Source organism: Tachypleus tridentatus, chromosome 10 (assembly GCF_004210375.1).
Source record: "Tachypleus tridentatus isolate NWPU-2018 chromosome 10, ASM421037v1, whole genome shotgun sequence".
NCBI lineage: Eukaryota > Metazoa > Arthropoda > Merostomata > Xiphosura > Limulidae > Tachypleus > Tachypleus tridentatus.
The window spans coordinates 38,046,304-38,190,482 of record NC_134834.1 but is presented as its reverse complement, the minus strand read 5'-3'; the positions used below and the strand labels follow the sequence as shown (position 1 = coordinate 38,190,482).

Below are 144,179 nucleotides of genomic sequence, written 5' to 3'. Positions count from 1 at the left end.
CTCTAGGAAATCGTTCTTTGTGGCTGCCATCATGGATATCGCTAGACAGATTATATTGTTGCCCGGGTATCATGGTTGGTTCGCAAAGGTTGTCATAAAACTGATTTTCAGGTAATACTGAGGCATTGAGGATAGAATTATCAATCAAGTCATTTCTTGTAGTTGGACTCGCGTGGTCTTGTAATGAAAAGGTTTTCCAACTGAATTTTGGTGGCTTCATAGCTGGTACGTTTTCTAGACTACATGACCTATTTTCAATCGTAATGCAACTGGAATGAACTCCACTGGGAGAGTCACTATCTGTTTTATCCGAAGTGGAGGATTCACTGATGGATCCAGTCAGATTATCTTGGAAATCACCTTCGTCTCCCTGACTTTTAGTGATTCCTGAATCAGTGCTAAGGGTGCTGCGTGGAGTAAAGTCACCTGGTGTAGCTTGGAAGCCATTGTGAACAACAACAGGAGTTAAGATCCTGTTAGAAATTCGACGGTTGTCAAAAAGCAAACTGTAGTCTCCTTCGTCCAACAGAGGGCGGGCACTTACATTGTACTGGTTCGTGAAACGGAGAAGAGGACAACTCTGTAACTAGAAGTTGTTGTTTTTTCAATTTTCATGAAGTGCAAAAACCCAAGACTGACTGTTACTTAGTAAACGAAACTACTTGTATTACAATTCATTATTATGAATACTAAAATCTGCTAGTTTCTAACACATTTCTATTCAATTACCCACAAGATAGGCCTTATTTAATGAAAAAATAGTGAAAACTGAAAAAGAGAATTCGAAATGTACATAAAATAACATTTCATAGTTGTAACTATTAATAAATTTCTTCTTGTTCTATGAAAAAGTATCAATACTTCTGTACATATTCGCAAGTAAAAATAAATGAAAGTTACTAGTATACAGCTATACAGCTTAAAATGAGTTATTATATTGGACTCAAATGTTCATACCATATACTTCTTACAACGTATTTACTATTCTGCTCAAGAACTTAAAATGTACCTTATTCTTCTTACCTTTAGTGCTGGTATTTGAGATCCATCGTCTCTATCACTGACTGCTTCTTGCAGTGTTGTATAATTTCCGCTATACGAATTTATAACAAAATCAGTTTCAAACTTAACATGTGGTTTTCTGGTTTTTCCGAAACTATTTGATGATTTACTGTTAAAGAATCCCATTCGTTTAACAGGAGCTTCGACAAGCCTATCTTCAAATATTATTTTCTGCTGTTTGGAAAAAGACGATTTTTGTTGTACGTTGCACTTTGACTTTTTAACACATCGTACTGGTCTATCTACACACTTTGAAAAAGAAAAATTGGATTTCAACCAATAGATGTCTTCATAATCGTTTAGTGATGATTTGTGCATCATGCATGTCTGAACTATATCTATGATGGCATCTTTTGGTCTTTTTTCTGTTATGTGGTAAGTCTGACCATTTTCAATAACCAGTAGTGGTAGCTCCATTTTATCATTCAACAGCTCTAGTTCCGAACCATTAAATGTTTTTGATTTACCACAGTCAAAGGGGTAAATGACGTCTTTGAAACTTTTGAATCTCCAAGACTGTTTGACAGTGAGTCCTAACCATAGTAACACCCAAAGTAAAAGATGCATTACGGTACTAATTACCGCAGATAATACGGCTCCATCCAAACTACCACAATAAACTAATGTAAAATCGTACATTAAAGGTGCGGAGATCGAGATCACCAGGAGAAGTGTTAAGAGGGCACTCAAGTGGGGAATGTAACCCCAAAGACGTCGAGATTCTTCTGTCCAGGTGATATGACGTTTCTGGACTTGCTGTTCTTCAAATTCACGGAACTTTTGAAGTCCATATATGTAGAGAATGCTGGAGGACATTAGTAAAACAAAATTATAAGCCAAAAACAGCAATAAACTTAACGAAATATTCAGAAGTAGCGGACTGAACCTCAAAAGGACCTGTGAAGGTCCATATATGTGAACTTTGTAGAGAACCGTGAACCCAGTAAAAGCAAGAAGTTGTTGCACGGCAGTGAGAACAGTCTCAATCGAAAAGATGAAGGAAAACCCCTTGTTGACTCGCCAGAAGACAGAAGGATAGCGCACTGCATACACAAATAAGGCCAATCCAAAATTGAGAAACTCTGATGAGACAGGAGCCATGTCTTCTAGTTGTTTTTCAGTTACTGTTTTTGGTCTTTCTTGTACACCTGCTACTTCCTTTTGCGAAATATAAGTTTCATTTATTGTCGAAAGAAACTTAAGCGCCACCAAGCGATCTCTGTGCGTAATCATAAAATCCAGATCCGTATTCCAGATATTAGCTGTAAAAAGGGCAAAACATTTGAATACTTTTTATTATTTTTAGTACTTGCAACTTTGCTTAGAAACTAAATGTAGAAAACGTACTCTTATTTATTACACCAATAGTTTGTTTATGAAAAAATATATATATACTTATACAATTATACAATCTTTCGCTAAATTTTGAAACAATTGTGATTAAGAATTATTGCATTTTACAAAACAAAGAGAAATGCTCAACTTAAAATGTAACCTGGAAACGTAAGAACGATATTTTTGCACATTCTTTGCTGTATAAAAAACACCCATGATAAAGTGTGCCTGACATAAGAGGTTATTTTAATAGGCAGGAATGTTTTATCTGCGATAAACGACCAGGAAAAAAAAAAGAAAAGAGAGAGACTAAAATATGTGACTCTCCAAAATTGGTATAAGAAAGAAAGCTCAACTTCATGTTGGTTAAAAAAATATCATGTGGACGTAGAACGTCAGTAGACAGTCCTGTAAAACTAGAGGATAAAAACACTGCTGTTAGTTCCAAAAATAACTGCAAAGCTTTAACAGATCGGTATGTTACAGTTTATTTTTATTTATGTTTTAGAAGGTAGTGAAGCAATCGAGCCATGTGAAATCAGAATGAAGTCAACCTTGTTTCTGTGTTTTCACCGACCAGTCCCTATCAATTCAACGTGATACATATGTAATAAACTCATTATGACTGGGCAATATTCTTGATTACAAACTAATGGCAACATTTTATATCCATATTAGTATCTGTTCAAAAAATAATCACTTAAATATATTTTGGAAGCGTCTACAACTTGAACTAATGTTATATGATGTTCAAAATTTAGTTCACTATTTTATACAATTCACTCTCTTTCTCGCTCCTAAGCCTGGCATGGCCAGATGGTTTAGGCACTCGACTCGTAATCCGAGGGTCGCGGGTTCGAATCCCCGTCTCAAACATGCTCGCACTTTCAGCTGTGGGGGCGTTATAATGTGACGGCCAATCTCACTATTCGTTGGTAAAAGAGTAGCCCAAGAGTTGGCGGACGGTGGTGGTGACTAGCTGCCTTCCCTCTAGTCTTACATTGCAAAATTATGGACGACTAGCGCAGATAACCCTCGTGTAGCTTTGCGAGAAACTCAAAACAAACCAAATCAATCTTTCTCGCTCTGACAGTCTTGAAACACGATCAGCTAAGAGTGAGAGATAAATAATTTTTTTAGACTGACAGTATACTAGTAGGTCCAAGTGTTACATGAAAACATTTTCAGGACATCACAGTCAGGCAATTATAATTGTTAGACGTGTAATGTACAGTAACATAGCTCAATAAGCTAACGCTGGACTGTACTGATATCTTCATGATGTTTTTCTTCCAATACGATTAATATCATTTGCTGCAATTAGTTTCAACACAACCTACTAAGCAATAGTTTAATCAGAAGGACAATTTATCCGTAATCAAGGTGGTGTAATGTGAAATACTCTGAAAATGTAATGTTCCTTCCAGTCAACCATAATTTTACCGTACTGCACTGTGTAATACGAAGACAAACAATGACATTCTTAAGCTGTTCTTTGGGTAACGTAGAACTTCATATGAAAGACTTGGAATTACACAATACGTGATGAACTGTTTACTACTAGTGATTAGGATGATATCAAAGAGCTACCTGAAACTGAAAGGTCCTTTGGGAATGTCTGAATTGATTGTGTTAAAGTTCTGTAACACATGCTATTTTTATACACACGTGCTCATGTAACACAGCTGACAACGCTAGCTCTTTAGATCAGTTAACGTTAAGTTGACTGTTTTTTTTTTTAATTTTCGAGAAAAGCTGCACGAGGGTTATCTGTCCCTGATTTAGCTGTGTAAAACTAGAGGGAACGCAGCTAGTCATAAACTCTTGAGCTACTCTTTCACCAACGAACAGTAGGACTGACCATCACTTTATAATGCCTCCACGGAGGAAAGGCTGGGTATGTTTGGTGTGACTGGGGTTTGAAATCGCGACCCTCAGATTACGAACGAACGCCTTAACAACCTGGCCATGCCAGGCGCATTTTCTTTACATTAAGAGCAAGCATATAAGATATAGCGATCATTAACGAGATGGGACAGCAATTAACAGACATTCTTTTGGTGTGAAATACCATTTTCAAAAATTAAAGAAGGTAAATTGAAATACTTACATTGCAAGACTGAGAGTCATGCGTTTTATGAGTAATAATTTACGAAGTACAGTCAACAAATCGATATACGCAAGTCCGAATTCTTAGTATTTTAGTATTAAATCTGAAAAGGTTTGACGATCTTATAACAAACGTTATATTGGGAAGATTGATTTAATAAGATTTAGGTTTATGTATTAGCAGAGTGCATAAACAAAAGACGGATTCAATTCATAATCTTCTAAACGTTACAGCGCCAAAAAACTGCTATTAAATAATGTCAATCATTCTTCTCAGGTGATTTTTTATTAAAACGAAATATTTAATGACCGGTATGACCTTAAATACATTAAGTCAACCCCCTAAATTAACCTTAGATGGAGGCGGTGTTAAACCTCCATAGTTATTGACATTTCATTTCAACATGAAATATGGTCACTACAAACAGCAAGGGGTAACCTGACACTATATTTGAAATCAGAGAAATGATAAGGTCCCGAGGAGTACTAGATCGCTATTGTGAAAGAGTTACTTACAGAACAGTTTTAGTGTTTAGAGTTACTTGATGAATAAGACATATTCCAAGAGCATCCTCTTCATGCTTAGTGGCACTGGAGTCTCTATACGTGCAGGTTACTAGTAATCTGATTCTTATTCAAGGAAAGTGTCGACCAATTTAGCATGATATAAAATTTAACATCCAAAAGGCTTATTCAAGAGCCAAATACACTATCATACAACAGGATAAAGGGTCGTAGGAAGTGACCTTTATAAAGTACAGTATTAAAGGTATTATTGTGTAGGAAATAGAGATCAGTACGTTCACTAATGCGTATACCTACCTACATTATAGCTCTACCATAACATACAAATTACGTGTTTGTATGAATATGAGGTTGCATTTGGTTTGAAGTTATTTCTAAATAAGTATATACCTATTATATAGCATCTCGTATAAAAATAATATTCATATGTCTTGATGTGTTCTTATTAAACCATTGCAAATGAGACGTTTTGTTTCTTACAATGAATGAAATATTAAACAGAGTGTCCTTCCGAAATGTGTTCCTAACGTCCGAACATTGACAAGGCATATATTTGTGGCTGCACACATCTGTTTCAGTCTTGAAACACTTGTTTCAAGTCTGTTTTGAAACAGATACCTTTAACACGATGAACCATTATTAAAAGATAGTGACCATCTTTCTTGAATCGTGAATGATTGTCTACATTGTCCAAGCTTTCAAACAACTATATCATTGCTTTGGAAATGGCTCCACTTCCTGCTAAGACACTGATACTTTTGTAGCCAATATTGATTGAGCACCTTTCATTAATTCGATGATTTTCAAAATATATATATATATATATTTAGGTTTAATAATAGTTATTTAACAATCTGAAGCTCTTTAAACTGTGCTACGAACTTCCAACTAATAACTAACACAAGATTATGCGAGATCTCAATATATGCATAATTTAAGCTAAACGACCCCACCATTTGCACGTCAGATAACTCGATTGCACATAAGATTGTTTATTTATATAAATAAGAACCGAGCAGGATAAATGATATTAGTTCATGACAATGTTTTTGTTTTGTTGTTGCTAAAACATAATAACTAATTATTCTTTAGCTGCTTAGTGGTGTGTGCAGGGTCTGGAGCAACGAACAAACACAATCGTTAACAAAGTAAACAAATATTTTTACATGAAAGTTAATATATATATATATATGAAACTTACCTTTACTAAGAAATCCATGCTGAATCAAACGGGCCTGGATTAATAACCTTGGCATTAACAAACAGAACGCTACACACACGTGTAGGAAAGGTGCTGTTGGTCCGCCGTGTTTCCATAATATCTTAAACCATCTTATGAGCTTATTACCATGCAAATTTTCATATGTAGTTTTATCGATGTTGTCATTCTTACCCCACTTTCCTCCATCGTTAGCGAAGTTTCCTACTTTAACAACACAAGAGGCGACATAAAATGGTAATAGGATCAGTGCTGCCACAATAAGAGTAACATAAACATTCAGTTCCACAAACGGCTGGTCATCCATTGGCCATGGCAGAGCTAAGTATTTGATAAACTTCTGAATACTGTTGAAAACAATGTAAATTTGAAAAGCGAATGTTATGATGGAGTACCATATGGAAAATAAACTGTTGAAGCGAGGCCTATGGCATGTCAAAGAAAACGCTTCCTGGTGTCTTCTATTATTATTGCTGATGTAATGCATTATAATAGCTATAAAATTAGCCAACTAGAATATCTTAACCGTTTCTTCCAGTTCGATCAGACTAAATCATTGTTCAATATTTAATTGTAAACCACCATATTCTAAATGATGAGTTAGTTGTACGTTTTGCTGCTTGGTTACCCTCAACACAATGTAACTTCACGATGTTGTCAAGAAATTCTCTTACGTCGTCAGCATGTAGCCTTGTCAGTTAAGACTAGGAAGAACTTTCATTTAGACCTGAATATAAAAGAAAATTTAATATTTATATATTGCATATCAAAAAATATACATTATGTTTTCCTTTTTGTCGTTTCTCGTGTTTACCTATTTATTTCATAACATTCTCTATACCTATCTCTATAGTAATACGTGTTGCAACGTTAAAAATTAGTCGTAAAAAATACATTTTAACAATACTGCGAGCTATCTGTGCTCTACCCACCACGGGTATCGAATCCCGGTTCCTAGCGCAGTAACTCCGAAGACGTATATACCATTGTGCTACTAGGGGGCATTTATGCATGTAAAAAAAAAGCGAGTCAACAAGTTCCCCTCTGTCATTAAAAAGGGGCTTACGTCATTTCCAGTAATTTTTGGTAGTGGAGTATACGTAAAAATTCATTACTTACGAGTTTTAATGGTTTGAGTTTTGTATTTTTCTGTCCAGATGTTGAATGTTAACATTACTTCCACTGTTAAAACAAATATTTAGCCATACTGTTTATATACATGTATATGTTCATAAAGTACAATTTCGTCGAGTTTGTTTTTGGGTTTTCAATTAGCAGCAGCACAGCTGTCAACACTTGGTCTTCTTTCACTGGGGTCTATTGCATTTCACATATGTACAAATAATGATAAAAATAAAAAATCTTAGGCAAATGTCTTATGCAGAGCCTCAATGTGAACATCGAAACCTCGAGCACGTGTTGTTCATTAACAGAACTAACCAAACGTGTTGAGTTAGAACGACTGGATCAGATAATAATTGATTAATGTACGCTAATATACTGCAAACTAACAACGAAATACACATGCATAAATTGTACTAACTATAGTATGCCTAGCCGTTTTTGCTGTAGGGTTAAGTTACTCGAATGTCTTCGAAAAGAAACTTGGCCAGTAGCGGTGAAAAAAAGTTGATAAAATATCTCTTTTCTTTCAAGAATCAAAGCAAAAGTATTCCTATTACCTGTGCAGTTTTTTTTGTTTTGGTTTTTGTAGGTTTACTCAAGTTTGAATCAAATATTCATAGCTCTTTTTCTGTAGGGTTGTAAAACAAGAATAATACGAATAATAATAACAACAAATGGATGAATTTTGGATTTTGTCCAACAACCAGAAAAATCAACGTTTTTCCTATTATCATTTATTTTAGCAGCCTTAATCATTGGGATAGGAGGTCTTGAGTGTTATTTCAAAAATAAGACTGATTTTTAAGATGGTTTTGGCTCTTATGTTCTATTAGAATTCTTTTGAAATTCTTGGGCGAATCCCATTATAAACCATTATCGTCGTTCATGATAAAAACGAAACATAAACGCTGTTAATTGAAAGAAATTTAAAATGCTGCTTTATTTCAATTAATTCATTTCATTATAAAAGTTACTGTATTTTCTGGCGTCTAAGACGCCATTTTTCGCCCAGAATAAGTTTCAAAAATTTATCCTACGTCTTCCAGGCCGAAGGTTACGTTGCTCATAGGCCTAAACCTAAGCCTAAAGGAAGCGTTTTGATTCTAGATAGCAAGGTTGCCGAATCTGGTAATTTTTTTTATACCAAATTTGGTTAAACTTTCATGAAATTTGGCAAATTTTGCTAATTTACCTGTTGCATGGCCAATAAAAGGTTTTCAAATTTATTACCTCTTACGTGAAATTTGACCTTGTAATAATGAGTTACAAGTGCAAGTTTTATGTCTAAATGTTTGAATACGATTTATAAGGGCTCATTACGCAGGCACAAGATAATTTCAGACAATAAAGATCCACCGGTGGCTTTTTTAGTCTTGTTTTCATACACTAACTATTGTTATGATTTCGTGAGTTGTGACTCATTAAGTGTCAGTATTTATTTACAGTGTAATGCATTGTTTAATTTTAAATTTGTGTTTTGCTTAATTTTTATAATTTTATTCAATTTACATTTAACCTAACCCACAGGTCATAATGGCTGAGAAAAGGAGTGATAAGGATAGTGATTTAGTAGAAAGTCTATGCAAAAAAATAAGCCTGCATAAGACTAATTACGAACAGAAACGTCAATTGCCACAAAAATGGCCTAATGATACTAGGTTTAGTTGTTTTAGTCAAGTTCGAAAAACTTAAGTCATTTTGTAAAATATGCAGTTGTGATTTATCTGAGAGTGTTACCATACTTGAGAAACATCTTGACAGTGAAAAACATTTAAAAATACTAAAGCAAGTGCCCAGACTTCTAAATTAACTGATTTCTTACGGCCTTCTACTTCTTCATATAGTATGTCTCAAGTGGATTTCATTGAACTGAAAATGTTTACGTTTATGATAGAGGCCTGGCATGGCCAAGCGCGTAAGGCGTACGACTCGTAATCCGAGGGTCGCGGGTTCGCGCCCGCGTCGCGCTAAACATACTCGCCCTCCCAGCCGTGGGGGTGTATAATGTGACGGTCAATCCCACTACTCGTTGGTAAAAGAGTAGCCCAAGAGTTGGCGGTGGGTGGTGATGACAAGCTGCCTTCCTTCTAGTCTTACACTGCTAAATTATGGACGGCTAGCATAGATAGCCCTCGAGTAGCTTTGTGCGAAATTCCAAAACAAACGTTTATGGTAGAACACAATATCCCCATTTAAATCAATAGAAGATCATCTTCCAGGCTTTCGATCTAATGCAAGCCCCGATTCTAAAATTGCTAAGGGAATTAAATGTGCAAGAACAAAAGAAACAGCTATTTTTCGTAATGTCATTGGTGAGGAATACTTTGAAATTTTTACAGCAAATTAAAGAATATTAAATTTTCATTAATTATTGATGAAAGTACAGATGTATTTACAAAAAAGCAACGTGTTCTAATAGCTAGATTTTATAATAGCCATGGTCAAAACGCAGTTGACAAGTTTTGAACTCTTTTGAAAATCAATTGCTGTACTTCACAAGGCATCTACAATTCTATAGTAAATTTTTCGAGAAACATGGAATCCAATTTAAAAATTTGATAGGCTATACAAGTGATAATGCAAATGTAATGATGGGGTCAAAGAGTGGTGTTCAAAGTCTTCTAAAGCAGAAAGTGCCATATCTCTTTGTACAAGGTTGCATATGCCATTCAATGCATTTATGTGCATCCTATGTATGTTCTGAACTTCCAACTTCCTCAGGAAAGCTAACTAGAAATATTTATTCATATTTGTTAAACAGCCCAAAGAGATTATTTGAATATGCAGAATTTCAGGAATTTACCCAGATTGATCCTTAAAAGATTTTACGTCGTAGCTGTACTCGATGATTATCACTTCAGCAAGTGGTAGAAAGACTACTGAATTAACGGTCAGCACTTGTCTTAATTTGTACTTCAGCGGCATTAGAATATGGGATGAGTTTACCCTCTACAATACTAAAAGGATAACAGAATCCAATTGTAAAAACGTACTTTGCATTTTTAACTCTTATTCTGCCATATGTAAATAAAATAAATTTAGAGTTTTAAGCTGAGAGCTTCAGAATTCATAGGCTACGTGCCTTCATCAACAGTAGTATGAAAGGTATCCTTGGTAATTTTATTAAAAGAGAAGTACTAAAAGATGCAGATATATCGAAAGTTAACATCAATGATCCTTCAGTTACCTTCCCTTAAGTGAAATATATCGTGAAGCAAGAACTGAAAGCATCTTTCTAGAATATTCTTCCAAAATCCAAACCAAAGAACTCGAAGAATTTCAGCTTAAGACATTGAATTTTTATGTCAAACTAAGCAAGGAAATGTACAAATGGTTTGTATCATCTAGTATATTCACGTATTTACAGCTACTTGAAGCTTCAAATCCAAAAAATGTTTCTCAAGGACAGTCACATTCAATTATTCCATTGGCCACGAGATTTCCTAATATTATTGAGGAAATAAAAGAGTATGAAGATATCAATAGAAAATGACGAAAGTTAACTTTACAAGAGAATGAAATTTCAGAACCAGAGAAACACTGGTATTATATTTATCAAGAAAAATGTGGAGATAAATTTCGTTTCACAATTATCTCCAAATTAATGATAAACTTACTATCATTGCCTCATTCTTCAGCTGCAGCAGAAAGGCTGTTCTCTTTGCTAAGTACGGAAACATTAAATGCCTTATTATGTGGCAAAAATATTTCAGAAAACACATGTAAAGAATGGCAACCGTCTGAAAAATTGTGCAAAAAAGTGAAGGAAATTAAATTGTTTAGCAATAAAGAAGAAAAAATATCAAGTTCTTAATAAAATAAGGTTAGTTACGTGTTTTTTATTTAACTTGGTAAAAATCCAAGAAAATCATCTGCAACTCTGCTGGACAGTAATCCAAGCTCCTCTATACGACCCAGAATGAAATAAGTTACTTAGTATGAAGTAACAAATAAACAAACAAGAACAGGTCACCGTACATATGGTATTGTAATATCAGCACTCTTTTTAACTACTCACACTTAAAGTAACTTTATTACTGATAATAATATAACTATTTTAATAGTAATATAAGTTACACACCTTCAAAAGTAGATATGATAATCATATACACAAAAGCTCACAAAACAGGAGAAGTGGGAAAGAGGATTTATGTACGGTAAGTCACTAAACAATCCATGAAACATCTTGGTAAGATTGGAAGTACTGCCACCTTATTCTTGTGTTGTTGTTTTTTTTTCAAAATTTAACTAATCAAAATGGGCCGGGAAATACGGTATATTAAAAAAAAAGAAATCTTTTCATCACTCTTCAATCTGTGATCAAAAGAACGACAAATCCAGTACTCTATATTTGCAACATTGGCCAATTTATAACCAAAGTTCTAATCAAACGATACGAACTTCATAAATTTTTGAACCATAGCTTTTGTTAACACATCTTAGATAACATAAATATTGCTTATTCTAGATGTCAAAAACATGAAAGTTCAAAGAACCTTTAAATATCGATTTAGGAAAATGAAATATTATTTGAACTGTTTTACATTATTAACATGAAGGCCTAGTCTACTATATTATATAATACACATGAAACATTCCGTAACAATACATAAAGTACAAGTGAATGAATGAAATAACAGTTTGTATGTGTAAGTAATAAAGAACGGAACGCAATCTCAGAAAGTCTCGCATTCTCGAAGCAAGAGAATAACATCTTTTCACAGCAAGAAAATAACTTTTCGTTATTAGAATAATTTTCTAAGTCGTTTGCAAGTCGTCAGTAGATCGTAGTGTGGTAGATCGTAAACTTGCAATAATTCTTCATTTAAGAAAGACATACATAACACAATGACCACTTTGTAACTACTATTCGTTGATGACTGTTTTTGTATCACAGCTCACTTGGGATACATATTGTACTCAAGATGAGTGATGGTACAGAGATGCGAGTTAGCATTAGCTAGAAACTGACTTTTCTTGAATGTATAATAGGAACGACTGTTTACGTAGGTAACCCAGAAGTGTGGAATATAGCACTAGGAGTTTTCGTTCGAACTTAAAAGTTCAATACAACAGGTTTCTTTTCCACTCTTCGTCTAGTAAAATTTGTTAAAACTTAAGTAACAAACTTAAACCTGGAAAATAACGACATCCCAGAACATCATATATTTAGGTTTTATATTTTTATATATTTCACTCTTTGCTCTTCTTGTTCGATTACTTATTCATTTGATATATTTTGAATATGTTGCTTACCAAATATTATTTATAACATTGTCGAGAATCAGTGTACTTAAACAAGCATCAAAGTCATATATATTTCTTTAATATGTGATTTTCTCCTATTAGCTGCAAGGGTATTATTTTCTAATCACTTCATTTTAATGGAGAAAATATTTTTTGCCAATTGCTTGGTTATTTTGCTCATTCATGAAAAATATTCGGTACATCAAAATACCAGTTTCAACTTTAAAATAATATACCTATGTATGTGTTGACAAAACAAATAATTAATTGAACATATGTATGTTCATACGCGGTCTTTTAAATAGTTAAATGTTAAGAATGGAACTGAAAAGGCTGAAGTAATCCACATTGTTTAGAAGGCCTATAGAACGTATGCATATTTTTATAAGTATTTGTTGAGAAGTAGTATTTAGGTCTCCTCATCAGTCTTCTTCCATAACAGCAAATGTTGTTCTTCAAGGTCAACAATACTAAGTTTACATATCGTAGTCAGTGAAAAATATTACCATTTTTTTTTTTTCGTAGTTATGTACGGGAAAACATCCGGATAACTCGCTGCATCCATGACAACATTTTAATAACACAATTTCCTGTTTCATAGTACGTTTGACAATCAGATGTTTATGGTGAGGAACTTTTTTTTTGGGGGGGGGAGTTATGAGGTTTATAGCCTGAATTAGCATAATAAGTAAAATCAAAGTATCCTTTCTTGTATGGTGCCTCTATTCTAAGTGCTCCCCAATGGCACAGCAACATGTCTGCAAACTTATACTGCTAGACTCTGGGTTTCGATACCAATGATGGACAGAACATAGATAGCCCTTTATGTAGTTTTATGCTTAATAACAAATAATAACTGGTTATTCAATGAACTTTAACTACTCACTGTTATATGATTTTTTATTTCTTACTTGCTGCATCCAACATTTGTAACTCCATAAAATTATTACTTTCCACCAGAGGACCCTTAACAAAAAACCAAGAAACCTACTACAAGATTATAAAAAACTCTCATAGAAGGCAAGATTTTTAGTAGCTTTAACATGCTCGTCGCCCGACGTCTCACTCAATCATGTGAGGTACCTCTATGGCAAAGAAAAAAAAAGACGGTGTAATACATTGATGTCTATATATAAATGATTTTTGATTGAAGTTTCAAGTTTAATAATGATGTTTGTGTGTTTAAAACAAGGCCTACCCTAAAGCGAAACAAATAAAACATTTCCTTCCCAGTTCTTGCAATAAAAAAAATGTAATTACATTTTGTATATTCCCACTATGTTACAAAAAATGAAAAACTAATAAAAAGGAACCGGTTTCGTACTCAAAGAACTGGCTATCAGACTGTATAACAACTTCTTCGAAGCTCCTTTAACAATATTGCCTTGAAAACATTCATATGAGTAGAATTTGCATCGACATCTTGAAGCAAATATGAAATTCTGAGCTTTACACTAATAATACGTATAGAAAATTGTTGATATGATGAGTGACGTAACTACTAAAGATGTTCCCCTCCGCATTAAAAGTAATTGAGCCCGAAACATTTATTACCCTTGATGATAATCCTTACTTTTGGCAGGGTGTTTCCCCTGTAATTGTAGTGGCATATATAAGCCACTGGAGATAATGCCACTGCATGTAAACAAGTCAACTGTTTGCTGAGACAGAATATACCAACTGAAGCCACATCACTTACAGGTTATTTATTAAGAGGTAAAAGCTCAAACAATTAGAAATCAGTAAATGGGTTAAATATGTAGTAAACGATAATGGAACTTCACCACAACCCATATTCTTTCCGACGATTGTACATCTTGGAAAAAGCACTGCAAGGTAGTATCTATTGAAAAAGTATCCGTCGTAAGACTGGCATATCCAAAGCACGCCAGTCCTTCCTGCTTGCTTTCCATAATCTACCAGTTATCGAGGATGACCGTTTCCCAATGCCCATTTCCTCAATCCAGATGCACAGAAAATCATAAGTGCTGCATACAGCATTTGACTAGTAAGTCTTCGTACATGTTTCATTCTTCAGCTACTTCTGGTATGCCACAGTTGAGTGTTTTTACATCTTCAACGCCTTTCAGCAACGATTAAAATGCCTCAATCTAAAGCAACATTGGACACCAGGAAGCCTCACATTCACGATTTACGCCAAAACTATCAAATTCATTGTAAATTTAAAAACTATGATGACGAATGTCATAAATGTGCAGTCTCTTGGCGTTTTTATCACAAATATTAGCTCAGTTATTTATCGGTAATATATAATAATTATTATTTATACGTACTCTCTGATATCACCATAATCCACGGATCATCTTATATGTTAATTAAATAGGTAAAGTAATACTTTGATTTTTTTTATACGCCTGGTAACTATACAAGATAGGAAATTTAGTTGGATTTTAAATTAAACATTGCAATTTACAGATTTTTTTTATTATTTAACATGATATTACTGTTTTGTTTTGTCGGTACTAGTAATTACAAGCACCACCTGTTAGTTATTCTGTAGCAGAGAGAAGAAAAAAAAACGTTCTTCACAAATTTGATGCATAGACTCTGCCACTTTTAGTACATTATAGTAATAAAATATTTTAGGAGTTAAAGAAAAATAAGTAAACATGATTCTTGGAACATTCCCACTGACCAACAAGTAAATTAATTATCAATTGTTATTAGTTCACATACACATTTAACTGCACACTTTACGTCTTACATCACTTACGTCAGTGATTGAACCTAGCGTTAATTTGTTTATTACTCCTAGCTTTACATTAACGGATACTGTAAATTAATGTTAATTAGTTTAATAATTTCTCTGATCATGTCGCCCAGTCTCGTCCTAGAAAACAGTTGAAACGTATGCAGTAAATAAATCGCGCAACAAACACTTATTTAAACCAATACTTGTGCTGACGCAGACGGAAGCAGATATATGAAAGTAGTAATTAAACAAAAGTTGTAATTATAAATCATGTTTAACCAAAAACCTGGGAAAGGATAACATTTAAACCCCGTGAAATATCTGAGAAACATTAATAGAATCTGAACATAAAAGAGTTCTCTTGCATTTAAATTGTGTTCGATCAAAATGTGTAACATCAACAAGACATTATAAACAATAATTACTATGCAAATTTTAATACTCAAGCTATGTAACTTGAAACATGTCCAAACGCAGAAACAAACATTTTGAAGAGAAGCTCATTCTTAGAATCTTCTACTGTATCTGATGAAAACCAAATGTAATTCGCAGTTAAAGTTATCCGACATTTTGAGATATGCCCAGTGAAAGTGGATGATATACAGTATCTATGTAATATCTATCACGTATTACACATTGACTACAGGATATTAATAAAACTAAAGATCGTTAAAAAAAAAAAAAGCAAGAATAATTACCTTGTTTTTACATTCTACGAACACTTTTCTATTGTTTTCCCTATCAGTCAGTAAAATAAATTATGTATATCATTTATAAATTTCTCACCGTTAATATTCACGAGATTTCACACTGAATATGAGATACGTTCGAATACTTCACTCCGTTGCACATGGTATATGCGAATGCTCGTAAGATTACTCCTACAGCCTCAACATACAGTTATATAGGCTGGTCACACGGAATTCTTCTCAATACGCTGGGTAGCGTACATTTACTGGAAAAGGTAGGGAAACACGAAAGTAAAAGAGCACAGAGAAAGAACGAAAAAGTTTCAGCGTATAACATTCTGGTACATCATTCCGATGCTTCAGGAGGAAGAATGACTTAAAGCAACAAAATCGGGATTCAGTACTTCGTTAACCATAACAAAGACAGCCTACTGCTTATATTTCTGCTTGAATTCAAACAACTTAAAGCTTTAGATTGATTTTTTACAGAGTCATATAAAATTGAATATATGAAAAGATTTGTTTTGAATTTCGCGCAAAGCTATGCGAGGGCTATTTGTGCTAGTCGCCCCTAATTTAGCCGTATAAGATTAGGAGGAAGGCAGCTAGTCCACCACTTACTGCTAATTCAGGAAATACTGTTTTATCAAGGGATAGGAGAATTTAGTGTCACATATTATAACGCCCTACGGCTGAAAGAGCGAGCATGTTTGTTGTGACGATTCGAACCCATGACACTCAGATGAGCACATAACAACCTGGCTATGACAGACCCATAAACTGACATATTCATGTTTAACAGATATGTGGATCGTTAGAACCAAAATTGCATATGTATTTAAGCAAGTCGCTGTAACTAATGAATATCTAGTGCCAACATAGCATGCAGTCTATACTGATACTACCAATATGTTCTAACAATCAAAACTAGCTAAATTATAACCTAAATTTTGGAGCACTCAACTTATTAAATTACAGTTATTTGTTGAACAAAAACATGGATAGATATAAATTATTTAGCAAGAAATTATATGTTAGTGAATCATTCAAACGGTGATAATGACAGTGTTTGTGTAGACCACATCTATAGCGTAAATATCTTTGTAGACTGCACGCTATAGCAGCACCAAACACTCATCTTTATACATTTCCGAACCTACCAAATTAAGATTAATAATTTATTCATTTTAGGTTGGTTGTGTGGCGTTTATTGGCGCAAAGCAGCTGATAAAAAACCGTAAAGTTAAAATTGTTATAAAATGCACAAATAAATCGAGTTAAAAAACTAAGCGATGTCAAACATTCAGAAAATCAAGTTGGATAGTGTCACCATCTCCAATTACACCATCTAATGTCAGGCCTAAGACCGTAGAAAACACATTCTAAAATGGTGTCGTCGCACAGAGTCGTAACGACGACACGACTGTAAAATGTAGGCTATTCTCACTTGAGTATCATACAGGCTTCCTGCTAGTACAGTGGTATGTCTACAGATTTACAACGCTAAAATCAGGGGTTCGATTTCACTCGGTGGACTCAGCAGATAGCCCGATGTGGCTTTGCTATAAGAAAACACATATAAACACATGAGTGTCATACAGACCACATATCAGTGGATTAGTCCCAGATAAAAGAAATCGATGAGTTAAAAACTGTGACTAATGTGTAGACTAGTCAAGACGGCTAAAGAATAACGGAAGGTTCAGTCTGGAAAAGCTTGTTGTTGCGTTGTTCACTCCAAGTCAATTGCCAACTGGTGTGAGGTCGAGCCTTTAAGAAAAGACCGTAGTCCATATATGGAACACGTATGATAGTAACGGTACCAGAGCAGATGGACTCAACTGCGGTGTCAGCGAGCTCTTTCTCGCGAATACCAACGTGGTGAAGTATGTAGAAAAAATTTATACCAATGAAAGATAGAGAAAAACTGGGGCAATCTTTGTTAAATATCGACGACGAGAAGAAGGTGAATATAAACGTGAAGCAATTTTTTCAGAATCAGTAGAGACTTAAGAGAGTCAGTATAAGTAGTACAAGTTGTATACTGCACATCTTCTACATGATTAAGGGCAAGAGAAATGGCACACAACTCGGCAGCCAACGCAGAAACTAGAGGGAAATCCTGCGAGTAACCACCAAGCCGCAACAAACTATGGCAGAGCCAACAGAGTCACTTGATTTTGTTTGTTTGAATTTTGCGCAAAGATACACGAAGGCTATCTATGTTAGCCGTTTCTAATTCAGCAATGTAAGACTAGAGGAAAAGCAGCTAGTAATCATCACCCACTGCCAATTCTTGGGATACTCTTTTACCAAAAAGTATGGGATTTACCACAACATTATAATGCCCCTACAGCTGAAAGAGCGAGCATGTTTGGTGTGATTGGGATTCGAACCCGCTACCATCACATTACGAGTCGAACGCCCTAGCCATCCGGCCATGCTGGGCTCCCCTGATTTTCAACAATCTGTGTAAACAGGAGTAGAATGATGGTTCAAAAATGTTCAATAAAAAGATGATACTTCCAATCGAGAGTATTCATTTTCTTTATATGACTCAAGGACGGTAATAAGCCATGGTGGAATGAGCTGATCTTTGAGGACAGCTATGACATCCAATGCCAGAATCATTTCATCTAGTTGACCCTGGATACAAAAGCTAAAAGAAGGCTTGCAGACTGTAAAGAGCATGGCGCACTGAGAAGGAAAAGCACAACCCCAAGTATAATGTTGTGATAAAGATCTAAGTTTGGTAGCACACTATAGAGTAAGTTGTAAATGGCAAAAAAGAAGGTTCATGGGATTTTTTGTACAAACACTGGACTGGAGAAGTGCAGAAAGCTCCTGTGCAGAGCTGAAGCTTCAGATAGTGAATAGTGTCCAGCATCTTTAAGACCAAAGTTCTGGCAAAATCAAAGACCAGAGATCCACAATCCAGTTTGGATTGGATGAAGAATGATAAATCCTGAGCATATAACACTGAACTGCTTCCCGAGAGGTGGAAGAAAAGACACAAATAATATTCAGTGTACTGATACACTTGACACATAGCTGATTTATGTGAGGAATAAAAGCAAGCTTATAGTTTTGTCTCTTGGACCACCAAAAGAACAATAACTCTGTTGGTGGCAAAAATGCATGGAATCAGTTTTGAAAAAAAGATAAGGCAAAACCGTGTGTTGTAATCCACTTAAATAAGTAATTGAGAGCAGTCTGAAGTTGCCACTAAACAAACCTCATGTTCAATGACTGACACGATATGTTGAAGTGACTGACATAGAGCCCATTTACATCAGTAGGAATAAGTTGAGTTTTGATAGCATTAATCTTGATAAGGAAAAGTGTGAAATTCAAGACACTGCCCCGAGGAACTGCAAGTTCTTGTGTAAAAGAACGGGAATCGACTCTCCAGTAAAACGTTCTGAATAAAAATGGATAAATGGCTATGTAACCCATATGAGTGGAGGTAGTTTTGTTAGCCTTCTCAAGTTCAAAGAACACAGAAACAATATATTATCTCTTGAGTAAGGCTTCCCTGATCAAAGTTCAAATCAATCAGTTGGTTTATGGTGGAACACTAAACAGAACCAGTACTGGGTGGGTGATAGGTGGTTGTTGAATTCGAGGAACCAAACAGCATGACCTTTAATCATCCTTTCTAAGACCTTATAAAGACAGCTAGTTAAAACAACTGGATGATAATTAGAAGAAATCTTGGGATTCTTCCAAGGCTCAAAGAAAGGAGAACAGAAGTCTAGTGCCAAGCGTCAGGTAAAATGTTATCTTGTCAGATCCATTTAAAGACAACCACAAGAATAACAAGAGAGGCATGAAAGAGATGACACAACATTTCAAAGTGAACATCATCAGGCCCGACCAATGTAATGCCAGACAAATGAAGAGCAAGCTTGAGTTCCACAAGTGTAAAGGGTGATTATAGACGCATAGACGATTGGCTGAAAATGAAAGAGGCAATTGTACTGCCAAAGACTTGATTACCAAGAAAGCGGGAGAAGAGATGTAAAAGTTGGAAAAACTAGTAAAAGTCTCCCTGAGAGTACTGTAAATGCTCTGTATATTAGAAAATTATTGGCCAATGAATAACAAGATTGAAATAGTATGGGAAGAATACCTCCCACAGACCTAAATCGTGTCCCACAGAATCTTGCAACTGGTGGTAGAAGAAATTATAGTTGTGAATTTAAACCAATATTCCTTTTGGCACTGACATCTGACCTGCTTAGCATGTGCATGAAACCATTGGAAAGTAATGTGGTTCAAAAGAGTGGAACACTTGCCAAAGGTATTCCAGGCTCATTTCTTGGGACCACCATGGTTGAGGATACTATAGGAAACGTCTCGAGGTTTTAGGCGTAGAATGAACAGCTGCTTGAATAATGCAATCAGTTACTGCTTCCAAACACTCATTAATAGATGGTAGTCTAGTGACAGCAGAATCAATTTCCGAGAGAAGTGAAAGAGAGCCAGTCACTCTGATCTAAATTCCACAATGGTACTCGGGTCAGATGGCATCAGCCGTGGCCAATTTCCCTCAAAACTATAAGAAAATGATCACTGTTCCACTTGTGAACCATCCAAGGAAAACAAATGAAAACTGAAAGATAACAGATAGATAAATCAATAAAAGTAAAAACTGACTAGGTGGATGAAAAATAACAAGTACTAAAAAGAGAAATGTTGTGATATGAGAGTATATGCTCTATGGAATGACCTCTCCCATCAATATCAGCACCACTCCAGAGGGAATTGTGTCTATTAAAGTATCCTAGAATTAAAAAGGGAATGAAACTGTTCAATGAGAACATCAAGGTCTGATTGATCATAAGTCTCTTTAGAAGATAGGTAGAGAGAACACACAGTGATGGCACTACCAAAGTAAGCATAGATGGGTATGGCTCCAAATGGTGTATTGAGTAGCACAGACAAGTTGGATATATACTGGTCAATTAACAGTACCACCTCTTCATGCATTTGCCCAAGTACAACTTGTCACTCAGGTATGTAGAAAACTACTGAAAGATTAATATAAGGAAAGACACATAAAATGATAGGAAACAATCAAAGCCTTAATGTCATCCATATTATAATGGAAATCTCGACAGTTTCATTGTATCAAAGTGGCCATTTTTACCTAGGTGAAGGAGAACTGGATGGAAAACGTTTGTTTACGATCACGCATTTTTTCTTTATTACAACCTCGACGGATCTTGCATTCAGTCGAGACACATGTCCCAATGGCGTAGGGAACGAATAATTGTTCCGCATCTCGAGGCTGAAGAAGATAGACCTGAGCAGACACCATAAGTTGAGGCCAAAGGAGGTGGACCCAGGTAGTCACTGCAAAGAATGGTGGGACATGAGTAGATGTTTACTTGTCAACTCGATTATTCATTTAGGTAAAAATTTCACATGATGTGAAAAGGTCTCTGATGGAGTTACAGAGAGCATTGTCTGCAAACCCACTGTCGTAGTTTAGTGTAGTGCAGCAGTGCATGCCCATGACAGAGTGGGGAGCAACAACTTTCGAGCCTCCAGATAAGTAATGTTGTTGACCATTTTTAATTGTTGTACTTCTTTTTTCCTCCACTCTATTACAGTAAGATCGATAATAAGAAGGAATTGGAACCACTACAATTAACACAGTGAGGGTCTAGTTCACACTCGTAAGCGTCGAGGTCTTTGCCACCACAACGAACACACATCACAGAACCATGACAAGATGTCTTCGAATGACTGAGCTGCTGACAATGGAAAAACCTAAGAGAGTTGGGAATATGTGGTCATGCCTTATGGCTCAAATAACTTGCCTTGACAGCAGTAAGTATACATAGTGATATATATGCTAAAAAAAAAGAACATTGGTAAGCATCATAATTTTTTCTTTATGAGTGGAGATGCGTCGCACTGCAAAAACTTCTTGGTTGGATAAACCAGCGAGGACCTCCATCTCAAAGATGTTCCTCAAATCTCTCTCAATAATAACTACTGGTGATGAATTCAAAGTAGCATGGGGAGTAACCTCAGTGGCCAATATCCCCAATGGCCTTCGAATTCAGGAGGAGTTTATTGTGTTTTGTGGTAGATGTTTCCATAAAGATATCCACGGAAAGCTTTTTGTCTGTCTTTGTAAAGCCAGCAATCCCCCTTATGAATAAGAGGAAGACATTTATTTTAAAAATTGCCTGACAAAGAATGCAGAACGAGAAAATTAGGTAAAAGTGCAGAACGAAATGGAGACTGCTCTTCAGTTTTCAAGATGTAGTTGTTTATCAATTCGTTTTTTTTTTACGATTTTATGTTTTGGTGGATTTGGGGGATCCATAATGAAAGAGAAAATATTCCTACCTATCATAGAGCTCTATGAGTGAATACACTACAATGCGAAACAAGGACACTGCAGCATTGTCAGGGCTTCGTGAACACTATATCCAAACACCAGCATCAAGCACAAAGTCCACAACACCCGTTGAGAATGTCCAACACTGGTACTCAGTTGACTCTAGCACAACAAGACCAGTCAACTGACCTTGGGGGCCATCCCAAGGTTACCGATCTACAGAAATTCATGCTAAAGTGGTGTGTTTGGGTTGGACCCCTCAACCATTAGGATTCTTTCCTCCCCTTCACGGGTCGACACACATGACAAACAGTGGCGAGTTTTAAAGTGTTATAATCATAGATAATATTGTAATAAACAAATTAGAGAATAATAATGTGTCTTGTCAGTTGCGTTCTAAAATAATTGAACTAGCCTGTGTGAACTTTTGACGTGAAATAGAATTATTTAAAACGAATGATATTATACATATTTGGTAACGTAATAAACTTATCACCGATTCTGTTGTGATAAACTGAAGTGATTATCGTGCTTACAGAATTAAAAAAAAACTCAAATAAAAAACAGCTTAAATGGATATGCATGTACTACATTATCCAATCTACATTTAACCCAGTGCCTTATTTTATATCCAGTGCTTGCATCACCAGGCAAACATTCACCCAGCAATGTAAAATGCATTCTAGAGCATAGCATGCTTCTTTTCAGATAGCTAAAAAATGAGTTAATAGAAATAGCAAAGAAAAAGGCACTTCTGTCAAGAAGAATACAGTAAAATCATCAAGTAATATTCTCAGAAGGTGAGTAGATTCAAATCTGCATACTTAAGTATTTAATAAACTAAAAAGCCAATATAAATTATGAAGTAGAAGGCAAATGTTTTAAAACGAGTAAATATATTTACATTTTTCTCCTTTATTATCTCACACTTGTATGTGAAAATGCTAGCTTAAAACTCGTTAAATTTACCCCTAAACAGTGTTTGTTTATTTTTTGAATTTCGCACAAAGCTACTCGAGCGCTATCTGTGCTAGCCGTCCCTAATTTAGCAGTGTAAGACTAGAGGGAAGACAGCTAGTCATCACCACCCATCGTCAACTCTTGGCAAATAGTGGGATTGACCGTCAAAATATAACGCCCCCACGGCTGAAAGGGCGAGCATGTTTAGCGCGACGGGGATGTGAACCCGCGACCCTCAGATTACGAGTCGCACGCCTTAACACGCTTGGACATGGCAGGCCGACCTAAAAAGTGAAAAAACCAATATTTCGGTGCGATAAATTAAAGGGTTGCCTCCAGTAGCACAACGGTATATGTGTCGATATTCGTGGTGGTAGAATACAGACAGCCTTTCGTGTAGTTTTGTGCTTAATAACAAACAACAACTAAAGGGATTTACATATGATGTGTCAAGACTTGCCATGCTGTTTTGTTATTTATCTATTTGGCCAGGTGGTTAGGGCGTTCGACTCGTAATCTGAGGCTCGCGGGTTCGAATCCTCGTGACATTAACCATGCTCGCCATTTCAACCTGTCAATCCCACTATTCCTTGGTGAAAGAGTAATCCAAGAGTTGGCGGTGGGTGGCGATGACTAGCTGCCTTCCCTCTAGTCTTACACTGCTAAATTGGGAACGATGTGAAATTCAAAACAACAAATAAAACAAGCCATTTATCTATGACTAATAAAGACGAAGAGGTGCAACTAAACCTGACCCTACCTGGACTACAAGATCAAAATCCTTACGATGAGGAGATTGTTTGTTTATTTGGTTTGAATTTCGCGCAAAGCTACACGAGGGTTAACCTGTGTTAGCCATCCCTAATTTAGCAGTGTAAGATAAGAGGGAAGACAGCTAGTCATCACCACCCACCGCCAACTCTTGGATTACTCTTTTTACCAACGAATAGTGAGATTGACCGTGACTTTATAAAGCTCCCGCGGCTGAAAGGGTGAGCATGTTTGGTGTGAGGAGGACGCGAACGATGAGAAGAATAATAATTTATATATTTATCCCCCACACACACTCTTAACATTTCACAAATCGCACCCTGCCAGGGTCTAATGAACTGACTTGAACTTATCATAAATATTTAAAAATAGTTATGTATCCATACATTGCGAATGATATATAAAAGATAATTCAATATTTATGTTAACATAAAGAAAATCCACTGCAAACGAAATACACATTGTTGAAACGGTAGTTTGCTAGATTCCAAGTCTGTAGATTGTAAAGCGAAGACTCACTCCAAAGAGACAAATAATGCTGTACACTACGCCATGCTAGTATACTAATTAGGTAATCTTGTCTCACATTTTGGCCCAAATCAAAATTAAAAATAAAGTAGAACGTTAATCTTGGCTAATATTATTCCACTTTATGTCATTTCCTTCCTCATCACACCATCGATAGTATTATTGATATTTATATTTTTGTCATAAATAAAAGTACTGTAATAGTTAGAAGAATAAGATTAATTCAAACTGACATAAACAAACAGCGATAAGAAAAAGTTTTCAAGTTTAAATAAAAAAAGAAACAACAACCCCACAGCGAACTCACATATGTTGGTTTTAAAGTTGTGCTTTTTACCTAAGAAAAAAGTGTTTTACACTTACACGTTACCTGTTAAAACAAGCAGCAACCGATAATTATCGTTTGCCAAGACAACCAGTTTGTTGACCAGCACGTAAACCACGTCCTAGCAGTAGCACCAACATTGCTAGCCGAAGAGAACCTGCTCTATTGGCACGTACGTTTCTAACCTTCTATTCCCTTAAAAGATGTTGAGAACTAAGGGACCACTCCATGTGTGTCAATAAGCATCGCATAACTTTATACGTATTAAAATTATCCACACCTAGAGGCACAGCGGCATGTCTCTTTGAATACCGGGTTTTGATAATTGTGACGGGCAGAGCACATATAGCCCATTGTGTAGCATTATGCTTAATTACAAACAAAGTTATCCTTCAGTTTAAACAATTGTGTAAAACATCATAGAAAAAAATGGGTTTCAAAGATATAACAGAGGAGTTATTATTTTGATGTTCTTTTAAGACGCGTATGATTATTTTTTTGCTCAAGCGGATTCTTATGTTGGTTTCACTGCTTATGTGGAAAGGTGTTGGTGTGTGTAATCAGAACAACCAATATGATTACTGTTTTTTGTGTTACAAATACTTGAGTGAACTTGAGAATAATAAGAAATGTTTAATGAAAAGAAACGTATGCCAAAGGTTATTTTAAACAAAAAATCATTTGAATTTTCCATCATATTAAATAACAAAAAAGAAAGAGCTATCGCCTATCTACTTACTAGGACAAGTTTCGAATGTTTAGTGAAATAACATTTGTTGCATATTGATATCTTCTGTTATTATAATGTGATTAATTTAAATGAAAACATACGTAGTTACCATTCATGTTAATAACTGACATGCATGTAATGATGTTGAAGATAAAAGTTCTCGTATATTCAAATAGCATATGTCTCAATTATTTCAACATTATCAATAATATACAATCTTCAATCTTTTTTATTTGTACCATAATTAACTTTTTCGGCAATTTTCTCACTAGATAACGACAGGTTCGCTGTAATATTGTAATATAATTGTGAGTGATTTTCTAAGAGTATCATATAAATGTTTTGTGTAATTTAGGAAGAGAGTTTCGTTCTATTCAATTTTGTAAAATTTTAATATGCAATTTATGTAAGATTATTACTTTATAGATATAGTGTAGAACATTTTATTTGATTTTTAACGATAATATTACAAGATTTTGTAAAGTATTATATATACATACATATATTTATATTTAAGGCCCTGCATGGTCAGGTGATTAAGGCACTTGACTCATAATCTGAGGGTCGCAGCTTCGAATCCTCGTCACACCAAACATACTCGCCCTTTTAGCTGTAAGGGTGTTAAATGTGACGGTCAGTCCCACTATTCGTTAATAATAGAGTAGCCCAAGAGTTGGCGATGAGTGATGATGACTAGCTGCTTTTCCTCTAATCCTACTGCTAAATTAGGGAAGGCTAGCGCAGATAGCCCTCATGTAGCTATGCTTGAAATTCTATTATATTTAACGTTTAAGTTAAAGTAAAAACGGAAACAAAAGTTAAAATGTGCATGCCCAAACAATGCATACAATTATTATACTTGATGTTCTTTTCTGATGCCAGTTTTATATCTTATTATAAAGTTATACGATGCAACGTATTAGCAATAGTGAAGAAATGAGTTGCAAAGTAGGGGTGCTAGGCTAGATGTGCAGATTTTACAATGAGGAATTGAAAGTATAAGGAGCTACTTAAAGCAGCTTAACCTGGAGAAATCTGGGGGTATGCACTCCATAAAATTAATATAACAATATAATTTACAGTTGCTATATAAGTGTTACAACACCTCCAATTCTGAGCTTCTGGTTAGCGTAGCTATTTTTAACTGCTGCTCAAATAATAATGTGTTCTAAAACAGTACTGACCAAACGTGAATGAATTAATATGGTCCCTTAAAACCTGACAAGAAAACATCTGCTCTTTGACTATCACGTGACACAGCAGCTGGTTAGCAAAGGCTAGAAACGCGCTTTTCTGTTTATGAGCCAAGGTTATATGAACTATCCTACGGCCATAAGACAGCTCGTGGAACAAATTTTATTTAGGTATGTTCTCTTTTTCTTTTTTACCAGGGTAATGGTTTTAAAATATCATTTAATTATTTATAATTATTAAAAGCTATGCACATTTTGTATGTATGAGGCAAATATATTTCGACAGTGTGGTATGTGAATTTAAGAAATTATATATACGTTAATTTAGCAAATTGCATCTCTATTTCCTACAAATAACAAAACATTTACTTCAAAATTTCGTAAAACTGAGTTTAAAGAAAAGCTTTTGTTTGTTGAATTTCATGCAAAACAACGCTAGGGATACCTACGCTGCCCCCCAGTGACTCAGCAGTATGTCTGTGGACTTACAACGTTAAAAACCGGGTTTCGACACCCGTGGTGGGCAGAGCACAGATAGCCCATTGAGTAGTTTTGTGCTTAATTCAAAACAACGCTAGGGATACCTGCGCTAGCGTCCCCAATTTTGAAGTTAGACTCAAAAAACGGCAGCCAGCCAACACTATCCATCGTCAGCTCTCGAGCTGCTCCTTTATCAACGAATGAATGGATTTGACCGTTACGTTATAACGCGACCACAGCAGAAAGAGCGAGTATGTTTAATAACGGGAATTGAACTTACGACGTGCAGATTGCGAGTCGAATGCTTTAACCACCAGGCCTCTTTTAGAAAATAGTTTCTAACATTTTTAAATATATATGGCTTAAAAAATAAATTTATATAAATATATAATGAAATCTATGTCCAGGAACTTCAAGAACTTTACGAAATGTCATATGTATTAAGGAACTGTAGGAGTAAATTAAATCAATATTGTATATGATATTAAAAGTAAAAAATGAGGGAACGATATTTCTGGTCAACAGGAAACTTCTTAATCATTATAGAGTGAATAGAATAAATATTAGGAAAAATGTAGTGGTACTATTTTAAGCTTTGTTTGTTTTGTTTGTTTTTTTGGAATTTCGCACAAAGCAACTCGATGGCTATCTGTGCTAGCCATCCCTAATTTAGCAGTGTAAGACTAGAGGGAAGGCAGCTAGTCATCACCATCCACCGCCGACTCTTGGGCTACTCTTTTACCAACGAATAGTGGGATTGACCGTCACATTATAACGCCCCCACGGCTGGGAGGGCGAGCATGTTTTGGCGCGACTCGGGCGCGAACCCGCGACCCTCAGATTACAAAGCGCACGCCTTAACGCGCTAGGCCATGCCAGGCCCACTATTTTAAGCAAGTCGTAGTTTTAGTAGTTTGTTAAATATTTGCTCAAGAATACACAGACAGTTTACACATAGATGTCTTTAATTTTGCAGTGGACTAGAGGGAAGGCAGCTAGCTAATCAAGAGATCCAACCCTAACTCTAGGCTATCCTAATCTAACCGCATAATGGGATGGGACTACTTGTCTCTTGTACAGACACGTCAACTCACTGATTTATGTTATGGTACTTAACGGTAAGGAATTTTATAATTCTGCTACTTTTAAATTCATATGTTATATAGTTGAATGACTAAACTGGCATATCTTTATGCTCCTGTAAAAATTAATTTCTTGCATTCCATTTTTGGAAATGTTTCAGGGGAGTTATGCCCAAATAAAAGGGTCATACCGTAAAGAGACCCGTTATTCTGCCTATAAAAACGCTTATTTAAAATCGAAGAGCGAAGGGCATCTCTCCTACTTTTGGAGCCTTGTGGGGTCAGACTGGGGTATGACCATTCATTCTCACCAGTTTTAAAAAGATTATCTCGTTGAATTTAAAACTTATAAAGTTGGTGGCTCTTTTCATAGACCCAAGTGAGGCAACGGGACTTAAACTATTAGATCCTTGGATTCACTCTCTAGCCATGCTCGCCAAACAAATCTAGGTAGAGTAAGCAGTCGGAAGTAGAAATAGCTACACTTTGAGAGTCTGTATAGTTAAACAAAACGTGCTATGCAATTTTATTGTTTGTTTTTGTAGTTTTTGGATGAACATCGCTTCTAAAAAGAATCTTAACATCTGATGTAAACTTTCTTATTTTAATTGTTTTTTTACATATTTTTGCAAAACCAAAACAAAAGACTGTAAGAGTCAAACCGAATAACTACTAAAGAATTGTCTGATAAGATGTTGTAAGAGTTCAGCAAATATTAAGTAAAAAAAAAAACAACCTCCAGCAACTGCTAAAAGCGAGTAATCCAAACGTTTCACTGCAGAGAAGGAGTTATCGTGCCATAGTCGTTACTTACATGGATATTTACTAAGGCGGATTTGTTTGTTTGTTTGTTTGTTTTGGAATTTCGCACAAAGCTACTCGAGGGCTATCTGTGCTAGCCGTCCCTAATTTAGCAGTGTAAGACCAGAGGGAAGGCAGCTAGTCATCACCACCCACCGCCAACTCTTGAGCTACTCTTTTACCAACGAATAGTGGGATTGACCGTCACATTATACACCCCCACGGCTGGGAGGGCGAGCATGTTTAGCACGACGGACTAAGGCGGATAAGACCTATATAATATAGCTTATTATGTAAGTGTTCTAGCAAAAAAGACGTTGCATACATATATACTTGTATAACTGAGGGTAAGATGGAAGCCTCCGACAACGTTTACCAAATGAGAGAAAGAGAAAACAGTAAAATTTTAATTTTTAAATTATAATAATACACTTGACTTTAAAATATAAAATATATGTAAATTTAATGTATCCTTCACACGGAGATAATATACTAATTTTTTCACATTTAAAGATTAAAAAGTAAAATATTGTCGACGTATATGGATAAATAATAATATATATCAATCATGTTTATTCAATGAACTCTCATCCTAGCGTCTTTACATTTTATCACTTAATGATTTAAGTTCTTCCTGGGTAAAGTTATGTTATGAAATCATTGTGCTTCGTAGTCTTTCTTTATAAGACTGAATAAAATGCGGTGGAAATTGTACTTTTTTCTCTTAGAAATTAATGAGGAACGTGTGTTACCTGTTGTTTTATGTTCTGCTTTAAGATGTTTATCCACAGAAATGGTTAATTGATTGAACAGGATGTGGTTGTACCTTTTTCAATGTACCATCATAAGATTAATAAAAGGTTAATTTCATGTTGTAACTGTTTTTATCCCAAGGACCTGACACACGTTCCACAAACAATGGTTAATTCAAAATTCTATTCCTGATATGAGTGAAGTTCCTAAGCTACAGTTTCTGTTATGTTCAGCATATGCTTCAGGCCTTTCATGATATAGTCTGTCATAGTCATGATTAATCTGTTCCTATTTTCACTCTACCAGAGGACCAAGCATATTGCTAATAACTGTCTTAAGTGATGCTACAACATAATACTGCTGTAATTTCCTCGAGGTTGGTCGCAAGTTTTAATCCTGTTACCGAACATGTTGCCCTTTCAGACATGGGTGCATTATAATGTGTTGGGCAATCCCACTTGTCTTTGGTAAAAGAGTAGTCAAAGGGTTGATGATGGGTGGTGTTAACTAGTTGTCTTCCCTTTATTCCATTGCTTCTAAAATTAAAGACAACTAGCACAGACACTCCTTGACTAGCTTTTCCCAAAATTTATAGCCCAGTTAACATGTTTTACACCAATTTACTATATATCTCCAAAACCCAACTTAATAGATGCATATTCCTACTTCCTCCAGTGTCTTCTTAACATCTAAGTGTCCAACTGCTGGAAGACTGTGAAGATGACAAAGTGCTTCAGAATGTAGAGATGAAGGAAGTACCAACTGCAGTCGTTGCTTCTGTCCACTAATATCTTTTTTAGTTGTGATATAATAAACCCATGTGTAAACATAATTAAGCAAGTTATGTCCAATACACCTTCGTCTTTGTGGTATGTGGGGTGAGTGTTTGTATCTTTTGCCTGAGTAGCTTCCAATTAAGTGTTGGGCCATGTCACTTCTTCTTTATCATCACTTATGGATACCAAATCTTGAATTATAACCTATTTTACTTTAGGTTTATCATCTTACTATACTGTGATTCCTTCTCTTCGTAGCATTTACACTCTTCATAAACACGTGGTTTTAAATAAGGCAACAGAATTTTTATAGTTCTGTCTAAGGTGATGCACAATGTTAAAGTTAAACTTCTGATGTTTCTGGAACAATCTTGCTATTTGGTCTTCTGAATTATGAAAATCAATCAAACACCTGAATCATGAATGAACTGTCTGGAGAAAACTGTTTATCTCTATAGATAATGATGGGAATGACTTAGTGCTTGAACAACACTTAGTACTTCTTTCCGAATAATGCACCTCCTTTCTGCAGCATTCTTAGCTTACTATAGTAGGCAATCACGTATTTAATCTACATTGTGCTTGTGACAAACTGTTTCCACTGCAAAGTTTCCACTGCCATCTGTATCAAGATTAGGAGATCTTTCAGAGTTAGGTATACTATTAAAGGATTAATGATCAATTCCTTCTTCAGTTTGTGAAATGCTTGTTCACAATCACCAGTCCATCAAATCTTATTTGGCTTTTTAAGTATATTGTGTAAATGATTAATTACGTCAGAAAAAAGATTTTATAAAACTATGATAGTAAAAGTAGTAAAAAATAACCTTATCTTGTATGTTATTTGGTGTTAACCAATTACAGACATCGTTAGTCTTTGATGGATGTGAAGATACTCCTTTTCTACTGACTAGATGTCATAGGAAACTTACATTGGTACAGAACAATGCAATTTCTTGGGATTCAGCTTAAGGTTACCTCTTTTCATCTCATCCAGAACTTTCCTTAGTCTATCGTTTGCATTATCAAAGGTCTTCTCACAAATGGATGAGTATGACTTTCCAGGGTATCTCAAACAGAACACACTCCATTAGTAATTGAGCTTTAGCAAAAACGTTGCATAATCTAAATGGTAACATGACAAATTTCCACAGTCCATTTCCTGCAGTAAAGGTTGTCTTCTCTCAACTTGCTTTGTTGACTTGTCTATTCTTAAGACCCAACGTTGAAAATCATTTTCATCGAGACAGAGCATCCAAAGCAGCGTCATATCTTAAAAGTGGATAATCATCCTTCTTTGAGACTTCATTCTCCTTCCAGTAGTCCACAGAGAATATTATGGGTACATCCTTCTTTTTCAGAAGTAAACTGGGTGATGTTTCAGACTAATTTCTAACACTTCTCGTATTTTCATGACTTCTATCTCTTTAAAAGCATCAATTTGTTTTAAGGGTGGAAGTCATCGAGCTAATTGATTTCCAGATATTGCCTTATAAAATATTTCATCTGTTCTGCCAAAGTCATGAGGTCCAATATAAAAAAAATCTTGATACTTTATGAACAAGTTATTTAACCTATTTCATTGATCAGCTCTAAGGTCTCCACAGCTAAATTTTTTTTTATCTGAAAGTATTACCTTCACAGCTTTACATCTTGCAGTGTTTCATCCAGATTTTAATTGAATTTTATGGATCGTTGTATTCATGGCTACAGCGGTGGTATCTTTATCCCACAGATCAACTACAGTTTTATCAACCATTAATCCATCACAAAATGCTGGAATGTTTGGTTCTACCATGGCCAAGTTATGAGGTGTAAATACGACCAAAATAGTTGGCAAATAAACAATGTAGTATTTTATCAAGACTGTTCAAGGACCTCAAAATCAAGGAGTGAAACAATTTTACAAGTTATTTTTACTGTTATAATTCTATTGTAATTTGTATGCACTATATTGTTGCGATTACCTGTCTTAGTTACGCTCTAGTTGACGACTGTACGTCTTGACAATATTCCTTCATTATAGAGGCCCCACCATAAGGTTGTCATGTCCAAAGCTTAGTTCTCCTTCCCACAGGCTTTTATAAAACATCTTTCGCACGAGAACAAGAGTTTCTCAAAAGACCTATATGTCTTCGTAATGAAAAGCGTGAATACCCATTTCAGTCTCCAGTTTTTTAAGGTATGAGATGATTGAATGTTATATACAATTAAAAGCCTTATTTTGATGAACCCCTACCTAGATGGATTTGTTTTTCAGACAAAATGTTTCTTGATTAATTTGCATACCATTGTCTGGGATACAAAACTTTCTGGATGATAGTGATACCCCAAATTAATCCATATTCCCTTGTTTTCCAATGCCATTAATTATAAGGAATATATTTGATTTTGAAAGTTTAAATTATGAAATGATCTCATATTTATGGTCTGAGTGTATGAATAAATAATAATGTGCTGTTACAAACATTTCCAGAAAAGAATCAATTTTCACCTCTGTGATGATTATGCGGATAATCGAATCTGATTCGAATTCTTATAGAAATTCATTTTAAAATCATAAAACGTGTAACAATTTCTATTTAGAAATAGAAAAAAAATAATTTTGTTTGATTTGTTTTTAGAGCAAAATCATATTGGACTATCTGATGTGTCCATCTCGGGAAATAAATCTCCTGATTTTAGTTTTATTGATCACATCAGGGGATCAGTTTTGTTTGAAAACACACAAAAATGTTTAATTGATAATATACTAAATTACATTGAGTAATTACAGTAGTTCTTATCTACTACATTACTTATGACAGGTGTGAGTTGTACACGCTCAATTGTTATTTTAACACTTATTAACATACTACAACATACATTGGTTCTAGAAATCAAGAACAAATCCATGTAGACATATCGCTTCCAGAAAAGGGTACAATATATTCACTAGATTGTCCTTACTTTCTTAGTTTCGACAATTTCTGTAAACCCGTTATGTTTTCTGATGTTGGACTCAAACTGATCAAAGATTATATAATTCGATTCAATTTTATGAAAACTACTCACAAATTTCAAAATTGTAGCAGTCACAATTTTCAGTAGCATCACACTACCTATAAATGCCAAATAAGACCATGATGTATCTCTAATAAATTGGTTTGTTTTCATTTTTTTTAATTTCTCGCAAAGCTACACAAGGGCTATCTGCGCTAGCCGTCTCTAAATTAGCAGTGTAAGACTAGAGGGAAGGCAGCTAGTCATCACCACCCACCGCATGTTTGATTAGACGGAAATTCGAATCTGCAACCTTCGGATTATGAGTTGAGTGCCTTATCCAACTCGCCATGCCGGGCCTGTTTGTTTTGAATTTCGCACAAAGCTACATGATGGCTATCTGCACTAGCCATCCCTAATTTAGCTATGACAGACTAGAAGGAAAACAGCTAATCAACTTTATCCACGGTCAACTTTTAGGCTACTCTTTTACCAACGAATAGTATGATTAACTGTCATGTTATATCATGTTTACGACTTAAAGAATACACATGTTTGATGCCGGGGATTCAAACTCATGACATTCAGGCTGCGAGTCGAATGTCCAAACCATCAGGCCATGCAAGGTCGTTCTGGTAAATGCTATTCTATCATGGTTTTATATGGCTGTGATTTTTTCTTTTACGTGACTTGTTGATTTGCCTATTTTAAATGTTTTAATACAACGTACCCAACCATCTACATTCAGACCTTACAGAAAATCATGATTACAAGAACGCATATTTTCCTAAGTATTTCTCTAATTTCTGCATATTATTACCCAGTACCCTACATTTCATTGAAATATGTCTTTAATTTCATTGATTATAAATGCACCACGAGCACACTTTCTATTGTCTTCAAACACTACCGCAAACAACCAAAAATGATATCGAACTCATAGCATTATCTGACTCTTGTGGCATACCGGTGTGAAAATAAAAACGCCTGATCATAACCTATCAAATATTCAAAGTAATAGTAAATAACTTGCGGTTTTGAAAAGTCTAAAGGTACGATATAAATCGCTTCGAATACTAATATTATAGACCAATATCTTCAATACATTGTCGTAATTTTTTTAACTTTTTATATTTGATAAATCGTTTTAGATTATTTAATGAATATAATACGAAGCCTAGTCAACGTAACGATGATAAATTAGTTATTTATTTATTACGTCTTGCTACAAGCTACTATCAGTATCTCTTGCACCCCTAATACTTACTATACCCCTGCACTTATTAATGGTACTAGTACTTTGAATAACGTACAAATAGTGGTTTTCTCTTCCAAAAGTCATTGGCTGTCTTGTTGCTGTCACATTTCTTCCAAAGTAGATGGTCAAGTGAATCCAGTGGCGGATCTGTCCTTGTTGATCATCTGCAAGTAGTTTCTATAGGAGCTTTGGGCTCCTTACAAGTTTGAGCTTTTACTGACATATTCTTTCTGGGAATTATCTATTTGGATTTGTTTCTCACCAATGTACTTTCAAAGACGATCACAGTGAATGACCTATAGCTTGAATTGTCTATCCTTCTGGATTCTATAAGCCAAATCATTGATTCTTTTCAATACCGTGTATTGTTATTCTCAACAACTGCTTCATTTAACACTATAACAGCCTTTCATTATATCATTATGTGAATTAAGTTCTTCGATATAATGATATACGATATCGATGGTATTCCTTAACCTCTATACATATTTTGTATGAAATTTCTGAGTTATCTCCCAAGCGTCAGTGATGATGGTATGTAGGCTATAGCTTCGTGTACTATTGTTTGATAATTTACAAGTAGTACTGTAAGATCTTGATCCTATGTTTTCTTATACTCATTTACATGAATTCTAATTTGTTTGACAATGTGTGATTGTATTTCTCTACATTTCGTTGCAATGATTTGACATATTTTGCCAAACAACTCTGATTCAAAGTTTCGTCTCTGATCTGAGTGAAGTTCTATAGGTATACCAAATCTTGAGACACATTTATTGACGAGGGTTTTTAGCAAGAGTCTCTATTTCCTGGTTAGAAAAGCATATTTTTCTGTTCATTTCATAATATAGTCCATCGCAATAATAGTGTATTTATTCTCATTGCTACTTTGTGTCAGGAGACCAAGCATATCAACAGTAAATCTCTCAAGTGATGCTTCAACACAATAATTGTTTCTTCCGTGGATCATTTCGCTTCTAGCATAGTTCATATGGTTTACGTAAATCCTTTACAAATTTCTGCTGTCCTACTTGCCTCAACGTTTTCTTACTCCGAAAATTCCGGCCACTGGAATGTTGTGGTGATAACCAAGAGTTTCACTGTGTCGAGTCACAGTTTCTACATAAAACATATTTGGTATTCTTGGCATCAAATATTTAAAATATTTATGAATATCAACAAAAATTATCTAGCAATGTCTGAAGCTCATAATAAAAATACCACCGATAATAAAGTTGTTTAGACCTGACTATTTTCAAAGCGGCAATTTTAATTTTTACATGTTATTTACGTAGAAACAAGTGCATATTAGTTAGAAAGTAACGAATTAAATTTTGATCAGTCATTATTTCTAAGCTTATATTCATATTTTTTACATTATTCTTTTTAATTGATTTGATTCATTGCACAAAGTACAAATATTATTTATAAAAGTAAGCAACAATAGGAAGCTTGAAAGTACTGTTATAACATGAGAGAGGGCGCTTACAAGTTTTATTTAAGTACAAAGTATCATGTGATTTATGTCTGCACAATATATTTGAATTAAATAGAATGTTACGTTAATGTAAAAGTATCTTCTATCATGTTCTGGTTATATGGTAAGAAAATATGAAATCTATGCTTGTACAAAAGTATGGATTTAGATACTTGCTTATAAAAGATGCGGTTGGTATGAATGTAATACTTAACACAATGAATTAGAATTAACAATAACAGACTGGCTCAAGATAAATTCCTGTGTTATTTGATGATACTATTGCTTCATATGTGTTAAACACGTAAATGCTTTAAATGAACTGTGAAGAAAGTTATTAATGATTTAATTTAATTTACTCAATATCCTAATTATTGTAGATAAAAGTACTGAGCTGATTTGTGTGAGACTGAAGTAAAAGGGACTATAAGTAACTAGCACAGTGTAAGAGTAACGGTAAAAAATCTTGTGTGGGTTTACTATTATTACTCTATAGTGTCAAATATTTTTTATAGATGTGATTATTAGTATTCATTGTTTATTAGTAAAGTAAAACCTGTTAAGTCAATGTTACTGACTACCACATTACTAAGCTAGTAAAGTCTAGTTCAAGTAAGTTGTATTAAATGGTAACCATAATATTTTTACAGAAGTTTTGCATACAAGAAGTTGAAAATTATATATCTTACATTTTATAAACAAAAACATCAGGATGTTTGCTTTATATGAAATTAATCATGAAGGTCAGTTTAGTTCTGTATCAAAAATCTGGATTTTCCCTGGTCATCTTGTTTGTAGAACACCTGACAATGCATATTTATTGTTTTTTATGATCTCACAGTGGAAAGTTGTCAAAAGAACGTTTGAACTTTTCATACCTTCAGAAGAAAAGGCTTACGTATTTTTCTGTAATAGTAAACCACCAACCGTCATTGTGATTTTGCAAAGTGGGAGAATTCATGTTTTAACTTATCTAAATAGTACTCTTGAATGGCAACAGACTTGTATTGGGTATCTTATTAAACCACAACAGCATGTGAAAGATGATTCTGTACATTCTTCTGTAAAATATGAAGAAGTTAATATTGAATGTGCATGGTTATGTCAAACTCGAAATGAGTTATTGTGGTGTGAAAGCAAACAAACAAAGAGAGGACATGTCATTTTTTCCTTATGCAAACAAAGTTTAACCACTATTATCAGAAATGACCTTAATGTAGACTTGTCAAAATACACACAAGTTCTCATGAAATCACCAGGTATGTTTGAAATCCATGAATCATTAGACACTTTGTTTATTTTTCTGTGCAGCCCAGTGCCTTCTGGTTGTTTTTTTGTGATGAACTCTTATTCCAAACTGCAGTTATTGAATGTTTATGGAGAAAACCTTTGGAGTAGCAACTACATATGTGTCCTGGATATAACAGATTTTTTTAAAAGTAATTTGAACATTATAACAAGAATTAACACCTCAGTTGTACGTGTGACAAGTGATAAAATAAATGATAGGATATGTTTGCTAACATCAAAAAATGAACTTATTTTGTTGAATTCCTCTGGGGACAACTGTGGAAAAGTGAACATTTATTTAAAGAATCAAGTTCTTTTGGAAGACATAAAGGACTGCTTTAGTTTATGTGGGTGGTTATTTTGTATAGTACAGTCATCAGTACTATCTGTTTTTGACATGGATTCTGGTGAGTTTTTACATGAATTAGATTTAAGTGGAGATGTCCCTATAGGATTTTGTTATTATGATAATAAATATAAAATCTGGGGTTATTATAGTACAAAAAAAATATGTGTCTTGAAGTTGAACACTCCAAATCAGTTATTAATTTCCAAATGTCCTCGGTACCAGAAACTCCTTTTCATGGTGCATCAACATGAAATTCAGTTGCTGACATTTATTCAATATGTTATCAGTGGCAAATTGTGTGCTTCTGAACTACCTAGACAGTTACCTGCATCAAAATTTCTTCAAAGCAAAGCAGTATTATTAGCATTGTTGCAGTACAACAGAGAGTGGAATTCAAACACTTGCACCTCAACAGAAAAAGCTCTAATGGAAATGGTGAATGAATCTTGGCCAGAAATTAAGACTAGACTGAGCATAGCCTTGAAACCACTAGTAGAATGTTATTTGCAAGTTGAAGAAGGGAGAAAAAGACTATTTGTCTAAATATGTAACATAAATAACTATGTACAATATTAATAGAGCTAGCTATTTAAAAGATATTCGATAACGTGTAGTTAGTAACAAAGTTTGAATAATATTTAAAAATATGTCTTGTATAAATAGATATATTTTAATATTTTAAAAATATTACTTATAAATTACATTTAAAGAAAATAGAAATGTCAGGGTATAAAAGAAAACGAGCAAGTAATCATATTTATTAAAGGCTCAAAATTCTGGTCAGTTTAAGAACATCTGTAAAAAGCTACTTTTGAGTTATTATTTTTGAAGTTAGTTCTATGTAGCAAATATTGTACTAATTTTTTTAGATTTTGGAACCTCTTGTGACTAGTTTTAAACTGACCATTGCTCAGCATACAAGTACAAACTAAAATTATTTGCACTGTTAAACTTATGTAGTAATATTTTGATTGATAATATACAGATGCTGGTGCTGATTTGAGCCATGTTACTTTGAATCAAAAAAGTATCTTAAGTATCTTGCTCAGTGTAACAATAGTAACATGGTATAGAATTTCTATTACAGTGTCAAATATTTTTGATATTATTATTCAATGTTAATATCTTGTTATATTAACAAATGTAAAATATCATGTTATTCAGTACAAAGAAAACATGTCTGTTAATGTCTGAAGCACTTAAGAAATATAGTGTTAACTGATACAGTTGTTTACACCTGCTTATTTCTAGAGTGACAATTTTTATCTGGGAACTTGTATATTAAAGAAAAGAAATCCAATGTCATATAAAAGTATAGATTTAGATATTTGCGTAGTGAAGGATAAAGTTGGTAACAAATGTTAAGATTAAAGTGGAATTAACATGTTGATTATCAATAAATTTTTGTTATTTCAATAACAGTACTATTGCTGAATTAATGCTTCTTTTCATTATGAAATTAGTGTAACTATGTATCAGAAAAACTTAATCTTATAAAAACACCTTATTACTAATGAAAACAAACTAAGTGTAACTTTAGATGAAAGCAGCATCTTGAACTATTAATATTTGTGCTAAAATCATTTGGTTTGGAAGCTCATTGGGTTCATGGAGTGTTGCATACAAATATTCAATTTTGCATTTTTATTACTACTTTGCCCTCTGTTAATGGATCTTCACCAAATTTGGCACAAACGTTTGATGGATCCGTGCATACTTGCAGTTTTACATTTTGTATTTTGCATTTCCTACAATTACATGTAAAGGAAGCAACTTTCATGCCCAAAGATAACCTATTATTAATCATGAATTTACATAATTTCTATTCAGGGGACTGGTACTCCAGCCAGTCTGTAAAAATATAATAGTACAATCTGTTATGTGCTCATGTAACTATTTTACAAGATGTGGATGAATCTTTACCAAAATTGGTATGGTGGTTCATTGAGGCCCTTGCAAAGATACATAAAAATTTTCAAATTTGCAATTTTTATGGGCATTTCTCACAACTACTTTGCCTCCTGTATGTGGGTTGCCACCACATTTCCTATGAAACTTCAAAGTTTCAGCTTTTCAATTTGCATTTATGGGGTTTTCAAGTGTTTTTTTTTTTACCATTACTTTGCCTGTTGTTAATAAATCTTCACAACATTGACATAAAAGTTTATTGGGTCCATGAAAGAGGGTCTTGAAACCTTATAAGTGTAGTGAGTGTTTGAATAAATGTGGGGGCCTGGCATAGCCAGGTGGTTAGGATGCTCAACTCCTAATGTAATAGTTGCTAGTTTGAATCCCTGTCACACCAAACATGCTTGTCCCTTCAGCCATGGGGATGTTATAGTGTGGCAGACAACTTTCTGATTGTTGGTAAAAGAGTAGCCCAAAAGTTGGCTGTGGGTGGTGATGACTAGCTGCATTCCTCCCAGTTTTACACTGCTAAATTAGGAACAGCTAGTGCAAATAGCTCTCGTGTAGCTTGTTCAAAATTAAAAATAATCAACAAATATTAACATGAGATTACTTAACTTAGATCTAAGGGCATAGAATTTAATATGAAAGTAAAAATATTGATTCAACTTTAAATTGCTTCTGAATCAAGCTGTTTTTTGTTATGCTACCGACATTTTTAGTTGGAAATAAACCACTTTAATCAATGGAAATTAAGAAATTAACAAATATTTTACACTTTTGTTTATACATTTCATTTACTTACAATGGATAAATAAAGAATATTAGGTTACACTTTTGTTGCTAAACAGCATAACATAAAAGCCAATGTTGGAATGCATTGTTACCAAAATTTTCTGGATTTTTTATGTATGAAAACTTGTTAATCAAACTGGTTTTTATTAATAATTAGTTTACGGATACGCCACAAATTCGTTTCATAAACGATATTAATTTTGATTGTCTCGCAAAGAAAGTTAAAGATGTTTAACTGGCTCAATGGAACTTTTCTGTCTATTTGTTTTTCAACCTTGATTTCTCAAAATGTAGCTATTTCAGTTAGCTACGGAATGTGACATTAGAGTTTAATATGGGATAGGAGTGGTAGCACTTGCCCTGCCATTTTTGATTGGCTAAGCTAATACAAAATAATTTATGCTCCATATATAATAAACGTTTGTGAAAGTAATATAAATTTTACATTATTTATCCTTTTTGGCTATGGACAATCAATTTTTGATGTATAAAAGCATGGAAATTTAAAATAATGATTTCTTAGTTTTATTTATTTGCCAATATAAAAAGGTTAAACAGTAACAGGTTCTACTATTATAAATTTATTTTAATACCTACAAGATCTGAATTAGAGAAAATTTGTTATAAAATAAAGTTCAAACCTTAATTAAATTTATATTTATCAGTTGCAACAAGATTTGATCATGTGTAATTATCAAGGTTTGTTTGAATTGCCCTTTGTTGAACAACTAGAAAAATATAACAAAAATGAATTGCTCAGAGTATTAGAATAAGAGGTTAAAGTTGGATGGGTAAGAGCCATTGCAATTGATGCAATGAGGGTCCATTTCACACTCGTAGGCTCCATGGTCCTTGCCACTGCAACAAGCACACGTTAAGGAACCATGGCATGATGTCTTCGAGTGACCGAACCACTGACACTGGAAACAGAGAGAGGGTTGGGAATGTATGACCGTACCCTACAATTAAGATAACCTGCCTTGATAATGGCAGGTAGCCGTGGTGATGTAAACGTCAGAATGAGGGCATTGATCAGCATCGTAATTCCATCTTTGCTAGTGGAGATACGCCTCTGCAGAAACTCCTTGAGTGGAAAAACCAGCGAGAATATCTGACTCGGGGATGTTGTTCAAATTCCTCTCAACAATAACTCCTCATGATGAATTCAAGGTAGCATGTGGTGTAACCTGTATAGGTATATCCCCAATTGCCTTTGAAAGCAAGAGGAGTTCACTATGCTGAGATGTGGATGTTTCCACTGATATATCACCAGATCGAAGCTTCTTTACTGACTTTGGAGAGCCAGCAAGTCCCTCTAGTCCCTTCTTATTGAAAACGAGAGACATTTGCCCTAAAGGTTTGTCTGAGAGAGAATGTAGGATATGAAAATGAGGTACAACAGGTGTTACAGATGTTGAAGTTTGCTGCTCAGAATCTAGATATGGTCGTTTACCTATGGAGTTTTTTAAAAATATTTTGTTTAAATTTTTATTTGGAGGATTCATAATAAAAAAAGGAATATTTTGGTGCCCACTAACCCCACCCACCATGAAGCCCTACGAGGAGATGCACTACAATGCTAAACAAGGACACTGCAGCAGTGCCAGGGTTTCGTGAACACCATACCCAAACACCAACATCAAATACAATGTTCACAACACCTGTTGAGAACATCCAACACTTTTTACTTGGTTGATCCTAGCCCAAGTGGACCCGCTGATTGACCCAAGGGGCCACCCCAAGGCTGCCTATCTACAGGAATTCAAGGCCAAATTGGTGTCTTAGAGTTGGACCTCTCAACCACCAGGATCCTCTCCTCCCCTTCACGGGTCACTACTCACGGCAAACACGTGGGTGCATGTTTAGATCCCAGAGGAGGTAAACTGAATGAACAGAACCTTCCCTGGGAGGTTCCCTCATCACGTACAGGAATCTACACCGAGGGGCAACAAGAAGATTCATTACAGCCCTGAAGAATAGTAAGAATAAAACAAACTTCAATTATGGCTCCAAGAAGAGTTTCGAAAAGACTACCCAAACAAGACTGAAGATCATTGGAAATTAATGAAAAATGTCATCATATCAACTTGCACCCAAACAATCAGCTACCTCTCTCCAAGAAGCATCAGGACTAGTTTGATGAAAATGATGAGGAGCTTCAACAACTCAATGACGAATAGAACCAAGCCTTCAGAACTCTACAAGCTGATCCCAACCTCAACAGATAAGTGTGCAAGGCACCAGAAATGCAGGGCTCTACTACAAAAAGACAACCCGAAAGTTGAAAGACCAATGGTGGAGATACAAAGCCCGAAATATCCAGCAACTCGCAGATACCAGCAACATCAGGGGTTTCTTTGCTGCCACCAAATTTATCTATGGAACAACAACTAATAATAGAGTTCCACTGTAGTCGAGATGGGGCCATTCTCCTTTAGACTGATGATGAGATTAACCGACGATGGAGGGAGCATTTCAAAGAGATCCTCAATCGCCACTCAAATGTCGACAAAGATGCTGTACTTCAGAAAATCCTACACCAGCCTGTTGAAGACACCCTCAGTGAAATTTCGACTATAGAAATGAAAAGTGCAATTATGAAGATGAATAACAGCAAAGCTGTAGGAATTGACAACATTCCAGCTGAAACCTTCGAGGAAAGGAGACCTCTGATCCAACAACAGCTCCACCAACTGATCACCAAGATCTGGTAAACGAAGACCATTCATTCAGACCTGAGATATGCTCTGATTATCTCCATCTACAAGAAGAAGGGGGACAGATCAGCCTGTGGAAACTACAGAGACATCTCACTTTTATCCATTGCTGGTAAAATATTGGCAAAGATTCTCAATGATCGACTGAAGCCACTGGCTGAGAAGATCATGCCAAAAACCCAGAGTGGTTTCCGACCATCAAGAGAGACAACAGATATGATTTTCGTTGCCCGTCAACTCTAGGAGAAATGCCGAGAACACCAGAAGCCCCTCTATATGGCTTTCATCGATCTCCATGAAGCCTTTGACAGTGTCACATAGATTATTGTGAAAGATTCTTGCTGCCAGTAGATGTTCTGCAAAATTCGTCACCAACCTGCACCTTCTCCATGATGGAATGATGGCAATGGTTCAAATTGATGGAAACCTAATAGAATATTTTCCTCTCAACTCTGGAGTGAAGTTTTGTCATTACACAAAACCTCTTCACCATTTTCATATCTACCATTATGTATCACATAGAGCTAAGATTACTATCAGGCATCGAGATGAAATACTGGACAGACGGAAAGCTCTTTAGGCCTAGCCACCTCAAGGCCAAGAACTGACCATCAATGACATCTGTGGTCGACCTGTAGCATGCTGACGACAATCAGGTGTCATCTCTCAGCGAATATGGACTTCAGGACATCCTTAATGCTTTGACTTTGCCAACCAAAAAAGGAAACTCTCTATCAGTTTGAGCAAGACCGAGATTCTCAATCAACAAGCACCTGCAATGGTCAACCCTGTATTGCCTGCTCTCCAGCTACAAGACCAGCTCCTAAAAAACGTCAGCATTTTTAACTATCGGGGAAGCCATCTCTCATCCTCTACAGACATCAAATGTGAAATCCAGTATCGTCTGAAATGTACAGGAGCTACCTTTGGATGTTTCCGAACACAAGTTTTCCAGGATTGAGACATTAGGACAGTCACCAAGATGTTCATATACAAGGCAGTTATCTCCACCATCCTGTACGGATCTGAAGCATTGGTCACATATCATCAACACCTGAACCAGCTGGAACACTTCCAACAGAGGTGCCTCCAGAGTATCTTGAAGATCAAATGGGAGAAATACAGACCCAACCTCGGCATCCTCAAAGAAGCAAAGATCAGCAGAATTAAAGCCACCATCATCAAAAACCGATTCAGATGGACAAACCACATGCTCCAAATGGATGATACCCAACTCCTGAATAGTCAACTGAAAAATTAGGAATGAATGATAGGACAGAAGGAGCAGTTCAAGGATGACCCGAAGACAACACTCAAGAGCTGCAACATTGATGTTAACATTGGATAACTCTCACTCATGACCAAACCTCATGGAGATCCCTTGTCCATCAGGGAGGAATTTTTTTAAGTCATCAAGATAACATTTTAAAAAGAAGTGACAGAAGTAGAAACAATGCAGATAGATCTCTCTGTGCCTCCAGAAGAATCATTCTCAAAACAAATGAAAAGTCTTTTGACCTTCATACATTCCAGCAAATCCCAAGATCCACTTTCTTTGGTTCTGGGTACAGGCATTTCCTCGGATACTTCTTTTCCCACCCCAAGATGCAAAACGATCATTCCTTCACGTCCTCATTCACTGGAATTCTCTTCCAACAATAAAGACCTGCCCCATCGAACCAGGGCAAGATCCATGGAGTTCAATAGACCTCCCTCGAATAAAGAAGTAAAGAAAAAAGACGTGGTTGTAAACAGAATGGTTCTACACCCAATTCGCCTACACATAAATAAAAATGGTTATCTTTTTTCTATTAACAATATAATTCCAACCTAAGTTTATCATGCATTAGTGATAATGTTTTGAAAGTTAAAAAGTTACACTTATTCGTAGAATGTGTCAGCAAGTAAACTGGTAAACTACATTCAGTGGTTTCAAAGAAGTCACGATCTTTATGGAACTGTCGAGGTTTACATTCTAATATGGATGGCACCAAAACACTGATTGCTTCCTACCAACCCCTATGTCTTTCCTTGCAGGAAACATTTCTGAAAGCTACTGGTACACTCACCTTTCGGCAGTTTTCTTTGTACAGAAATGACAGGCTGTGTGATAAACGAGTGCATGGAGGGTTGGCATTGTTGGCTGATCAGCATGTGCCCACCCTGTCTTTGCCACTCGACACACGCTAGGAGGCTGTAGCCATCTGTGTTTCGTTTGGTCGTGCCATCACTGTTCCCTCTACCTGTCGCTTGGAGAGACATATGATCAATCAGACCTTGATGCTCTCATTAAACACTTGCTGTCTCCCTTTTTAATCCTGGGGGACTTTAATGGACATTATCTTCTCTGGGAAAGTGCTGTTATTGATAGGAGGGGTTGCTCTGTAGAGTGTATGCTTTCTGATCACAACCTTTCTCTTTTCAGTACTGGTTTTTCTACCTATTTTCATGCACCTAGTTAGTTCTTTACTGCTATTGATCACTCAGTTTGCTCCCCTTCACTATTCTCCCATTTTTCGTGGAGGGTTGGCAATAATCCATGAGGCAGTGATAATTTTCCTACAGTTTTGAAAGAGACTGGCCGCGGTCGATGCCACCTGACTTGCATGCCCCGGTGGAAGCTGGATCAAGCAAACTAGCTCTCTTTCACTGCTCTTGCAGAACTTGATCTTGCTATTGTCTGTCAGCCATCTATAGACTACTGTGTGGCAGCAGTAACTGACTGTATTATACAAACAGTTGCTCAATGTATTCCTAAAACCTTGACACGTTTTCCACGATATCATCGTCTGTGGTGGAATCCTGCGTGTCACATGGCAGGGAAGGCTCAAAAACGGGCCTGGAATACTCTGCCATGGTTTGTTGTGGTTCGGTGGTTGTGCTCAGAATTCCCTCTACAGCTTCTGTGTTCACTGCTGAACTGTACTCCATTTTTCTTGCCCTGGATCACATAGAAGCTAAGCAGTACTTAAACTACACTATTTATACTGACTCGCTGAGTACTTTACTGGGCCTGGAATCACTTCACGTTAGTTCACACCCTGTTCTCGCCGATATTCAAAACCGACTGGCCCATTTTTCTTTAACATCTACTTCTATTCAGTTTTTCTGGATATCGGGCCACGTTGGTATTCACGGGAACGAGCTCGCTGACACTGCAGCTAAATCTATCTGTTCTGGCACTCTCACCATTGTGCCTGTTCCGTACAGGACTATGGTTCTATATTCAATGCTCGGCTCCATACCAGCTGGCAGTCGACTTGGAGTGAGCAGCGCGAAAACAAGCTTTTCCAAACAAAACCCTATATTTGAATTTGGCTATCTTTCTTCCGTAAGGATCGGAAAGAGGAAGTTGTTGTAACTAGACTACGCATTGGTCACAGTTTTGTAACTCATTGTTTTCCTTTGTATGGAACTGATGCACCAGTGTGTTGTCTGTGTAACACTCAGGTCACAATAAGCCACAAATTACTTTCTTACCGTCATTACGACTCTCAACAACACCTTTTTGAACATGTTCTCTCCCAAGGGGCCCAGCATGGCCAGGTGGGTTCGACTCGTAATCTGAGGTTCTGGGTTCGAATCCCAGTCGCACTAAACATGCTTACCCTTTCAGCCGTGGGGGCGTTATAATGTGACGGTCATTTCCAGTATTCGTTGGTAAAAGAATAGCCTAAGAGTTGGCGGTGGGTGGTGATGACTAGCTGCCTTCCCTCTAGTCTTACACTGCTAAATTAGGGACGGCTAGCACAGATAGCCCTCGAGTAGCTTTGTGCGAAATTCCAAAACAAACAAACAAACCAAGAAACAAATAAACTGTCCCAAGGATTGTCCATAACGTTAGACAGTGTTATTGGTGATGGTGACCCTGTCCACCTTACAAATGTTTTTTTTAGTTTTTTAAAGGCCATTAAACTTTTTAATGCCATTTATGTTTTTAATTTATACATTAGACATTTTTAATGTGATTCCATTTAAGAAGCACAGTCCATCTAGTTCGATTTGAAATTAGAAAATGGCCGAAACGTTAAATAACTCGAAACCAGGACTGAAAAGGCCAACTTCAGGTGACTAATACTGCTGTTTGAACTACCCGCTAGACTTCCTGGCGATTTATTATTGACATTTTGCTACAAGTCTTTTAAAACTTCTATTACTTTACTTTCTGACAGTGGCCACAACGTCAAATAACTCGGAACCAGGACTGGAAAGGCCAACTTCGGGTGACTGACGGTGGTTTTTGAACTTACCTGTTAGTCTTCCTGGCAGGTTGTGATAATTACCATAATGCTACAGAAAGTCTTTTACGTCTTCTCTTACTGTAGTTTTTCTTTTAACATTGTAGACTAGGTATAAACATTGGTTTTATGCTCTTTATGTTTTTTAACTTTGTTTTGTTTTACCTTAATTTCCTTTTATGAATTTTACTAAACTTACTTTAATTTTAACTTTTTACCAGATGTTTGGTGCAGATAGCTTAGCTGCTTTGTGCCATAAAACACCAAATCAACCAACCAACCTACCAGAGTAGTTTGCTTATGCTTTTCTAAGCTGCTTTTGTTCTTGTCCGACAACTATTTATCTTTCTCTGAAATCAAAATGAAGGAGACGCCTAGATTTTCATTACACACAGCGAATATGAAACTGAATATCTGTAATGTCTATAACTAGATCTATGTGTTTGGTAATAAGTTTTTGTTGTAAAGATCATATCATCTGACATTTGGAATTTTCCTAGTAACATAGTGTATAAGACACTACTAACCCCTCAATGAATAGTACCATGATAATTTTTACATTAAATAATGGGACATTGATAATTATTATGTGTGTTTGTAAAGCACTTTTTTGTGTGGATACAATGTAGAGTGTGACAGGGCAGTCTGCAAGAAAATATCTCCCACCCCATTTCTCTTCATCTGACTCTTAAATTTACAATGATTCTGAACACAACCAAGACATAGTTGCTATACCAAAATTAGCACAACAAAATGTATGCAATTTTCACATACAAATTTGTTCTATCATGTTATAAAAGCAATGTTCTTTAAAGCCTTCTTTTGTATAATGGTATCACAAAAGATTTGTTGACGTAGTGAAACCTACTCAACCTACTTTGGTTTGAGTGGCAACAAGGTATACAATCACACTGCCAGTGCATGTTAGGCACGAACCACTGAAGAGTTTTCTCACAACTACTTCAAGAAAAATGGACGTCACATTAAAAATCTTTGCATTAAACCTAACATGCATAGCTGTCGAGGGACTAAATTTACAGTAAACACATTATTTATGTCAATAGTCTAACGTTTAGACCAATATTGTCAGGTAATGGAATAATGACCAAAATGACATCCGCTTTAAGAAACAAACTCGGAGAGCAACAGAAACCCAGAAGTTTTACATTTAAAACAATTATTACTAAATTTAACCTTATTTGTTTTTTGTACACTTGAAAACTTTAAGTTATATCGAGTTTAAAAGATTTTCCTTTTTATTAGAAAATGATACTCAATGCTGCATTCTCGGTTTCACGATTTTTTTACAGTCACAACCACTCAAATGCATGTATTGTAAAGAAAGCTGGTAAATCCCCACGTGATATCTTTGAACTTAGTGCCATCTTTTCCGTACATAATTTTACGTCAATAAGGAGGGTGAAAGGGGGTTTCTGAAAACATGGAGCTCCCTTCACAAATTCGTAACTGGTGTAGTGCATTCCAGTGAGAAAGAAAACTATAAATATTATCATTTTTCTGAAAGGCTGCAAAGCATTGTCTACATAGCAGATACGGATTACAGGAGAGTTCAGTGAAAGAGTAAATGTTATTTCTTTTAAATTCTGACTGAATTAATTACTAAAACAGGTGAAACCGAATTTTCCATGTTTATACTACTGATATGGTCATAATAAATATTCTGAAATATTAATTTATCAGTGAAACAGAAAAATGAAGCAAACTCTTTGATGAGAATGTGTAGCATCTGGATTGGGATATTTTAGTTTTGTGACGAAAGATTCGAAATTTTCAATCAAAGAAGTTTTAGTGTTACAAGGAGCAAACATATCCAACATCGATCTTTGAGGATGGAAAGCCAGTTCTACAATTAATGAGTGAGTTTGGCCTATTTTGAGTGTGTACTGCAATAGAGTAATAACAGCAAGATCTTTTACTCATGGTGAACATACATTTATTTGAAAATACAATGTACCTGTGTAGTTCATTAATGCTGAGTGAATGGCTTGATTTCGACATTAAACAGATAGAATAGAAATTAGTGGCAGTTCCACCTGAGATTTTTGAGTTCATAGTTTACATTGGTAGTCCTAACACAGAGTTACTTGGTGTTTCTCCTGAGCATATAATCAGATTTTAACTTCATTGATGTAAAATATGCACGAGTAAGTGAAGTTGTCAGTATTAAATGATATTTATAAACAATGCCTTAAATATCGCACACAATATAAATGCGTGTAGTATATCCGAAGTTTTATCTGGTTGAGGTAGGAATATTTTCGTTCATACATGCTGAAATATATTTAATAAGTAAAAAGTTTAACTGAATGCTATTCAAATAAGGAACAACCTTTTCTTTAATATCCAATTCAGTTCTCTCACATAATAAGACAATCGAAAAGTATAATATGCAGTAGGCTCACATAAACCGTAGAATATATATATATATAGATTAGTGATATTAAATAATTATATTTAAAGAAGTTAAATAAGTAAACAAAATCATGAGAAAGGACTGCGCTAATAAGAGCAGATCCCAACCAATTATCTTATAAACTTTTATACCAAAACAAAACACATTAAAATTAAACAAAATACGCTGCATTTTTTAAAGAAATGGCACTACCTTATTTTCCTTATTCTTTATTTTTTCCATCTTTATATGTTTATCCTATTCTGTTTTTTTTGTTTGTTTTTGAATTTCGCACAAAGCTACTCGAGGGCTATCTGTGCTAGCCGTCCCTAATTTAGCAGTGTAAGACTAGAAGGAAGGCAGCTAGTCATCACCACCCACCGCCAACTCTTGGGCTACTCTTTTACCAACGAATAGTGGGATTGACCGTCACATTATACGCCCCCACGGCTGGGAGGGCGAGCATGTTTAGCGCGACGCGGGCGCGAACCCGCGACCCTCGGATTACGAGTCGCACGCCTTACGCGCTTGGCCATGCCAGGCCTTATCCTATTCTTATTTTAACTTGGGAGATCAGCCACCTTCCTACGGCTATCTGCAGGCAGTGGAGGGTGATATAGTTGTGAGCTTAAGCACCCACATCTCGCTCTCCTAATCTTCTCATGTAAGACTAGTGAATTGAAGGGACACACTGAAAGACTGTCACCACCGCAATGTGGGCCCTATTTCCGCAGTTATCCCCAAAACCTAGGATACGTTTTATAATCCCACGTTATAGCTTGTACCCCAGAATCCTTTTTAAAAACATGCAGCGTATTTTATTTAATATTAATGTATTTTGTTTTGGCTTAAACATTTATGGTTATATCGTGTTATACATATCGTTATATATGTATATATAATATGTGTGTGTGTGTGTGTGTGTGTATTTGGATCACCCTCATAGCGACCATAAAAAAACAAGAAGAGGGAAATAGATATAAATTGCTTTTTATTTTTATTATAATTACTAAAATTATAACATGAAACCAACGTTTAGTTCAAATAACTTAAATCTAAACATTTTACATACAGTGATAGTCCTAACACAGAGTTACTTTGTGTTTGTCCTGAGCATATTACTTTCATTTTATTGACCTGTAAGTTGTGTCTATCAGGAATTGAATGACGCTGCGCACTTGCATTCATGTTACCACATCTATCAAAACATAAACTTAGTTTTTACAAAGTGGCTTGTATTGGTTATATTCTACTAGACCAGTATTTTGTAAAATACGGTCACATTTCAGTTATAATACATTATATGCGTATTTACGGTGTTACTATTTAGAAATAAATTCAAAATGTCAGAAAATTGCTAAAGTATTCAGACATAGCTATCTGCCTGGTAGGAGAAAGGTCATTAAAAATTATGTCTTATTATTTCACCTTTGTCAAGTCGATAAATTTGATCAGAAGTTGCCAAATGGATTTATGCAAATCACTAAACTCATGGAATATGTTGAAATAATGACAGACATCATGGGACCTTATCTATCAAGGTTCTATATGGTAAAAAAAAAAGTTATAATAAAACAGTGAAGCAGCAAAAGCTTGACCATGCAGCCTGGGTTTGGTTCTGGTACATACCTCCTGCATGGAAGTAACTCGGATCTGTCTGAACTGGTCTTTACCTTTATCTCGGCCAATTTAACCTATCAAACTAGTTGTAGTGGTTGCCGAAAACTGTTTATTGGAAAAAAAATCGCTTGAGAATATACATTTGAATAGAAGCACGAATTTAATTAGCTTTTATACAAAACCATAAACTTGTATACGAAGAAAACCCACCTAGAACTTCTAAATGTAGAGGGAAGGGATTGTTCTCTTGAACAATATAGGACATAACTTAGGTTTCAATTCCAAGAATTCACAAATTAAAGTCACGAAAACATGTTACATCACCCACAAATCTGTTGTGCCAACAAGGTTTTTCATTCAATACTAGGTCTTATAAGACCGATACTAGAGAAATCGTGGTGATCTAGGCACTATGTATCAACAATTTTCATAAACAACTGTTAGAACGTGAAACAGATCACGCAAGTGAACTGTTATTATCAATTTTAAGTCATCTGAAGGTCAGGTCTTGGAGAAAATAATACATTATTTTTCACTATTTATTTTATTATCGTGTTCTCACTTAACAGTTACATGAACTAGTAAGGTAATATTCTTTCTTCTTGCTTTCGAAAGTGGTCATACGACTGCAATTTCAACAGTAGAAAACTACATCGGTAATTCTAAGTTTATAAGTGAAAGCAAAGGAAAACACATTATATTGATCACACCAGATCTACTACAACCAGTACCGAAAAGGCCTCTCACCCCATACCAAAGGATCTTCACGCTGGCTGCTATAAAACATTGCAACAGTTTTGGCGATATATATCATTAGTTTTAAGCAATTTATAAATCACAATTTTATGTAAGAAATAACAATACAGTGATGTTTATTTTGTATAAGTCATAGTAGAAAGCTCCATCTTTCACTTGTATTTTCTTCTGTGATGCCAGTTGTGTCGGTCACCAAAGAGGATGGTGTAACGCTGTTACAGTTTTATAGTTAAGTGTATTGTTAGTAGCAGTGTAGTACAGTAAATCCGTTTCACTTTTGATAATTGTGCTTGAGCCTTCCTCAGTGTGAGTACAGATTGGTGTATGCTTTGACAGACAACATGAATAGTGATCTATGTACGGTGAATTCTAGTTGAAAAAGTCTGAATTTGAATGAATCTCGCCTGCGATTTTATATGTAATATTGAAGTTAAAATGATACGTTCATACATTTTGAGATGGTAGCATGGCTTTTGAGGCATAAAAAGTGATTACTGTCTTAGACTATCATACACAGACAATCCGTATATCAATAACTAGTTAGACATTAATGATCATATATGTTACTAACCACGAAATGCATCATTGATAGCAGAGCATCCACTTTAGCTCCAGCACTTTCTTCACTAAAGCATCACTGGAGTTGTAGACAGTGGCTCTAACTTCAATGTCAGCCCACAAAACCTTCCAACGACAATCTCCATGAAACATCTTTGTGAGTTGCAGATTGCCAAATGTCTGGGCCGTGTATCAGTGAAAATATCAGGAGTTAGGGAGAGCAAAAATGTGCAGTTCAGTACCACGCATAACTCACTGCGGTTAAATTGGACTTTATATATGTGAATTCTACTAATAATAATAAAACCCACGGCTACCTTAGAGAGCTTCCCCTAACAAATCCAGAAGCAACAAGTTGTGGGTGCGTTTCAAACAGTCATACGAATTTAATTTACTGTAAAACTACAGAAATGTTAAAATACAGGTTTTAAGTACAAAGTTTTATGCACGATTTGCTTTAATATTTATTGTGAAAATTAATTTTATATATATATATTTATATACTTAGAGGGTTCAAAACGGTTTAATCATAAAAACTTTTCCACTTCAATTTTACATATATTTTATGTACATACACTCACAGCGTTAATGTACCATGATTCAGGTTTAAATTTATACAAATCTTTGTTAAAAGGCTTGTTTCTTATGTATTTTTGTATTAATTTTATTTATTTATATGTTTTATGTTGTTGTTCTGTTATGTATTAGCTGTAAAAAAATGATTTTTTTTAAATCTATATTGAAGTTCTAAAGGTTTGAGGATATTGTTTATCTGTCAATCTTGTCTACATTTTTCTGACGAATCATACTTGCCTGGTGCATAGATAAAATACCATACCTAGTTTGCATTCTAATTATTACAGTGAATTTAACTTTGAAGTTGGAGATAGCCTAAGCGTAAAAAGAAGAAACGTGGCATGTCACAAATACTGGTTCTTTTCTCGTTTAATGAACTAAAAAAACAAACAAACAAAAAAAAAACAATTCCTTCTTAACTAAAATATTCGATAGTTACGTCTGTCGAAACACACATTAATGTATAATAGGCAAGTAACAAACACTGTACTGTGACACCTTGTTTTTGGGCTTGTCATACATTGCTAAGGGTCATTCTAAATAAACACTAGGTGTTACTTTCTCTTGCAGAATTAATTAATGTCAAGCTGCTCTACAGCTGTCACATCAGCCAGAAATGGTTCCAACTACTTGCGATTCAATTTTCTGAATGGTCAGTTACAAAAAGAATGTGAAATATGAGGGATTTGGTATTTTCAGCCAGATTTGTTTTTTGGCTTGAGAGGATTCAGTTGCTAGTTGAGTCATATGTTTCTTTTACATACCTTTTGGTCACATGGTTTCACAGTTTGCACAATAAAATAAAAGATTTACCAGTTACTGTTAAACATACCAGTTATATATTACTTCTATTTAAATAATCTTATTCATATACTCTCACTATCCAACTAGATGAATAGCCACATTTCTTTATCCTTCTGAAATAGATCTACAAATATCTTGTTCTTGCATACATCAGGTAAATGCGAGATTGATTTTACCTCAGAATAGTTCTTGCACAGTATCTCATTTCTCAATCTGATGTGAATTAAGGATTTAAAATCTTTTATATTGTTCATGAAACAGACAATAAAGAAGACATCTAAATATTTCACTCATCTGGAAAGCTAGTGCATAAATGGAAGTCACTACATTTCATTGAACTGATTAAGCACATTCAAATATGTTTGCAGAATCACATCTAAACCAATGATACATTTGTTCCCCCAAGAGGATGCAAGAGAATAATTTACAACACATGCAAACAATATACAACTACCAATCCAATCTTGACTCGTTGCAATCACAGAGGATTTTTTCTCACAATGAATCAAATGCTTGGTCTGTGGTTGGACACAGTCTCAGTGTAAAAGTTATTAAGAATAAACTCACAACCCTGTCCTATATTCCAGGTACTGCTCGTAAAATATAACACCTGTCTGCAGCAGTGCTGAGAGTGCATACAATGCACTAGTGAGTTCACCAAGGTATGAATTATGAGTGTTTTTACTAATGAGTTATTTCACTCTGAAATAGTAACACATTTATACTCATTATGTGAAACCTGAAACCAGTTCTAAACATATTTTCTAACAGGAAGATAACACATTGAAAATGCTACGACAAAAGAAATAGCATTATTTAGTATGCTGATCAGTACATCTTTCAGAATGGTACACTCCAGGGACCATATCCTACAACCTTTAGTGGTACCATATACTGGTGTAATAGGCCCTAGAGAATGAAAAGTTTGCCTCCACCACACTGAACTGGTTGACATAGTCCTTGAAGAAAGAACTTACCTAATGGAATGGCATGCATCTCAAAGAACTTCACTCTCATAGACATGCATGGTATGTTGCCATTGGAAAATATGTAATGCCTCTTCAAGTGACCAAACATTAAAGTTGTCCTAGAAGAAATTCTTTCAGGTGAATAATCAAGAATTTCTCAAAACTTACTAACACACTGATTTTAAGCACTCATTATTAATGCCAACTTGTCCTTGTAGTTACAAGTTACATGAACTGTACAGTCATAACTGTTTGCTTACAAGCATAAACTGAAGAGTCAATCACTTGAGTTTCAGCCTTTCTGGGAACAGACTAAACACCAGATGCCTAATTTGTATAAACTTAGGAGAGTAGGAGTAATGATTAACATTATTCTAAACCAGTAGTTGTGCCTTACAAAAACTAAAATACTGCAAATTGCAACACCTTTTGCATTACACTGCATATATTAACTTTCAAGAAGTTACATTACAGCATTCAGAAATATCAGTGCTTAAAGATACAGATCCTTCTGCACTTTTGCAAACTTTGTGAATTACATAAGTCAGTATAACTGGATATCTGTACGACACTGTACTATATGTAGGTCAAAATAAGCCATCATTCTTAGGCTCGTGATAACACAAGCTTAATTTAGGAAAAAACTGCAGAACAGGATAATTTTCCTAAATACAAAATAATATTAAGTTTTCTATCTGCTATTTATAAAATTTTGCTACTTTTAAATACAAACAATCAATGAGCAGATATTATAAATAAAAATATTAGAAAAATTTGATATAAAAAGTGAAATTATAACATTAAACACATACTTTACTGAAAAAAATCAGACAATAATATTATCAACTTATTGATAACTGACAAGAAGTAAAATATATGATGGTGAAATTAATAAGTGATCAATAAAATGTTTGAAACTGAGAGTACAGTTGTAGTCTAGTAGTAAAAGAAAACATCCAATCAGCATCAGAGTATAGAGACAGCTAATATAGAGAATTTTTATTTAATTTCTATAGTATAAGAAATATAAGTGAGAAATAAATTTATTTTATCCTTTTAAAACTTTCCCACAACCAAAACTTTAAGTATTATTAGCACAATAAGGCTATAAATTACAAATTGTGTAAGAAATGAAAATCCTGTAAAGCTGCATTTAAATCAGTGCTTCCTAAATTTGTTTCTTTTATGACCCTATTGTGAGGCATAGAAATTTATGCAATCCTGAACTGTGCCCAAAACAATTATGTAGCTAGACAATTTTCAAACTTTATCTTCCACAGAAATGTAAACCCACCTGTAATAGTCTTCAAGCAACAGTTTGGTAACCCTCTGATTTAAGGCCATTCCTTCTCCCTATAAAGTTTTCCTCACTGCTTTGTTTATCCTCTTTGTCAGAAAAGTAATATACTACGGCATTTTTTTATTTATCATCCAAAAGTGGTGAAGGATAGTGACAAACTTATCAAACATGGTTACCATTCTTAATTTTTTGCTTGAGAGTACACAGTTTCTTAAAAAGATTAGAAACATTCAGCAAGGGAGAGCCAGAAGGATGTTTGAACATAGTGGCTAAAATACACGGATACTTAATTTGAATACTGTATTTGGTTATTTGTACAGAAGTTGAAGGAAATTAGATTAATATAGTTTTACCTCCAATACCATTTATTTTAAAATGAGTTTATCAGGATGTATTTTTCTACGGAGTGCCAAGAATTGCTTCTTGTAGATCATCTGACATAAATAATGGATGGAGCCTTTAAAGTTTAGTGAGTGCTGATGGGATGAAGTAATATGTATTTCAAAATGCTTGCTGGCACTTACTAAAAAAGAAAAGAAACGGGGGAAACAGTTTTCTTGCCCTCACAAAGTTATGGTGAAAACATTTTCATATTTTCTATGTCACCTATGAACAGTTGCAGGTATAGGTTTACACCTATGACACTAATGATATAGATAATTGGTTCACCAACATTTCCCATGTATCTTTCATATACTTACTTCAGATTATGATATTACAGAGAAAAGTCTTCAAACAAGGACACTACAACTCGATAGTAGACAGTAAAATATTGCATTTTTATTCCTAAAACAATATTTGATGTAATGTAGCATCAAATATAGTAAATTAGATAATTATTAGCAGGTTAAACAGTACAGACCAACTGATCAATATCATGTAACACTGGCCAAGAACTTGCATCCTTATGCAGGTTTTGAAATGAAAATAGCTAGAAAGCTCACAATTTTCCCAGATTTTTAAAGGCCACTCTGTAACACATGTTGGTATCATATAACGATGATATCTAATTTAGTCAACATGACAAAATTAGCTAGATAGGCTAAGGTATGTTGATTAAAATGACATAACCCAGTATAATGATTACTTCTAACAAATGCTCATGTTATCACATAAATTCAGTTAAAAATCTTTCACGGAATTCATACAAATATTTGACGAAATCTCGCTGGACAGTAATGAGATGTCAATTAACCAATCAAATGACAATACATGATCAGTCTGCCAACATTACTTTAAATATACAAGTAATTCAGTCACATCCCTCTGTACAAAACATTTTCCTAATATATTAGGCAAAAGAAAGAAAAAAAAAATTCATCCAGTTTTTGCAATTTTACAATTAGTTCTTCTAATACTTTTCCACCAAGAATATTTTCTATTATTTCAACAAACAAGAGGCAAAACACCACCACCACCACCACAAAGTACTAAACAGTTAAAATACAATACTATTCATTATTAAGAATTGCACATCACCCTTTTATTTACATGATAAACTACCTTGCATACATACCATTCTAAATGAGCTATTTGGTTATTTACCAATGTCCAAATGCATAGTAAGTATGTCTGATCTGATTATACTGTCAATAAATTTTTAAATTTTGAGGAATGTGGTTCAGTGTTTTCTGTACGTTGTGACAGATGATAATGCTCTTTAAAGTTATGAGAAAACATTAAAATGTATGATTAATTTTAAGGTTTAAACAAAACATTTAAATTTGAAAAAAAACATTAGTTAGCTCACATAATTGATGTTAATATTTTATTCCTTTTAGAGCAATTTTGATTGTTGAACGTCAACTTGCCCATTTTGTTGAGTTAAAGTAGCTTATGCAGAATTATTTGAAATAGTATTTGCAGTAGTTGTTCTTTTATATACAGCAAAACCTCTTCATGTAAGAATGTCAACCCTTAAAAAGTAGATTCTCGTGGTAAGCAATGGTGTGGTAATTCCATTTCTGCATCTCCCACATGCACGACTGAACCCGAGACCTCTTTCACACCATTAGCTATTAAGATACAGTTTTACAGCTGAAACTAAAACAACAGATAATTTATACTGCTTAAGACTTCCAGGTGAAATTGCCATACTCTTTTTTTTTTTTTTTTTTTTACATTTACCAATCCATAATTAATAGTAATGAAAATTCAAAGATCTGTGTTTACAATATATACATGTAAGCCCATATGACCATTTTACAGACTTCTTTTGTGTTTATTAATGGCAGTATATTCTCACCTAGAATTGGAACATTGTGCAAAGCTTTTGTTATTAACCTACTAATATCCCAGATGCAACACAGAATCTAAGTGTAGCAATAAGAATACAAGACAAATATTTATTTTAATTTCTTCACACACACACACACGTTTTATGATCTATTTTACAAGTACACATCTATACATTTCATATTGTGCTTAGTTATGTAATTCCTAAGAAAACATAAGCACAGAGAAATCACAACTTTGAAAAAATTCTATGAAAAACACAAGGATATATGAAGACATATACCACCAATATTTTGTCAACATGGCTTTATAATCCATTGTAAATTTGTGATGCAAATATGCAAGTTGGAATGCAGATATTCTTTTATCATTTCAAAACTGAAAGAACAAGAAAATAAATGAAGCCACAAACTAATGAACTAGACACTTTTGCATACAGAATGTAGTTAGAGGATCATATCATAAAACACAACTTTAATACTATTTTCATTTGTATATTTCATTGTGTTAATACTTAGATTTTAGTACATTTCAATAACACTTTCCTATGTTATTTCTCAATATTATAATATACATAAAGAAATTTATCTGCACTGCAACAATATTTTCCCACTTACATGTTAACACTGTGCTTTAATATTTTTTGTTCTCCATACACTTTAAAAATATATGACAAATCTTACTTGAAGACACTAACTAAAAGAGTTTCAACCAATTTCAATCAAAATTTGTCAACTTTTCGAATAGTATTTTGAGACAAGTGAAAGTAATTAGTTCACTAACTGGTTTATGACCAATTTGTAAGATAGGTGAACACTGAGTTTTTAGTACTTTTCTTTATGTAAAATCACACCACTGGCAAATATTAAATCATTAAAAATTTTGCTAGTAAAGATTAGAGCATAAAGTACCATTTTTAAAGCACTTCAAAATTACAACTGTAGAATACAGAGGTTTCATTAATAATACAATTTACTATATTTCAAACTGTGACATTTAAAAATGTTCTATAATTATTGTTTTAATACACAAAAAATGGATGATGTTAGTAAAAAAAAGTATTCAACAATTTTTATATGCCCACAGATACAGTATGATGAAAAACTAAAAAGTCTTTTTCCATCTAATTAACTATATTCCTACAAGTCAGTGGTTAAATACAACATTATGATGGAATTTATATTCACACCAGTTTAAGTAGTAAATCTTATGCATTACTAATGGTGATTTAAAGTCATACTTTAAAAACCTGAAGACATGTAATCATTAAGAATTCTCAGAAATGTTTATAATAGCAGTAAAGTTTATTATTTTGAATAATGTTTTCTTACCCATTCATAAAGTTATATCATGAATTATACCAAAAACAATTGGAAATGTTTAGGTTTGGAAGATGTTTTCCTAAATACACCATTATAAGTTTAGACAAAATCAAATCACTTTCTCTTAAGTTTCCAATAATGATCTTTCGAGATTCAAGTTGATGGTGGCTCTTTCTAATTTCTTCACAACCATGGAAACAATAGAGTCCATAAAGATGCAAATTCTCAAACTCATGAATGTCTAGATATTTTCACAGATTATCAGTTATTAATTGTCAATAAAAATGTCACAATATAATCTGAGATTTTACTCAAAATGAGTATTCTGAAGTCTAGCCATTTAAATAAGCACTGATCACTGAGTTAGACTTTCATGTAAACTATCTGTAAAATGATTGTTTAACTTGAGAGCTTTCAGTCACACAACATGAACCATTAAGGTGAAAAATTATTACAGAAATCTAAAACCACTGTTAAGCAAAGTAAATTAAATTTCCTATTTGCTAGTAAAACTTTATATTGGATCTATTGTCTAGCAAAGTTTTTTAATGCTGTAGAATAACAAATAAGATAGATTTATCACAAATACATCTAAATTTAAAAGTACTAAAATTAAATGGCAAGATTTAAAACATACATGCAAAATATTTGACCTCAACACATTTATTTCTACCAAAGTGACCAATTACAAGTGTTGCATGATTAAAGTTTGATTCATAAAAGCTACACTTACCAGATCTAGAAATGTGAAAAATGCATATTTCTATTTTAGGCACAAAATGTATTTACTTACAGCAATAAATGTCTTATTTCCAACAAATTACTGTCCTTTATTTAAAAAAACCTATGATAGCTTAAGGAAACTATGAAGAATCCTTTTCATTCTAAGCTATCACATACTTTTTTTTCAATACTTTAATTCAAAACATTAGGTTTAAACATAATATACTATTCTTAAAGTGAATTTTCTTTGAGAACATTTAATTTTTATTTTACCTTCCTTTCATGTCAGTTCAGAATCCTTGCATTTTAAATATGTACATGAAAAATAAGGTAGTAAATTAAACACACACATACGTATATTCTTTTATGACAGTCAGAATTAGCCTATAACAATTTATAAAATTCTTAAGAGGAGATACAAAGTATCTTGAAACAACCAATTCTTAGTGTGTTAACAGAAAACCAAAGTCAAATAATTATGTGAATGTTGTTAGTCCAAGTAAGCCTAACCAATGAACGAAGTGACATTAAAAAAAAATCAAAAACCAAAGTTCTTCAGAAGGTGAACTTCAGTTTCAAAAACAATTTATATCTCATTTTTTAAGATTATTATCACAGTGATCTAGGTTAATGTTGTTAATCATACACTTTACTGAGAATATTAGTTGTAACATACAAAGAAGTGGTACATCACAATTTTTGAAAATATTTTTATAAATAAGTTAAACAGTGTTAACATAATTGAGTACTTAACATAAAACCTGAAAGAAATGTTTCAATAGTTATTATAATATTTTCTTCTCTTCTTATTCACTTTCATCTACAGATACTCAACCACATTACTAAATGACTTTACTAAAATTTCAAAAACAAGATTTATGTTACTGATTAATCTTGCAGCTTATGATATAACAGGATGTAAATGTGTTATATGGATAGCTCAACAGACATTCATCACCACTAACGAGTTATATTAAATAGATGATCTTTTCTACAATATCACTTAAGCTACTACAAAGCAGGAATAGATAAAAACTTTTAACCATGTGATAGGTTGTATAAAGTGCTGCACAATGTCAAAAGTTTTTAATATAACAATAACAAAATACTTTATCTTCAACAGAACATTTAACTGGAAAACATTAAATTTGCTGTCATCTATATGAATATATGTGGTTTTAAAAAAAAAACACTTGTGCCATTTTTCCATTAGTAAAGCAAGATACAATCTGTGTCATAACCCAGGTGGATAAAGCAGGATAATGACAATTCAGGAACAGGAAACCACTATTGAGTTCATGCACGACTGATAGCTGTGTTTATACAACAAGAAATTTTATTATTCTAAAATTTGCAGTTTATGTGTTCATCAAATAAATTTTTTGCACTTCAACTATTTTAGAACTTCACTGTATGCACACAATTATTTATAATTTTCTATCCATCCACAACAACAGTTTGTTTGTACTAGATTTTTCTGCTATCATCAGATTCATATTTTTATAGCTATACTTACACTGTAGAAAAGTTTTATACCATTAAATATTCTGGTGCTATAAATCTTTTTTTTTATTAACTTATAAATACAAAGAAACCTCAGAAGTGTTTGAGGAAAAATTATTCAAAAATAAATTCTATGGGAATTCTTATAAGCTTTCAAGAAAGCCCATTTGTCTTATGTGATTTACACAAAATGTCACTAAGAATTTTTAAACACATACTGCTATAACATTTTGGTTTGATGCACTTCTACACTTATTAACTAGTATCTTCATTACAAAAATCATCTATCTTTTTATCTTTTGTAATTCAGAACTCAGCCACATAATCCAGAGAGGAGGACACTGAAATTAGAAAGTGAAACTATTTTGACAGTTTACATTTAGTCTGTACAAGTACAATAATATTTAACAACAAAAGAAAAAGAAAAAAAAAGTTTTCAAGTACTCATAACTTTCTCACTGACAAACAACAATGTTCTTAGTTTAAGTTCAGCCAATGGTATGACTGATATCTGAGTGTTTATATATAATTAATGTACAAGGTATGACTGATATCTGAGTGTTTATATATAATTTTTAAGATCTGCATTCAGCATTTGGGTAAATACACTGAGCCATGAATTCATACTCACTAATTAGCCAGTAATATTTTATTAAATATGTTGCTGGCCTGTCTCCTACTTTATACATTACTAATATTTTCAAGATGCCATTTCACCGATGATGCAGGAAATATTGAATAAATTGATATCCTAACACCTCCTGATGATTGGTGATGATGTCGATGAGCCAGACAACTAAACAAAATGCACACTATGCACACAAAAACAAATGGAATCAAGTTGTTTGAGATAGTTTTACTGTTAGGCCATCAGTTTGAAACATACGTATAGGTGCGACATGGTGACTTCAGCGAAGGGGTTTCTGGTGGTTTAGCATTTAAAAAGTCCCAAATAAGAATTGTGTCATCATGAGAACTACTCACAATTTGAAACTCGTCAAACTGAAGTCTGAAGACACGACCAGAATGCTCCTTGAAATAAAGAGAATACAAGTAAATATACACTAAAATAAGACCAATCAATAATAATAAATAAACATATTAATCCATTTCTACAGAATGTCATTAACAGTTTTCATAAAACATGCATTTCACCAAAAGAACCACATTATAGCTGCTTTTTAACAATAAACCTACAGCAATGCTTCAATGAGATCAAGCTTCATCAAAATGCAATCTTACTGTAGTGAGATTAAGAACCTTGTCAAATTTAAATCTTTGGTCTTGACTGATTTTAAGTCCTTTTGTTATAAGTTCTACTTATCAAGAGAACAATGATTATTTCTGTTGTTCTTTCTTAAGTCTAAATTATTTAACAACCTTGCTGTACAAATGTTTCCTTTCAAAAAGAGAAGTAAAAAATCTCCTCTACTAACCAAACAATATTTGGAGGCATACTACAAGCCTGGTTTGTGCAGTTTCTTTTCTGTGTGAAATGATGCCTTATAATTATTATTATCTGACTATCATTCTAAATCCCCCATAATTTTCAGGGTAAAGTTAGCTGATCTACATGCATTTACATAACCTGTAAATGACACTCTATAACTATTACAATGCTGAAATTCTTTTACTCTTCTTAAAAAGGAAGTATCAAGAGTGCAATATAGAGCATGAAAATTCAAATGTAATTATTTAATATCTCATTTGAAATTAATTCTTTTTTTCATTTTATCTAATTCATTTTGTTAAAGGGGTTCTTTAAAAGCAAATTTAATACTTTAAAGCAGTCATATTTAATTTCCTCAGTGACAACTACTTTCACAAAAACAATGAATCTAACTTTTTATAAAACCTTTATAAGCACTATCTACAAACATTTCTCAAAGCTTTGCTTTAAACTCAGATAAATTTTTAGATACTTATGTAAAAAATATTTTAAAGTAAGAATTAGAATACATAATTTATCTTTTAAAGATCTGAGTTTCTTGCACCACCTAAATCCTTCTCCAAGATATTTCAGAGAGTAATTCGTTCAGCAAAATACTGTTCAGAAAGAGCACTGATCTGAAACTCATAAGAGAATACCTAACATAAAAAAATATTTTCCAATATGACACTCATACATTCAAAGAATAAAGAAGAAAAGAAATTTACCATAAGTGTTTTTGTATGCTGAAAAATGTTACTCTTAAAAGATGAATAAAAAAAAAATATTCACCACTAATGTTCTAAGGCAGAGAGTTCCTGCTGGTGACCTTGGATCTAGGGCTGCTGCTAAGTCCCACACTTTGATCTTTCTGAATTTATACATATACATAAAAACAATTGTCAAATTACTCAACACATTATACAGTTTATGTACAGTAAATAAAATGCTTTGTGTACTTAATATTGTTAGCTTTTTGTGTTTGTGTTTGTTAACTTATATATATATTAGGTTTAAATTACATACAGAAAGTTAACAATTTCCTAAATTGAAAATGTATTTCCAATAACACTTACCTCTTCTGACACTTAAAAGATTTCACTAGACTGCCATGGTTTCTTTTTTACCCATCTATGCATGAGCTTGACCTTTTATTGCATACTTTTGTCTTTCATAACCTACTCAAATTGCCCTTGGCAATATTTGGCTTATGATTCTCTTCACCTATGTCAAAGCACCCTCTGTTATATATATATAAGCACCTCATTCAGATAATTTTATCACTTTTTTGAGACTGATACAATCCCACTCTCTAACACCCAGTCTTAATGGGAAGGAACACTGAGAGACTAGCATTGGAGGTAAATGTTATTGGAAATACATTATCAATTTAGACAAATGTTAACTTCCAAAACATACTCACTTCCACTGCCATTGAATAGATGGAATTCCACATTAAGAAGGTGGAAGGCATTATCCATATGTAAAGCATCTGTATAAATCATGGATATATCAAAATAAAAATAGTACCCAAATAAGGAATGGCATTACATCCAGAACCCTTAACCTGAATGTAGTGGAACTGTACATGAGTAATCATCACTATATGCCAGTCCCAACCAGATAGTAAAGGTTATGCTGCTTGGAGCCAAAATTAAGGAGTTTTGGTTCCTATATCCCACCTTGGTGGCAAGGGAAACTGGACTGCAATGTTATATATATTGGGTTGAGGAATAATTCGTGAGCGTCTTTTCAAGTTAACAAAATATATTCATAAATGAAACGCTTTTGCAAAATATTTCATGTCATTTGGTAGATAATTTTTTGCTCTAATAGATGGTGTGTTTGATTTTCATATGTCTTTAATTTTTGCTTTCATTTTCAGCTCATTAAATGGAATGTCAAGTGGACAAAATCGAGCATTTTCGACACCATCTGCTTTTTGCATTTAATTTCTTGCAATTTCGTTTAAAACAATGCATACTATATACCTAGGTATTACATGAAATAAAGTATCATAATAAATGTTTTGGGTGTAATGTGTTCATGCATTGAAGTATTGTATAGTCTTGCATGTAATGCTTGAATGAAATTATTTAAAAATGCTCACAAATTATTCCTCAACCTAATAGATATACTTTCAATTGGACCCCAATCTGAAGCCATAGATTGATGCATTCCAAACCACCAGAATCATGATGAAAGGTAAGCAACTTAGCAGGCAAACAATCTCCTCAACTTCAGAAAGCCCAAAAGGCAATACCACAGGCTTGGAATGATGGGAGTGTGCATGCTTTATTAAGTCAAAGAAACAGAACTCATTCAACATGGAATGATGAACATTCATTCTCACTCACAAACTGAATGAGTAAGTAGCCTTCCTCTTTCCCTCAGAATTATGGAGAAGACATAGAACAATTGTGCTCATCAAAGTACTAAAGATGAGAACACTCCATGTTCAGAATTACAAGGAAATAGTGGACCTCCTTCCATGATAAATATATTGATCTGATATTGATTAAAAAGAAAGACTATGCTCACTCCAACTAGATAGTTGAGCATCAAATCTAAATCACTATTACATGTAGGCTCCCTTGTACACTGGTACCATTCCTACCAACATTTGGGAAAAACATTCAAGGATTCTGGGAGAAGGGCCTTCAACTTTACCCTTTTCTCCAAAAGTGAAGGAATTCACTCTAACACTCTGGAGAAAAAGCTTTTGTCCACCACCCCAGCACTTAAGAATATCTCCATTAGTAGAATCTGGGGGAGGGGAGGGGGAAGAGAGAGAGAGAAAAATGTGTAGGTGAGCCTGATCATGACTCCCTCCACAGAGACAGCCTAAAAAGAAGTGGAATCGTTGGATGCACCAGAAAAGACTGCAGAAGCAGAAATCTGGGTGTCATCTCCAACTTGGTGCGATAAACAGGATCCGACAATGGTTTGGATCAACCCATATTTCATACACTGGGTAGCATACGAAAAGGAGAGAGGATTGAAAGTGAGAGTGGTAATCCTATTCTGTCCAGATGGAATGCAACTATTGCCAAGGCCCAAAGATGAAGTAATGGAGGACTAAACTGCCAGTAGTTGGTGATCCAGTAAGTACCCAACTTGTCACTAAGAGTTTCAAAATAATAGGCAATACAACTGAACCTTGTTATGCAAAATCTATTCTGTCATGAGACAGTGAACTTGCTAGCACAAGCATCACCCATAGAACACAGCAAACTAGAAGGGTGGTAAGGCTAGTCTCATGCAAGGACATCCAAAATTTGAAAATAAGGGACTTTAGACCACACCCTCCATGATGGGAAACAAAGATGCCACGATGGAATAGTTGAATGAAACCCAATGATTCACCCCTTAAAAGTCTAGACCACTCTTAATACAATCAGTAATAAAATATTTTCAAAAAATTTGCATGAATAAAAAAACTAATATAAACACTTCAGAAGTATTGAAAAATACTTTTGTTTTACTTTGTTTTTTACCAAGAGACTCAATTATTACGAGACTTATGGAATTCTTCTACCTATTTTCAGTACAATCACAACCTACTGTTAGTTTGCAAGTTCTCACTCATGTTCATAAACCAAATCTTTTAATTTATATTCTGAAATGTTTGTTGTATTATTTCTTCATTAATAGTAAAATTACTAAGTAATGAATTCACATTTTGTTAGTTAATGTTGTATGACAAGAAATCATAATTTTACATCACTGTTCTTTCTTTTAAGCTCTACACCAGGCTATTTACTATTCTAAAAAATCATTGTTTTAAATACAACAAAACTGGAAAATGCATAGATATGTTAGTACTTACCCATCATAAGCACCACTAACAATTCTTCTATTATCAAATCGAATGCATCGAACTAATTCTTCATGGCCTTCTAAAATTCTCAAACAAGCTCCACACTCTATGTCCCAAAGTCTGCCACAGATAAATAAAAAAAGTCAAATTAACTTAATCTTTACAGCAAACTATTTAAAACACAAACAATTCTAAAACTGTCGACTCTCTACCCCAAAGAAGATTTATTCAGGCCTTTTTCTTGTGATATTAAACTTACTAAAATTTTCAAGTTTCCACAGTACTTTTGTACGATAATAAATGAAAACAAAGATCCATTTAATTCCTTTCAATTGGTGGCAAACAAATTAAATTATTATCCCAATCTTAAATGATTTAAATGTACAGTTAATGTTATAAATTTACTTAAACAATATAGAAGTAACAATGCTAAAGCACAAGAAAACTGTATGCATATGGATGGGTCAAACTACACGTATAATGTTTTTAGTTACAATCAAAACTTAATCATACAACTTTATTATTAATGCATATCAAGACAGTTTAATTCAAGTTTTAATTTCTTGATTCAAAACTACATATTAAAAATGTTCAATAATCACTCTTGTCTGTGACTCTATATAACGGTGCTGTGAAATGTTAACTCAAGATTTTATTACTTCTACAATGCTTATCCAATTAAAGACACAAAATGCACATACAGGCAAGCTATGATATGAAATCAGAGCCTCCAATTTTCTTGATTTCCTGAAATAAAAAACAAATTTAGCAAGCCCACCAAAGAAGACCTTCCCATCACTTCATGTTTTTGAAGACACTTAATTACTCACTCCTTCTTCTCTTAAGTGTATGTTTAGAATTAAGAAAGAACTGATTCCAAGCCATAAACACTTGATGACTATCTGCTTAATTTTGGTAATCAAAGCCATTAGTTCCCAAGAGTAGTTAGATGGGTGTTGACCTAAGCTGATCTTCTAAGCAATTACAGTACTTTTGTAAGCCATTTATAGCTTAATTAAAAAGTCAGATAAATTATTGTCCTTTTAGGGGAGACTTTTCAAGTTGTTAATATACTTTATTTTTCTAAAATGCATATTTGAAAGCTAAATGAACTATGTTTTAGACAACCAACACGGTGATTATAAAGTTGGGCTAGTGTTCCATGTCGTGATCAAAAGGCCCATGTCCAGATGCAGTTTCCTGTATTTCATGTATATTTTTTCATTTATTTTTTATATACATTTTTAACAAAAATAACAAAATATAAAACAAAATCCAAAGTTAAATAATGAAACTTAAATAAAAAAAAAAGAATAATAAATTTCTCAGGAGCTGGTACTCAGTGTTTGTAACCTAACTGTTTACATTAAGCTGTCCTGCTGTGATGTATTGGTTTTTCACTTACTATGAGAGGGTCTAAAAAGTACACTGTAAAGCAACAAAGCTAAAAGGAGGCAGATGTGAAAAGCTTAGAAGCTGAGGCTCTTAGGATGAATCATCATAATTGTTTTTACAATCTTTAGTCACTCTGGAGAAAAAAGTATTTCTGGCTTTACTTCACACTTGTGACCTTTTCATTTCACTGATGATTCTGCAACAGTTAACGTTAGAGTAGGCAACATAAAAGATAAAATATAAAATTTTATTGAAACAAAAAATTTACTATTTATTTGGAATGTTCTATAGGTTACTTAAATGAAGTATGAAAACTAAGATGAAACAAAGCAGTGACATGAAAATCACCTTTTACACAAAGTAACTCAACAAAAGCTAAGGAAATTCACAAACAATTAGTAGAAGGAACATTATTAGAAAAATCTGTTTTTTTCTGTACAATAGACTTATAATTTTCACTAAAAGATTACCAAATTTCATGAACATACACTAATTATATTCAGAGCTCTAGTATGTAGATCACATTTATTTAACCATTATATTTATGGTTAGAGTAAGCCATTTCTTTAATTTAGGCAAAACAAAACAATAGATTATCTACAGACTGTACACCATGAGAAACTGAATGCCACATTTTCCTTTTGTAAGTATACAAGCTTACTGTTGATCAACTGGGGGTCTAAATACATTGAAAACAACTGTCATGCAATCGATGGTGAACAAGGTAGTTTAAAACTGTGAATAAACAGCAATACCATTACAAAAACGAAATATACCCCAGATATTTTAACACATTTCATTATACTAAAAATTTTTTTCTTCAAATATTCAAATGAAAGTTTTTCATTTAATAATCATTTGAAGCTACAGGTCCAAGACATAAGATGAGTTTATAACTTATTTATTTACATATATGTACAAAATGTTTTACCTAATGGTGTTATCTGAACTGCCACTGACAACTAAACGATCCCTGTATTGGAGACAAGCAATGCCACGTTTGTGACCATTCAAAGTTCGAACAAATTCACATGAAGATGTGTTCCAAACTTTAATTGTACGGTCTCCAGAGGCAGAAACAATGTATTTTTCATCAAAATCTACAACATTTACTGCTGCTCTATGACCCACTAAGACCCTCCTTAGATTGATTTCTGTTGGAGAGACCATATCCCAAACAGCAATGGAACGATCCTGGAAGAAAAGGTTTAATAGTGAATAAATAAATTATCTTGTTTTCTCCTGTTAATACAATGGAACACAGCCCAGGATTATAATAATATTCAAAGACTGCTATAATTAGTTTAGTGAATTTGCAAAGACATACAAAATGTAACACATCCACAAAACAAAGTTTTTCTTCTGGTAAAATTTATTTAAGTATAATAAATTTTCCAAGTCTTTTCACACTTTATAAAGTGTCTAACAAATTGATTCTTTTAATGTGCAAACACTAGATTTATACGTATAATTATATATGATGAAACAAAATAAAGATTATTTAACATCAATCAATTAGTATCTCTTCAAGTATTCAGCTAAAAAAAAATTCAACTTTAACTAACAACTACTAGAGTGCACAAATAACCCTTTCAGGATTAGAGGTCTGTCATCAATGTACAAATATTTTCCTTTCTCACAGCTTTAACACCAAACCTATTTCTACAAAATATACTACAAATTTAGTACTATCCAGCACTGAGTTAAAAAAAAATCACAATTTTATTTAGTTTCTCTACTATTTTTTGATTAGTCAACATTTTTTGAAAAACATTAAAAATTGTACCTTTCTTCTTGGAAATAATTTTATTACTCATCTCAGTAAAGTCCATTTTATAAATCTAGTTAGTTTAAGCTTGACTGAATACATTAATAGTTATTTTGATTCTTAATTCTGAATTATAGCAGTCACCGTTTTTGGTTACAAATACAAAACATGGTGAAAAACTAACAAACTTTAATTGCTGACCTAAGGCCTCATCCTTCAAAATAATGCCAATTACCTTGTTACGTATTAGGTAATGTATAATGGCTTTGTCCAAAAATATTATTGGTCAAGATGAATTCCCATTTAACATAGTTTTCAGCAAATAAGTTGTTTGTGTATGTTTTTTTAATATAATAAACTTAACAAATATAAATTAAAAATTATTTCTGTTATCTCAATAGTTTACTGTTGCTAACCACACTCACTATACCCAGCCAAACTTACTACCTGTCTTGTCACACAACAATATTCCTGCAGCTTTCAAACAAATCAAGACACACAACTGTGTGATGTGTGGCCAAAACAACCAGCTATGGGACACACTATGTGTTAATAACAGGTGTTATAGTTTAGCTATTTTATATCTTGTGTACTTTGGATTGTGGTAATCCGAGCTATCACATTTTTGTGTGGATGAGCTCTACTGGATGTTTACTTCACTTACCAAATTTCAAAGCAAGCCATTAGGAAATACCTAAGATATAACACTTCCAATTTTGATTTTCTTCCTTTTTATTTGCTTCACATCTAAAGTACAGAAACTTTATTTAATAGAAAAACAAATTTAACTTCCGTGTATTTTTTTCAAATTTAGTACAATGACAGATCTTTTCAACCCACAATCAAGAGTCTCATTTGGTGTAAATATAGGCTTTATGTGCAAAGTTATTCAACAAACACCACTCACATCTGAAGAAAATTTTTGTGCACATCTATGCAAAAAACTCATGTGAGCAATCAGTAACATTTTTACTACAGATTCACCTAAGAGTAAAGGTGGAGCAGTTTTAGTTTTTGTATTTGGATAAAACACAGCTGATTTAGAATATCAAAACTACATGATGAAATCGCATGCAGATACATAAGTATTGGTTACATCAAACCAGATCAGTAGTTTGTAGCTGAAATTTTCAAAAGAACAATGTGGGTAAATGGCTATTATTCATTGTTAACTTTTATGCACATATTTGCTGAATCTTATGGAATTCTCCTGAATAGAGAGCATTATATTATATTAGCTTAAGGAATTAGCATAAATAATCATACTTGATACAGCTATACTGAGTGCATGTGGGTGATAACAAGAAACTGTAAGCCTAGATTCCCATGGCAATACTATAAAGGAAGTTATTAACATTGTTTTACAGAGGAAAAACCAGCACCATAAATCTTAAAGAATCTGGTTGATTCTGTAAAGTAAAGGACTATTGCTATTCTAAAGCTAATGTAGTTACTACTGAGTGTCACTTTCTTATTTGTTGTGGTCTGTTGGTTATATTAACAACAAGACATGATATATGATCAAAAACACCTTGAGTGTGAAGAAAAAGGTGTGGCTACAAAAAGATTGAGTGTAAGACTTAAAGAAATGAAATTAAGAGTGTTGGATAAACAAGTAGCTACACTTATAGTACTGATAATAATTTTACAGTAAATACTCATTTATTAGCTAACTAGGTCATGTATTTCATTTTACTCATCATTACGTCACAAACTGGACAAAAAACATGGCATGGCTAACTAATTAATGAATGTTTACTGTAGAATTCTTATTAAAATTATAAGTTTAGCCACCAATTTTGATTTCATTCCTTCAAGTTGCATTTTCAATCCTTTTCAGCTGCATTTTTTTTCACATCTAAAGTGTTTTTGATTACGTACAAGTTAATGCAAAAACAATCAGAAATGAAACAATGAACACCAAAAGAAATTATAACCCAACTCATAGATCTATGGTTTATTCCCAAGTGTTGGAAACTGTAATAGTATATTCTGTTCACAACCCAAAAGAGATCATGGTATATATCATTAAACCTCAAGTTACTGAAACAAGATTTTACCTACTCTGTAATGAAATAGACATAGCAGAATCTCAACCTCTTTTATCAAATTATGTTTAGTAGCTCTACAGACCAAATGATATGATATGACAAAAGTGATAACAACAAAAAGTTGAAGTAATAAAACAACTTACAGTTGTGCACTCGACATACCAGTCACAGTGTGGTTAAATATGTGATGGATCAAAAATGTAAAGTTGAAGTCAATTTTCACATGAATAGTTACAGGTTATTTTTGAACATAGTTTAATTTTAAAGCAACCACTAACCTTAGAACACGTCACCATCATACCATTATTAAACCTTAAGTGTAGAACAGCTTCACAATGGTGAATTAATGTATTCACCATTTCCACAGTATTCACATCCCACACCCTAAAAAAAAAAACATTTTTAATAATAATTACCAGCAATAAATACTCTTGATAAAGAATTTCAAAAATATTTAATGTTTGCTTTTGTATATAGATAACAATTGGTGTGTGTGTGTGTGTGAATTTTACTTAATCCTGTAACTATACCAAGAAGTAATAAATATTTTGTAAATGTAAAATAATGAAGAAATGGTAGTGCCAAAAAGAATGAAAACAAGAATACAGGAACAATACAATATACACAGATCATCTCTACATGGATTTCAATATTAAAATTTAATGTTATACTATAAAATGCAAAATGGTTATGAGGTCCATCAATTAGACTGTCCTCATAGTGAGTCTGTAATAATCAACAAACAAATGTTTCAATTCAACTTTGTTTTCCTTGTATGCAAGTTGTAGGTTTTTAGTTACATCATACTGAAGCTTACCCTGACAGGACCGTGATAAGCGATAATCAAACTTCAAATATACAACTTCCAACTACAGTAAGGACTTATTTTAAATTGTACCATTAAATTTTAACATATGACACATAAATCATTTTACATTTACAAAATGGTTTTGTTATGCTTTTTCACCTTACTAAAGTTAGTGTATTCTATAAATGTGTGTGTAATAATACTTAACATTATGTGTATTAATTTGTTTGTTTTTTTTACTAATACAGAGGTTGACTCCCTAAAGACACCAAATGTATAAAACACTGGGTACTCTACATTTTCCAATTACCTCCTGTTAATTTATTATTGGCTGGTAATTCCTGTTTCACTCTGCACTTAAGCCTTTTAACAATATAGCTCCTGCACCATTTTTAGATTCCTTTCTGCATGTCATACTGTGTTACATTCAAACTTTAATTAAGCCACTTTGCTATCAATAAATGTTAATGAAATTAACATTATATTGTAGTTTTCATTTTAATTTCTATATTATCTATGTTATAATTCTTTTGTTTCAAAAGAAACTTAAAAAGCTTCAACTGCAGAGTTTGTGTCATATGATTCTCATGCTCTGATAAATCTCGAATTTAGCAGTGGTTCATTCTTAGCCACATGAGACACTGATGTATAGGCGTGTCTAGACACTAATGTACATATGCTTCAACTATTGTTATGTGAATCTCAAAGCCCTACAGACATATTCACTAGGAAAGATAAATCAATTTTACAACCCTTGACAGTTTCCACATCCATCTTCTACACTACTATAACTTGAGATATACGTATGTAGTTAGCTGATACAAGTGTATATAGCAGCTAAAAAGAATTCAGTTTACACTGTACTCCACCTATGGTTAATTTGAAATTGGAATATAGTTTTCCCCTTGATCAACTGCTGTTAGTATTGTCTGTTTGATCAACTATAGCACTTACAGTGGTTTCTTACCTAAATATGCTATAGTTAGAAAGACAGTTAAATTTATTTAAATATTACTTTTACATCTTGGTTAATTATGTATTATTTGTGTTTTAAAAATCATATTTGAAAAGTTTAATGATTTCTTAAAAGTTTAACTAGTTGTTGCCTAGATTGTGCAAATGAAAGTAAATGTATGAATAAGATGGTCTAATTCACATGTGCAAAGAGTTAGTGAAACAAGTCTCTGCATGGGGATCACAGTAAAATAAAGACCCACAGACATCAGTTGACATATCAGCATAAATAATAAAAGACAAAGAACTGAAAAAAAATACTACAATAAACTATAAACAAAAAAATAAAGAGGTGAAATTAAATATACTAAAAAAATCAAGTTTCAAGAGATTTCTATGAAAGCTAAAAGGAACGTACATATTTCCATTTCTTACATTTAATTATTTCATTGCAGTGTGTGTTGATGATAATAGGTACAGTAGAGAACACAAAAAATAAGATATAAACACTTACTTCAAAAACTTTTGATATTCATTTATGAGATTCTACAGATTATGCAAATAAAATGTGAACATACAAAATAGTATTTTTATACTTCCCACAAAAATCATCTTGTAGGTGAATTATTCAGTGCCAAAGTGCCAAAATCTACATTGAATAACAATTATCTAAATTATGCATTTTATTCTTTGAAACTGCATGCTTTTAGGAAAACTCTTCCCAAATTTCATCCATAAGTTTTGTTTTTTTTGGAATGAGATATAACAATAGCAATATTGTGTTTTTAGAATTTAGAGACACTGTAGCAAAACACATGATTGAACACCACATTTTGGGAAGAAAACTAACTTCAAGGGAAAATGTTAACATTTCTTACATAAGAATTAGGATTTTCTGTTTTACTTAATTGCTACTAATTATAACAACGAACTGATGATATCATACACTGTCCAAAAACATGTAAGAGTGGATTTAAGTTTAAATTAACATTAGTGATAAAGTAGTTCTAGATTTATTTCAACTGAAACAAGAAAAATAAGTAATTTGGTGGATTGTATTTTAAAGATGACTGGTATGGGTATTAAAACTTTAAAATAAAGTACAGAATAATGTTTCGAGTTAATTAGGTCATTTTCAGAGTAACATGATGAACTCGTCATAATGAATTTGATGGATTGGTCACTTTCTGGTTTGGTATAATAGTGATGGTTTCTTGTCTTGTTTTTGGACTTGTTGGGTAGAGAAACAAAAGTGAGTGGCATACATTTTCTACAGTAAAACTTTCTGTCAGTGTTGATTTTTTATCATACATATTTGTATTATGCCTATTCAGTACTTAAGGTATATTTGCATACAAACTCTAATGAGTCTATGATACATCTATATTTCACTTTTTATCCTTATGCCATCTTTTTTATTGCAATTTATAAAAGTAACACAAGTCTAAAACAACAACTAAATTAGTCACACTGACTGAATCAATACAGATTAATTTACTGATGTATAAAAATAAGCTGGTTACAAGTATAGAAATGTACAATTGATTTATTGATTTAGTGTTTTATGGCACAAAGCAGCTAGGCGAAATGCGCCAAACGTCCAGTAAAAAGGTAAAAAAAATCATTGAAAAACGGAAAAATCATAAAACCAATGTTGACACCTAGTCAACAATGTTAAGAGAGAGAGCAAAGTAAAAGAACTTGTAAAGGACTTTTTCTAGCAAAATGGTAATGATCATAACCCACCAGGAAGACTAACAGGTAAGTTCAAGAACCACCGTCAGTCACCTGAAGTTGGCCTTTCCAGTCCTGGTTCTGGGTTATGTGTCATAGTAGCCATTATCAAAATGTAAAATAATAGAAGTTTTAAAAGACATATAGCAAAATTGTAATAATGAGTAGCCAAATGTCCAGTAAGAAGGTAAAAGTAAAGTAAATGGAGTAAAATTCGTAAAAGGAAACAAAGGTATAATCAAAACAGCAATTAAAAACAGATATTTGCAAAAAACCAATGTTGACATCCAGTCTACAAAGTTGTAAAGGATTTTCTGCAGCACAATGGTAATGATCATAACCCGCCAGGAAGACTAGCAGGTAAGTATAAGAACCACCGTCAGTCACCTGAAGTTGGTCTTTCCAGTCCTGGTTCCGGGTTATGTGTCATTATGGCCAGTACTGAAAGGTAAAGTAATAAACGTGTTAAATGACATGCAGCAAAAGTGTAATAACAACTCGCCAGGACGACTAACGGATAGTTCAAACAGCAGCGTTAGTCACCTGAAGTTGTCCTTTCCAGTCCTGGTGTCGAGTTATATAATGTTCTGGCCATTTTACAATGTCAAATGGAACTAGAGAGAATGAAACTGTAAAAAGGTAACTACAATTAAAAAGGTGAAATAAATAAATATTCAACACTTAAATGAGATTAAAAAGATTAATGGCCATTAAAAAACTAAAACCTTTATCAAGGTGAACAGTGTCACCATCACCAATAACACTGTCCAATGTTACAGATAAACCCTGGGAAAAAACATGTTTAAAATATTGCCGTCGTTGAGAATCGTAATGATGGCAAGAAAGTAAAATGTGGCTAACAGTGATTTGAGTGTTACAAAAACTACACATTGGTGCATCAGTTCCAGATAAAAAAAACGATGAGTTAAAAAACTGTGACCAATGCGTAGTGTAGTTAGAACAACTTCCTCCTTCTGAACTTTACAGAAGCTAGATGGCCAAAGCCCAATATAGGGTTTTATTTGAAAAAGTTTGTTGTCACGTTGCTTACTCCAAGTGGATTGCCAGCTGGCACAGAGCCGAGCCTTGAAGACAACACCATAGTCCATGTACGGAATAGGCACAGTGGTGATAATGCCGGGAGCAGATAGATTTAGCTGCCGTGTCTGCAAGCTCGTTCCTGCAAATACCAACATGGCCTGGTATCCAGAAAAACTGGATAGAAGTAGCAGTTAATGAGAAATGGGCCAGTCGGTTTTGAATATCAGCGAGAACAGGGTGTGAACCAACGTGTAGCGATTCCAAGGCCAGTATAGAACTAAACGAGTCAGTATAAATAGTGCAGTTGGAGTACTGCTCAGCTGCAATATGATACAGGGCAAGAGATATGGCATACAGTTCAGCAGTGAACACAGAAGCTGTAGAGGGGATTCTGTGCGCAACCACCGAACTGCAACAAACTATGGCAGAGCCCACAGAATTACCTGATTTGGAACCATCTGAATAAATTGGAATGGAATGATTGTTTGAAAGATGTTCAGTAAATAAAAGATGGTACTTCCAGTTAGGTGTATCTGCCTTTTTCAGATGACTTAAAGAAAGGTCACATTTGGGGGCTGTAATAAGCCATGGGAGGGATAGGCTGACCAGTGGATTCTGCAATGTTATCCACAGACAGACCCAATTCATCCAATTGTGCCTGGATGCAAAGGCCAAAAAAAGCAATGGCAGATTGTCTGTTCTGAAAAAGTAAGGACCACTGAGGAAGGAAAACACATCCCCAGGTGGGATGCTTTGGTAAGGAACGAAGTTTCGAAGAATATAGTAAAGATAGTTACAAATGGCAAAGGTGCAGAGAAGGTTATTGAGATTCTACGTATAAGCTGTGAACTGGGGAGGTGCAGAAAGCCCCAGTGCAGAGTCAATGTCCTTGGTGATGAATGGGATCCAGCATCTTTAAGGCCGAGGGTCTGGCAGATCCATAGACCATTGATCCATAGTCAAGTTTTGAACGAATAAGAGCACAATATATCTTTAACATAGAACATCGATTCACTTCCCGACTTGTGGTAGAGGGGACACGGAGGATGTTCAGTGCTCTTGTGCATTTGACTCGTAGCTGCTTTAAGTGTGGTAAAGGTCAGCTTATGGTCAAAGATAAGCCCCAAGAACTTGGTCTCAGGGATCACTGGCAGCGAAACTTCACCGATATGGAGTTCAGAATCAAGGTGAATACCCCGTTGGTGGCAAAAGTGCATGCAAACAGTTTTAGAGAGAGAAAACTTAAATCCATTCACCGTAATCCACTTCAGTACACAATTGAGGGCAGTTTGTAATTGCTGGTAAATATATCTCATGTTCGACGACTGACACGAGATGTGAAAGTCGTTGACATAGAGCCCGTTCGCAACAGTGAGAGGGAGTTGTTCAGTGACAGCATTTACCTTTACACTGTAATGTGTGACACTCAAAACACAGCCCTGATGAACCCCAAGTTCCTGTACAAAAGAACGGGAAAGTGTCGAACCCACACAAACTTGAAATCTCCTGTCCATTAAAAATATTTTAATAAACATGGGTAAATGGCCATGTAACCCATATATATCGAGATCTCACAAAACGCCATACCTCCATGTTGTGTCATAAGCCTTCTCAATGTTAAAGAATATTGATACAAGATGTTGGCATTTGAGAAAGGCTTCTCTGATTGATGTTTCAAAACAAATTAGGTGGTCCATGGTGGAGTGCTGTCGTTGGAACCCACACTGGGTGGGCGAGAGGAGGTTGTTTGATTCGAGGAACCAAACAAGACGAGCATTAACTATCCTTTCTAAGGTCTTACAGAGACAGCTCGTCAAAGCAATTGGACGGTAGTTTGAAGGAATCTTGGGATCTTTCCCTGGCCTAGAGAAAGGTAAAATAATAGCCTGGTGCCAGGCATCAGGAAAAACATTCTCCTACCAGATCTGGTTAAAGATGATCAAAAGGACATCAAGAGAAGCAGGAGATAGATGGTGCAGCATGTCATAATGAACATCATCAGGTCCAACAGATGTACTGGCAGACCGATGAAGGGCCATTTTCAGTTCCACCAGTGTAAAGGGACAATTATAGTAAAAGAAACAGTCAGTTCGAAAGGAAAGAGGTGAACACTCTGCCTGAGTCTTGATGGCCAAGAAGGTGGAGGAACAAGCAGAAGTGCTATATACCCAGCAAAAGCTTTCACCTAAAGTATCAGCGATGCTCCAGACATCAGCCACCTCCTGACCATAAGAGAGTAAGATCGAGAGGGGGACAGAATTGTAGTGCCCATTAACCTATCGAATCCTGTCCCATATGACCTTGGAAGTGGTGGTAGAAGATATGCTAGTTGTGAACTTAATCCAAGATTCCTTCTGGCTTTGACGTCTTACCCACCTTGCATGTGCACGGGCCCATTGGGAAGCGACGTGGTTTGAAAGTGTGGGATATCTACGAAAAGTATCCCAGGCCCATTTTTGAGCCTTCCGTGCTAAGTAGCAAGCAGGATTCCACCACGAACGAGGATAGCGTGGAAAACGTGTCAAGGTTTTAGAAATACACTGAGCAGCTGCTTGTATAATACAGCCAGTTACTGCTGCCACACAGTCGTCTGTTGATGGCTGATTTACGATGGCAGGATCAAGTTCTGCGAGAGCAGTGAAAGTGGACCAGTCTGCCTGATCCAGCTTCCACCGGGGCATGCGGGTAGGGTGGCATCGACCATGGCCAGTCTCTCTGAAAAGGATAGGAAAATGATCACTGCCGAGTGGATTACTGTCAACCCTCCATGAAAAATGGGAGAATAATAAAGTGGAGCAAACCGAGAGATCAATAGCGGTAAAGGACTGACTAGATGCATGAAAATAAGTGGAAGAACCTGTATTGAAAAGAGAAAGATTGTGATCAGAGAGCATACACTCTACAGAGTGACCCCTCCCATCAATAACAGAGGGGATGATGTCCATTAAAGTCCCCCAGGATTAGAAATGGAGACGGCAACTGTTCAACGAGAGCATCAAGGTCTGATTGATCATATGTCACTCCAGCAAACACGTAGAGAGAACAAACAGTGAAGGTATGACCCAAGGAAACACGGATGGCTACGGGCCTCCTAGGGTGTGTTGAGTGACAAAGACAGGGTGGGCACATGCTGATCAACCAATAGTGCCACCCCTCCATGTACTCGTCCATCACACAGCCTGTCATTTCTGTACAGAAAAAATTGCCAAATGGTGACTGTATCACCAGGTTTGAGAAATGTTTCTTGTAAGGAAAGACAAACAGGATGGTAGGAAGCAATCAGTGTTTTGATATCATCCAGATTAGAATGTAAACCTTGAAAGTTCCATTGTATCAAGGTGGCCATTTTTAATGACGGGTAGGCAAAGTGGCTGGAGAACCCTTCTGTTTACGACCACATCTTTTTTCCTTACTGTCCTTAGTCGGAAGTCTATCAACCTCCATGGATCCTGCCCTGGGTCGAGTGGGCAGGTCTTTGTTATTGGAAGGGGATTCCAGTGATTGAGGATGCAAACAAATGATTGTTTTGCCTCTTGGGGTGGGAGAAAAAGATGTATCAGAAGAAATGCCTGTATTTGAAACTGAAGAATGTGGATCTTGAGGTTTGTTGGAATGTATGGAAGGGACAGAGATAGGTGTGGAAATCGATTCATCAACCTTTTTAACCATGGAGGTCAAAAAGATTTTCATTTGTTTTAAAAAGGATTCTCTTGGTGGCACAGAGAGATCTGTCTGCACTCCCACTGTAGTTGTGGAATGAAATGCAGCAGCATATGTCCGAGATGGAGTGGTGGGTAGCAATTTCCGAGCCTCAGGATAACTAATGTTATGTATCGTTTTCAAACACTGCCTCTTTTTTCCTCCAACCATTTTGGGCAAGAACGAAAGTAGGAATGGTGGGAACCATTGCAGTTGACGCAATGTGGGTCCATGTCACATTCATAGGCATCGTGGTCCTTGCCTCCACAACAAGCATATGTCAGGGAACCAAGACATGATTTCTTTGAGTGGCCAAATCTCTGACATTGGAAACATCGGAGAGGGTTTGGAATGTATGGTCGTACCCTGCAAATGAGATAACCTGCCTTGATGGTGGCAGGTGCAAGTAATGAAGTAAATGTCAAAACGAGGGTATTTGTTGGCAGTGTAACTCCATCTTTGCGAGTGGAGATGCGCCTCAATGCAGAAACTCCTTGAGTGGAGAGACCAGCGAGAATCTTTGACTCGGGGACGTTCTTCAAATCCCTCTCAACAATAACTCCTCGTGATGAATTCAAAGTAGCATGAGGTGTAACCTCAATAGGTATATCCCCAATTGCCTTTGAATTCAAGAGGAGTTCACTGTGTTGGGATGTGAATGTTTCAACCAATATGTCTCCAGATCAAAGTTTCTTTACTGACTTTGGAGAGCCAGCAAGTCCCTCTAGTCCCTTCTGAATAAAAAAGGGGGACAATTGACCTAAAGTTTTTTCCGAAAGAGAATATAATATAAGAAAATGAGGTAAGTGTGTTACAGATGTTGAAGATTGCTGTTCAGAGTTTTCAAGATGTGGTCACTTACCCATTGATAGTTTTTTCACTACTTTATTTAAATTTTTTGAAGGAGGATCCATAGGAAAAAAGGAAAATTTCGGTACCCACTGACCCCACCCACCATGGAGCCCTACGAGGGGATGCACTACAAAGTCATGCAAGGACAATGCAGCAACGCCAGGGTTTCGTGAGCACTATACCCAAACACCAGCATCAGGCACAATGTCCACAACACCCATTGAGAACTTCCAACACTGGTATGTGGTTGACTCTAGCCCAAGTGGACTAGCTGATTGACCCAAGGGGGGCCACCCAAAGGCTGCCCATCTACAGGAATTCAAGGCCAAAGAAGTGTGTTAGGGTTGGACCCCTCAACCACTAAGATCCTCTCTTACCCTTCATGGGTCGCCAAGCACGGCAAACACGTGGGTGGATGTTTAGACAAAACAGAACCTTCCCTGGGAGGTCCCCTCACCACGTACAGGAATCCACACCGAGGGGTTAGAAATGTACAAATAATGATATACTCAACTGTTTATTTCTTTATGTGTATGACAGTGTATATACACTAAGGTAAAAACAGGTTAATGTCATACAAGAGTAAGAATGAAAGAAATGTAATGCTTCTGGAGAAAAATATAATTTATGCAATCATATTGAAAGTTTTAAATTATCACCTTCCAAGAAAAGCATGAATACAGTGTAGTCAGTATTTGGTTAGTTAAAAAGATAATACAGAAAAATACTTGCCTAACTGTGGCATCACTGGACCCACTAATAATAACCTTGTCATCATACTGAAGACAGAGAACAGATCCTGTATGTCCTGTCAGAACCTACAACGATACAGCAACTATCATTCCATGCAAATATTTTACAGAATAAAAACAATCCTTTTATTCAGTTTCTCCAACTTGAAAATTGTTGAAAACTAATAGAATAAAATCCCAGAAAGGTTATGTTTTTCAAACAAAAGTAACTTTTGTTTATACTTCAAATATTCCCTTCAACAGTTTACATTTTAAATAGTTTTTAAAATAGTAAACAATAAAATTAAAAATTAAACACTCACTTTCAGACAATGAAGGGAAGTACGATCCCATATCTTTATTGTGTTATCTCTTAGTCCACTAACAATTTTTTCATCGTCATACTGTAAGCAATATACCCCTTTGCTGTTTTCGCTACGGCAGTTAATCCTTTGTAGATTATGTCGACCACACCGCCAATTGTTTTCGATACTCTGTGAAAGTAAACACTTTACTCATTAAATCACACTAAATGCCATATCTAAGTAACTTTTAAGATAAAAGAATATCTACTATATACAAGTTATAGATATAAGAAAATTTTATCAGTTTTAAATTTCTAGTCACCTGCATTTCACAGAGATGACTAATTATATAATACTTAAAACACTTTTGTAAGAAAACAGAATATACAAGTAAAATATATTTCATATTAATAGGACCTTAATAGATTATAGTTGATTTATTAATGAAATTTCATTTCAGGCTTTATACAAAAAAACACTATAAATACATAAAAACAATTACTTAAGGGAAGAGAAAACAAAAATAAATGGTACTTCCCATAATACTTCAGTTATTTTTACCCCAAATATGAAACGTATTGCAGCAATTCCATATTTTGTACAATTATATATATATATGTTCTTGTGCTCCAGTTTTATTAATGTACAACTAATACATTATTTCTTATCACACTGAAAGTATGAGTCAGTGTTCACCATTATGCATATCCAACTTTAAATCAGGTGAAAAACATACAAACAAGAAAAAAGGTACATATATTGAATCCAACGAAATAAATGACCATTATGTAAAATGAATACTATACATATATGCTCACATATCTGAAAATATTCATAGCCAAAGATATTTGTACAATTACTTTATTTTGTGTTCTGATTTTAAGTAAACAATTTTATTTACACTCATCAAGTGTCTTGGTAACTATGCAATACTTGTTTGACAATGTAAGGTGACTTCGTAGGTAATGTCATTTTAATAACTTGGTACATTGGCTGATTGTTTCATTGAGCTAGGTGAATTTGTCAGTCAGGGTGTTCTTGACAGTTTATGTGGTTGTTTTTGCAACTTACAATGATAAAACTAATAAGCAATCATTGGAGAAGATCACAACCACAAATAAATAAGTGGTATAAGGATGTGTAACTCACAGAAAATTATTCTATAAAGACAAATGATAAATCACAGCCTGTTTCTGAGTCCATGGAGCATTTGAAAAATGTAGCTATTACAAAGTCCATATCAGTTTCTTATTATGATAATAATGTCATTTCTGTAAATTCATTTAGTAAACACAGTAAGCCTGAGAAGCTGCTGTCTACCTGGTGTTACATTAAAATGACAAAGTCAAAATGATCATGCTACTTATGCTAAATGGTTGGTTAGTTGGTTTGATGTTTCACAGCACACAACAGCTAGGCTATCTGCCCCAAACATCTGATAAAAAGTTAAAATTAAAGTAAGTTTAGTAAAATTCATAAAAGGAAATTAAGGTAAAACAAAACAAAGTTAAAAAACATATATTGCATTAAAACAAATGTTTACATCAAGACTACAGTGATAAGGGAAAAACTACAGTAATGCTAGTTGTAAAAGACTTTCTGTAGCATAAATGTAATTATCATTAACTAGCCAGGTAGACTAACAGGTAAGTTCAAAAACCACCGTCAGTCACCCAAAGTTGGCCGTTCCAGTCCTGGTTTCAAGTTATTTGACGTTATGGCCATTTTCAAAAATAAAGTAATAAAAGTTTTAAAAGACTTGTAGCAAAATTTTAATAACTCGCCAGGATGACTAACAGGTAATTCACACAGCAGCGTTAGTCACCTGAAGTTGGCCTTTCCAGTCCTGGTTTCGAGTTATTTGATGTTATGACCATTTTCTAATTTCAGATCAAACTAGATGAACTGTGATTCTTCAAGAGAATCACTTTAAAAAATGTCTAATGTATAAATTAAAAAACGTAAATAACATTAAAAAGATTAATGGCCTTTAAAAAAACTAAAAACATTTCCAAGGTGGACAGTTCCACCATCACCAATAACACTAACATTATGGACAAACCTTGGAACAGAACATGTTTAAAATGGTGCCGTCGTTGAAAGTCATAACAGCAGCAAGAAAGTAATATGTGGCTTATAGTTAACTGAGTGTTACACAGACTAAACATTGGTGTATCAGTTCCAGATAAAAGAAAATAATGAGTTAAAAAATTGTGACCAATGCATAGTCTAGATAGATCAAATTCCTCTTTCTGATCCTTATGAAAACAAGATGGCCAAAGTCCAATATAGGGTTTTATTTGGAAAAGCTTGTTTTCACGTTGCTTACTTCAAGTCAACTGCTACCTTGCATGGAGCCGCCAAACCTTGAGTACAGGACCATAGTCCATGTATGGAGCAGGTACAGTGGTGATAGTGCCAGTGCAGACAGATTTAGCTGTTGTGTTGGCGAGCTCGTTCCTGTGAATATCAATGTGGCCTGGTGTCCAGAAAAACTGGATAGAAGTAGTAGTTAAAGAGAAATGGGCCAGTCAGTTTTGAATTTCGGTATGAATAGGGTGTGTATTAATGTGAAGCAATTCCAGGGCCAGTGGAGAAATAACTGAGTCAGTATAAATAGTGCAGTTTGAGTGCTACTTAGCTTCTATGTGTTCCACAGCAAAAGAAATGGTATAGAGTTCAGCAGTAAACACAGAAGCTGTAGAGAGGACTCTGCACACAACCACCAAACCACAACAAACCATGGCAGAGCCCACACAGTCACCTGATTTCGAACCATGTGTATAAATAGGAATGGAAGGATGAATCGAAAAATGTTCAGCAAATAACAGACAGTATTTCCAATTGGGTGTGTCTGCTTTTCTGAAATGACTTAAAGATAGGTCACATTTGTGGACTGTAAAAATTCATGGTGGGATGGACTGACCAGTAGATACAGCAATATTATCCAAGAACAGATCCAATTTATCCAACTGCACCTGGATATGAAGGCCAAAAAGAGCAATGGCAGATCATCTGTTCTGAAAAAATATGGCCCACTGAGAAAGGAAAACACAACTCCAGGTGGGATGCTTTGGTAAGGAACAAAGTTTCAAAGCATATAGTAAAAGACAGTTGCAAATGGCAGAGGTGCAAAGAAGGTTCATGAGACTATGTATGAGCTCTGAAATGGGGAAGTGTGGAAAGCCCCAGTGCAAAACCAAAGTCCTTGATGATGAATGAGATCCAGCATCTTAAAGACCGAGGTCCTGGCAGAGCCATAGACCAGAGATCCATAGTAGAGTTTTGATCAAATAAGAGCACAATATATCTTTAGCATAGAACATCAATCTGCTACCCATGTGGTGGAAGAGAGGGCATGGAAGATGTTCAGAGCTCTTGTACATTTCACCCGTAGCTGCTTGATGTTTGGTATAAATGTCAGCTTACAGTCATAAATAAGCCCCAAGAACATTGTCTTAGGGACCACAAGCAGCACAACTTCACTGATATAGAGTTCAGGATCAGGGTAAATACCCTGTTGGTGGCAGAAGTGCATGCAAATGGTTTTAGAGAGAGAGAAGTTAAAGCCGCTTGCTGTGGTCCACTTCAGTAAACAACTGAGGGCAGCCTGCAGCTGCCTCTCAATATACCTCATGTTCGATGAGGGAGGTCTATTGAACTCCATGGATCCTGCCCTGGGTCGATGGGGCAGATCTTTACTGTTGGAAGAGAATTCCAGTGAATGAGGATGTGAAGGAATGATCATTTTGTATCTTGGGGTGGGAGAAGTTGTACCCAAAGAAATGCCTGTACCCAAAATCAAAGGAAGTGGATCTTGGGATTTGCTGGAATATATGTTAGGGACAGAGATGGGTACTGAAGTTGTTTCAACTTTTTTTACTGTGGAGGTCAAAGGAGTTTTCATTTGGAGGTACAGAGATATTCTTCTGCACTCTCACTGTAGTAGTGGAATGAAGTGCAGCAGCATACGTGTGATATGAAGTGGTGAACAGCAACTTTCGAGTCTCAGGGTAAGTAATGTTTTGAACAGTTTTTAAACACTGCACCTCTTTTTCTTCCAACCATTTTAGGGCAAGAATGAAAGTAGGACGAGCAAGAGCCATTGCAACTGATGCAATGAGAGTCCATTTCACACTCACAGACCTCGTGGTCCTAGCCACCACAATGAGCACAAATCAAGGAACCATGACATGATGTCTTTGAGTGACCAAACCGTTGACACTGGAAACATCCGAGAGGGTTTGGAAAGTATGGCCGTACCTGCAACCAAGATAACTTGCCGTGATGGTGGCAGGTGGACATGGTGATGTAAATGCCATAATGAGGATATTGGTTGGCATAGGAATTCCATCTTTGCGAGTGGAGATGTGCCTCATTGCAGAAACTCCTTGTGTGGAGAAACCAGTGAGAATCTCTGACTCAGGGATGTTTTCAAATCCCTCTCAACAATAACTCCTCATGATGAATTCAAAGTAGCATAAAATGTAACCTCAATAGGTATACCCCCAATTGCCTTTGAATGCAAGAGGAGTTCTCTGTGTTGAGATGTGGATGTTTCCACCAATATGTCACCAGATTGAAGCTTCTTCACTGACTTTGGAGAGCCAGCAAGTCCTCCCTCTAGTCCCTTCTTATTGAAAAAGAGAGACATTTGCCCTAAAGGTTTGTCTGAAAGAGAATGTAGGATATGAAAATGAGGTACAACAGGTGTTACAGATGTTGAAGATTGCTGCTCAGAATTTAGACATGGTCGTTTCAAGGTGGTGTGTAGATTGTCATTATGAAAAAAGAAACAAGGTATACAATTATTTATATTTGCAATATTTACTAACCTTAAGTCAACAGCTGATATAAATAGCTTAATTAATTGACTGATTAGTTGGATATTACTGGTCAATTAATTCTGAATTTTTCCTACTATAATCCAATTATTTATTGAGGGTTTTTGATACTTCTTACAGTGCAGGCAGACACAGAACATCCCACTCACATTTGATTCTTAACTTTCCACATAACTCTGGGCCTAACAGATTATAAAGTTGACATGAAGTACCAGGGTGCAAAATCCAACTCTCAACACATAGTTGAAGAGAAATAAATTGCTACAGACCCAGACAAATCTTTGAACATAAAAGTTCTACAACTGGACTTGTCACCCCCTTTTTGAAATACAGTGTGTGGAATAAATTACTGCAAATTACTATGATGATGAGATCCAAAACTGCAGCATACCACAATCTAAATACCACACAATATAATATAATAATCTTAGGTAGAATTTATTATTAATTTTTCTCTTACTGTGCATGAATAAAAGTTTATAACTAATACCATTCTACTGGCCAAGTACATTGTTCAGATATTAATGTCTTATGCCCAAACATAAAGCAGACCATAGCAATATTAAATTTTGTCAAGCTGTTGATTCTTTTAAGAAAAAATTGAAAATAATAATGAAGACCAATAATTAATGTAAAAATATCTATATATCAATTTATGTTCATGTATTTGATACATGTTGTTGGCAAAAATTAAGTTTTATTTACAATATACAACAGTTTCATATATCACTTCTAAATATGTAGATTGCATAACTACAACACAAAAATACCGGTCAATCATTTCCAGTACTCAAAAAAGACAAGAGTTTAAAAACTTAAAATTTATCTATTGTTGAATATAAACACACATGCACGCACACACACTATAATATCTAGTCACATATTTTCCAGAAAAAACTGTTTGATGCATTATCCTCTATGCCGATGTAATTTGTTGGAAAATTTAAAAACAAGAGTACTTTTATATGAAATGGAATACTAATTAGTCACAGTGAGCAGTTAACTCAATTACTTAGATTAGTGTCACATAAAATTAATTAACCCGAATCAGCATTTATTGTTTTAAATATTCCAACTATCAGTAATTAAAATAACATGATTATTTTTTATTAATTTAACTTCATCAATTAGTGTTACAAATTGCAAAAAATAATCAATTAATTGAAATTAGGATTTTGATTATTACTATTCTCAATTATTCAAATTGTACAAGTAATTTAAATCTTACCATCATCATTTCCCATAATTATTTTTTGATTAATTCAACTTTTCTGAACTTAAGGCTGACATGACTGTGTTTAGAAAGATTACCTTGAACACTTTTGTAATGGGCTTAGTATAAAATATGGGTTCGTATACACTTTCACACAAGTATTTATGCTATAACTGTTAATGCATTACAGAGTATGTGCACCTTCACAAAAATTACGAGCCTTTTTTGCACAAAAAAAATCAGATTTGTTTGAATATAAAGGTTATTTTGTTACTAGTTCAAGTACAAAGTCATTTTAATGTTATAATTAAAGACACTATTCACTGTTCCAAAAACCTCAAATACCATTTGTATAATTTTTTACAACCTTGTATGTACGTTAAGTTTCTGTCAGTCAAATTTTATATTTCATCTGTTGTTATCTCTATCCTAACGATATATAGGGTTTTAATTAATTTGATTAGCCTTGTAATCACCATAAAATATTAGGAAATAGATACAAATAATGACATGAAGACAAATGTTTAGTCTAAATAACTTAAAGCTTCTAATGTTGTACATTTATATGTATTTATTATACTGACCTTTACAAATGTGCCTAGTTAACACTACAAAAGTTGCAATGATGCAGCACATACACTTACGTTACAGTATTAAAGAATATAAAACTGACATTTACAAAGTGACCTGTCTTAGCTATGTTATAATGGACTAGTATTTTGTAAAATAGCCACCTTTCAGTTATGATACATTATACACGTATATTCACTATTACTATTTACATATGATTTTAAACTTAATTTTCTTAAAACACAAAATAATAAATAAAAAAATTTAGCAAACACTTATAGTTACAACAACATTTGTATTCATTTCCTGCTTTAGGTGGTTGCTCAGCCTTTTAAAATTTCACTTGTGAAGGTTGTAAAAAACTTTGTTTTGTGTGTGTGTGTGTGTGTGTGTGTGTGTGTGTGTGTGTAATATATCAATACCATAGAATTCCACTATAATTTATTAATATAAGTAGTTAATCTGTGTTTGGATTTAAAAAAATAGGAAATTTTGAGAAGACAAAAGACTCAACTTACCTCTTTGAAATCTTGTTCCAAAAGAATGAGTTGATGCCATACTACTTCAAAAAGGCAGAGTAAGCCCCAATAGTAGGACATTCTGAGTTTTCAATTGGTTATTGACACATCATAAACAGAAGTAAGGGAGCATTTCCAAAAATGGAAAGAGGTGAATGGGGCCATTGTTTAATTCAGTACAAGTGATATTTCAAAAAATAGGAAAGATAGGATGTTGTCATTTTATATTCTAACTTATCAATATAGATATTTTGGAGTTCTTAATTCATAAGAAATTATCATATATGGACATGAAAAACATCTAATTTAAACCAGTGCTACATTCAACATATACTGTGATATACAAAAACCAAATCTTTTAAATTTACTTTTCAACTAAGAAATTAATTCATGTATAATATTAAAATTTAAATTATAATCTACAATTTGATATCAAACCTAATGACACTGATTCATATAAATCATAATTGAATAGTTGGGAAGAGCTTGAGAGGGTTAAACTCTCTCCTTAGCTATAAACTTTTAAAATTTGTACAAAAACAATATATCTGTGAAATTTATAATTAGATAATTCAGTAATTATCTCTAACTTGAACAATTTTAAAACTTTTTATATATGTTATTTGCTCAGTTAACATTGTCACATAATGCAAACATTTAAAACAGTTTCAACCTTTCAATTGTCAATATTTTATAATTGGCACACAAATCTAGTCTATATGTGCAAAGTGCAATACTGAGATAACTAACGACTTTTTGTGTTTGTATGCTGCTATTCTTAAGTAGAGTGCATAATTTTATTTTCAATAAATTATTTTACCTATTCATATTTTATAATAGTGATCAAATATTATTTAAAAGGAAAAAAATTTGTTATTTTCTTTAAAAAACTACAGAAGCTAAGTGTACGTTTTACAAAATATTTTACAGACCTCCTGGAATTTTTCAACAATTTTCAAAATTGCACTCTAAAAAAAAATCTCAACATTTACTATATTCAAATGCATGTAGCCATGTCCAGCTCTGTACGGTTTTCATTTTTCAAGTCTTAATCCCAACAAAATACCACTCTAAAATTGTTACATAAAAAGTGCTACCCTAATAATCTTCTCAGTTAAAAATGTGTTTCATAATAGAATTAATGTGACAGCTTGTTGACTGGTTCATCCATCAGAATAAACCCGTTTACAAAGTTTTGGTAGAGTAACACTTTATACAATGCAGTAACCTGGCTCTTATACGCTAAATGTTTTGCACCTTATAATATAATTTAATATACAACTTTCAACAGTTGATTAATAAGATATTTAATAGATTGCAAAGTACAATTAAAAACACTATCACATTGGCATCTCATGCTTTTTCACATACACAATCTTAACAAGCATCAACCATTAGAACAACTCTTCACATCAAAAATCAAGAGTCTCTTAAAATTAACATTTCTTCTTTTCACTACAGGAATAAATGCAATTATAACAGTATTGCAAACATACATAAATTATCTTTATTAAATAATTCTGCATATGTCAAAAATTTGTTTGTAAAAATAAGTACTTTCCAGTGTAACGTATGCTTTTTACTATTTGTGCTTTTACTCAAGATTTAAACATTTGTAGTTATGCCTCATGACAACAATTTCATAACAAGCAGCAATGAAAAAACAGCTATTAACATCTATACTGAGATTTTTTTTCCCCATTTTTTGATAAATATATTTCAATTTATTTATTGCTTAACATTATTTTGGTGGCTCCTATACAATTATTCTGAAATACTGTGGTTAAAATGGTACAGATAACTTCTAAGCATTATGTACTTAATTAAAATTTAAACTGAACAACTTAAAGCCATTTTATGCATGAGCATCCAGCAAAACAGTTATAATTTTCAGTTGAGTATATAACTTCAAGTCTTGTGAAGTTTTGCCAACTTAATATCATTTCATGTTTGATTGTTCAGAAGTCACTTTAACAGATTACTCACATGTCAGTGTGATAGTAAACAGGTATTCAAAGCAAATTTGTTAGAAATTACACTATTCTGTATTAAGTTAGTGATACATAAAATCCAAAATTTATCTTAATGTTAAAACTGCAAGTACATGGAAGCAATATTTTATATAAATGTAACTATATATGTATTAATCACTGAGTCTTTGATCTAGATGTATAAAGCAATTTTCATTCACCTTTTTATCTATGTAAATTGCTTGTAAAAAATGAAATTTGAAAAGTGCACTAAGTCATGGAATTTTTACCATAAATAAATTTTCATGGAACAATGCACTTATAAGCAATTGCAAAATTTCCAGAAAAGTAATTTTGGTATCTTCTGATATTCTTACTATTGGTTTATTAAAACTTAACTTTTATTCCACAACTCCTACATATTCCACCATTACACTCCATTTTCATGTGGTATATAATATGTATCTAAATCAGGTTAACCTGAAGATGACCTAGGAAGGTTGAAACATTGTTCTCTCCTTATCAATAAAAGTGTTAATATCCATAAAAACTGTACTGAGATACATTTTTCTTTCAAGTGGATTTCTCGTTATCAACGATATTGAAATAATAAAAGCTACCTCCTGGATTTTCTTCTCTAAGTTTTTTTTTTTTATCACTAAGCATTTAACATTTATACACATAAATCTACAATCTTGTTTTTGGTGAACATCATGTATTATTCGTAACTAAAAACATATCAATGTAATAATCAAAGGAGTTTGGCTAAAGTACAGTCTATACATTTTTTTATAGTATTAACACTCTCACTACAAGATTGGTCAATTTGATCTAAATCTTAACCTCAAATTAACCTTCAGAGTTTTTATACTCTAACTTTTAACATGTTTTGTGTATCTCATGAAATTTTGCAGTCAGAATGTCAACTACTCTGAGTCTAAAATGTTTTCTTTAATTTTAAAATACTTTTCTTCATCTGAAACATTTAAATGTCACTCGGGTAATCTCTGAAACCTCTTACATAAATTTCAAAGTTTGTTTTTCAGCAAAACTTTATAATTTATCTGTTCTTTTCTCTACTCCAACTCATTACTCTTAACTAACCTCATAACCATCATAAAAACATTCAAAATAAATCTAAATTATCCTTTACTTTCTTTCTAAAATGAGTTCATATTGTAACATAAAAATACAATTATCATAAATAGTTTAAAACTATTAAGGGTACACATCTTTTTCTTATTAAATGAATTGTTTTATTGCCCTTTGAATAGTGTCTAACATTTACACCATACAAGTTGTAAACCACTTGCCAAATGTGTAGCTCATGTTACCCTATCAAATTAAGTAAAGTAACACACAGCTTACTTGCAAGTTATTTATGAGCATGTCTTGTGAATATTTATTATTTTTTCTTTATTTTACCTAATCTAATAAGTTTCTAATTTTTATATTTTAGCAACTTTTATAATAATAAATAAAAAATACACATGAAAAAAAAGCAGACTATTTTCTATAACTATCAGTTTTTCTGGCTTTCTAACTAAATGACAAGAGATATTAAAAATTCAGCTAACCTTATTGATGTGTTTCCATGGGAATAAAGTTTGAACTGGAATCAAAACAGACAGTTGTCTGTGCAGCAAACAATATAATGTAATACATCATTTGACAGATTAAAACTTAGGCTTTTTCTTGGTTGTAAATAATATAGTATTTAATGTCAAAGAGAACTATTACTGAAAGAGAGGATGAGAGACAAGTGAGCAATGGCAAGTGGTATTTAACCAAACAAGACTGCAGGCTATAAAAGTTATGTTTTATCCCAGTGACGATGAATTTACAATGAGTAATGTGGGCTAAATTTTGTACTTCTCAAAGGGGTGTTAAATTATAGAAGAAGTGATACCTAAAGAGTATATGTAACAATTCTCATGATAGGGAAAAATTGAGGATTTTTGTTCTTTTAACATTGCCTTATAAAAGTAAGAACTTTGAAACCGATATTAAAACTTGGATAGTTAGTTGTGTGTTAATGCCAAGTTTATACATATACCCTAATATGAAAGTAGTTCAGACTTTGAATGAACTCAATAAAACCTTGTAACATACACCCAAAAGGATGCCCATAGCAGAGGAGTTAACTAAGTTATATCACATTATCTTTAGCTATATCTAATACAATGGGAAAGCACCATTCATTTATACAAATGTTAAATATATTAAGAATTAATACACTTTGCTGGCTAATTTAATAATAATAGTGATGTTTGTGGTAGTAAATAAATTGTGATCACAATTCACTTTATGGTAAGGGTGGTCAATTACTTTTGTCAAGGTACCAATTTCTCACTTAAAGTCAAAGCCAAAGAATATTTTTATTGATTTTGCAGCTGATTTGTACTCTACCAAATAGATATATCTATGCAAACATATTAGTAACTTTCTCAAAACTGGTATATATTTAGAAAATACTATGAAAGTGCTTTGGTTTACAGTTTTTAACTTGTGTACTTTAGAATAGATATTTATTAATCAATATTTTTATACATAATAATTTTCTTTCTGTTTTGATCTCAATTTTCCAATGTGAATGTATCAGAAACCTTCATGTAACTTGAAGATACATACTGAGGCATTGGTCTGCTTTCTGAATACCCTATTGTTTTATGAATTCTACTATCATCTAATGCTCTTTCCTAGATTTAAAAAAAACCCAAAAACAATCCAAATTTTGTGTGTTTAAAATTAAAAATAAATTTCAAACAAGTACATGGTTCTGAAATATTGAAAGCCTTTCCTCACGGAGCCTGAGCTCACACCGTCAACAAAACATGACTAAATATTTTCAGATATCCTTTACACATTGCAGAGCATGCATCATTTACCTATAATTCTCCACACCTTCTGTATGACTTATTATACAAACATCATGGGATCTTACAAACAATCTGCTTTCCTCCAATAATTGGAATTTCTAAACAGTCTGTTACCTTTAATACAATTTCTTTCTAATGTAACTACATATCACTTAGTAGAATTTCTATGACATTGTTGAAGACTTTACTTATAGAATTTGCTTGTAGCATGCAGGGTTAAACTGTATATATTTTGTCTATAGTTTTTGTATAACACTTGCCATTTTCTTTCATCTGTGATGAAGGGCTCGTCACCCTCAGTTTGCAGAACTGATTTGTCAGCTACAATGCTGTTCCTAATTCTGACAGTACTTCTGTTAATCTCATTTCTTTTTATTTTAGAAATGTTATGGTAAGAGAGTGGAAAATTAAGGTTAAGTGATGCATGCTCCATTTTATATAAAAGACAGAGAAAATTTTAATCATTTTGTAAACAATATGGGATGAAACTCAACAAGAAAAGACTTTTTAATGTTCCAGAAGTATACCTCATTTGAATTTGTTTGAAAGTGTTATTTATATTTTTAAAGCAAAAACACCCAAACAAAGAAACTTGGAAACACTAGTGGCTATTTTTTTTAAAAGTGTAAAACAAAAATGGTTTTTCCAACATTTAATTGGAGATTGAAGAAAAAAATACTCTGAAAGAAATGACAATTACTATTTTGGTATGCCAATATCTTTCAAATTTAGGCTATTTCAACATTTAAATTCACCCTCTTTGTAAGCAATTCTGACTAATAAACAAGTTAGTGTATAAGTTGCCCATCTAATTACATATGCTATCTTTACCCTAAACATTTGAAATTGTACATAAAAATTCTGATAATTCTGGACATTACACAAAATATACAAATATCTGGTGCAAAATTTTTTTTCAGTATAAAAATTCTAAAACAGTATAGTTTTCCTTAACAGCTAATATTACCTCTATATCTTGAATAAACCTAGGAAACAATCTTCTATAAAACATGTGATCTGAACGTTGTTCTCCTGGTGGAGGTTTAAATAAGTACTTGATCCTGGGGGGAAAATTATTAAACTACTTAACACAGATACGAACAATAATACTCATTTTGTCATGTATACAAGAAGTATAACTAGTCTACACAATTAGGTGTAGTTGAAAATCTGTTTTTTTTAATGTTTAAGACCAGAAATAAATGTAAATTATGCTATTCAGCTATGATGTATTTTATCAAACTATCTGCTTAAAATAATAAGGATGGCATATTATACATTCTTTAAAAAATTTCCTGGCTTTCCAGACAAAACACTAGATTTTTCAGACCTGTACACATAAGCATAGCTTACAATAATATGTTAACTTTCTTCATAATTATACCCACTTAACATAACTCTAGTCAGTAACCTCATTAATCGAAATTTAGAATATGGCACTACAGACAAAAATCTTCACATAAGGACAATGCACATGAAAACAGGTAATATAATGTTTTATTTTTATTCATAAAATTATATTTGATCTAACTTATCAAATACAATGAAATATATAATAATAACCAGATCAAGTAAAAATGACTGACCACAATTATGTTCAATATACCAAAACATGGAAGAACTAAGCAGCATTTGTGTTCACATCCACAACTGATATAAATCTAAGGAAACAAATTCCACTGACTTTTCAGATTTTAGGTTAATTTTTTTAAATCCTCTCTTACTTTAGGAACCCCTTTTATTTCAAATTTTCTAACTTTTATAAGTCAAATAACTCAAAACTAAGATTAATATTTTAACATATGGAAAAAGAAAATAATTAATGCAAGAACATAATTTCAAAAGCAATGAAGAGAAAAAGTTTTAAAATAGTTTTTTTTGCATTTTGCACAAAGCTACACAAGGGCTATCTGCACATTTAAAACAGAAATACTGTGAAGTAAACATTACACAAAATGTAATGCATTGTATGTCCAGTAATGTTATTAGTTTACATTATATTAAACTAGTCACTTAAAACATTTCATTTTCAAAAGCATTATGAATATAAAAAAATGAAATACCATCCTCTTCTTTCAGCCAGCCCTTTCCATAGAGAATCAGTTTGAACTTTTCTTTCTATCAGTTTCTTCCATAACATTCCTTCAGATATCACTCGTGACCATTCTTTACAGACTAGTTCTGCTGAACAGAGAGACTCAGCATCCAAGTAAGATAGAATGGTTTCAGCTACATGGTCCAAACCTTTTTCTGAACAGAAATAATTAGATTAACTTCAACAACTCAGAAGCTATGAGAAAAGAGCAGTATAACTTTTTTTTGTGTAAATCATGAGAACAGAAACCTTACTTGATACTTTTGTGGTAGAGGTAAATTCTAAAATTATTGATAAAACAATTAAAAAATGACAAATATTTAACTTTTATAATAATATAATCCAAGTCAAACTGTAGGTATCTGTTAATTTTTTTTCTTAACTAGATTTGTCATAAACTATAAATTAAAGTATTTTATTGAAATGTCTGTTAATTATTCAAAGTCTGAAATCTTTAACTCCTTAACATCTTCAGTTAGTCAAGTATATATAAATCAAAGATTAAACTTTTGTGACAAGGTATCTATACTGCAATGATATATAAGGTAGGCAATACAACAACACAAGAATACCTAAAAAATTAGTTTTGAACCTCTTTTCTCAAGAATAACTTGCAAAAGAAACAGGCTCACATTAGATCATATTCTGGAAAATTTATATTTGATATTTTGCTTGGTTAACAAAGTGTAAAAGAATTACCTTGTATTTATTAAACCTGGAAACATAAAATGTTTGTTGCAATAAAACATTAGAAATGAAGTACATGAAACCAACTAACAAAGGTTCTGAAGGAAGTGAAAATTTAATGTCAGCTCTCATTCTATTAAAATTCTAATGATAATGGGTTCACACTGAATAGTCTATATTGTAATATTACTTAAAAAAACAATTTACATATCTCTGCTCTTAGCCTAGTAAACCCATTTATTCTTTCATAAACAGTATAAATCATAAATGAACTACACAAGTTTATATTTTAAGTTCAACTTTACAGACTTAAACTAATTCACTTTTTTTTCTCAAGAGTAGGATTCATCTACATACCTGTATTAAAGTATATGTACAAAATATTTTTGGCAGTTGTAAAACAAGTCATTCCAGTTCCAATTAATTTGCAAACCAAATATTAGTTTATATGCATTTATAAATAGTAAAAACAACATAAACACACTAATAATAAAGGTGTATTGCTATTACAAAGAAAAACTATATAGGAGTAGAATTTAATGATGCTAGGTTTGCTCTGCATTCATTGTAGCTTTGCACTTACTTCTGCAGCTGCCTATATTTATATCTAACTACTTCAATCAGAGATATTACAAGTAAAATAATCTTCAAGTAATATACATTTACTCAAACGACATAGGACTTTTTAAAATCTTCATAATGGTCAACAATACAGACAAAAAGTCTGAGCTTGATAGGGAGGGAAGAATAAGTGATTTAAAAGATTCTTATATTAAGCTTTTTGAAATTATGTATTTACTTCAAGAATTATTCACCAGTACAGCCTGCCAGTTTTGACAATTCTTAACGAATGAGTTATTGGCATGGGCAGAAAAACTTAAGATATTTTTAGACAGCTTGCAATAAAATTACAATCTTCCAGCATTCGACTCGTAATCTGAGGGTGACGGGTTCGAATACCAGTCACACCAAACATGCTTGCCCTTTCAGCCATGGTGGACATTATAATGTGCCGTGACGATCATTCCCACTATTTCTTGGTAAAAAAAGCAGTGCAAGAGTTCGCAGTGGGTGGTGATAACTAGCTGCCTTTCCTCTAGTCTTACACTGCAAAACTAGGGATGGCTAGCACAGATAGCCCTTGTGTAGCTTTGCACAAAATTTAAAAAACAAAAAAAGTTATGATGCAGTTTACTAAATAAATTCTGTATTATCTGCCAGAATGGTTACAAGTTTGTTGAACTAAATCTACACGTTTGGCATGTGATACATTTGAGATCTAAATTTAAAAAAAAATCTTAGAAATTTACAATAATGGCTATTTGAAACATACAAAGTATAAGCTCCTAAAAGTGCCACCATTTCAAAACATTATTACTCAATAGATAAAAACATGTCTTATGTTTAAAAATATACTTCTGGGTTATCATCAAAAGCACATGTATATTATATTAGCAGTACAGTGTGTACATCTGAGCAGAAATTTTTCTGGAAAACCAACATACAAACTGGTTATTAAATAACAAAGCAAAGTAAGCACCATCATATACATAAAGACACATCTTGCTTGTGGTTATGCCTCATAAAATAATATTTGCAAATAATGTTTCCATGCACTGAATGTAAAACACCATAAAATCCTAACTGATAAACTAATTTCCATAAATACCTATAAAGTTCTAAAATATACCATGTTCTTTCATAGACATACATTTAATAATCTTTGAAATTATGCATGGTAAGTTCAGTTCATGTATATTATTGACGTAGTGCTCCAGCCCATAAGTTTTGATATGTGAGTGAAGTTAGACTAGTAAAAAATGAGAAAAAATGGGTAAAGTTTAGACTATATAAGTACATAACTCAAAAAAAGAATTCTGAGTAAACAGTGCTTAGTATTAGTTAGTATTTTAGTGCTCAGATATTCTATAACATTAAAGAGTTCAAAATAATTGCATGAAGAATGTTAAATTGTCTCATCTATATAAAATTCACTTACAAAGATAAGTTATATTGTAAGTGTCATTAATATGATGACTTCCTGGGAAAGTTATGTGCCCTAGTTATACGTTTTCATGACCCACTGATAAAAGGATGAATGGGTAGACCTCATTGTCCCTTTATCCAACAAAATGGTGTCTTATACAGTTGTTCTGGTTATGGACTATATCTCTGAAGTTCCATACCACTGCAGGATGTATTTGTACAATATAATAAGGTAAATTTATTTATTTCTTTGGTCATTTACTTCCATAATTCATAACTTTGAACTTTTCTTTCTATCAGCTTATTTCATAACATTTCTTCATATTTTATCAACAGACTGCCATTTTTTAAGTAAAGGCTGTTTAACCTTCTTTTACTACCACCAGTGTAGAACTAGAAATCAGTGATGGAATACTGTTTTTTCCATGCTTAAATTATATCTTCCCTTATTTTAACAATATACTTTAACAATACAAGGATTCTCTTCTTGAAATGCTAACATTTTGTGCCTTCATGCTTTTATAATTGTGGATTGTTTGTTTGTTTTGAATTTCACTCAAAGCTATATAAAGGCTATCTGTACTAGCTGTCACTAATTTAGCAGTAAAAGACTACAGGGAACATAGCTATTTATCACCACCAATTTTTTTACCAATGAAAAAAGGGATTGACCATTACATTATAATACACACAAAGAGAAAAGGTGAACATGTTTGGTGGGACAGGGATTTGAACCCACAGCCCTAACCACCTGGCCATGCCAGACCCATTAACTTGTGAAATAGTAGAATTTTGTGTTGAAAAATCCTGTGATGTAACCATTTCAAAAGAGGGCAATTTTACACTTCATGTGTGCTTACACGTCAACTAAAGAGCAATAAGTAGTCACAGAACACACAAATATCTATGAATCAAGGTCACTAGAATTGAAAATTGTTACCTCACATCAAACAATCCTTTGCAACAAACTGATTCTTTGGTTTAACTCTGTACAAATTTGGATAATTATGACATTTTGGGATTAAATTGCTTTCCACATAGAGTACAAAGTAAGTATACTTTATATCACAGGAGAATTGGCAGGAAAAATTATGAAATAATGTTGAATTTAACTAAACTGATTGAGTTCAAGCAAAGAAACAAAATGAACATGATCTGTGATAAAAAAAAATGAAAATTAATATTTTCCTGTACTGAAAATATATTTCCAATAGATCACCTCCTCCTCTCACATAAGAGCTTTTCTCATTCACTGATACATACACATTTGTTTTGGTAGATAACTAGTCTTCAAAATTCTCACTTAGCCTATGTTACTATGTTGTTCAGCTACATTTAACAGGTGAAAACCCTCTACCAACAGAAATGTGAAACACTCTCCTGCTGCAGCTGGATGGGTCTATACTATAGAACCCAATCCTCAGTTTGATATTAGGCATAAAAGAAGAACCAGAAGTTGAGAGGAAGGGTGAAAAGTGTGAAAAGATGTAAGTATTTATTGGAAATATATTTTTAGTGTCAGAAAATATTAACTTCCAGTACGATATATTACTTCTCACATAACAGCTAGAATCCCATACTGACCAGGTGGATGGACTGATGTAAAAGTTACCAAGATGAGAACCCTTTAGAGAGCATCTGCAAAATGCTTCCACTGAGTGTGCCTTTTCTTCTCTGAAGAACATACACATGGGAGACTACACCACACCTGATTGACTTATAATCTTCAATCTTGATGAAGGAAAGTGTCACCAAGTAAGTAGCAAAGAGGCATATATAAAAATTAACTATACATGCCCCAGGTATATAGTAGATACAGGAAGTGAAATCCAGTCCAAAACCAGTGGAATCAGAAATGTATAATTCTGTCCATGATAAGAGGAGGGTCTGCAACCATCTTTATCTGGACTGTAAATAGGAAGTCAACTCCAGTCCAAACTCAGTGGATCTGGGAATAGAACATATGTCCACAGTAGAAGGAGAGTTGTTGGTCAGCTGTACTCATGATGTAGACTGGATAGAATACTTTATACTATAATTAAGATGTAAATGCCAATCCAAAACTAGCAAAATTGGATCAACTGGCAAATGATAGAAGGATTTCTATTCCAATAATCCATGTCATCACATGCACATATTCAACATGACTGACACCTGTATCCCCAGGAACTAACTTCTGGACAATGGAAAGAAGGTGGAAATGCAACAAGGAAAGTAAAAATCAATAAAAATCATGCAGCATTGGCCATATATCATCCAGTCCACAGTGTAGGAAAAGAATCCCAAGCCCACTTGTGTGTGAGGACTCATTGATTGGTTCAGATCCAACCAACACCAGTTGCCTTGAAACTGACATCCAGAAAGCAGTAAGAAGAAGAGTTTCCAGTCCATATTGAATGTGATGGAAAAATCCAATATCTATCACACAACATCTAGAATCATACATTAGATATGCAGTAGGAGGATAGTCATGCAAACTATACTGGCAGAAAACCATCACCCCACTCTCAACTGAGTGGAAATAAGCACACACAGAAAAACACCTCCATGTTCTACCATCCCACCAGATAGAAGCTGGTAAGTGGTAAGGATTCCCATACACTACAGGAAAAATGTGTAATATGATTACAGGCATAACACAATATATAAATCAGGACAAAACACCTACCTGAAAGGAGTTAATGGGAAATGTACATGTTGGTTGTTGTCCACTTGTAAGCTTGGATGATTTCATCCAACTTATGACACATATGGGCAGCTAGAGAAAGGCAAGATACTGAAACTGATGTGATGACACCTGGAAAAATGAAACTGAAAGAAGTGGAGAAATAAGGATGAATATACCTGCCTGATAACAAGTTGGCAAGTCCAATGTGTAAAGTCCGTGAATGAAAAAAATCACATAGAAAGAAAAAGTTCCAGTGTATAAATAAGGGTGGATTGGATCCACAGAAATAAGCCATACAGGCAATGTAATATGCAAGATCATGCATAAGACACAGAAGGCTATCTAAATCCAAACAGAATTTGAACCAAACCTTATTATAGTACATGACCATAATTTTGGGAGTTTAAATATGCATAAACGTGTCGTGAAGACATGAAAAAAATTCCGAGTGTCTCTCCAGAAATTTTTATCAGCAAGAACTCCAATATTTAGAGAAGGAAATAAAACTAGGTATATTGAAGAATGATCCTAAATGAAAATGGATACCAATTAAGGTAACACACCTGTGTCCACATATTCAAGATTGCAAACTGCATTAATCCAGATTCACCAGACAAAGAAATGTCAACTCTGGGCTTGAAAGAAACACCTGGCCACATGATGACCTCCAATTCTCAAGGAAAAACTGTGACCTAAACAACCAAGTGTAAGCACTGTTGCCTGAGATACAGCTGGTTAAAATTTAGAACTTATGTTCAGCTGGAGTAAAGTTCAAAATTAATAACCTACATTGAGATTATAATTGTATATGATTAAAGAAAACTAAGTTGAATAAAACTCATGAAAAAACAACTAAGTTTATTAATAGAAAACATGAAAAATAAGTAAAACCACTGGCATGACATAATACATTTTAATACTACTGTGCTAAATTGAGAAGTGAGAATTGGGTTCTACAATGTAGAAGGAAACAGTTGATATAGGGAAAGTGTGTCATGTTCCTGTTGGTGGAGTAAAGATTAAGTTTCCAAACATCTGGGTGGAGAATGTCTGACCTATATTGTCTAAACAGAGACTGCCAATGAGGAAGAGATAAAGATGGACATTCCTGCAAATACTGAAGAAGTGGAAACCATACTTGAGTTGGCCAATACAGTGAAACCAAGACAACATGAAAGGGAGCAGAACGAACCATAGTCAGGACCAGGACCAATAGCCAAATTGGAGGAAAGCACACAGATGTAAACTTGCTCAGTGCTGACTGAATGCATCTATTGCCAATGCTTGAGAATAAGGTATTGGAGACCAAAATAACTGCAGTAGAGAGTTACAGTAAGTCACAAAACACTGATAACTGGTGATCATAACTGAGAGCAAATCCCCTGAAAAACCTCATGATGTAGCATCCATTCCATTGGAAGAATCTGGATGGTTCAAGACAAGCGATATGCAATTAAGTTAATCTCTCCTGGAAGAATACATGAGCCCAGTAGAGAAGATCCAAGGTATGCAAATAACAGTCTTGAGAATATGTGCCTTCTCAATGATACACATGAGATACCACTATGGAATTGTCAGAATGTATCATGAAAATATTTCCCTTCAGAAAATACATACCTTCAACCATTGCACAAAATACTGTAAGGAATTTGAAAACATTGATATGAAGGGTAGACTTGTCTTCTGTTCAAACACCCTGAGCAATGAGACAGGATGATCCAAATGACTGGAGTGCATGATCCACTGGTTATGCTGTGCCCACTGTAGAAACCTATGTACTCGTCCAAAATAAATATGAGGCTCAAGGGATGTCATCTGCACAGTAGCAGAAGGAGATAGAAGAGCGTGATAGCACTTTCCATGGCTTGAAACCCGATAAGGGTCGTCTGAATGCGACTTAAGTAAGTATTGACAGTGACAAAATTTCTCCAGTCTGATAAGGAAGCCTGCATTTGTTGCTTCTGAAAGGAAAATCTGAGAGTACTGTTTTGCTAATTGATGGAAGGAAACCAGAAAGGGCCAGCTGTCCATATAATATGTGTATAGGCCCAAGGAAAGCAGGTAACGAGAAAAGGCTTGAACAATTCTGCAGAAGAAATATAGTGCTGATGCAAGACTGAAAAGTGGAGCCTAAAAATGTAGCACCTGAACCTTTTGCACAATAATAAGTAACCTCCAGGAAGATTCTGCTATGGGAATATGGATGCGAGTATTATTAATATCTAACTTAGTCATTCAGATCCCTTGTAAAAAGTGCCATCACAGATTGAGAAAAGATTCCAATGTAATGTGAGGAGAATCTACAAATTGGTTGAGTCAAGAAGGATAAGGATTGTACGTCAATCTCCTGCCTTCTTTGATACAATGATTAAATGGGAATAAAATCCCAAAAAATAGGATGGACCCTATCTACTACCCTTCTGACTAACAACTCTTATGGACTGGGAATTAAGCTCAACTCACTGCAGATCTGTTGAAGCTGAAAAGGCAACATGTTTCACAGTCAATAGTAGAGGTTATGTAAACTGAATGACCAACCCTGACACCAGAACATGGAGTATCCATGGATCATTGATAAAAATAACTTCAGATGTCCAGCATGTAATGTACTCATGACCCCCTGTTCCCAGGATAGTCAAATATATCATCAGTCTGATCGATTGGTTGCTTGGTTGATTTAGTGTTTTATGATACAAAGCAGTTAGGCTATCTGCACCTAACATCAAGTAAAAAGGTAAATCTAGTACAATTCATAAAAGGAAATTAAGGTAAAACAAAACAGAGTTTAAAAAAAGCATAAATATCATAAAAACAATGTTGACACCTAGTCTATAATATTAAGAGAAAAACTACAGTAAGAGAAGTCATGAAAGACCTTCTGTAGCATAATGGTAATTATCGCAACCTGCCAGAAGACTAACAGGTAAGTACAAAAACCACCGTCAGTCACCCAAAGTTGGCCTTTCCAGTCCTGGTTCCGAGTTATGTGACATTACGGCCATTTTTAAAAAGTAATAAAAGTTTTAAAAGATGTACAGAAAATTTTAATAATAACTTGCCAGTATGACTAAGAGGTAATTCAAACAGCGGCATTAGTCACCTGAAGTTGGCCTTTCCAGTCCTGGTATTGAGTTATTTAATGTTACGGCCATTTTCTAATTTCAAATCAAACTAAAGAGACTTATTCTTAAAAGGGAACCACATTAAAAAATGTTTAATGTATAAATTAAAAAACTTAAATGTATAAATTAAAAAACTTAAATGGCATTAAATAAATTAATGGCCTATAAAAAACTAAAAACCAAGGTGGACAGTGTCGCCATCACCAATAACACTGTCTAACGCTATGGACAAACTTGGGACAGAACAGGTTTAAAATTGTGCCATCATTGAGAGTTGTAATGATGGCAAGAAAGTAATATGTGGCTTATTGTGATCTGAGTGCTACACAGACTACACACTGGTGCATCAGTTCCAGGTAAAAGAAAACGATGAGATAAAAAACTGTGACCAATGTGTAGTCCAGTTAGAACAACTTCCTCTTTCCGATCCTTATGAAAGCAAGACGGCCAAAGTCCTATGAAGGGTTTTATTTGAAAAAGCTTGTTTTCACGTTGCTCATTCCAAGTCGACTGCCAGCTGGCACGGAGCTGAGCCTTGAGCCTTAAATACAAGACCATAGTCTATGTATAGAATAGGCACAGCGGTGATAGTGCCAGAGCAGATACATTTAGCTGCCATGTCTGCGAACTCGTTCCCGAGAATACCAATGTGGCCCAGTATCCAGAAAAACTGGATAGAAGTAGATGTTAAAGAGAAATAGGCCAGTTGGTTTTGAATATCGGTGAGAACAGGGTATGAACTAACGTGAAGTGATTCCAGGGCCAGTAGAGTACACAGCGAGTCAGTATAAATAGTGCAGTTTGAGTAATGCTTAGCTTCTATGTGATCCAGGGCAAGAGAAATGGAGTACAGCTCAGCATTGAACAAAAAAGCTGTAGAGGAATTTTTTAGCACAAACGGTGGAGGTGCAAAGAAGGTTCATGAGACTCTATGTATAAGCTCTGAACTGGGGAGATGCAGAAAGCCCCAGTGCACAGCCAAAGCCCTTGATGATGAATGGGGTCCAACACCTTTAAGGCCAAGGGTCTGGCAGAGCCATAGACCAGTGATCCATAGTCGAGTTTTGATTGAATCAGAGCACGATATATCTTAAGCATAGAAAATCAATCTGCCTTCCAAGTGGTGGTAGAGAGAACATGGAGGATGTTCAGTGCTCTTGTACATTTCACCCATAGCTGCTTCATGTGTGGTATAAAGGTCAGCTTACCATCAAAGATAAGCCCCAGGAACTTTGTCTCAGGGACCACAGGCAGCACAACTTCACCAATATGGAATTCAGAATCAGGGTGAATACCCCATTGGCAGCAAAAGTGCATGCAAACAGTTTTAGAGAGGGAGAAATTAAAGCCGTTTTCTGTGGTCCACATCAGTAAACAATTGAGGGCAGTCTGGAGCTGCCCTTTAATATACCTTATGTTCGATGACTGACACAAGATGTGAAAGTCGTCGACATAGACCCTGTTTGCAACAGTGAGAGGGAATTGTTCAGTGATGGCATTAATCTTTATACTGAAAAGTGTGACACTCAAAACACAGCCCTGAACTTGGAATCTCGTGTCCATTAAAAAATTTAAAAATTGGGCAAATGACCACTTAACCCATATATATGGAGGTCTCACAAAATGCCATACCTGCATGATGTGTCATAAGCCTTCTCAATGTCAAGGAATACTGATACAAGATGTTGTTGTTTGAAAAAGGCTTCTCTGAGTGATGTTTCAAGTCGAATCAGGTGGTCTATGATGGAGAGCTGTTGTTGGAACCCACACTGTGTAGGTGAGAAGAGGTTCCATAATTCGAGGAACCAAACAAGACAAGCGTAAACCATCCTCTCTTAGGTCTTACAGAGACAGCTCATCAAAGCAACTGGACAGTAGTTTGAACGAATCTTGGGATCCTTCTCAGACTTAGAGAAAGGTAGGACAACAGTCTGGTGCCAGGCATCAGGAAAAACATTCTCCTGCCAGATCTGATTAAAAACAATTAGAAGAATAGCAAGAAAAGCAGGAGATAGATAGCTCAGCATGTCATAGTGTACATCATTTGGTCCAACCGATGTACTGCCAGACCAATGAAGGGCCAGTTTGAGTTCCACCAGTGTAAAGGGATGATTATAGTCATAAAGAGAATCAGCTCGAAAGGAAAGAGGTGATCGCTCTGCACGAGTCTTGATAGCTAAAAAGGTGAAGGAAGAAGCAGAAGTGCCAGAAACCTGGCAAAAGCGTTCACCTTGAGCAGGGGTCACCAAACTATGACCCTCGAGGTCATTTTGTCTGGCCCACTGGCAGCTAGCCACTTGGAATTAAAAGTAACATTTCATCAAATGTCCGACTGTCATAACAAAATAAATCACACTGATGGTCGCTTTAAGCTGGCAAACACAAGACGTTATGATAAAAAAAACAAGACTGTTGTGCATTTTTAACCAATAGGAAAATTTTTATTTCGTCCTTGTTGCCCATTTATTCATATAGAGGCATGTATCTATGAAAGCATTAGGATTTCGAAAATAAGTACAGACTTAACCCTCATCCAATCGACTCGTCTTGTAAATGCAGTGGCCTAAGGTTACTGCTTCTACAAGCTAATTTCTCTTAGTAATTACGTTATGCGCTTTTTGTAACTCATTCTTAGGTAAGTGTCGTGGCAAACGCACGTTTCAATATATTTTGTTTGTGCGTTTTTTCACCCATCGTTACAGCTGCTTTTAAAAAAGAAAAGTTGACTTTGAGTGTCGTGCTTTCAATGAAGAATGGGTAGAAAAGTACTTCTTTGTGGAAACAAAAAAACCAGAAAGCTATTTGTATGATATGCACCGAAAGTGTTGCTGTTTTGAAAGAGTACAATATTCGATGTCACTATGAAACAAAACATCTATCAACATGTTTGAAATTTTCAGGAAAGTTCTGTCCTGAGAAATTTGAATCCATGAAACGTGTTTTTGAATCTCAAAATAATCTCTTCACAAGAAGATTTGCTGAAAATTAATCTGTCACTCGTACAAGTTACAAAATAGTGCATAGAATGGCAGAGCGAGGAAAATCTTTTACTGATGGCAACTTCCTCAAAGAGTGTATGATAAAAGCAGCAAATGAGCTGTGTCCTGAAAAAGTCAAGTTCTCTGAAAGTATCAGCCTTTCAGCAACTTCAGTTGTACAGAAAGCAGAAGAACTTGGAGAGAACATCGCATTACAGATACACCAAAAATCTAGAAACTTCCAATGGTATTCTCTGGCACTCGATGAGTCTATGATCTCTCAAGTACGTCACAATTTCTCGTGTTCATTCGTAGAGTTAATTTGGACTTTCAGATCATGGAAGAGTTGGCATCAGTTTGCAGCATGCATGAAAGAACAACTGGAAAAGACATTTTCATGGAAGTGCATAAAACTTAGCAAGACTATAACCTTCAGTGGAATCAGCTTAGAGGTGTAACAGTTGATGGAGGAAAAACCATGGCTGGAGTAAAGAAGGATCTGGTGGGGCTGATCAGGAAACAGTTGGAAGATCTTCAACTCTCAAGCACTCTGTTCATACACTGCATCATACATCAGCAAGCACTCTGTGGTAAAGACTAAAATATTTCTGGCGTACTGAAACTAGTCATTTCTGCAGTGAACTTCATTTGGGGTCATGCACTTAATCATTGTCAGTTCAAGGCATTTCTTAAGAAGTTAATTTGAATTTCTGTGACTTGCCCTATCACACGGTGGTGAGGTGGCTCAGCTTCAGTGAAGTCTTGTCTCATTTTTATAAGCTGAGAAGAGAAATAGATATATTTCTTATCGAGAAATATAGAGCTGATCCACTTCTGTCGGATCCAACCAGGTTGTCAAAGTTGTAATTTTGGTTGATATCACATCCCACATGAATGAACTGAACTTGAAACTTCAGGGGAAGAATAGTCTTGTCTGTGATCTCTATAAAATCATTAAAGAATTTCAGATAAAGCTGTCATTGTTTGAAGCACATTTAGAAGGAGGAAACCTCTCTCATTTTCAGTGTTTCATGCTGGAATCACAGAAGATGTCAACCTGGAGTTTCAGAAAAAGATTATTGGTGATTTAAATAAGCATTTTTAGAGAGATTTTCAGATCTCGTAAGAATCAAAAGTGACATTCTCCTTCTTCAGAATTCTTTTGATTGTATAATTGATGACGTGCCAGTGGAACTTCAGCTGGAGGTCATCGATTTGCAAGGAAATGACTTGTTGAAAGCAAAACACAGAGAGGGGCAACTTATTGAATTTTACAGCTGCATACCTGAAGATGAGTTTCCCAAGATGAAGCAGTTTGTATCTGGTATGGCATCAGTGTTCAGAACAACTTATGTCTGTGAACAAGCATTTTCAAAAATGAAGTATGTGAAGTCGGTACATCAATCAAGTTTGACTGATGAACATTTAAAAGCAATTCTAATGATTGGATGCAGCAATTCAAAACCAAACATTGAAGATATTTTGAAAGCCAAATGCCAATTTCATAAATCTCACTAACTTTTTTGCGGCTTAGTGACATTCAGATATGTACTCACTATGTACGATGTGACAACTGTTTTTGCTAATGTCACCTTCTTTGATAACCTTTTGGTAAATAAAAATGTTGGTTGTATTTCTGTTTGTTTTTTATTATGTGTGTGTATTGCATGCTACTCCCACATGGCTAATGTGGCATCCTAAACTTAGTGTTAAGTCTTTTACAGAGAGCTTTCATTCTAGCTTATGAGTATTGAACATAATGATCGTACGGCCTAAGCTTATCATTCCCCAAGTACATTTTTTCCCTGTGAAAAAAGTTTGGTGACCCCTGACCTAGAGTATCGGTGATGCTCTGGATATCAGCTACTTTCTGTCCATCAGAGAGTACGATCAAGAGGGAGACAGAATTGTATTGCCTTCTAACCTTTCAGATTTTGTCCCATATGACTTTGGAACTGGTGGTAAAAGATATGCCAGTTGTGAACTTAGTCCAAAATTCCTTCTGGCTTTGACGTCTTACCCACCAAGCATGTACAAGGGCCCACTGGAAAGCAATGCAGTTTGAGAGTATGGAGTATCTACAGAAAGTATCCCAGGCCCATTTTTGAGCCTTCCCTGCCATGTGGCAGGCAGGATTCCTCCACAGATGAATATATAATGGAAAATGTGTCGAGGTTTTAGGAACACATTGAGCAGCTGTTTGTATAATACAGTCAGTTACTGCTGCCACACAGTCATCTATTGATGGCTGACAGATGATGACAGGATCAAGTTCTGTGAGAGCAGTGAAAGTGGGCCAGTCTGCCTGATCCAGCTTCCACCGGGACACGCGGTTTAGGTGGCATCGACCACGGCCAGTCTCTCTCAAAATAATAGGAAAATGATCACTGCCTTATGGATTATTGTCAACCCTTCATGAAAAATGGGGGAATAATGAAGGGGAGCAAACTGAGAGATCAATAGCATTAAAGGAATTACTAGGTGCATGAAATAAGTAGAACTGCTATTGAAAAGAGAAAGGTTGTGATTAGAGAGCATACGCTCTACAGAGCAACCCCTCCTATCAATAACAGCACTTTCCCAGAGAGGATGATGTCCATTAAAGTCCCCCAGGATTAAAAAGGGAGACAGCAAGAGAGCATCAAGGTCTGATTGATCATATGTCTCTCCAGGTAACAGGTAGAGAGAACAAACAGTGATAGTATGACCCAAGGAAACACGAATGGCTACAGTGCCACCCTCTCCATGCACTTGTCCATCACACAGTCTGTCATTTCTGTACAAAGAAAACTGCTAAACAGTGACTGTATCGGCAAGTTTCAGAAATGTTTCCTGTAAGGAAAGACATACAGGTTGGTAGGAAGCAATCAGTATTTTAATGTCATCCAGATTAGAATGTAAACCTCGACAGTTCCATTGTATCGGGGGCCATTTTTAATGATGTGTAGGTGAATTGGGTGGAGAACCCTTCCGTTTATGATGTCTTTTTTCCTTACTGTTTTTATTTGAGAGAAGTCTATTGCTCTCCATGAATCCTGCCCTGGATCAATTAGGCAGGTCTTTGTTGTTGGAAGGGACTTCCAGTGACTGAGGACACGAACGAATGAGTGTTTTACATCTTGGGGTAGGAGAAGATGTATCAAAGGAAATGCCTGTACCTGGAACCAAAGGATGTGGATATATTCACAGAATATATTATATTGGTCCCATGATTTCTGTGTATTGAGGAGAGGGTTCAGTGGATAGCATTGTATTGATTGATACACAGAAACTGTGGAATTGCTTGAATTTTGCTTATATGTACACATCTATGTTAATCATGCAATGGCAATTTGACACAAAAAGGATAGAGAACAGTCAGATTACTTCCCAAATATCTTAATTTGTTAATTGATCATTTAAAACTTGCATTTCTGTTATGATAAGCAAATGAAGCAGAAAGCCAGAGGAAAAAACTAGCTTCAAATATAAAATACTTTCAGTGTTATATTTGAAAGGCACTTTCTAACTGAGCATAATTCATCATTAACAGTTTTGATAAAAAAATCATGTATATTAAAAAAAACAAAAGATTTACTGGTTATTATCATTAAAGTTACAATTTATTCCAGTAATAAAAATCACTGATGAACATTGAAACAAGAGCCTGTAACAAGAAGCTAAATATGCATCATTTTACATGGAATTTTAACCTTTAAGATTATAGGAGGCAGGAAGCATTTTCACTTAATTTTAATAAATTGTTATCCTTTCAATGTTGGCATATATTTATCATAGTTTGTTTCTCAGATTTTCCTGCTTGATTTCCATTTCTCAATAAGAGTAGAGTTTTACTGTGAGAAATATCAAAACATCTAGATAAGAAAACTGTTTCATATTATAAATCAACTTAATGTGTTACAAGCTACTAAATTAAATCACAATACAGCTAAATAAGACAGAACAGAACAAACAATTATAGCATAGATTCAAATTATAATTTTTCCATTATTGTTTAACAGGTCATTGCCAATTTTAGAAATATTCATCACTAACAGCACAAAAATACTTATCTACAGCTTACCAAGTTGCTAATAAATTTATTTATTCAACAAAATAATAAAATAGTCATAAATAATGTATGACCAATTAAATAATGAAAATGCAAGTTTATTTAGTAGTTCCCAATCAATCAAGGCCAAACATTTTTAACATGTGCATGCAATCTAACATTTTTAAACCAATACTCACTAGTCCTAGTTAGCTGAGTCATGTGTTAGAAACATACAAGCCATTTATGTAGAGGCTGTACTTCTAAATACAGGATATGGTACAGTGTATTGTGAAATAAATTACAAGGTCAGTAAACACCACTGTAAAGTCTTTCAATACATTACAGTTACATTCAAAACTTAATTTAACAATGTTATTAATGTATGTGAATAAAATTGGTGTCAGAATAAAGTATATAATTTCTCAATAATTTAAGTTCTAATTTCTTATTCAAAATGGAACATTAAAAAATTCACTCTTAACTTGTTATCACATGACACATACTCTAAATTCTCCTGTTTTGTTTGTATAACTTCAATAGCAGTTTCTGGTATCTAACTATTATAAACACAAGTTATAACTAACAGCATGGCTGAATATGTGTTTTAAAAGTTAGTTTAGTGGAGAGGCAGCCTCAATGGACCAATAGGTCCCTTATTGCCCTAAAATTTTATACATTTATTGTGGCTGCTCCAAATATGCAATAAATTTGTGAAGCCATACACTGCAGTCCATCATTTTAATAAATATGAAGAAAAACTATAAATGTCTCTCCCTAAATTAACAAGACAAAGCAAATTACTCTCCTAAGAACCAAAATTATTTTTCGTAGAACTTACTGATGACATCTTTAATGCATTATTTTAATTGCCAAAATCAAGCTACACAAGAATATAACTTTCTCCAGATGTACCAAAAGTTATCACATTGCATAAAGAGAACTGAACTGGAAATTGCACGTATTTAAGTATGATATTGGATGGCCTCATGTAGGAGATGCATTTCGCGATGAATTAAGCTGTCTGTTGCACTTGCTGTTTCATAAGAACATTTATGTGAGATTGATACTAAACTGGCTTTATTCTAGTTGAATGAATTTTATAGATCAATTAAGAGCAGTTTGTTGAATCACATTGGCTTAAAAGTATTTTTGCTATATGATCAAAGAAAATGAAATCCTCACATTTCTCACGTTGATTATGGTAGTTTTAATATATATATTAATTCACACTTGGAATTTTAAGCAGCATTGTTATTTATGCTCTTTGGACAAAGTTAAGAAGTGAGAAAGACTATGAATTCATTCCTTAAAAATGATGGCCTGACACCACATAGAACATGCTCACATTTGACTGGTGAGTTGCTGTATATGAAGTTGAATGTAAACATGTTCTATATGGTGTCAGGCCATCATTTTTAGGAGTGCAATAATGGTCTTTCTCACTTCGTAACTTTCCTATCATCAAACTGATCAATTAGGATTATCACACTTATACAGAAGTCCAGTATAACAATTTTTATCCATCTAGTATCATTCCAAGTACCTGTTTCAAACTAAGGTCATTAACACTGAAGTGTTTAAGACAAAAATATTCATATTTTAAACTCACATATACCTAATTTTATCATTACATTGAGTAATTACAATTACCATTTACACAGAGATTGAGTATTTTATATTAAAACAATTTGAACATCACCACATCTTATATGCTCTAGTTGAATGCTGTGCATCAAGGACACATCTGTAGTTGTTTCCATAGCAAAAATCTCAATCATAAGGGTGGTATGTTTAAAATATAACACCCATCCAAACATGCTTTTCATATTTCATATACAAGTATACAAGAATGATAGTTTCCATCACTCATTTTATCAGTCTGAATGCATAGATTCAAAAGCAATGGATCCAGCAACTTGACCAGAATGTCATGAAAAGAATAGCATGCATATCCATTTCCTTTGCCAGCTAAAACTCTCTCAATATGGGCTCAGTTGATTTCACAGACCATGTGACCTCTTTCAATTCATTTAAAAGACATTTTATATTTGATACTTCTAAGTGTAAATATAGTGTGTACCTTCACAAAATTTGGCAGTTTTCAGTTAATAAGTCTTTCCCATTCAAAAATGATGATTTTTTTGTGAAGTTGTTTTTTAATAAAAATACAACAAAGATTTTCCATAAATATATTCAGTATTTGTTTTGAATAGTCTGTTTGTGAAGTAATTTTCATATTAAAATTCAAAATACTTTTCCTCGTCTCAAAAATCACAAATTTCCGTTGTGTAATCCTTAAATCCTCCTAAATGAATTTCAAACATTTTTTGTCAGCAAAACTTTATAGTTTGTTATTTTCTCTACTCTATCTCAAAATTGAATTGGTAAATTTGACTGAACTTGTAACTAAAAAAAATTAAAAAAATCTATCCCTTTTTATCTTTCTAGCATAATTTCAAATTTTAACATGAAACTATATTCACTTATCCTTAGTAGCTCTAAGTTTGTAACACGATACATCTACTTATAATTAAATTTTATTACCCTTTGAATAGCATATAACTAATATCTGTATCATTATAAGTTATAAATCACTTGGGGAACACTCAGCTCACATTACACACTAACAAATTACATTACCCACAAGCACTACAAGCTGCTCGTGTGTGCTTGGTGAAACATTTTTATTATAACATTATCATCATTATTTATTTTACCTAACCTAATCTTAATCGACCTAAAAGGATTCCCATTTTCAAATTTTAGTTACTTTTATAGTTATACATAAATAATAAACATGAAATACAAGAAATAAAATATGTAACCAAACTACTTTTTTCTTTCTGTCAATTGTCAAAGAAAGTTATCCCTAATTTTTTATACTAATTATATCAATGTACTTAATTTTTATTTAGTTAAATAATGTAAACAGACTAATAAGATATAAAAAGTAGACAAATTCCCTTACCTCTCAACATTGTTTTAGCTTTATAACTATGCAACAAGAGTTTGTTACAAATTCATCTTTGCTACTCATTAACTTTCTCACAGGGACAATGTTGGTACTCTGAATGAAACTAAAATTTAACTGTTCAGAACATGACATTATACAACACATTATTTGGTGGAAGAAAACTCTGACTTTCTATTGATTATAGGTAACATATAATTAAATACATGTGAGAACTATTAATACATTATGAAAGTGAGGATGTGACAGGTAGGTGTGGCAAGAAGGGTCTGATATTCTATCCAATAGCTCTGTAACCAAACAAAATTGAAGACTATAAAAAATAAGGTTTGTCTGAGCAATGATGATTTTACAGAGAATAATTTACTTTTAATTTTGAGGGTTGGTGGATAAAATAGGGAAGATGACATACTAAAAGAAGATGTCACTTGTGTCATACTAGGAAAAATTCAGGATTTTCTTAAATATTGTCTTGTAGAATAAAGAACTTAAAATTTGTATGCTATTTAAATATGGATTATTAACAAAGATTTTATGCTACTCTAATTGGTATTACATAAAATGATCAATTTTAAATGTAAAACACTAAACCCTTGTGTCATGTGCAGTAAAGAATACCTGTGGTGATAGGAGTTAATGAAGCCTCCAACAGTTCAACAAACATGTTTTGGAAACAGCTTAGTTATTTTCCAGACTTAGGTCTTTCTTGACTATGTTACATACTGTTGCCTAGGGTACATTGACAGCTCTTGTCCCCAACCTTTGTATTCATGGTTATTTTCTGTTATACAAGATACTGTACTTTGTTTACCATAGCTAAGATATAACTTTTTGTAGGTTTTTCTCCATATGGTCTTGAATTCTGAAACTGATCCCTATTCATTTGTTTTGCAATATCATTAAGTACAAGGTATATCCCATCCTCTTTAAAATTATAAATCCCTGACATGAACACACCTTAACATTCTGAGTGTACAAACATTTTACATCGAAATAACTTTTATACACCCTTCCCAAAAGTGATAAAATTTGGTTGCATCACACTACCTATGAAATATCAAAATGTAATTAAAAACAATGTTTTCATCAATGAATATAATTTGAGTATCTGAATAAAAATATAATATGGAACTCATAAAAACCATTTTTCCCACTACCTGTAAATTTTAGTCTATTTTTATCTTTATCTGCCACAAACACTTTGTGGTTATATTAATTTTGACGTCTGTGAATAGAAACTATTAATTCTGCATTTTGATATGCAAAGCATTAAACTGGATGGATGATTAAAGTAACTACTGACTCGAACTGTATGGATTTCCTAATGGATTTATCACAGCATTAGAAATTATACATTAGTAAAGCAAAATATTAGTTTCACAAATGTCACCTTCAGCAAAAATCATACAGTGTTGTTAATCTATAGTAAACCTGAATTATTAACTTGGTTAAATTGCTCTTCAAGAAGAAATTTTTAAAAATTTTAATTATTAGATATTTGCCAGGATTTTCAAAGTTGCAGTGTAAGACTGTTCAACTAAATAATATTAAGCCCAATAATTTAAAAATGTATTTTTAGTTTTGATACCTAAATATTCCACTTTCAAAAGTCTTCATATTAGCTTTGCTTTCATTACATTTTGTCTTTTTTTTTGATGATTTGAAGGCATGAAAATGGATCTCAAGCTTTAAAGAAATTTATAGTCTGTTAAATTACAGTAAATGAGTTCATGTTACACTTCACTAAGTTAGCAACATATATACTTGCAAGTATAGGGTTAAGTGAATCCTGAAATGGCTCCTAAACACATACAAACACACAAAACTGAACACATCTCACCAAAGACAACTATCAACAAATACACAAAATTATAGGAAAAATATGAAACAAATGTTTAGCTTTCAGCTATCTAAAATTTCTGGTTTGCATTCATTTATACTATATACAAGATTGGGCTAAAGGAACACATACTTTATGTTGCAGCATATAGGACAACTTTTTCTAAGATAATGTTATTCCAATAAAAGTGATTTAGCTTTTACAACAGATATAAAAAAAAGTAAAAAAATTCTTGATTATCAGCAGAACCTTGAGATCAAATGAAATGGTCCACTTAGACACACCATACAATACTCTTCATGCAGTCTTTGTTTTCAAATTTTAAGAAATGATATTACAAAGGTTACAACGTATATTCTAATTGTAATTTTAGCGATATATCTAACAACTGAAGATCAAAATGCTTCCACCAAAAAATATAAGATAGGAAGCAAGTTTCAAGAATCAATCATAAAATTTGCCAAAAAGACAAACAACTGTGTAAAGGCAGACAGGGAAGATTCAAAGTCTGTCAAGAAGGAAGTGTACTGGTGAAGAATGAAAAATTGGTTTCTGGCCCACACTGAAAATATACACTGTGAAAAGTAACAAGAAATGAGATTATGCTAGAAGCCAAGGCAAGAGCCAAGAAGAAAAATATTTCTGATTTGACTAATCAGAGTTGGTACAGCATGAAGTAATTCAACTTGATCCTATGACAGAAAACAATGCCTACCCACAAACTGAGGAGACAATGATCCCATGGAAAATTGTGATGCTTACAACAATGAAATAAATACAAATGAATTCAATTAATTTTTTGGCAATTCAAATTCTAAAAGTGAGAACTTTGATGAATTTTAAATTTTGTTGTCAGAACTGTTGAATAAATTGTACTTGAACATCTCCCTGTAAATATATGTTTTTAGAAACATATGTGAAGGCTCTTTGTATAATTTTGGATGGTACTTATATAACAGTAATCAGAAAATTACAAGAGTTAGGGACTGACTTATAAGCAGCAATATATGGTATACTCAGATGTAACTTACACATCAAAGAGTCTGTATACATTGTATGTAAGGATTAGCCAAGGTACTCAATAGGAATAAAAATATGAGTGTTTTACTTTAAAAGATATAATTTCCACTCACTTTCATTTGTTTCTCTAGTCAACAAGCCCCCCCACCTCCGGAAAAACTGTAAGACACCACTGTTGAGATATTGAATTAGAAAGTGACCAACCCACCAAATTGTTAATCTTTCTTCTTGTTTCAGTTGAGATAACTCTAGAACTACTTTATCACTAATGTTAAACTTAAATCCACTCTTGTGTTTCTAGACAATGCATTATGTCATTGCTTATTTGGAATAACTAGTTGCAATTTAAAAAAAAAATTATAATTCCAGTGTAAATATTAAATTATCCCTTGAAGTTAGCTTTCTTACAGAAATATGGTGTTCCTTTAAAAAAGCTTAAGTACAGAGTGAAACCGGAATTACCAGCCAATAACAGATGAAAGTTAGATAGCTGTAACATGTAGTACACTCAATGTAGAATACAATTGGTGTCTTTAGGAAGCCACTCCTATGACATACATGAAGTGGAATATAAAAAAAAATATCAATAAACACATCACTTTATTACATACATTCAAAGAATATTATAACTTTCAATAAGGGAAAACAATTTTACAAAACAAGCAATAAGAACATTTCATAAAATGTCAAATTATGCAGGGATGGCAGTGCCAAAAAGAAGGCAAAGAAGGATATTAGGATTATATATATATATGTATTATACATGTATTATTGTTTCCATTCTTTTTGCCACTACCATCCCAACATAATTTTACATTTACAAAATCTTTATTACTTGTAATGTATGCACACACACTCACTGTAATGTAACATTTACACAAGCTAGACAAAGATGACAGTGTTTTACATACGTTTATCTTCTTGAAACAAAAATTTAACCTTAAACAAATACATTATCCTTGCTACTTTTTTTTTTTTTATTCACAGAACTTAATACAATATACTCTGTGATTAAAGCTACAAAAATTGGAGGCAGTGCTCATAGAAACAAAAATGTCAATTCTAAAAATGTTTTTTTGGTGTATTTACACAAGCGACAGATTACTGACATACATTCTCTCTATAATCTTAATGAAGTAAAACACAAATGTGATAATAGGAAGTATTCAATAAACATTTCTGAATCTTCAAAAATTTCATCATCAGTAATCTAGAGGTACAAAACAAACAAATATTTGTGATTACAACATAAATATGATATACATAAGAAGTAAATAATTTGAATGTACAAATTATAACAAGAGAAAATGAAAAATGTGGCACAAAAGAAAGTTAAATTAAAACAGGTTTAAATGAATATTTATTATTTTTGAACAGAAAAGCTTTTATTTACAACATTTTTTTTATTAAAAGTTCAGTATTATGTTTGGATGTTCTGAGAATTTTAATGTTGGAGAGAAAATTTGTAAAGGTCTGCTACATAGTCACTTGCATATTGCAGAAGTGTGAGTATCAAGGCTAATGACAAATGATAATTTGCACTGATAGAGCAGTATAAGTTGACAATTTTTTTGTGAGCAGAAGTAAGATATCATACAGGAAACATTTTTCCAAAAATCCATTAAACATACTACAAATTACACTAACCAAAATTAGACAATTGAAGTCACAGGAATTTAACTAGGCAGTCCTAAAAATTTAGAAATATCATCAACTAATAAATTACCAATGAATTCTAAAAATATTTCAAGCAAAACCACTATAATTTCTTTATAGCTTTCAAGATGAATGTTATTATGATTTGGAGTTTTCTCTTTAAAACTTTTTCTTTTTTGCAAGATAAAATACTGGCAATTGTGCAAATTCAAAATATGCATGCACATTTAGTGAAAGAGATGTTTGATAGGATACTAAATTCCAGTTATTTTCTTGTATGTGGCTACAGTAACATATTAAGTTGCATATACATAAACATGATAATCAGGAACATTTGGTCCAATTATGTTAATGCACTATATTTTAGTGTTTTATATACTTACTTGGTAACAGGGAGATGAAGTCTCTTTGCAACATAGGACGAAGATAACAGCTAACATGACTGTGTTGATAATGTGACATCTTGGAGAGTAAAAGTTCAACAAATTCTACCTGATCATGTTCATTCCACTTCTCAAAATATCCACAGCAGATTTCCTTTTCCTGTAGATATTCTGGGGAAGGTTCTTCTCGCATGGGATTTTCATAGAGAATAGTCATTGGTACCTAAAATGAACAAATGGTCTTATATAAAGTTTTCAATTTGAAATAAGGTCGTTAATAACTATTTTGATGCTTCTTGTTGAAGACATTTAAGACTTGCTTGACATATAATAGATTTAGAACATATATTAAATAAACTGATATAGGTATTTCAAAGACTTCAAATGTCAAAATACACTAACCAACATTCTCTCTCTCATAATATTTGTAGATCTCCAGTAGATTTTTAAAATAATTCATTTGCAGTTTTTGTTCAAATTCAACTTACTTAACATATTTTAACATAGTAGCCTAAGGCATCCTAAATAGAATACAAGTATTATTGGAAATTAGTTAAATGAATTTATCAACTTAAACCACTATTGTGGTATGCAAATTTGAATTTAGTATACCAATTCTGACATATGAGAATTACATTTAGTTTTTAATCATATTTCAGCAAAACAACTCAAACAGTGGATGTGCAAACTATCTGAAATAAAATTTTACAATGAGATTTTCTAATGAACTCTTTAGCAGAACATATAAAAATAAAGCATGACTTATTCTTATTACCAGTTGTGATAAAGATGGTGAAAAGAACGTTGAAGAGAAAGAAGAACGTTTGAAGACTTTGGAGCACAAACTCCAAACATCAAGGAAATATGGCAAACAATGATTATTACATATAGCTTTGGTGCCATCATTGAGAGTCACAACAATGGCAAAACAGTAAAATGTGGCTTATTGTGACCTGAGTGTTACACAAACACAATGGTGCATCAGTTCCAGATAAAAGAAAATGATGAGTTAGAAAACTGTGACCAATGTGTTGTCTAGTTAGAACAACTTCCTCTTTCCAATCCTTATGGAAGCAAGACAGCCAAAGTCCAATAGAGGATTTTTATTTTGAAATGCTTGATTTTATGTTGCTCATTCCAAGTCCACTGCCAATTGGCACAGAGCAGAGCCTTGAATACAAAACCATAGTCCATGTATGGAACAGGCACAGCAGGGATAGTGCCAGAGCATATAGATTTAGCTGCAGTGTCAGCAGCTTGTTCATGCGAATACCAACGTGACCCAGTATCCAGAAAATCTGGATAGAAGTAGATGTTAAAGAGAAATAATTTTTTATCGGCGAGAACAGGCTGTGAACTAACTTGAAGCAATTCCAGGGCCAGCAGAGAACTGAGAGAATCAGTATAAATAGTGCAGTTTGAGTACTATTTAGCTTCTATGTGATTCATGGCAAGAGAAATGGCGTACAGTTCAGCAGTAAACACAGAAGCTGTAGAGGAACTCTGCACACAACCAACAAACCACAACAAACCATGGCAGAGCCCACACAGTCACATGATTTTGAACAATCTGTATAAATAGGAATGGAAGGATGGTTCGAAAGACGTTCAGCAAATAATAGATAGTATTTCCAATTGGGTGTGTCTGCTTTTCTCAGACGACTTAAAGATAGGTCACATTTGGGGATTGTAAGAAGCCATGGTGAAATCGGCTGACCAGTGGATACAGCAATGTTATCCAAGGACAGACCCAATTCATCCAACTGCATCTGGATATGATGACCAAAAGGAGCAATGGCAGATCATCTGTTCTGAAAAGGTATAGAACAGTGAGGAAGGAAAACACAACCCCAGGTGGGATGCTTTGGTAAGGAATGAAGATTTGAAGCATACAGTCAAAACAGTTTGGAATGTATGGCTGTACCTTGCCTTGATGGTGGCAGGTGGACATGGTGATGTAAATGTCAGAATGAGAACATTGTTCAACATCATAATTCCATCTTTGTGAGGAGATACACCACACTGAAGAAATTAGTGAAAATCTTTGACTCGGGGATGTTCTTCAAATCCCTCTCAACAATAACTCATAATTATGAATTCAAAGTAGCATAGAGTGTAACCTCAATACGTATATCCCCAATTGCCTTTGAATGCAAGAGGAGTTCACTGTGTTGAGATGTGGATATTTCCACCAATATGTTACCAGATCGAAGCTTCTTTACTGACTTTGGAGAGCCAGCAAGTCTCTCTAGTCCCTTCTGAATGAGAAAGGGAGAAATTTGCCTTAAAGGTTTGTCTGAAAGAGAAGGTAGGATATGAAAATGAGGTACAACAGGTGTTACAGATGTTGAAGATTGCTGTTCAAAATCTTCAAGACATGGTTGTTTACCTATAGACTGTTTTTCACCATTTTATTTAAGTTTTTATTTGGAGAATCCATAATAAGAAAAGGAATATTTCAGTGCTCACTGACCCCACCCACATTGGAGCCCTGTGAGGGGACACACTATAATGTTAAACAAGGACACTGCAGGCAATGCCAGGGTTTTGTGAGTACTATACCCAAACACCAGCATCAGATACAATGTCCACAACACCTGTTGAGAACATCCAGCACTGGTACTTGGTTGACTTTAGCCCAAGTGGACCACCCAATTAACCCAACGGTGGCCATCCCAAGGCCACCCATCCACAAGAATTCAAGACCAAAGTGGTGTGTTAGGGTTGGACCCCTCAACCACCAGCATCCTCTCCTCCCCTTCATGGGTCACCATGCACAACAAACACGTGGATGGATGTTTAGATCCCAGAGGAGGTAAACTGAAAGAACAGAACCTTCCCTGGGAGATCCCCTCACCAACGTACAGGAATTTACACCAAGGGAAATTCATTTTTGAGGAAAACTTACTAAATATTTTGTCACTGTGCATCAATGTACAATGTTTCTGAAGCCATGGATAAAAACAGATATAATAAGGAATAAACCTCAGTGTGATATATAGAAGACAAAAAAAAATTCTATTAAATACTTAATGTTTATAATGACAATAAAGATAGTAAGCAAAACTAAGGTTCCACATTATCATTTACTTCTACACATACAAGTATAAATATTACACCCTGAGACAGTAAAAATGTTCCACTACAGTATCAACATAAAATCTAACACAGCTGAGAAGTAATAATAAAGATAAAACTCATATATTTACAAATGTAAATAGTTCTGTATTTCATTCATTAGACTCTTTTTAATGTTGTTTTCTCAGTTTATATGTTTTTGGGTATAGTCAAAAACAAAAATCTAAAATTAATTACATATAAATTAACCCCACTGACACGAACTATGGGTGAAAGGCCATGCCATCTTATTTGTCAATTCACATTCAAATTATTACTGAACTCCTATTATATGAATACATGTCAATAGGTTTGGCTGTTCTTGTTTGATATGTTATGGTGCAAAGTAATACAACCAAGCCAAACAACCTGTAAAAAAAAATAACAGTAAAAGTATTATAAAGTATATAGGGAAATAAAGTTAAAACAAAAAGAGTGGCCCAACATTGTATAAAAACGTAAATATAGAGTTAAAAATGTCAATGGCCCTTAAAAAATTTAAAACCATTTGGAAGGTGGATGGTATCCAATGTCAGAGATAAACAATGGTAAAAATGTCTAAAATGGTGCTGTTGCTCACAATTGTAATGACAGCAAGACAGTAAAATGTGAGCTATTGTGATTTGAGTCTCACAGACCACACGCTGGTTCCAGATAAAAGAAAATGAGTTAAAAACTGTGACCAATGCTTATGCAAATAAGTTGGCCAAAGTACAATAAAAAGTTTTATCTAGAAAAACATGTTATTACTTTACTCACTCCAAGTCAGTTGCCAAATGGCATGAGCCAAGCCTTGAATTCAGGGCCATAGTCCATGAATGGAATAGGCATGGCAGTATTAGCACCAGAGCAGAGAGAGTTAGCTGTAGTGTCAGAAAGCTTGTTCCCGCAAATACCAACATGGCCTAGATAGAAGTAGATGATAAAATGGGCCAATCAATTTTGAATATAGATGAGAATAGGATGTGAACATGAAACGATTCCAGGGCCAGAAGAGAGCTAAGTCAATTACTATAAATAGTATAGTTCATATACTGCATTGCTTCTATATGATCCAAGGCAAGAGAAATGGTGTACAATTTGGCAGTGAATACAGAAATTGCAGAGGGAATCCTGTGAGAAACCACTAAATCACAATGAACCACAGTGGAGTCGCATGTTTTTTTACACCATCCGTATAAATAGGAATGGATGGATGGATGGATAAAATATGTTCAAAAACAGAAGATAGTACTTCCAATTGGGAGTATATGCCTTCAAATGGCTCAAAGAAAAGTCACACTTTGGGATCATAATAAGCCATTGTGTGATTGGTTGACCTGTGGAGAGGGCAACATTATCCAAGGACACACCCAATTCAGCCAACTGTATATGAAGGCCAAAAGGAACAACAGCAAACAGTCTATTCTGAAAAAGCATGACCCACTGAGGAAAGAAAACACAACCCCAGATGGGATGCTGTGGTAAGGATTGAAGTTATGAAGCATACAGTAAAGACAGCTGCAAACAGTTGTGTGTAAAGGAGGTTCATAAGATTTGGTGTACAAACTCTCGACTGGTGAAGTATGGAAAGCTAAGATGCAGATAGTGGATGAGGTCCAACATCTTCAAGACCAAAATTCTGGCAGAACCACAGACCAGAAACCAAAAGACCAGTTTTCATCAACTGAGGGCAAAAAGAAGATCGATCCACTCTCCAAGAAGGAGAAGAGAGGACACGGAGAATGTTCAATGCTCTTGTACTCTTGATGCGTGGAATGAAAGTCAATTTATAGTCAACTATAAGCCCCAAGAACTCCGTCTTCAAGGACCACAGAAAGCATAACTTCACCGAGATGGAGCTCAGAATCAAGGCAAATGTCCAATTGGTGGCAAAGGTGCATGCAGACAGTTTTATAGAGAGAAAGGTAAATCCATTTGCCGTTGTTCACTTCAGATTGAGAGCAGTCTGTAGCTATTGCTCAATAAATCTCATACTCAACAACTAACACAAAATGTGTCATTAACATAGAATCTGTTTGCAAATGTAGGGAAGAGTTGTCCAGTAATGACATTAACCTTCATAATGAATAGTGTGACACTCAAGACACAGCTCTGAGAAACTCCAAGTTTCTGCAGAAAAAAACAGGAAATTGTCAAACCCACACAAACTGGGAATTACTAGTCCATTAAAAAGTTTTGATAAAAATGGGTAAATAGCAACACAATCCATATGAATGGAGGTCTTGCAAAATGCCATGCCGAGATATTGTAAGCTTTCTCAAGGTAAAGAAAAACAGAAACAAGATATTGTCACTTGAGAAAGGCTTCACTGATTGACATTTTAAGTCAAGTCAATCAGGTGGTCTATGGTGGAATGCTGTCATCAAAAACCCACACTGGATGGGCAAGGGAAGGTTTGATTCCTTGAATCAAACAAGACAAGCATTAACCATCCTTTCTAAGATTTTATAGAGACAGCTCATCAAAACAATTGGACAGTAGTTTGAAGGAATCTTGGGATCTTTCCCAGACTTGGAAAAAGGGAAGACAATAGCCTGGCACCAAGCATCAGGAAAAGCATTCTCCTGTCTGATCCAGTTAAAAACAACCACAAAAGTAGCAAGAGAGGCAGGAGAGAGATGGTGCAGAATCTCATAGTGAATATCATCAGGTCTGACCAATGTACTGTCAGCCCAATAGAGCAAGATTGAGTTCCACTAGTGCAAAGGGGCAATTATAGTCACAGAGATCATCAGCCCAAAAGGAAAGAGGTGATCGCACTGCCCAAGTCTTCATGGCTAAGAAGGTTGGGGAGGGTGAAGCAGAAGTGCTAAATGCATGAGAAAAGCTCTAGCCAAAAGCATCAGTGATGACTGTTGAAGGCACAGAGAGATCTGTCTGCACTCCCATAATAGCAGTGGAATGGAGTGCATAAGCATATGTCCAAGATGGAGTGGGGGGACAACTCATGAGCCTCAGGATAAGATATTGTTCATAGTCTTCAAGTATTGCACCTTTTTCTCTTCCACCCACTTAGGCAATAAACAGAGTAAGATGCATGGAAATCACTAGAGTTGACACAACATGGTTCCAGTTTACACAAGCATGTTTCATAGTCTTTGCCACCACATTGAGCACATATTGAAGAACCACAACAGATGTATTTGATCTTTGAGTGACCAAACGACTGACACTGAAAACATCTGAGAAGGTTGGAAATGTATGACCATATCTTAGAATTAAGATAACCTGCCTTGACTGTGGTATGTGGATGTGGTGATGTAAACATCAGAATCAGAACATTACTAGGTGTTATAATTCCATCTTTGTGAGTAAAAATTTGGTGCATTGCAGAAACACTTTAGATGAAAAACTGATGAAGATCTATGACTCAGAAATGTTCTTCAATCCCTCTCAACAATAACCCCTCTTGAGGAATTCAGGTTAGCATGGGGAATAACCTCAATAGATATATCCCAACAGTCTTTGAATTCAGAAGTTTAGTGTGTTGTGGTGAGGATATTTCCATCAAAATGTTTCCAGAGCATAACTTTCTTACTGACTCGGGGGAGCCAGCAAGCCCTTCTAATCCCTTTTAAATAAAAAAGGAAAATATCTGCCCTAAGGAATTTTAAGATGATGAGTATAATATGAGAAACCTAGGTACAGAAAACAACTCTAATGGTGATTGTTGAACATAGTCATCCATTAATGGCTGTTTACCAATTATAGTTTTTCTCTTCATTATTGGGGGTATCCATAATAAAGTAAGAACATTCTAGTGCCCATTGTCCCCACCCACCACGGAGACATAAGAGGGGGTATGCACTGCAATGCCAGGATTTCGTGAGCACTATATCTAAACACCAGCATTAGACACAATGTTCACAACACCTGTTGAAAATGTCCAACACTGATACTTGGTTAACTCTAGCCCCAGTGGACCAGCCAAATGACCCTGGGGGTACCACCCCACAGCTGCTCATCTACAGGAATTCAATACCAAAATGGTGTGTTAGGATTGGATCCCTCAACCACCAGGATCCTCTCCTCCCCTTCACTGGTCATCACACATGGCAAAAGTGGGTGAATGTTTAGTTCCTAGAGGAGGTAAACAGAACCTTCTCTGGGAGGTCCCTTCACCATGTACATGAATCCACCTTGAGGGGACCAAAATATTAACATTATTATTTCCAGTTTGTTCAGCTTCTGGTCAGTACAGATGGTAATTAGTGTTATTGCCTTGTGATTTGGGACTGTAGATTCTTTTCCTTTTGCTACCAAACAGGTTCACCTTTTTACCCATGGGTGTATTATATTTGTGACATTGTTTTGTGGTTACAGCAAAGCAACTGAGGCTATCTGCTATAGTCCCTAACACAGAACTACAGGTTCAGGAGAAGTCACCTGCTCACTAGCACCCACTGTTAACTCTTGAGCTACTGTTTTACCAATGAACAGTGGGACTGACAGTGACATAATAGGGTCCTTATAAGTGAAAGAGCAAATGTGTGGTGACACCAAATATCAAAATCTACAAACTTTCTTTGCAAATACATATTATGTTGTGTAAACAACAAAGTTAAACAAGAACACCACACTGAAGCTATTGAATATGGTTTGTGTGACAGTATTAAATGAATTTATGTAAAGATTAATGCAGCAGATCAGTGTTAAGCACCACAATAACATTTAAGTATATATTAGATTGAGGAATAATTCCTGAGCATTTTTAAATAATTTCATTCAAGCATTACATGCAAGACTATACAATACTTCAATGCATGAACACATTACACCCAAAACATTTATTATGATACTTTATTTCATGTAATACCTAGGTATATAGTATGCATTGTTTTAAACGAAATTGCAAGAAATTAAATGCGAAAAGCAGATGGTGTTGAAAATGCTCGATTTTGTCCATTTGACATTCCATTTAATGAGCTGAAAATGAAAGCAAATATTAAAGACATATGAAAATTAAACACACCATCTATTAGAGCAAAAAATTATCTACCAAATGACATGAAATATTTTGCGAAAGCGTTTCATTTATGAATATATTTTTTTAACTTGAAAAAACGCTCACAAATTATTCCTCAACCCAATATAAAGCATTTTTCTTTTCAGGAAAATGAGACTACCTTCCAAAACAAAAAAAGGACTACAAATAATAAGTAAACTCATGTCACTTATAAACTACAGATAATCTAGTCTTCCAAATATTTTGTATTAAGCAATATCATCTTTCAAATCTTTTTACTTGAAATGCAAAAGTAATTATTATATAAATAACATTTGGTGGTAGCTTTCTGTGGCCTCACACCACCATTATATTTGTTTGCCTTTGATGCTATCTGGTAGTACCATTTCCAATATTTCTAAAAGGTCCTAAATATTCCTTTCAACATATATTTTTTCTAAAGAAAATTAATACTAACAGAGTTAAGTAAACAAAATCAAAAGTAATGACTGCATTAAAAACAGCAAATCCAATCTTCTGACTAATTATATTAGTTTGTTGTAACCAAAACTAAGCTGTAAGAGTAAACCTTAAATTGAAAAAGCAAAATATTTTCTTTTATCAAAAATATTTACATTGATATCCTTATCAATTATTTCAATTTCTAAATCTAAATAATTTGTATCTGTATGAAATATTGAAGTATTTTCAGTTTCTAATTCTGCTGAATAAATAGTGTTAATAACATTAGTTAAGATTATTTATACTAATTAAATCATCTATATATATATATATATATATATAAGTTAAGGTAAAAATATCTGAATTTGTGTAGTTTTCAATAAATTTATTATCATAAGAGTAAAGATATAAATTTGCTATAGAAGTAGAATTTTACTAAAAATTTCTAATACCTACTTTTAGCTATGAATAAGATATTTTAATGACTTGGCACTATTTTATGCTGATGTACACCTTGCAGCATACAAAGGCTTGTTTAGAGCATGATAGTTATAGTAGATTTAATAAATGGGTGGTGGTTGAGAGCTATACTAGTCACTTTAGATTACTGGATAGGAACCTTCATACTAGTATAATTCATTTACTAGGCTACCAATTAATGCCTTTCTACCATAATGAGAGTTGGAATGCTAACTTCAATATTCAAGTTTAACTTACTTACCCCCAAATAGTAGTATCCTATTTTGGAGAGAAGTCACCTTCTCACACCTGTCTCCAGGCAGTAAAGGGTGCTATTGATATGGGGCATTGTGGGCTTGAGCACCCACATCTCACTCTCCTAATATCTATTTCTATTGTTATTCCTTTACTTTATTTATTTATGGGAGACTGGCAAATGGAGGTTAAGACTAATAGACAGTGTATCCCCACTGTACTGTGGGTCCTACTTCTGTAGTCACCTAGAGTACATTTTATACCCCAGATTACAGCTCATGTCCTGGGATCCTTTCAATGAGTGCAAGGTTTTTTGTTTTTTTTTCAGCTTTTGTTTGGTTATAACAGACTAACATATATGTGTGTGTGTGTGTGTGTGTGTGTGTGTGTTGTGTGTGTAGAAATTGATGAAGAAGAGAGAGCTTCAAGAACTTTTACTGCTACATTTTGTTCACACATTTCCTTAGCACTAAAGGTTTTTGTTTGTCTTTTCAAGAAAGATATCAGAAATGGTCAAAGCATTTTCTGTGGTTTTACTTATAATTTTACATAATGTAAAAATTAACTATTTTTAAGTGAGTGAAAATACTAGTAATTTATTTTGTTTTTTTTTCATTTTCCACTGTTTGATATAGCTAGTCTTCAACATAAAAGTTGAAGACTGTTTGGTAGAGCTCTTAATTGTTGTTAATGAGCACATGCTATCCAATGATTTAAATGACCTAAACTTAGCAAAAACATGCACAAGTGGTTGAATATATAAACATTTTCCCTTTAGAATGGCAGTATATTTTTAGTTGGATATTGCTGCAATTGCACTCTCTTGATATTTCTAGAAATAATACTTAATATGTAAATCAAAAAGATTAAACAGTTATACATTAAAATTAACTGTATTCAGCTTATATTCCTTTTTATCTTTCTGCTGTATATTACCCTGAAATGAACTATACACAGTCTTTTTTTACAAAAAAAATAAAAAAAAGAAGACTACCTACTTACTCATGTTTGTCAAATAAGGTTTAACATAAGTAAACACTATTTTGGTACTTATTTACTACGTTTACTGTTAGGTTTTATATTTTCTAATGTTTTAAAAAAGGAAAACATGTTTGAAGACAGAAGTAGCAATGATTTAATGACCAGTTTTAGCTTATTTGTAATATGTAGAAGTGAAAATTTGCTAATGTGCAAACACCCCAAGTTTACTGAGATAAAAGAAGAAACAAAAAGTCTCCCATTACAATAACTAGTGTTTTGTGCATATTCTTAGTAGCTACTCTTTAGTCATTTAAAGAAAAAGTTAAAATGTTTGTAACTTTCCAGATAAATACTTTGGATAAACGACTTTTTGTAGGTTCCTTATATTTAATGCAATTTTAACCATTTCTTTCCCTTTTCAAGTTTTATCAACAATAACACCAAAATTAAATCATATTCAGTTAAAAGAGTATTAGCCAACACGATATCAATAATATTAATAAACAATCCTACGTGGTGATGTTTCTTATTTTTACTTCCTAAGAACATACATGCAAACTAAATGCTCAGTAAGTTCGTATTACTATTATTATGGAATTAAGACTATATTTTCGTATCGTTGCTAACACCAGACAACGCTGTTAGGCTTAGTATTTTTAAGTTCCTTTTCCTTCGTCTTAACCATAGGAACAACTACAGTACTCCGTCGCCTTATTTTTTGCTTTCTACTTCTAGAAGTTCTAGTTATACACTAATGTTAAGGACTGTTGCTAAAGATAATTATTAAGTTGTAACAATTACACTAATTAACGCTAGTTAATCATACCAATTTTGAAATTGAAGATCTGCTTTGATGTTAGTCGTTTATCCAAACTAATAGTAATACTACAAAACACTGACACAATGAATACGAAAAAAGATGAGTAAAACAGACTCGGCAGACACTGATTTCAAATTAAAGATAGATTTTAACAATTTAGCCTACAGGTCAAAATAATTATAGTGCTTCTAATTATATTTTAGAGTACACTACTGTGCTGAGTTCAGTATATTTTTGAAATTATAAATCTTTTTTAATACAAGTCCTTTCCCTAAAATCACTAAAATTTATGAACTTACCTGACCAATTCCTGGTTTCTCCTCTATTATAGTAGTTGTATCCATAATTATTAAGTTAATTTTGCACTCTATAAATCCATACAGTAAAGACACGACAGTGAACATAAAAATGGAATCTCAAAAAAAAAAAAAAAAAATTTAGGCTAGCCCGTACAAGCACTCAGGTCATCACAAGTCTACGCGGAAAAACATGACGTCAGAAGTTGTCAGGCGAGGATACATCTTATGATGTCTTTTTGTATTTAGGTGTGAGAGCTTCGTAAAAGTCAGGTAGTTTTACCAACAATTAGTATAATTATAGAATTACATAAATATCTTAAAATAGTTTCTTTAAAGTGTCAGATACAACTTACTCATTTACAGTAAATAACGAAACTAAATATCAAAGTTAAACAAGAATATATATGTGAACGCCCATTCCCTATAACTGTAAAATGGTATAAAATTACTTATGCGACTTTAATTACTTTACACATTTCCACTTGTAGCTTACCTAATATTTATTGAGGACAACTTATTGTATTTGGTTATATGATATGCAAATTTCAGGTAAAAGATAACTACAAATTAGCTCAACATTCAAATATAATGCATCTCTAATTTTAATTAAAAATATATACAGTGCTATGCAAAAGTGTTAGGACAGAGTTAAAAATTAGATTTCAGGTTACTTTCAAAGAACGGCAGAAGATAAAACACTGGTAAAACATCAACATTTTATTTATCTTCATATGTGGGACAACAGAAACTCAGTGGAAGTGCTTGAGTTCGGCAAACAGTTAATATTTGTGTCACGTTTTTGCTTTAATAACAGACATTGTTGCAACATCGTTAATCAAAGTGTCATTTCAAATTTTTATTCTAAATGTCTCTAATACACTCCCATAATGTTTCTTTGGAAGTAATTTTGATTTGCCAAGTTTCTGATCGTGTCAAATCTTAGATCTACTCAATTAAGTTGAAATCGGAGCTCTGTGGCGGCCATTGCATCATTTGAATGACTCCAGCTGTTTCTTTCTTAGCTAAGCAATTGCTGCACAGATTGGATGAATGTTTGGGGTCATTATCTTCTTGGTAGTAAAATCCTTTACCAATAATACACAAACCATTGGGCACATCACAACAGATCAGTATATGATTTGCGCGAGTCTATTATTCCATTTATTTCGCAAATATCTGCCGTCGCTTCAGCAGACAAATAGCCTCAAACCATCACACTGCCTTCTACATGCTTCATGGTATCTTTCGCCTCTTTCTGCCGAATGCACAAACCACGCTTTTAACCAAATATTTTAAACTTAGACTCAATCATCTACAACACCTTTTTCCAATCAACAACAGTCCAGTTTTGTACTTTTTAGCAAATTTCGGTCTCTTGGCAATATTTGCAGATCAAAGTAAAGGTTTTTAACCACAACACCATCAAATCTTCAATTTTCGTTGAGTTTTCTAGATACTCTAAATCTGGACACTTTTCTGTCAGTTGGTACATACCTGTTTATCTCAAGCTTGAGATCAGTGACAGTCTTCCTTTTGTCATGGAGGCTGCATAAACGAAGATACATAAAATCAGTATCATTAAGTTTATGTGTTCTGCCTGTTTCTTTCCTATTTTCAAATTTACCTGTTTCAGTCTCACAATCTATGATGCACTTGACAGTTCTTGGGGAGCATTTCAAGTCTGCAGCAATTTGTCGGAGAGTCCAACCAGCATCATTTAAAGCTTTTCCGCAAACTCTCTGCTCTCCTGACAATCCTTTATGCCTTTTGGGCCGTGGCATTAAACAAACTTTAATACATAGTGTTAAAAACTGTTTTAACAAGGTTTATATGTGGAGTGCTATTGAATTGATTTCTTCTAAGATACACCAGTGCCATATACTAGCTTCTTTTTATATAGTTAAGACTGTGCATTGGGTGACATTAAAGTTATTTGATCAGTATGTTCATTCAAGCAAAATCCTTATGATATGCTCCTGGTACAAGTATATGGGAATTCTAAAGAATGATACGTATTCACATCCTGGCTCATTCAGTTTTTATCAGGGAATAGTGAACCTTTACTATAGTGGTGAAAATTACTTTATAAAGGAATGAATAATTAACCCCATAAAATATAAAAAATGACAAAATATTCTCTTGTCCTAAAATTTTTACACATTACTGTACTTCCATGAATATCTTTCTAAAACATTATGATAATATTATATTTAGTCAATTATTCTAACTTAACATCAGTTAGTTATATCATTATAACTCACGATAAACCAGTTGCTGTGTAATACTGTCTGAACTTTTATCTTTTACATATAAAAAGTTAATGTGCTGCTCTCGTTTATTTTCAGTTATACTTAATGGATAAATATTACATTTTTCGTAATAGTTGTATAAATTTATTGCTAATGCTTTCATTTTCTTTTCAAAATTTGAAATATTATTTACAGCAATCGAAGAATTAATTCCTTTGAGTTCTTGTTTACTACCTTTCAGATGTTCTGGTTTGTTATAATTACTGACTTGTTCTGGGTTGTAATTTTCTTTTGTCTACTGGATGCAAATATGTTGATATGCAATACATGAAAAATTGCTGATCTTCATTTTTGATGTTTGTCATAGTTTTTATCTTGTATTTTTTAAGGTAATTCAACATATTATGAACATCTTAATGAATTATATACACTGATTCGAAGGGCTAAACTTATTACTTTATCTGAGGCTCATTCTTTCGCTTCAAACCCAGTCATTTCTCTTAAAAGTTTATGAACAACGTCTCCATCGTAGTCTTCTAAATTAGTCGAATTTAGAATTATTTCATTTTTAGTTTGGAATAAACTTTCTTCTATTTCTTCTTGCTTTCGATAAGAACATTCATAGTATTTTATTTGTTTATGTCTACATTTCTTCGGTTTAGTAATTAAATCTTTTTTAACTCGTAGTTTGAAGCTAATATTTATATTTGAATTTTATCGATAAGATATTTTATTAAATCATCTTTCCTAAATTTAGAAATTTCCTTATATTATTTTATTTTAACAAAGTCTTTTGACCTTATAGTTTTAGATGGAAGTGTTAGCTCTATTTATTATTTAAAACCTTTTTATTAATATGGTCCTAATTCTCATTTCCATGAGTAGAACGTTTCTTGAATTCTTCAAGGTGTGATTTAAAGACTTTTAATCCATATTCACATTACACTTTCTCATATCTCTTATTTTTAGTTTTGCTGTAATAATAAATAACACATTTTTTACACCAAGACCTAAGACCGTCTTCGGTTTGATTATTTTTATTAAACACGTTGAAAGGCTTTTTCATCTTTACAGACACTACATTTTAAATTCCTCCGTTTATTTTCAGAGATTTTTATTAACATAAACAAATTTTATAATTTATTAATTAATGAATATTTTTAGTGAGTTTGAACAATTTTTAAAAATTAATATATGTATAGTTAAAAATTACAAATAACACCAAAACTCTGTTGTATGTGTTAAAAATGGGAATTTTCAATAATATATACAGTTATTGTTATAATCTATGCAAGAAACCTTATTCTAAAGTAAAATTTAAAATGATATACTTCATAATAAAAACATGATATATTTTATAAGAGTAAAAAATAAATTATTCATTTTTTGTTAGAAAGATCTGAGATTATTTACATGTTTAAAATGAAGTAAAAGAAATTAAATCAGATAAAAAACCGACAAAATATGGAAAAGGTTTATTTAAATACTATTAGAAATTAAAACTAATAGAATATAATGATAATTATAAAAATTTCACTTGAATCCATTAATTTGAAAATTCACACATTTGCCTTAATATGTTCGTCTTGTAAAAATTAGGCTATATTAATAGAAAAGTTTCTAAATAAATAGAAATACTTTTAAATGTAAAAAAATTGATATTTAGTTACAAGAATCTATCCTTCATTTTAGATTAAAACAGTAATTCTTGTTTAAAGGAAATGATGTAGCCGATGTATTAGAGTATAAAAATCTTACTCACGCTATTTATGACAATTATGATAGTAAAAAAAATAAATTAAAAATATACAGGGTGAATCCCAGACTCACTTTTTTAACTTTCTCCGCACAAGCCTTCAGTGTTTCCATTTATGATAACTGGTTGTACAAATTAATAAGTAGACTAAAATATATTTAGCAGAAAAATTTACTAACTGAGTAACATCAAAAGTATGACCATCAGTCACAAATTTGGGAAATATAAACAAGAATAAAAATATAATTTAAAATTAACGACTTAGCTGATTAAATTAAAAGTTTTGTTGAAAATAATGATTAAAAAACTTAATAAAGCCTCATGTAGTAGTTGTGCTACTAATTTAAATAAATTAAATTAATTTGTTTTAATAAAAAAGAATAATGTAATGAAATATCCTTATTGTGTAATTAGAAATAAAAAGTGTATTGTTAATTCAAGAGTATAAATATTAGTAGAATATTATCCATAGTTGGAAATAACTTTGAGAATTCTTTATAAATCTAATAGCACGGTGGACTCAGCAGTTAGTTCAATGTGGCTTTGTTATAAGAAAACACACACACATTCACCTAACAGCATCAATCTGTACAACAGAATAAAATAAAACCTACGCATTAAAATCAAGGGAATCATTGCAAAACCGCCCTCCACTAGTACAGCTGTAAGTATATGAATTTATAACCCTAAAATCAGGGAGTTCTATTTTCCGCGGTGGACTGAGCAGATAGCCCAATGTTGCTTTACTATAAGAAAACACATACACATTCATACGTTTCCAAACCGATTTGGCCCGGCATGGCCGGGTGGGTTAAGGCGTGCGACTCGTAATCTGAGGGTCACGGGTTCGCGCCCGCGTCGCGCCAAACATGCTCGTCCTCCCAACCGTGGGGGCGTTATAATGTGACGGTCAATCCCACTATTCGTTGGTAAAAGAGTAGCCCAAGAGTTGGCGGTGGGTGGTGATGACTAGCTGCTTTCCCTCTAGTCTTACACTGCTAAATTAAGGACGGCTAGCACAGATAGCCCTCGAGTAGCTTTGTGCGAAATTCTAAAACAAACAAACTATACCCGTGATGGGCATAACCCATTGTATAGCTTTAGCCTTAATTACAAACAAATTGGTGCAGTTTAAAAATGCTTGTGGTTTGTTTCGTTATTATGCACAAAGCTACACAAAAGTTTATCTGTGTTCTGCCCACCATGGGTATGGAAACCCGATTTCTAGCAGTGTAAGTCCGCAGATATACCGCTGTGCCAACGGAGGACAAAAGCATGTAGATATATTAGAAGGTATTATAAGTAAATTTGAAAGAAAAATCGTAAGAGTCAATTGATAAAGTTATTACTGAAAAAGTAAAAACATTAAAATACTTAACGATATTAGTACAGAAGCTGAGAGAAAAATACATTATTTAGAAAATAATTTATAAATGAAAAAACACTGAAAAATAATAAAATTATAAATGTTAGTCATCTTCTGTAGAAAACAATGCTGCAACATAACATTATATGGATAATTTGAACATAAATTTTACATTTTATGAAATTTTGGTGAATAATAATATTCTTATTGAAGGAATCAACAGTTATAATTTTATAGTTACGAAAATTCATTATGTTAGAAAAACACATAGGTTCAAGAAGTCTGATAGGTATTAAATAAAACCCCTGTAACATGAGCTATTTCAAAAGGTGGGTCTTTCTTCATCAAGGCAAATTTAGAGTCTAGTTCCATCAAATGCTACTTATATCAAAAAAGGGTGATAATGAAATAAAAGTATTTGAAAATGAAGAAAATACCTATTCATGGAATCTTATTTATTGTAATGCTTTTAAAAAATATTATATTGAGGTAATTTCGCTTCTAAAAATTGAGATTTCACATGTATTTATAGAAATACTATTCTGTAATTCAAATCAAAAGTATGATTTGTCAATAAAGTTAATAAAAAAGCATTAACCCCAAATGATGAAAAAATAAATATATATTTACCACCACATGGCATTAATAGTATAGCATTATGTCACTATACACACGAAAGTATTCAATTCGTGACGGTAAGCTGGTAGAGAGTAGTAAATACTGGCAAATTTGCACATTTTCATTTACATAATGTCTAAATAAAACAACATATGAATTAAGATTCACATGTATTTATACTAAAGATGTACAAAAATGAACAAAAATGTTTAGAAGTGAGTAGTTTTTCGAGACTTGCGACTATAATGTAAATCATTTTCATGTATCAGCCCCCAAATATAGTCTCGGCATTCGACTTTGTTAGACTAAGATCTCTGATCAAGTCATTCAGGTCTCCTTGGTTGGGGTAGTATGGATTTCTCTCACCAGCTGCACCTCTGAAATTGTAATCTGAATCTTCAATGTCTACAACCTCTTCTGATTTCCTGCTCTCTTCTGAGGATGGCTGCTTTCTCTTTGGTGGAGTGGGTACAGGGAGCACAGGACAGTGTGGCCCTGGGGCGATGGATGAGGGAAGGTCCAGATACATGATAGCAGATGCATTCTTGCCAGCCCGACGTTTGAAATGGTCCACCATGCATAAGTAGCAATTGCTTGAGTGGTCAGTGGGTTCACGCCAAATTCTTGGAAAAGCGAACTTCATGGCTCTCTTTGCCCCTCTGTAACATCCTTCAAATGAGCAAAATAAAATTGCTATTATGAAGAATAAATTTATTTAATCCACAACTAATGTATAAGAGGTTAATGCAAAATATTTTATGTTATTTTTTCTATACTATTGGAATTAAAAAAGTAAATTAAAAGATATTTAAATTTTAAAAGGTCTAAAATTTGTATATTATAAAATCTTACTGTTCAAGTAAGCAAAAATTGCCCGTCTTACCTTCTAGAGTTTCTCTGCAGTACTTGCAGGTAAAATAAGGTGCCCAGGGCTTGTCTTGATCCCCGACAGGCATGCCGAAATATGCCTTGTAGGCTTCACACATTTTAGCAGATGCTGTCACAGAGTGCTTTTTCGCTCTTGTCTTGATAAATTGGCCACATACATAGCAGAATGCGTCTGTAGAATGCTTGCAGCTTCTTGATTTCACCTCTGATAAAATCAGATAGGTCTATGTGTTCACTTAGGCAGCTAGAACTAAACTGAAGTGGTGAGTGGTGAGCCCCTCTATCGAAAGTTCTATAAAATTCTCGTAAGTTCTACAACATTCTACAAAATCCTTGTAAGTTCGAGAAAATTCTCTATTAGTTACTCAGCACTGAATCTACCTGTAATATTCTGGAAAATGGGTAAATTTGAAAATTTCATTATCCAGGTTACAAAAGCAAAGTTTGAAAAAATACATCTTTTCCATTTACTTTAGGCATGAGCAATTGGGAAATAACACTTTCTGCCCAGGAACAAGAAAAAGTAAAAAATTTTTACGTAGTGTTATCGTATATTGTGTAAGGCGTATAATGTTTTACGAGTTCAGAAATGGGAAAAGTGCTACCGAAGTTACATGAAGCATACAAGAGGTGAACGGCAATGTTCATTCTGAATGTGAGGAAGTGTTAAAGATGGTTCAATAAGATTAGAACTGGTGACATATGCAATTTGACATATGCAGCTTGCACTGGTCGCCCTGTTGAGTTTGATAATGACCTTCTTCTAACAACATTTGAGGAGAATTGTGCTGTAATTGTACAAGAATTAACCCCAAAACTCAATTCATCTCTTTCCATTGTCCATTGAAATTTTTAGCAACTTGGTAGAGTTTCAAAGTTGGGAAATCTGTACTACATGAGTTGTCAGCTGATAATCTGAGAGAACGAGTAGATATCTGTACATTTCTTCACCCTTGTGAACTTCAGGCTTTGTTTTTGAATCGTCCAGTGCATGGAGATGAGAAATGGGTATTTTATCAAAATGTTAAGCACCACTGACAGTGGGTTAGTGCAGGAGAACCAGCTACACCACAGCCAAAAGCGAATCTACACCCTAGAAAGGTTTTGTTTAGTGTTTGGTGGGATAAAGGTGGTGTAATAACTGGTTGGTTTACACTACATTAAGAGAATAGATGGAAGACATTGATGCTAATAACAAATATGTTCCTTTTGGTAGGATTGAAATGTCCTTAAGCAAATGAAAAATTATTATTATTACTATTATTTACGCACACTTGACACAAGATTGGTTTTGTTTGAATTTCGCGCAAAGCTACACGAGGGCTATCTGCTCTATCCGTCCCTAATTTAGTAGTGTAAGACTAGAGGAAAGGCAGCTAGTCGTCACCACCCACCGCCAACTCTTGGGCTACTCTTTTATAGACGAATAGTGGAATTGACTGTTACATTATAACGCTCCCACAGCTGAAAGGGCGAGCATATTTGGTGCGATGGGGGTTCGAACCTGATACATTCTGAGTCGAGCACCTTAACCACCTGACCATGCCGGGCCATGTTAGGCTAAACAAATTGTGAAATGGATGGAAATAAATTTTATTATTATTATTATACGTCGATTAAAATAGTTGGGTCAAATAAAATATTTTCCCTGTAGTTTTATTTATGTATCTACTCATTTTGCTGTAAAGTAAGCTCACTTGTTACTAAAATACCTAAGTACGTCTAAGAAAGTGTTTTATACTTGTCTTATAAGGTCATGGTTGGAGTGCTTACTTATTCGAAATCTTTTTTTCTTTTTTTCTAAGTAACACAAATTATAAATTATCACTGTGATGCTTAGGAGTAACAACCCATTCCCACAACCACTACTGACAGCGAATAACAGAAGGTTTTAGGACTTTGTAGGTTATATTAGTTTTTAGAACTCCAAATCTAGCCTGTATTTGATATTCGTTACATGCTGACTCGTTTATGATCTCTGTTTTTGGATTGTGTCTGATTAACAGGATATCTCCAACACTTTTAATAGCTATTTTCACATATATCTTCTTTTAAAAATTATACTTTTTTTTTAACTTTCCTAACAAATAGTATAATTGTTAAATAGTTTGTTTTGAAGACTTGTCACTGGCTCGACAATGGATTGGTTTGATAAATTTCATTTAGATTTTGATTTGTTTTTTCTGAATATGTAACTTTTATTTTTGATCTGAGGGACAATTTTGAGAATGTATCGTTGATTTCATTTCGAAAATTTTGGATATCTCTAGTTGCTCAGCGGTAAGTAAAACGGGCTTATAACGCTAAAAAACATCTGATTTACAAACATGCAGTTTGCAGAACAGACAGACCATTGTGTATCTCTGCCGTTTACAATAAACAAAGTATTTAGTTATACTTATATCTGTGTATTTATTGCGTACTGTTTAATAGTCGTTTTATACTTTTCAATATCCATATCCATATTTTTTGAGTAATTTTCAACCCTTCGGTGTCTGAGTGATAAGCTTGAGGTCTAATGAAATTCAGGGTTGAATTCTTACGGTAAAAACAGTAGAGGCAACCCAAGGTACAACTTTGCGCCTAAAACAAAGATATTGCAATATAATTAGTTCATAAAGAAAAAATGTGATATCACACTTAAAACATTAAAATGTTTCATATTTACTAATATTTTAAGTATGTTTTTAAATCGTATTCTTATCATTTATTGAGGTGTTTTCATGTATATGATTAGGTGTATATATTCTTATTATCCTTATAGAAGTACTAAAATTTCAAATATGCAGTAAAATAGAGCTACCTCGGTGAGGAGTAACGTATGTATGTTCATTTTCAACTGGTATAGTAATTACTTCTTTTCTTTTGCATTATAAATAGGTCACTACTATGAAGTTTTCAAATTCCAGAAAACAGATCCAAGCATGAGTGGTGGTTTACTGACGTATCAAAATGAGCATACAATACTTTCCTTAACTAATGTATAAGGTTTCAGCAATTACAGATGTTTCCACGACAACACTTCCTCTTGGTTACCTTGGAAAGTTTAACTTGGGTTACATCTTTCAACAGTGTTTTCTTGATGATGCTGTTAGGTTACCGTGAGAAATTCAATTTTGGTTTACGTTTTAGCAAAACGTGAACACTACCAGCAATTTCATTGTTGCATCGAATGTTTTATTTTCTTTAAAAAAAACAACAATCAACTGATGGGATTCGGTTTTATTAAACTCTATAATGTTTTATATCGATCAACATTTGTATATTTGCAAGCTGAGCAACATGTTTATTGCATTGTTTACGATGATAGATTGCAGCCAAGTTATTTATATATGTGAGTACAGACGAATCAGTTTGTACTCAAATGTCTCAGTATTTGTCGAAACCATTTGGAAAATCTTCTAATCGTATGTTACAATGTGATTGATTTGGGTAAGCATCTTCTTTATTTAAATATCTTAAAATGACTGGTTTTCTTATTTTTAACCAGTACACTTAGAAAATGTGGCAAGTCTGTCTGTGGGATCGTAAACATCTAAGTGCCTAATGTACAATACCAAGTGTCATAAGTAAAACTTTTCGAATGTTAAAACCACAAGATGTTCTTGTGGATTTAGCTATTAAGTGCCAATGCGACAAAACAATGTGATATAACGTCATTGTCCTTCAGGGCATTTTCGCTCACTTATTGCACAAGGTTAATGATAAACAACTTAGTAATAAAATAAATAAACTGATATTGATATAAAGCCATAAACCTAATTCTGAGTGAAGTGATTTTAATAAAATTGATCAAAATGTACAGTTCAGAAACTTTATTTCGTATTTTCAACCTGAGTAGTAATTTATGTGATACGTGGATTTAAAAACTCAGGTAAAAGAACCCACAGTTCAAGCATAACCATCCTTAATCTCTAACTGCTGAATAGTCTCGTGTGATATATGGATTTAAAATGTCATTTAAAAATGACAAGACTCGGGCATAATTATCGCTAAATTCAAACTATTAAAGAGATGGGTGGGGGGCAACTAGATAGTAGCACGTGCTGTATAAACGGTTACTCTTAGTCGGATAGCAGGATTGGTTGTAACAGTTATAACTTCGCCACAGTTAAAAGTGCGAAATGTGTATTGCAGCCTATTACTATTTCAAATTTGAACCTCCGAACCATAGCTTATAACACTTATCACGAATCTACACACGGTCCTCATTCATCACTGAGTTATTTATATATACATATATTTTTTCGGCATCGAACTCGTGCTCAGTAGGTGCTAAGAAATCGTAAAATCCAGACAAGTGGAATGTGTAATTCATCTGGCATTTTTCTCTTCTTTATTACTTAAAACTCCTTCTTTTTAGTGAAGGAAGAAGTGGAGTGTGTGAATTTTGTTTTTTTAACTACTGCTTTTCTGTTAAAATAACCATAGATCTCGAGTTGGAGTTCAAAACTGTATAAATTTGTAGCATTTGTCTAGTTGTGCTGATTATTCTTTATTCCTTGTCACATATTTTGAGCAATTATTGTCTATAATTATGTAAACTCTTCGAACTAGAAGAATTAAATGCGTACGAATATCAATATTTGTGATATTAACATTAGTGAAATATCATCAGACATTTCCGAAATAAACGTTAGAAATACAAGAATATTAACACATAGAATAAGTACTAAACCTACTCCAATCCTCTACTTGAGTTTTGTAACCGGAATATCTGATTTATCAGTTGTTGTTCAATCGTTGTAGCACACTTTATCCAAATTCACCTGACCAACCATTTGTACTACTCAAAGAGAATAGCTTAACCATTTTAAAAGAAAAGGTTTATTTGTTGTGCTTTGGTTTTAGAATTTCGCGCAAAGCTATACGAGAGCTATCTTCGCTAGCCGTCCCTAATTTAGCTGTGTAAGACTAGAGGGAAGGCAGCTAGTCATCACTACCCACCGCCAACTCTTGAGCTACTCTTTTATTAACTTTTTATTTAACTTCTTATATCTGGTTCCTTACTAATTGGTGAAATAACTTGTGGGATTCTATTTTCTTTCTTAAATTGAAAACGACCGTACTGTTTGTTATTACTCGCGGCCTCAAGATGATGAGGTGGATAATTTACTAGAGGACTTGGTCTTGCTTCTGGCAGATATTTTATTGGAAGAAGCCTTGACACTTTGACTCCTGGATCATCTGATACAGTTTTTATTATTGAGCGAAAAGTAGTCTCATCATCCCTTCCTCTTTCATCTGCATAACCATCATTATAAATAGGATCTCAGAGAAGATGTTTCCCAATATCAAATACAACCTGGCCATCCTTACGAATATTGCGAGCATTAACAACTTCAACTAGCGGCAATATTTCTTGTGT

The 144,179-nt window shown here is 33.9% G+C and overlaps 3 protein-coding genes across 8 annotated transcripts in view; 1 reads left to right on the top strand and 2 right to left on the bottom strand.

The window, feature by feature from the left end:
- LOC143229080 (uncharacterized) overlaps positions 1–16,240 on the bottom strand; it is a 20,727-nt gene extending 4,487 nt beyond the window's left edge. The window contains exons 1-4 of one of the 2 annotated variants that reach the window (XM_076460864.1): positions 16,122–16,240; positions 6,233–6,977; positions 1,024–2,324; positions 1–586 (exon numbers count right to left, since the gene is read on the bottom strand). The exon at positions 1–586 is cut by the window's left edge and continues 4,487 nt beyond it. In XM_076460864.1, coding sequence (XP_076316979.1) covers positions 1–586; positions 1,024–2,324; positions 6,233–6,737 — 2,392 coding nt within the window. In that variant the 5' untranslated portion in view covers positions 6,738–6,977; positions 16,122–16,240. Of the gene's footprint in view, positions 587–1,023; positions 2,325–6,232; positions 6,978–16,033 lie in introns of both variants that reach the window. The other variant, XM_076460865.1, reaches the window with a different exon arrangement.
- A 10,721-nt stretch (positions 16,241–26,961) lies between these two features.
- On the top strand, positions 26,962–39,553 carry LOC143229079 (uncharacterized). 3 transcript variants are annotated; one of them, XM_076460863.1, is made up of 3 exons: positions 26,962–27,060; positions 28,346–28,487; positions 37,340–39,553. In XM_076460863.1, exons 2-3 carry the CDS (start codon positions 28,470–28,472, stop codon positions 38,678–38,680), a joined length of 1,359 nt encoding a protein of 452 aa, XP_076316978.1. In that variant the 5' UTR covers positions 26,962–27,060; positions 28,346–28,469; the 3' UTR covers positions 38,681–39,553. The 3 variants fall into 3 exon arrangements, 1 of the variants encoding a protein (XP_076316978.1); XR_013015653.1 differs by lacking the exon at positions 28,346–28,487 and having other exon boundaries at positions 26,992–27,060; XR_013015652.1 differs by lacking the exons at positions 26,962–27,060; positions 28,346–28,487 and adding an exon at positions 36,494–36,622.
- A 19,568-nt stretch (positions 39,554–59,121) lies between these two features.
- Positions 59,122–132,157, bottom strand: LOC143229078 (F-box/WD repeat-containing protein 1A-like). Of its 3 annotated transcripts, none has more exons than XM_076460860.1 (11): positions 131,935–132,157; positions 120,594–120,816; positions 97,218–97,404; positions 96,122–96,215; positions 83,179–83,349; positions 82,857–82,942; positions 73,315–73,420; positions 70,149–70,411; positions 67,832–67,942; positions 64,795–64,873; positions 59,122–63,605 (listed from the first exon to the last, which is right to left on the bottom strand). In XM_076460860.1, the coding sequence occupies exons 1-11, from the start codon at positions 132,037–132,039 to the stop codon at positions 63,444–63,446; spliced, it is 1,587 nt and encodes a 528-aa protein (XP_076316975.1). In that variant the 5' UTR covers positions 132,040–132,157; the 3' UTR covers positions 59,122–63,443. The 3 variants fall into 3 exon arrangements, with proteins under 3 accessions (XP_076316975.1, XP_076316976.1, XP_076316977.1); XM_076460861.1 differs by lacking the exon at positions 131,935–132,157 and adding an exon at positions 131,642–131,746; XM_076460862.1 differs by lacking the exons at positions 120,594–120,816; positions 131,935–132,157 and adding an exon at positions 112,921–112,981.
- Positions 132,158–144,179: the final 12,022 nt, after the last annotated feature.

Bases quoted from the DNA above. Each gene is read 5' to 3' on its own strand.
- LOC143229078 (XM_076460860.1), bottom strand. From the start codon at position 132,039: ATGTTCACTGTCGTGTCTTTACTGTATGGATTTATAGAGTGCAAAATT. The intron at 120,817-131,934 runs GTAAGTTCATAA...TGTTCATTTTAG, and splicing joins AGAAACCAGGAATTGGTCAG to GTACCAATGACTATTCTCTA. The intron at 97,405-120,593 runs GTAAGTATATAA...ATTTCTGTTCAG, and splicing joins CTTCATCTCCCTGTTACCAA to AAAAAGGTTTGGACCATGTA.